This window comes from Embiotoca jacksoni, unplaced genomic scaffold (genome assembly GCF_022577435.1).
Source record: "Embiotoca jacksoni isolate LCO1_2020_lvr unplaced genomic scaffold, fEmbJac1.0.p SCAF_45, whole genome shotgun sequence".
Lineage (NCBI taxonomy): Eukaryota > Metazoa > Chordata > Actinopteri > Embiotocidae > Embiotoca > Embiotoca jacksoni.
In genome coordinates, this window is record NW_027185398.1 from 34,429 (window position 1) to 178,607 (window position 144,179).

The 144,179-nt window shown below is 41.3% G+C and overlaps 4 protein-coding genes across 14 annotated transcripts; all 4 read right to left on the minus strand.

Moving 5' to 3' along the window:
* Positions 1-4,357: 4,357 nt before the first annotated feature.
* pcgf1 (polycomb group ring finger 1) lies at positions 4,358-11,272 on the minus strand. 4 transcript variants are annotated; one of them, XM_069169472.1, is made up of 10 exons: positions 11,167-11,272; positions 9,887-9,992; positions 9,578-9,730; positions 9,358-9,429; positions 8,867-8,972; positions 8,709-8,751; positions 6,629-6,685; positions 6,261-6,347; positions 4,884-4,964; positions 4,358-4,560 (listed from the first exon to the last, which is right to left on the minus strand). In XM_069169472.1, exons 1-10 carry the CDS (start codon positions 11,251-11,253, stop codon positions 4,510-4,512), a joined length of 843 nt encoding a protein of 280 aa, XP_069025573.1. In that variant the 5' UTR covers positions 11,254-11,272; the 3' UTR covers positions 4,358-4,509. The 4 variants fall into 4 exon arrangements, 3 of the variants coding, with proteins under 3 accessions (XP_069025573.1, XP_069025574.1, XP_069025575.1); XM_069169473.1 differs by lacking the exon at positions 6,629-6,685; XR_011179253.1 differs by lacking the exon at positions 4,358-4,560 and having other exon boundaries at positions 6,629-6,675.
* Positions 11,273-56,587: 45,315 nt separating this feature from the next.
* On the minus strand, positions 56,588-67,712 carry fgf24 (fibroblast growth factor 24). The gene is made up of 5 exons (XM_069169451.1): positions 67,419-67,712; positions 67,191-67,227; positions 62,504-62,681; positions 58,939-59,045; positions 56,588-56,888 (listed from the first exon to the last, which is right to left on the minus strand). The coding sequence occupies exons 1-5, from the start codon at positions 67,448-67,450 to the stop codon at positions 56,610-56,612; spliced, it is 633 nt and encodes a 210-aa protein (XP_069025552.1). The 5' UTR covers positions 67,451-67,712; the 3' UTR covers positions 56,588-56,609.
* A 16,971-nt stretch (positions 67,713-84,683) lies between these two features.
* Positions 84,684-101,717, minus strand: npm1b (nucleophosmin 1b). 2 transcript variants are annotated; one of them, XM_069169437.1, is made up of 11 exons: positions 101,635-101,717; positions 101,254-101,336; positions 100,667-100,786; positions 100,377-100,470; positions 99,843-99,931; positions 99,443-99,516; positions 99,226-99,286; positions 94,595-94,693; positions 90,005-90,100; positions 89,804-89,878; positions 84,684-87,913 (listed from the first exon to the last, which is right to left on the minus strand). In XM_069169437.1, the coding sequence occupies exons 1-11, from the start codon at positions 101,681-101,683 to the stop codon at positions 87,860-87,862; spliced, it is 894 nt and encodes a 297-aa protein (XP_069025538.1). In that variant the 5' UTR covers positions 101,684-101,717; the 3' UTR covers positions 84,684-87,859. The 2 variants fall into 2 exon arrangements, with proteins under 2 accessions (XP_069025538.1, XP_069025539.1); XM_069169438.1 differs by having other exon boundaries at positions 101,646-101,669.
* Positions 101,718-108,883: 7,166 nt separating this feature from the next.
* On the minus strand, positions 108,884-122,044 carry tlx2 (T cell leukemia homeobox 2). Of its 7 annotated transcripts, none has more exons than XM_069169497.1 (5): positions 120,859-122,044; positions 113,719-113,923; positions 112,847-113,084; positions 109,737-109,914; positions 108,884-109,359 (listed from the first exon to the last, which is right to left on the minus strand). In XM_069169497.1, exons 1-4 carry the CDS (start codon positions 121,367-121,369, stop codon positions 109,738-109,740), a joined length of 1,131 nt encoding a protein of 376 aa, XP_069025598.1. In that variant the 5' UTR covers positions 121,370-122,044; the 3' UTR covers positions 108,884-109,359; position 109,737. The 7 variants fall into 7 exon arrangements, with proteins under 7 accessions (XP_069025598.1, XP_069025597.1, XP_069025596.1 ...); XM_069169496.1 differs by having other exon boundaries at positions 109,737-109,917; XM_069169495.1 differs by having other exon boundaries at positions 113,719-113,931.
* Between the last annotated feature and the right edge of the window lie 22,135 nt (positions 122,045-144,179).

The following is a 144,179-nucleotide window of genomic DNA, read 5'->3' on the forward strand; positions in this document are numbered from 1 at the left end:
AAAAAATACATTTTAAAACAGAATTTGAACAATTTTAAATTTTGTTTGGATCAATTCCCAAAAATACAGACTCTAACATATGAATAAACCTTAAATAATTGTTTTGTCACTTATTTTGAAGGCAGATCAACTCGGTAATTAAAAAAAAAAAAAAAAAATAGTTTTCTAATGTAACCAAATGACATCAGGACCTCTCACTGTCATCAAACTTATAATAATAATAATAATAATAATAATAATAATAATAATAAAATCAGAGAGAATATGAGACTAAGAGGAAACTAAGGGGCTTGTTAGGACCGACCGACCGACCGATCCCCCCCCACCCACCCGACCCCCTACGACCCCACTTTTTTTTCGAGTTGGGTAGAGAAACTGAGCAGGCTGGAAGATACAATAGAAGTAATCGGCTGGAATCGTGGAGGTTGAAAAGTCAAGTAGGCCTTTTATTATGGAGGCTCTCTGGACTGGCAGCAGGAACTACGTAGAGGATGGAGCTTTAAATAAAAGTCAGAGGAAAACGGGTGGAGTCCTCATAGATAAAAAAAAAAAAAAAAAGAAAAACTGATAAAGGTGTAAACATCTTATTTGTAAAGAACATCACTGCTTTGAAAGAACTGATTTAAAAAAAAAAATATGAATTGTAAATTGTATTGAGCTTAAACATCTTTGCTCCTTTATCTCAATTTTAGTTTTAAAATTCATTGGTTTTACTTTAAATTCCACAATTTTTGCTAATTTTATAAATATTTGAGTTTTATTCATCAATAACTGACTATTTTTTATTTATTTTTTAACCATTATAGCTTTATGTATGTATTGATAGTACTACTTCAAATAATAAAAGGTGAATTACACACACCAGCAGCCACTGGCCTTCCCCAAAAAACAACGACGACAAAAAAAAAAAAAATCACTGCTCTCCATTCTCGGGGCCACATTTAGATGCACTCGGGTTTTTTTTTATAAAAGAGTACAATAATGACAAAAAATAATGCCCAGAAGAGCCACGACAGAGACAAGCTGCAATCTCACTAAAGCGCTCGAAAAGAAACCTGAAAACATTTATTTTGGCCCAAAGGTCACCGCTCGAGGGGATTATCGTTTCTTCAACACGAGAGTGGCCCGAAGGGACATGCTCAGGCTCGAGAAGTGTGGCGGGGGGACACGCACACGCGTGTGTGCGCGCGTGTGCGTGTGTGTGTGTGTGTCTTTTCACTGAGATTATTCTTCACTTGGAAACGTGCCCTAATAGGAACAGCCAAAAGGTGCATATTAATGTTTAAACGTTCTAATATTAAGAGGAAACATTAGAATCCTTATTTCCAAACAAACTGGTTTTGAAAAAAAAAAAAAAAAGGAAGAAAGTTCAGCCCAAACATCCTTTTAGTTTGTAGCATCTCTCCGTCCAACATGGAGCCGCCTCGCCGCAGGTTACCGACCTCCGCGTGGAAAACTGTTCTGCCCTTGATGAAGACGAGCTCCTCTTTCACATGAAATCTAAACTCCATTTCTAACCTTTGACCTTTCAGACACGTATCAGTATTTTCCTTCGTGTAGCACCGAAATAAAACACGAGCTCGATGTCCTGTTATCCAAATGTTAAAAAGCCATTAAACACATTTACAGTATGGTTCTGTACTTAAGGTTAATGTCGCTACAAGGTATTTAAGAAAGTCTCGGTGTAACCCAGTAAAGTGCTGCTGAGACCATCTGGCCGCAGCACCGCAGTCTACTTAGAGCAGAGGCAGGAGATACAAGGCTTGTATATGTTATCTGCCCGCCTCAGGTTTAACCGAGTCTCTCCTTTCACCAGATCTCACTCTCACACACACACACACACACACACACACACACACACACACACACACACACACACACACACACAAAGCTCGGCTGAGGCCTGAAAAAGCACCAAGTGCGCCACCTGGTGCCGATCAGGGAGGAGTGGGTTTGCAAGAAGGGAGAAAGAGTCACAGAGAAAGAGAGAGGGGGGAGGGGGGGGGGGCAGTTAAACTGTAGGGATAAAAAATAAATCAATTTAAAAAAAAAAAAAAGGTCAAGTTTGTAGATGGACGGTTTTGCTTTGTATGAAAGATTAAAACGGATTTAAAAGCTCGTCAAATCTCAACAGTCAACTTTCAGCTTTTTCTGGTAGCGTCTAAAATGTGGACTAAAACATCACCACAGTTAAGTGTCTCAAGTATTTAAAATAAATAAGAAGCTGAGCTGCTTCTGTATTCTGCCATGATAAAGAGGAACTCTGCTGATTTTACACATGAAGATCAGTTGACTCGTAAAGATTATTGCAGCGGAGCTCTCGAAAGTCTAAAAACCTCCTCAGAGTGATCTTTAATCAGGCCGGAGGACCACAGATTTACAGCAGAAAGCTTCGGAGTGTGGTGTGTGATAGATTTGGACATTTATCAGATGCAGGATCTCATGAAAGATGTTACCGAGTCGCAGTAATAAAAATGGAGTTCAACTTTTGAGCTTGGCCCACACGAGGGGCTAAGATTTAGGACATCTCCGCCTCTGGAGCAGCAATAATAAAAAAAAATGCTGCGTCGTGCACACGACTCAACTTAATGGAGATTCAACAATTTGTTCTAAAAAGAAGTAGTGACTAATTTTTTTTTACCTTGGAAACCGTATTTGGCAACACAAGGTTCAAAAGGTTCAGACCAGGTGGCGTTAAACTTACACTGAATGCAAATTGTAAAAAAAAAACAACAACAACAAAAAAAAGGTATTTGGAGACTGTTGGAACAAAACAACAACAAAAAAAAAGGCCTCTTTAATTTCTAAATATGGCAAAAGATTAATTTAAAGCAGTAAAAAAAACCTCAAATAAACAATTGAATTCGTATTCTTTGGTCAAACAATGTGGTATACTACTGTATAATGCAGAAAAAAAAGCCTAGAGGTAGCAGCATCTTGACCTGGAGTTACTTCTCTGCCACAGAACCAGAGAAAAAACAGGAAATACACAGATCCAAACTAGCGCAGGCAAAAAAAAAAAAAACGCAACAGGATAAAGCTGAGGGTAGCCGACGTTAAGCCGAGGATGGACCGACGTTAAGCCGAGGATGGACCGACGTTAAGCCGAGGATGGACCGACGTTAAGCCGAGGATGGACCTACGTTAAGCCGAGGATGGACCGACGTTAAGCCGAGGATGGACCGACGTTAAGCCGAGGATGGACCGACGTTAAGCCGAGGATGGACCGACGTTAAGCCGAGGATGGACCGACGTTAAGCCGAGGATGGACCGACGTTAAGCCGAGGATGGACCGACGTTAAGCCGAGGATGGACCGACGTTAAGCCGAGGATGGACCGACGTTAAGCCGAGGATGGACCGACGTTAAGCCGAGGATGGACCAACGTTAAGCCGAGGATGGACCAACGTTAAGCCGAGGATGGACCAACGTTAAGCCGAGGATGGACCAACGTTAAGCCGAGGATGGACCAACGTTAAGCCGAGGATGGACCAACGTTAAGCCGAGGATGGACCAACGTTAAGCCGAGGATGGACCAACGCGGCCTCAAAACGACAACTAAGTCAAGAGTCCAGAATTTGTGCACTCGGTCTTCGATGCAACCCGACGGGACCCGAGCAAACAAAACAAAACAAAAGGTTTTGAAAGGAGGATTGGAGGAAATATGCAGCGTCCAGATGTGTACAGCTGACGCAGACGTGTCCAGACAAACTCGGGAGCAAGAAGCCGCTGACAGAACAGATTCTACTTCTGACTTTAAGAGATCATACTCAATCAGTGGTTCAGTGTTTTTACATCTATACTTCCCACTCGCATCAGTTGTAATCAACAGATTTATTTTTTTTTTCTTTGTTGATGGTGATTAAATGACCTAATTATTAAATTCAGCTATAGGACAATAAAACACAACTTTCTTTTTGTACGTTGTTCTAAAGAAATGCCGTAAAAAGTTCAGTCGCGTCATCTGTTGGCGAATTAAGTTACCTTGAAATAAATCAATAAATAAACGAGAAGGAGCCCGAACGCGACAGATGAGCTCATAACGACGGAGTAAAGTAAAGGTGGTGTCTACGGGTCCGCGCGCAGGACAAGTTCCTCGATAAATAATCTCTCGGTTTACATGAAAAATGTCAAAATACGTCCACAAATAACACAGAAGTGAAGGAAAACCGTAACTAAAGAGATTTTAAAAAGAAAGTTACAGTAAACTAATTCCATTCGCTCCAATATGGCGACTAAGAAGCCATCACGAGTTTGTTTTGGCGGACTTCAACCGCTCGACAAATGAACGGATTTGCTGAGGTGTGCAGATTTGAAAGTTGATGGAAGCATCCTCTCAATCACCAAAACAAAACTTTGATTTTTTTTTTTTTTTCCCTCCATTTTAAAAATTTATTTTTTTCAAAAATACAAAACAAGGAAAATAAGTATATGTACACAAACACTATTAAAATAGAATATGTATTGTACAAAATATGCACAGCTTTTGTCCCGACTGAAAAACGGAGTCCTATCTGGGCCTCTTGTCTTTGACGGTGTAGTGAAGAACTAACGGTTGGGCCTGGAGGGGAGACAAGATATGAAACATTACAAGGCGTGATGGAAATATTAATGAATAATGTGAGAGGTGTTTTGTGACTTTCATTTAAGAGCATAGATCAACAGCTATTTGGGTCTCGTGATAATACAACATTTGACTACATCTGGTCACGCAATGACTGTATTCAGCATCAGTGTTTACTTTCATCGGAAGTTCTTATACATGACAACAGAATACAATAAAACAGTGTTTATGAAAACACAAACTTGATTATCCGACTCAATTACGCCACAAACGAAATGCGTCAAGTGTTTAGGAATGTTTGACATTCGGTTTTACTGTACCTTGCCGAACCAGTGCGAGAGCCATAACCGCTTCATGGTCATGTGATCGGGCAGAGACTCGTTATTGAACAACATCTGGACCTGTAGGGAGACCACACGAACAGATGTGTGTGGGGGGGATTTAAAAAGGAGCATCTGTGGTTATTTTACAGGAGCGAAAGCCATCAGCTGCAGGTGAAACAAGGAAGCACGAGTACCTTTTTCTTTTTCCTTCACTGAAAGCGTACATGAGCAACTCGGTCTAGATGGACTAAATATATCGAATCGGGTCGCGAGCGGAAAATGAAATTCCGACCGACAAACTGAGCGAGACACGAAAACAGGAAGTCGTTTATTCCTCTTCAGAAACCGCAACAATCTGCTCAAGAATCCCCGTTTGTCATTTAGAGTTAAAAAAAAAAATAAAAAAAAATAAAAAAATGACTCGTTATCGTCATTGTTTTTGTGTAATATGAGCTATAAACGCAATAATCGTCGTTTATCTTGTCGTTGATTATCTTCCGTCATTGCAACTACGGATACTTTTGCTTATTAACTGCATTAAGAATATCAAATCCATTTTGTCGCAGCCCTGCACGACAAATAAAACCTTCTCTCGCATATAAAAGCTCATGCAGCACGCGGCAGACGTAATGTTGCAGCTCACCTGTGATTAATAAATAGAAATGGTAGACATATCACGGTAGTGATGCAACAACGCTGCGCGTGACAAATTGGCATTTTCCCACGACTCTGCGTGATTACTGCAAAATGCGTGACGTCCTTTTGAACTTGAAAACATCCAATTAATGCTTTTTATTTTTATTTTTTTTTAGAAGATATAAAAACCGGATGCCGAACGTGTTCAGCCGCCTAAAGTCATTCAGCCACGCCAAGCTGAAGGACGAAACACGATACAAGTTTATGAATATTCTCCTTCAAAACATCAATTCTCAACAAAAGGAGTCACGTTTTTCCTTTTTCTTTTTGTTTTTTAATCTCGTGTTAACAAGCGTGTCGGGTAGAAAACATCTGCGATCCAGCGGGCCTGAGGTGAGTATCAATTTAACATTTGCTCAAAGCATCTTCACATTCTTTACAGACGTAGTGTCCTAACAGATGATTTTACACGACACCCGCTAAAACTAATTATTACTTTGCGAAGCAATCGCCGTGTTGGTCTGGCGGCGTACGAACAGCAGGGGGCGCCGCAAGTGGAGCGGATCCATTCTTTCACGCGCTAATGCCGTTGCTGTAAATTGTAATTTAACACAACTTTGAAACACCGTCTTCGTCGTCATAAAAAAATTTAAAAAAAAAAATTTGCAATAAAATGTGACTTTGATGCGTCTCGGCATTCAGTCCGGCATCGTATGAAAAGAAGGATTCCTGACCGACCTGGTGTTTTTCCACGTTTAGCCGATGACAGAGGACTTTCCGTAGGTGTCTCACCTCCGCTCGGACCGAACAGCGAACAAACTTCTGCTGCAGAGAGGAAAAAAAAAGAAAAAGAAAAAAAGAAAAGAGGTCAAACGACACGCCGTAAAACTTCAGACGAGCTAATACGATCAGTCTTTCTAATAAATTACAATAAATTATGACCGGCAGCGCTTTGTGTGCTTATTGCGCCAACTCGTGTAACCACTGAGGAGCTATTCGGGGAGATTTTTTTTTTGTGTGTTTTTTTTTTGGTTCATACTGCAGCTTAAGATGTCTTACTTTCCCCTGCAGCATTTAACATGTTACTGTACCAAGGAAGCATTTACCTTTTGGACTTGTAGACTTTGAACTTGCTCTGTATTACCAGTACCATCTATGGAAGACTGATATTTAGTCAAGAAAGAGGAAAAAGTTAAAAAAAAAAAAAAAAAAAAAAAAAAAGAAATAAAAGCCAGGGTTATAAATGTCTCTTTAGTTTTTTTTTTTGCCTGTAAAAACTAGCAGTACACGATGCAGTCTCATATTTTAACATTAAAATATCTGAATGTTTATAAATGTCCATCCGGACTATACTGTAGCCCTGCAACAACAAAAACAGAAGAAACGTAAAACAAATATCAAGGTAGCAGTGAATGAACGAGGGTGTGGCACACTCCCGTTGCAATTAGATTTACAGTGAAGAGAAGAAGAAAAACAACCCACAAAGAAAACAGCTTACTGCTGGACGTTTCCTGGTCCCAGCTGACTTATTACACGCTCTGAAGCCAAAGAGCTTAAAAAACCCTCCTTTTCCCCACAAACGCACCGCAAGGCCGGAGTGCTTCTTTTCTAAAGTGCAGCCAGACGTTCCTTTTGCAGAATTCACACCTCGGTAAAAAAAAACATCCTCCGCGAGTAAGTGTTCAAAGTGACGTCACGTGATCAGCGTCGGAGTTGCTCGCGTTTTTTTTTTGTTTTTTTTTGCGGCTGCTGCCGCCGCGAGCGCATTTAGCACTTTTGACCGTGAACCTGAAGCGGAGATCGGATGTCCGCGTCCATCTGAACGGCCCCGATGTTCACACGCCGAGAGCGAACGCGTGGGGCATTTTAACTTTGAATAGTCTTCAAAGAGGACGATGCAATAACACCGTCGTGTGATTGATTGTATTCTGGTTTTGAAGACTATAAATCCAGATTAAAAAAAAAAAAAACTATTAAGGAAACAAGGCTCTGGTCGGTTTGAATATATCATGTAGACCATGTGAAATAAAAGGGTTAGGCTGCTCTGAAAAATGACTGGTGGCTCAGCAACAACAGTTAAACAGCGGTGCCCTCTGCTGGAAGAACGACATCATTGCACTTGTGGTGATGATGATGGTCGAATAATTAAGTGTGTTTTACTGGAACTGCTCCCTCTGTAATCTTTGTTTCTGTCCAATCTGAGCAGTAAGCAATTTCATTGTCCCGTGATAAATAGGCCTGTCAAAAGGGTTCGGCAAAAAAAAAAAAAAAAAAAAAAAAGGAAACCCACCTACAATTCCACCGAGTCTGCATTTTTCAGTTTTACAGAGTATGAGAATGTTTGCCGAGCATAAATTTCCACCTGCACATTTCATTTTTTTTTTTTTTTTTTTACGTTGTAAGCGCAGGCGTGAGGAACGACTGTAAGAGTGAATGTTCGGCCACAACCGTGTAAAGTCATCCATCGCCACGGGAACTACTGGCTTCACGTCGCGATTAGCGCCTCAATCTTTACTCAGATCTAATTCTGCAATATTCCTCGTAGTTTACTTTTTTTTTTTTCTTTATGTCCTAAACGTCCTTGTTTGTCACAAAGGATGGAGCTCTAAAAGTTCAGATATTGACTGCGTTCTTATTCAGAGGGTGACAACTTATCGGGCAGCACTTTACACCCCCCCCCGCCCCGCCGAGCAATTCAAAAACAAACGTTACAATACATTTGTTCACGCCGTAGACTTAACTCAGATCGTGGACATAAATTCGTTGCTGCGTGATGTTTCGGACTGACACGGCTATTTGATATTCTTCGGTCCGAAAAGCTCGCGTCAATTACTGCGGACATTAATCAAACATCTCGAGCCTCTAATTTACAGACGGAAAGTCAAAAACAACTCGCCAAGACAAAAAAAACCCCAAAAAAAAAACAAGGAAAGAGTGATTAAATGCCTCATTGTGAGTACGAGACATCAGCAGCAGCCTGACTAACCAGCTCTGACTTCTGCGGTTGTCAACGGTGACGTGTATTTGTTTAGCAGTTAAGAGCAGATCTGGCTTCACAACGCCGCCCCCTGGGGACACGTTTTTCAAAACATCAACCAGCTCCACAATTTTCACAAAGCGCACAGACTTTTACTGACATAAAATGCTCAACGCACGCGGGACGGTTGACGGGTTTAAGTGACGTACCTGAAGGGCAAGTTTCGTCTTATCTTTTCCAGCAAGAGATGAACTGCGAAGACGGACAAAAACACGCACAAATTTCACCTGCGTGCATTCATTTTAAATCAGTCTTATTTAAATGTCTTACATCCGTTACAGAGGGAAAAAAAAAAAGTTCAGCCTACCTTAGCCTTTCTAAACAGAGCGAAACCTGCTCGTCGTATCTGTAGAAGTGAGCTTTTGAGTGGTCGAAGCTGGTGTAAGGTAAACCGGTGGAATCTGGTACGCCGTCTGGAGAGAAGAGAAATAAAGTTGGTGAACATCAGAAAATAAAAAAAAAGTGCAACAAGCAGGCTTTTTATATTTTAGTTTGTCCAAATTAAATCAGACTAAATGCAAACTTTGGGGAAAACCACGAGCAGCGCTCAGGACTCGCAAGCAAACAAAAAAAAATAAATTAAAAAAATCACTGCATGATCAGACTTTAAAAAAAAAAAATGTGAGAACACATTTGCAAAATTTTAGGCTCATGCATCAACAAAGACAAAAAAAACAACATGTATATATATATATATATATATATCTGTCATTAATATGAACGACCAGCAGCTGTAACAGAAATTTTACTTCGTGACAACATTTCTTGATTTGCAAAAATGTGAAGAAGAAGACTTACCGTCTCCACCAGGTTGGATGACTCGCTCTAACCCGCGTGACTGATAAAATTCCTTTATTCTTTTGTCTTCGCCTGAGCAAAACATAAGCACACACGTTATAGGATAAATCATAGAAACTGGACAAGCGATCAGAGAATCAGTTACTAACACTGCACTTTAAAAAGGTAACAAACAACTGAGAGAGTCGTTTTTTTTTTTTAATTTTATTTTAAAACCTACTTTCTTGTAGCCCGGGCACCAGTTTGTAGACGATGTCCTGCATCACTCGGTCCAGTTTGAGGTTCAATAACGGCTGCGTTTCGTGGATTTTGATGTTGCACATCGGACAATACTTGCTCGTTTGCAAGTATTTGACAATACAGCTTTTACAGACTGTAAGACCAAATAAAAAAAATAAAAAAAAATAAATAAAAATGTTTTTAAAAAGGAGAAACATGTCCTACCGAAAAACACTTTGTGAAAATGACATCGAGACTTTGTGCAAATGAATAACATGAAGACAAACAGATCGTCTCTGTTCAAACTCACAGGTGTGCAAACACTCTGTAATCGTCGTGGCGTCGATGAAGTAGCCGGCGCAAAGGTAGCAGACGATGTGTTCGTTCAGGTCCTTGATCTTCAACTTGACCTCCTCCTTAGGGAAAGCAAACAAGACAGCTGTTTTACAAATTCTACAAGTTTACAAAGCGTCACGTAAACTTCAGAGCGTGCGTATCGTGGATTCTTTTGGCTGGTACGAACATGATTATTTCGGTCTTGTCTTGTTTAAATACATTAAATACGGGCAATGCCTCAAAATTCCTCAACACGAGCCGTATTCAGCAACCGTGCTATTTGGACTCCTACAAGTTTGTGAGGTCACAAACCTGTGCTCATATCATATGTCAACCTTTCAGCACAGCCCCGCCGTCCAATTTTTTTTTTTATTATTTTTATTTTGCAAAATAAAACTTGCACAACCGGCAAGCGACAAGACTGAAAGAACAGCTGTAGTATTAAGTATTAATTCAGGACAAGAGTCCTCCTCACCAGCTGACCCTGACCTTTGACCTTTGAGGGGGGGGGGGGGGGGGGTAGTAAACAATAAAGACGTTTTTCGGCTGATTAACTTCCCTCCATGAAGCCAAGCAAGAAGTGAACGTACGGGGGACATTTTGGACAAAAATAAATAAATAAATAATAATAAATAAAATAAATAAAAACAAGTGCGGTGAGGCTCGTCGTTTGTTGACCCACTTTCACACTCGCAACAGCAAACAAAATTATCCCACTAAAAAAAACAAAAAAAAAACTGCAGTCTGTGAAACCAAAACGAACTAAAAACTGCTGCAGCCAGAAACACGGAACCGGAACCGGCACCGAAAGAGAGAGAGAGAGAGAGAGAGACACCAACAAGTGCGCGATGCCGTCATCGATCCTCTCTCGTTCACGCGCACAACGTTGAAACTACAAATAAACTTCCAACGTTTTAAAAAAAATGGAAGAAAAACAACATGAACGTGTCTTAAAACGGACAAATTAACGGTTAACGGGAGGGAGGGGGGAGGAGGAGGGAGGAGGGGGGGGGGGAGTACGCGGCTCCGCAGAACAACACGGTCGGGCTCCCCCCCCCTCCCTCTGCGCATGCTCCGTGTCTCTCTCTCTCTCTCTCTCTCGCTCCATCAGCGGAGACGACAACGGTCTCCCGGTTAGCGCGTGCGAGGGGGAAAAAAAAAAAAACAACAACCTCGTCCCCGGTGCACACCGAGTCTCCGCGCGTCTCCCCCGTAACCCCCGTCCGGACGAGCTCCGGCAACGCGCTCACTCACCTCGTTTCTCAGCGGGTCCAGTTTGTAGACGGACTGTAGCTGATTTCGTAGCCGCATCGCTATGGCCATCGGACCTTGCTCCGCCATCTTTGGGAATTATGCTAACTTCCGGGTAAACCGGAAGTGACATTTTAATGCAACGCTGAGAGGCGCGAAGCTGCGAAATATAATCGGGGGGAGGAGGGGAGGGGGGGGGGGTGAAAAAAAATAATAGATAAGTAATATAACAAATAAAAAAGCTACCTCACCTTAACATGTGTTTTTCAGAAACATGTTGTCATGCTCACACAGGATTTTTCTATTGGATTTGTAAATAAATAAAAAAAAAAATAGATTTTATATTTACCTCTTAGTTTTGGTTTAATGTTTTTATTTATTTTTTATTTTCTCTAGTCCAACACTAATTCATCTTTCAGTCGAGGATGTGTTCATTTCTTTCAGTCAATGGTTCATCCACGTGTCAGTCTGGATTCTGGGCAATAGAGGGCACTGCAGGCACACACTTCACTTAGTTTGCAGCTTTTTGCATCTGCTAATATTCATTTAAAATCACATAAAACATTATATTTCTATTATTATTATTATTATTATTGTCTAATTCTGTTGGATTAAATATGGAAATCTTTTTACGATTAAATCATGTAGTGTAGTTGTACAGTATGTTAAAAGCCTGCTGATAAGGTGTATAAATATATTTGGGACTGGTCCAGACGGACATGGGGGGGGGGGGGGGGGGGGGGTGGTATATGCGAAAATGAGCTCCAGCAGAGAAGGTGAAATGTGGTGTAAACACCACACAATGTGTGAAACCACAATCCTCACCGACATACAGAACATGGTAGGTGTTGTAACCTGAGTCCTTTGACTACAGACATCATGGAGGGCGGGCTGACCTTCGCCTCTGCACACAATCCCATTAGGTCATGGTAAATCATGGCAGACATTTTGATGTATATGTCATTAATAATAGGCAATCAAAAAGTGAAAACAAAAAAAATATGCTGAAACAAGTAATGTTGTGTCACTTAAACAACAACAAAACTAAAAACAAAAAAAATTGACATATTGGACTTTTTAAATGCTCAAAAAAGCTTCTTTCACACAAAAGGAAAATTGTTTGGAAAACTTGAAGTAAAACAACTGCTGAACTGAGATTAATTGGCTTCACGTGTCTGATCTTTCTAGTAGTGACCCTTTCTTTTAGAGGAAAGCTTGTGACCGAAGTGTTTGAACCCACAGACTGTTTTTTTTTTTTTTTTTTTTTTGGGGGGGGGGGGGGGGGGGGGGTTGAACGAGTCCTTCTCTCCCTCTAGTCGAACAACAACCATCGAGGGTCTCTTGACAAAAGAACTGAACCATCAGCTCAGTGGCTCCCAGTGGATAACTGAGGTCGTCCTGGGCAGCACCCAGACCTATAAATATATGTTTAAATACGAGTGAATATGAATCAGGGTGTCGAAATGAAAGAGTATGTGGGCTCGGCAAACATTTCCCCAGATAATCATGAGGCTTAAATCAACAGTTTGCATTGTTTTGTGATGTATTTTTTTGGTATATAATGAGACATCTTATGCTTTTATAACTGAGGTTTGGACCCAGACGTGGGCTACAACCAGTTTATTTTTCCACAAATTACCGACTGTGATTTACTTACGAGAAGAATGAAAAGTAATAGCTTTGTGGAAAAATTAATTTTCAAATGGGGGAAAAGAAAATATATTCTCGGTTGCGGCGGCATCTGAATGAGCGTCTGCCCTGTTTGAACAGGTCGTCTTATTGGTATTACATGTGGAGGTCTCCTTGATCCCTCCCAGAGGGCTTCCAACCTGTGGACCACCCAAAAGCTGCAGCCCCAAACAAAGACTCGCCCCTCATTCATCCTTTTGTAATTTCCCAGTGTAATGGAATGACTGGCAAGTTTGTCTTATTCCTACCACCTCAGTGACTCTGCAGCAGCTGAAACGGCTACGTGCAGGCCATTTATTGAGACTGTTAAATCTAGCATGAATGCTTTGTTTAGGGGTGTTTATCAGTGATAATTAAGACTCAGAATTGATGCAGTTTTCTTTGGGGTTTTGACATATATTTTCTGAATGACTCCGAATTGGAAGTGCCCCGTAAAGTTGACTTGTAAGCACAATATAAAATCTGACAAAGCTTCAGTCATTGTTGGATTTCCATTCATCCTTTTCTGAAGGGAAAAACTTGTAAGACCTTGCACACTGGGATTTTTAATTCCTCAGATGAAAAGACAAGCGCTTGTCAGCTGGGTCCAAAATCAGACTCAAGTCAATATAAATTGGAAGATAGAAAAAGAAAAAGGCACAAGCAATATATTTTCATTCTTGGCAGCCTTTTTGAGTGTGAAGAACCGTTGTGATCAGTCTCGCTTCGCCGAGCCTTCATAGTCGGGCCTTGTGTCCCCCATGCTGTCTGCCATTTCCTCTTGCCATGTTAACGTCTTATCTGCTGGGTCTGCGAGGTCACTGCTTATCTGATTGACAGAGCTTTGACTCCACGCAATATCCAAATAACCCGAGGGGCCTGGAGGCGCAGCGGGATCACAGCGTGGCAAAAAAAAAAATCCACCGGTCGGGATAGCGAGAGTGAGCGAGTGAAGAGAGAGCCAACGTGGAGGGAGAAGATCAAGACGAGGCCTTTCATTTATGATGTCAAAAATCGTGGACAATAGATCCAGTATTTTCATGGAGTGTCTGCAAATCTGACAGATATTTCTCCAGTCCTTCACTTTATATTTTGAAATGATTAGTTTATCTGAGGGATCCAACACCTGCCAGGATCACAAAGACGGCGCTCTTGTGAAGAACTTGAGGATTATATACCATTGGATAAATGTGACAGATTTTTTTTTTCTGATGAATGGATTTGGATATGTTAACTATTACTCCACCTAATTAAATCATGCGTAAAGGAAACTCCTTTGAACCGTAGAGATCTGAATCAACTGGAAACTCACAGAGCTGATAGAGACCCCATTTACCTCTGTCCTGGACACCCTGTGCTAAAACTACCCTGCAATGGGAATCTACAGCCATGCCAAAAAGGAGGCCCCTATCCCACCCCTGCACCCACCCCCCACCCGACCTCTCTCCCTCTCTCTCCCTCTCTCAGAGCAATCAGAGCATGCAGGGGTGGACTGCAGCTTTTGTCTCCTTTGCTCCAGCAATTGGCCACCAAGTGGCAAGCTAATGACGAGAGCCCTCTTGGAACGGCTCCAGAGCAGTACAGCTTGTGCTGCTTGATGTGCGAGGGCATAATGAATGATGTAGGGCAAGCCCTTAGGCCTCCCCCCTGGCACAAAACTCTCAATATCACCATCTGAGTCACTTTTGAATACTGCAAAAAAAAAAAAAAAATACATGCACGGGAATTTTGCTTCGCTGAGAAAATGTTGCCAAGATGTGCTGACAGAGTCACAGAAGTGCACAGCATGCACTGAAATAGACTGCACTGAATAAAAAGGATCAAATAAAGTGGAAAAAAAACAACAACAACACTGCTGTGAGGCATCGAATGTGTCTGTGCATGGAGATTGTGCATTTGGTTATCAGAATAGCTGAGTAGAGAGAGCGCGACAACTTGATCCCTTTTGTTCATTTCTGTTTATTTATCCGTTTGTTTGACACAGATGAACAGTTAAACTGTAAATGCAGCTTAAAAAGCACTTTGTCATCACATAAGAAAAATCATGCAGCAACAGCAGTCTGCTGAAGTCCAAAATGAACAAGGACCACTTAGGCCCAATCCCATTTCCCATCCCATGGCCCTGTCCCTTGTTTAAAGAAGACACCTCTGCTGGGTACTGGCCTTTCAGAACGGAGCTAGAAGGTAAAGGGCTTTAAAAAAATTAAAAAAAAAAAATGGTAGACCACACGTTGCATCAACAGTATCCCAAATTCACCGAAATGATTCTATTAATAAGTTTGTAAGTGTCAGGAACTTGATTATTACATTTGTGGAAATATACAGTATGATATGTATTTCAACGCATCCACTATTAATGCTCACAAACAAGACTTCATTTTCAGTTCGTCTTTCACCCCTCCATTTTACCCCCTGCATCTTAAAACACTGCGTTTTGAGGGCCAATTGGAGGGCTAGATGACCACTACCCCTCGATACCGAAAAGACACGTACCCTGCTTGGACACGTGCAAAACGGAGGGACAGGGCCAAGCGGGGTGGATTGGGATTGGGCCTTAATAGACATGCAAAGAAATGAGCAGAGAGGATGACAAACAAAGTCATGTTTAAATGTTTGATGTGAAAAATCCAACAAGAAATGAAATGCCGCTCACGGAGAGCTGAGATTCTGGAGTGTCACATCCGTCCAGCTCCATCCTTTAGTGATACTTCTGATCATTATCATATAAATCTTCGACATCATCTGTTTGCTGCGTGCCTCTGCTACACTGGAGTAAACATACAAATGTTGAATGAATGATTGTGGCACTCACTCTGTTTTGTTTTGTTGAAATTAGAATTTCTTGCTCTGACAAACCGAATAAATACATTAATGAACAATAGAGTCTTTTCCACATTTTATTATCTGTGTCAAAGATGCTTTGAAAACTGTAGTCCACAAATAATGAATGACACGATTGAAAGATGCTGAGATAAGATTAGTTTGCCAATAAGAACGAGTTAGCCCGCAGTGTCGGAGGAAAAGAAAGCCCCGTATTAAATCTTATTAATGTGGCACAATAGAGCTCTGTCTGTCATCTATTGAATTTTCATTACTCGTGTGTGTGTGTGTGTGTGTGTGTGTGTGCAGCTTTGTGGAAAGTGTATGTGTGCGCTCAGGCCTGCGTGGTATGTCTGTGTCAAGCGCACAAACTGCAGTGAGCCGTGATAACTTTCAAGCATCACGTTGTTTCAGGATGATTAAAAGACTTTGGCTTTTTTGCTCCAAACGGGGCATAAAACAATAACGTTTAAATAGTAAACTAGTAGAAAAAGGAATTTAAAAATCATGTAAAATAATTCAAATAATATCAGACTGACTGTTGACACAAGTTGAAACCCCTTGAAACCTAAAGAATTTCACATTTTTAGAGGTAGAAATTAGCAGTTAAAAACCCGAACTGCTCTAAAATGTTTTTTTACAGCCTCCTTAAAAAAAAAGCAAAAAATGGTTTTCAATTCATTTAAATTTTCAATTCTGAGGAGCTTTAATGTCGCGAAAGTAAAAACTAAATGTTGCTAAAGTATGAAAATGCCGTCTGTCCAAATATTTGAGCAGTGCACAATAACAGAAATATGAATACTAACACACATTAAGCTTGATGTATATTCATCGTATATATATTATACAGTGTATTTCATGCATGTGTCTGTGTGTGTTAGTGAATGGGTGCATGTGCTGTGTTGATACCGTCGCTTTCTCCTTGGAATGTTTTTTTTTTTTGTCTTGTAAATTTTAAGGTTATTGAGCTCTTTAAAATCTGAAATTTAGTGCCTCTCTCATGTGCACACACACACACGCACACACACACACACACACACACACACACACACACGCACACACACACACACGCACACACAGTCATGCAAAGATGAGATGATTTGTTGCTTGTTCTCATAATCCACACTCTGATAAGCGTATCATGTTATTTATGGAGTTGCATCACTGAGAACTTCAGTAGCTTTTGTGAAGCCATAAATTTCAATCGACCGTCAGCTTCAGATTTTCACGATATTTTTCATCTCTCACGTGATGTGATGAAAACGTTGCAAAGCCTGCTGAGTTCATTCACGCCAGCTCCCCAACTCCGTCTTCCCCCAAGACGATGTCTCTTTGAAACTTCCAAGACCCACAAAGAGCCGAGACCCACTCGCTCCTTCTTGTCATCTACTGTATCTGCTCCCGAGCAGGGAGGTGCACGCTCACTTATCACGCAGCCGTCTTATCTTCATGGGCATTTAAGAGAATGAGGGCGAAGGGATAACAAACTCAGCAGAAAGGAAGCGCTGTCTAATTCCTCCAAAGAAGGGTGCAGGCTGGCCGGGTGCCGCCGTTACAAACCGTTCACAACAGGCTACATTCACAGGACTGAGATGTTGGATTTTGTCAGTATTGTATCAAATACAAACACATTTCTCACATCTTTCCTCGGCAATATGATCGAGTTTTGAATTCTTTCTTTTACAGAGTCTATCGTAATTTATAAAGTAACTTTTACATCAAAAGCACTAACGCATGCGTAAAGATGCACATGTAGACACTGGAGCACAGAGGTCATGAAACGTATTCATGCAGAAGCTTTTATTGTTGTTTATGGTACTCACGCAGCTCTCCAACGCTGTAACATTGATTCACTTAGCTGAGCTCCACCAAACCAGCTGAATAAGCTTCTTTCATGTGAACAATAACAGATTAATACACACACACACACACACACACACACGCTCAACCAGCAGCTTGCAAGCTACCTGTTAGCACTAAAGGGAGACTGCAACTTGGTAAATATGAATATGATAAACACATGTTTTGCATTCAAAAAGCCACCGTTGCAAATATTTTATGACACATTTCGGCACTAAAACACAATATTTTAGCACTAAAAACGCTAAATGTAAAACGGAGTGTTACACAAGTGAGATGGGTCACACAAACCTGAAGAACTCTACATTGGTAACACCAACAAATGTACATTTTTGCATTCAGTGGAGTTGTAGTATCCCAAAATTGAAAAAGGAACAACAGACTATAAAAGAATCTTTATTCATCGCTAGTTTGTAGTTTTCGATGTCATTAGGAGCACTTCGGTTTTACTTCTTACATCTACAAAAATATCAGTATAAGTCCTCTACGACCAACTAGACCTCAGTCTTGAAACACGGTGGATCTGTAACACCAGCTTGCAACATTCAGATAAACGCACTTCAAAGCATTACGGTGCTCCAAGATGCCTCCGACAATATGTGTGTGTGTGTGCGTGTGTATTTGTGTAAGATAATGGTGATCCTTTGATGCCCGAGAGCGATTTGGTTTGAGCTTTTTTTGCGCATTATTTCCTTTCTGGCCGCCTGTAAAGAACTTTGATGAAGGACCAAGAAGAGAAGACCCTTATTGCCTGCACTTACTGTGTCAATTGTTTTGGAGACTTCGCCCTCCTCTCATCTTCCTCTCCTCCCGTCGTACATGCAGGCAGTCTTTCATCTATCTTTGCCATCTTCTTCTGTAGCATGCGACTGCTGAGATCGCACAACCCGCCGCGCCACCACCACCACCACCGCCTTCGGGAGGAAGCAGCCTGTCTGCAAGAGCCGTCTCTATGACGATCGGCGTCCACTCTCACTAGACACACACACGGGACGAGATGATGAGTGTTGTGTTTACCGTACACATTCATAACACACGCATACGATATGATTCAAAGGTAACGACGGCAGCGACTACACATTTAGAAACATTGGACGTCTGCAAGTTAAAGATATTACCATGTATTCATCCGGTTTGCGTTCTCTCTGGAGGTGTTTGGTTACGTTTCATGTGAATTATCTACCCATGAATGTAGCTATCTTATGGGTCAATTCTGAATAATAATACTTTCGTGTGAAAAATTCTCCGAAGGGTCCCCACTCATACCAACAACCTCTAGTATCAGGGTTTTCCGTGTGGAACGATATTTCCCCGACTCTGTCTGAAGCTGCAGTTAAAAGTCTCCTAGTGTCGACTGCACTCATGGTAGCAGCTTTTACCCCAAATTTTTCCCACCTTGAAAATTTAACCTGAAGGTGGCGCTAGAGGAAAACTCAGGGGATCTCAAAAGTGATGACAATTAATCCTCTGGAGGAATATGAATGTCTGCACCACATTTGATGGTAATCTGTCAAATCTGGTCAGAAAACTGGATCGTCTTGGAAATGTCAAGAAATCACCACGTCAATATATTTTATTTTTATTTATCTTCTACGATTGTGTTTCGCTTTCTGGAAATCCATAAAAATTTGTCCAGATATTTCAGTCTGGACTGAAGCAGCGGACTAACAAGCCGCCATCGCTCGAGACGAGCTGCCAGCAGGTCTACAAATATATGATGGTCAGTGTCTACTAAAGTTTGGGAATAGTGGACATTTTTATGGTGATGTTCACAAATTTTCATACAGGTCTGCTTGTTTTGCATAGTCTGTAAACAGTACTTTGAGTTTAGATATATGCCGTAAAAACTATTTCAAAACAAAGATGCCAAATGAATTCTTACTTTCTGCCTGAAATGTCACCTTAAATTCTTGGTCACCATTATGTGCAAAAAAAAACCCCAACAGAGCCGGGACTCTAATTCCTCCCAAAATTAAGAAATTGCTGAAGGCTGTACATCATTTTTTTCAGGTCGTGCCGAAGAAAGCGGCTGCTCGGAGTAATTACAGGGAATCAAAGACTAAGTGGTGCAAGATCAAAGGAAGGCATTCTTCTGTAATCCTGGGGTGTTGCAAATCTTTTGTAATCTGGTTGCTGCGTTCCACCAGTGTTTGACATCTATTTACTGTATAAAAAAGGAACGGTGCCATCAATTACTGGCCTGCTAGTGCTATTGTTTACTTTTGCCAAGCCCTGAGTGCCGGGGCCTGCTTTGTGAAATATAGATTTCCCCTCTCCCCTGTTTACTCTCCGCAGTCAAAGGTGTGCTGTCTTGCTTGCCCTTGGCTTTGGGTTGGGGGTTGTCTGGCTGCTCCGTGGTCTGTGATGTAGGCTCAGAGATTAGCAGGGATAGAGTTTTGGCGGCTCGCGGGTTTCGCGTGTTTGTTCAGCGCTGAGATGTGGAAACTTGACATGTCCTTGTCCATCAACTGACTGCAGGTACCGCACGATCTGAGTGTAGCCAGTACTTTGAGTAAAATTGTTATTTCCGGGACAATCTGCTGAAATAGTCTCACTTATTTATGCTTTTCAAATAGTTAAATATGCAATTATTTAAACATCTTCAATGTCTCTTCAAATCCAGGAAGTGACAATGTTTTTGCTGAGTTGTTTTTTTTCTCCCTAACCCCATTCTTGTTCTTTCTCCTAACGCTTATTTACTAACCCCAACGACGTGTTTTAGCTATAAGTTTAATTTTCCTGTAAATCACATGGTTCTACACATGCAGAAGGTTTCATTTTCGTCCACTACAGGAAAGCGTGTAACTTTCACGCCTGGACAGGCCAAAGCGTGGCTATTTCACATTTTGCTGTGATACCAGATAACATAACTAGATGAATGTTTACTTCTTTCAAGAAAATTTTGAATTTTGCTTTTCCTGGCTGTAGTCAGTAAAGAGTCAACAAAAGAGTAAAAGTTACTGTAACATACAGAAAAATCAGGTAAATATTAGATGTCTGAAATTACCAATTAACTGTAGCAGAAAACTAGTTATTTCCTGATTTCTTTCTGTTCATTATCTCATGATGTTTTTGAGTTCCTTGTTGCATATCATTCCCATCTTCTGTCTATCACAGCAGACATTTTAAACGGATCTTAAGAAGAATGTATTTGGCTCTGTGGATATGCAGACATATAATCACAACATTGTGGATGTAGATCTGTCCTCTGATCCTCGTTGCATGTCATCTGTGTCTCTTTAAGTGATCAGCTGTTTCTTTTATTTGATATAGAAACTGTGGGGAGGGGGGGGGGGGGTTGCAGGAAGACTCAAAAGATCAAAGATGGCAGTCTTCTTAAACCTGGAGTCAGCCCGGGTGTACCTATTGTCTGGTCATATTCTTCTCGGTCACAGCTGGCAGACGCGGAGGTTTGGCGAGGACAACCAGTCCAGTGCACACATTTCTCCACTAATGGAGAATTTGTGAGTGAGCGACTTTAAGGTGGGTGGATCAAAGATATGATGTGATTAAAGGAGAACTAAAGAACGCTGTTCCATGTGAAAAAAGTGGACAAGGGATTCTTTCAGAGGCTTCTATTACTTGTTTTTTTTTTTTATATGGTAAGCCTCACTGAGCATTGGCTCACAGTGAAGGAAGCGACTTTATAACGAAAACGCTCCCTTATTCAATATGTCAGACAAACAAAGAAGTTGAGAATAAATGGTGTTTAGTGGGAATTATTATGTTTTTAGTTGTTGTTTTTTTTAAAAATCCTCAGCCTTAGCGCTTGCTGCTAACCAGCTACTTGAGCCATTTATAGAGACTTGTCAGTGGATTGCCAAGATCAGTCAATCAACAGGATTAATTTACTTTAATGTTATTTAATGGCAAGTTATTGCTTCCTTTCCTGCTCATAGTGTTGTATAATTATTTGCTGCAACCAAAGAAAATGAGAGAAGAGTGAAAATCTAAATAACACTTGAAAAATATCTAAGTAAGCAATTTAAGAATGCAATAAGGGTGCATTAGGAATTAGGCCAATAACTAATGCTCCCTGTTAAAGCTATCAGTTAGACCAGTCGTTCCCAGTTTGTCCTGGCATATGATCCTTAAATGAACAAACATGATTAAATATTAAACATAAGTATGACCATTCAAGTTATCTTTCTCACATCGTGTCATTTGAATATTTCATTTCTCTGAAGATGTGGAGATGTTTAATATTTCACAATTGAGAGAAAAGTCAAAAACATTTACCCTTTTATGTGAGAGAGAAACATGTTCGCCTCTTTCTTATTCTTTAAATCATCAACGCATCAATCATGTTTGCATCACCACCTGACCTATATGCTGCTATATCCTGCACACAGCGATCAGCTTATGAATGATTATGGAACGGTCCTGAAATCCCATCTGGATCTGTGAGCGGCACCTGTCACCTGTCCCACTAAATTATCCCTTAAATGTGCCTCATGAGCCTTTACTGACACCAACCAGCCACCTCTCAACCTATCAATACTGAGAGTGAGTATGTTCATTCATGAAACATGATGTCATCCGTAGCAACAAGGTCGGCCAAGCAGCTTTGTGGAAAGCTCTTCAAAGGAAACTTTTGCCATTTAGCAAGACTCTTAGTGGTAACATAAGATCCTACGTGAACGTGATCTTTACAGAAAACAAGAATTATATCTAAATGAACTCATCCTTAATCAACCGAACTTAAATCAAGCTGCATTCTTGTTTAATCAAACATCCCCAATCAGCGCGCCTCCTGTGAGAACTTCGATAAGACGGAGAAGCCACGTCCGCTGAAACTCGAGTAAATCTCCTCGACTGGGTGCCGAATCATCTGTAGGTGGTCTAATCATCTCAGGTCCCCACCAGGACTCATCCTCGCTGACTTCACTTGACTCCGACGCACACACACACACACGCACACATATGTGGTGCTGCTGACCCAAGAAGACAAATCAGAAAAGCCTCGGGGCTCGGCCTGCCCGACCAAAGGGATGAGGTCATCCGACAGAACCTAATTTTCCTTCAAATTGCACCTCTGATCAGTGCGGTGTTTCCTGCAACAATTACACTGACCCCAAGTCCTCATTAGCAAATAGTGTGGAGGAGGAGGAAGAAAAAAAAAAAAAAAAAAAAAAGGACAAAGACCACTTGGTTTGTGAAGAGCAGGATGTTTAGTCCAGAGAGAGAGAGAAGCAGCGGCTCCCTTCGTGTCTTGAGGCGTCTTCTCAACATCACCTTTTGATTAGTGATTGTTGGGTCCTGAATCATGTGCTGGAAGTCTGAAGATGAAAGTGCTTTCTTAATATGGTGGTCACGGTGCCGCGTCCCTCACAAGAAGTCCGTTTACATTTTTTTGACAAATGGAGAGACTGATTCCAACAAGAGATTCCTGCCATTTAAAAGAACACCCACAATCAGGAATCTATTTGTAGACATGAAAGCACAACTCTTTTTTTTTAAAGTAGTGTATTTAAGCTGTTTGCTATTTATGGGTCTTGTAAGTTGAATCACCTCCAGCATACCTTTTCACTGTAGTTTTTTTTCCCCTTCAATATGAGGTATTTGATGAAAACATGCTACACACGTTTTACATGAAACTACAACATGCATATTTCTCTATAAAAACAAACAAACACACACACGGGAAGCCTCTTTTTTTTTTTTTTTTTTTTTTTTAAAGAGAGTATACAGCGGGCATCTGGGAGGTCAGATGCAGGACAACTATGGTACCATGTGTTTATAATTTTGTAGCCGCAGTAGCAGCATGGCTAACTGGCAAAGTTAGTATGAAGTTTTTACATAAGATGAATAAGAAAGATCTGTAACCTTGCGTCTGTGCTATCCTCTGCATCACTTCTGCTTTCCCACGCTGTCAAATCACTCATTCATAATGTTGTTGTCACCGTATTTGCCGAATGATCTCTGTGTCGCATTTGAACCAATCAATTTCTCATCACTGTTCTTTAGAATATCATCGTAATTTTGTCATTCTGCCTCTCAGTTCTCCTGAATCGTGAACCCCTCCTCCAACACCTGATATGTCTGGTTTTCCAGGGAAAACCTTCACTGAAGTTCCCATCAGTCATCTCCGATCTCCCCTCTCCCCAACCGGTCGAGGCACCTCTGAGCCTGGTTCTGTCGGAGGTTTCTTCCTGTTCAAAGGTAGTTTTTACCGTCTTGCTGTAGGAGGTTTCTCTTCCTGTTAAAAGGAAGTTTTGGCCTATTTCCTACATCCATCTATACCAAGCGACATCTCATCATCATGACTTAAAAAATTATTTTCCACTCTTGATGTCTCCTTATTGACCTCCTTATTGACCGGGTGGTCGATCACTTTGTCCATACTGAAATAACTCAACTATTAGACTGGGTTTAAATGGGTGACATTTCCCCAGTGGATAAATCCTATTGACTTTGGTGATCCCTTGACTTTACCTCTAGCACTCTTAGCGGGTCATAATTTTCACTTATGCAGTAACATTTTCTCCACATTCAATTGACGCAAACCAAATAAACTATAACAACTTGATCCCCTGACTTTTAATCCAGCTACTTGATTGGGTTAATGTCTCAATTCATCCAAAACTTTGGTTTATGACCTGTGCAGAGATATAACTGCATGAGTTTTGGGCCGAGTACAAGGTGATCTGTTAAGATGGACAGTTTGGCAACGTAAGAGCTTGATTCATCCCCAGAACATGGGGGCCCTACAAGTGAGAGCTGGAAACTGTTGTAATTCATTCATGTTGCTCCAGGCCAAACGGCTCCCACTTGAGTCAGTATGATCTACGAGTGTCCGTGAGCCCCAGACACATGTAAATGTACACCGCACTAATTGGAGCAGCAACAGTCGGGGGGGTTTAAATCAGCGGTTATATCACCAGTTGTTCCTCAGAAGACGGGAGAAAGAAGATTCTGAGATTATATTATGGTTTGTTTCAATTTCTCCATTTCATATCTGTTTGACTTTGTGTCTTTTTTTTTTTTTAACTTTTGTCCTGTTTTATTTCTCGTGTTACATTTAAAGATGCTTAAAAAACATTTCTGTAGCAGCTGGAAGGAAAGACAATAACATTGCTTACCAGGATATTGAACTTGGCCAAAACAGACATGATGCTATTTACATGAAATTACAAAAATTATGTATTTTAACCCAAAACCTGACCTTTACCACATGGTCTTTAGAGCCTAAACCTAAGACACCTTGTTTTTTACACTGAGGCGACACAAAATATGATACTGGCACAGTATTGTCCAGTGGACTGACACACTTTGGCTTGATATTGGTTTCCTATAACAGTGAGGATGCATAAGAAAAACAACCTCTAAACAGCAACAACTCCAAACCATGCATTCATAAGAGCCGAGAAGAAGGTAGGCAACAAACTGCAAGGAAATTCAAACACTTCTTCCCAGCATAACTTGTCAGGTGACGTTTGACCATCCATGATGTCAGAGGAACTAAATTAGCTGGATGTGCCATGCAGTAAAAAAAACGCTAAAGAGCTGATCTGGCAGCCTTGTGGCAAAAACCTGGAATTACAATTTATCTGACATTCGCTTGGCAGAAAAAACTTGCAAGGCAATTTTAGTCAATGTATGCCTTTGTTAGATAGCTGCCAGAAAAGGGAACACACCCTCTAAAAAAATATTGTGTATACTGCAAATTATTCAAATTTTGTCCAATAAGATTAAAGTTTTTAAGTGCTGTATCAGGCCTTCAAACAGGGATTCAATGCTGTATCACTGTCAAAGAGCTCCTGCGTCCTTACCAGTATTTTAGACAGTTTGTTTTCTTTATGAAGAGGATTAGTGTCCCAACCTGACAACTGTCAAATTCTTCTTATCTTCTTTTTCCTGTTGTCCTCATGCTTCATTTTCTTGTTCTTCACCACAACAAACTGAGAGCACTCTCTATACTCTCTCATCTCAACTCAGGATTCAGAATCGTTCCATTACTGCAAGGCACCATCCAGAACTGGTGCAAGAATTTTGACACTCAAAATATTTTGCTGTCCTGATTACTGCCTTATTGTTCATCTCTCATAGCGTCACTGGGTCGAGACTGCTCTCTGACAGAATTCGCCCCAAAAATGTACACCACCTGTCAAACACAGCATGCTTTCATTTATCTTTACTGTGCAAACGTGAAACCATAGGATAGACTGTCATATCAAAATGGGTGGGGATAGATTAAGTATTTGACCTCTGCTAAGGAAAATATCAACATATTTCGTGCGTGATCTTGCGCTGGCTGCCACGCTCATCAATGAAAAGTAGAAACTCTCACCGTTTGTTTAGATGACGTCGAATCCGGTGTTTCTGGTTCCGTTTGATGTCCAAAGGTTGTGTTAGCTTGCAGCTAATGCAGCCCATACATGAACCATACCTCAATGACAAAACATGTTGGAGAAGTTGTCCAGACTGAAATGATCAGAAAGAACGTTATAGAAGACAGACACGGGGGTTGTCTTGGAGAGTTCGACACACCCTTTGGGTCAGCTGAGCCTTTACATCAAGCTTACGATGGGTAAATATGTAACTGGAGATAAGAGGAATGATGTAACCCTTCTCCGTATCAAATCTGCAACTGCATTTGAATTTTGTAAATATTTTCAACGCCCCGATGGAATTTTTCCAGCTGGTGTGGTGCTATGCGCATGCCATTGGAATGTTATGTAATTCTTGTGTATCTAAAGTCATACTATTTCAATAGCCGCACATTTTCAGTGAACTCCGAAGCTTACTTGTTGTGTTCAGACCGAAAGCAAAGTGAATTTTTGCCTCGTGTTACTTGCGCAAGTACCACCGCTAGAATTCGTGTCCTTTCGCGTCGGCCAGCACGAATTTGCGGACACTTGCGCCTTCTTTGCGTCGACCTTTTTACATAATTGCTCCGTGGTTATAAACATAATTTCCTCCGTGTGTTCCTGAGATATCACGTTCGTGAGAAGGGGACATTGTAAGGTCACTTTGACCTTGACCCCTGACCCTCGAAAATCAAATCTGTTCATCTTTGTGACGAGGTAAACTTTTTTTTGCCAATTTTGAAGAAATTCTATCGATGCATTCTTGACATATTGTGTCCATGAGCCTGGGACGTACGTACAGACAACTCGAAAACACAACCACTCCGGCAACGTCAGTCGCCGGCAGGGGGGCATAATTAAATTGAGAAGCATTGAAATGTAGTTTTGACAACGTTACCTTTCTGTGATAATGCAGGGCATTTTGCCATTACAACTGCAATACAGTGCCAAACTATGAGCAATGACTCATTTTGTACTCAAGCCATGTGCCAGATAAACCAAAAGCTCTGAAGAAATTCAGACACTAGGATCCCTCTTCATTTAAAACCAATGCTAAAGCCTGACTGCTAACTCGCTTAGGAGCAGCATCAGTGTGGGTCAGTTGTGTATATTTGCAAATATGTCATTTTTCTCCTCAACAAAACCTAAAGCTTTGTCGAAGCAGAAAGCGTGAAGCCTCTTATGTAAGTGAAGGTGAATCATCCTCATTGGCCGAGGTCGGGGATCCGTTTTTTTCTAGTATTAAACAGACCTTTCACACCACGTCCTTCAAAAAGTCAAGTAACTCCATTCCAATACACAGGCAGGACTTCACGCACAATAAAATCTATGACTTTAAATGATGAGCTATTACAATGGATAAAAAGTTAGACAAAGTATTTAGTAGCAGTCCCTGAACTCGTTTGTTAGCCGCTCGGTTTTTGTGGCCACTTTTCCTCTGTGAAATATACTTGGCTTACAACGATCATAAACTGGCAAATGTCTGACAACTCTTTACAAAAGTGTTGTTCCTGTATTGCTTTTCGACACTGCAAATAGTCTCTGACAAAAAAACAGTTCAAATGTCTAAATGACTTGTCATAGCTGAATGCATGTGCCATGTTTCAGTCAGTCATCTCGTCCAACACGTAAACTTAGTCCTACGTGGCAAGCCGACACCACTTTTGTGCACTTTCCAAATTGTTTTTATTCTTTTTCTGTACGACTGACACATCAGCTGGCTGGGACGCCGATCAGGTGCCTCCACACATGCTCGTGCTTGCTCCCTGACACGCGTTGAAGCCGCGCTGCCAGCAAAGACAGCGGTGCTGTCACTGCAGACACCTCAATAAAAAAAAAAAAAAAAAAAAATTTGCAAATAGTTTGCCAGCAGATATGTGATGGCTCGTTGGCGGAGTCACGGGGCTTTTGTGGTTCAACGAGAGGCGACTGAATCCAGTGAGTGTGATAGAGGAGGAGGAGGAGCAAGAGAGAATTTGCGTCCATATAAAAGTAGCACGCACAACCAAGATGGAAATGAAAATGCTTGTTTGAGACAAAGGATTTTTAACAACAGAGAAGGCAACACTTTGCAATTTTCTTCGTGTCGTTATGCAATGCTTTATGTGATTATCTCTGGAGGTTGAGGAGGTTTTTCTTGGCATTTCATGGCTTGAGTCACGCACACACGCAAAACACACAGGTTTACCACCTTTTTTTGAACTAATCGACAATGGGTTTGATGAATACAAATAAAACAACCCTTTTAATACCATTTTAAATTAAAAAAACAAAAAAACAAGTGTCTTGATATCAAACACTATAGAAAAGACAATAAAGAACTGTTTCCCAGCTCTACAGTGACTTCGACTGCCTTGTTGTTCTTCACTCTGATGGGGAAAAAAAAAAGTCTGTCTTGTGTTTTTGGAGATCACACTTCTGTAGCCCGGCAGACCCAAATGAACGGTAACGGTCTAACATCTACGTCGCCGTTCCAGATAAAAGTATTCGCAGGACACTCGGGGAGACGACATCCACTGCCACCCAAGGGCCGAAACGGATGACTCAGTATTTCTGAGCATCAAAGCCGCAGAGTGCAATGTGGCGTCTGACCTGCGAGGTCGCTGGACTCCATGACATCAGACCCAGTATCACGTCATGGTCAACCTCAGCCCCCTGAGTGCTAATTAGCACCAGACAGAGGGATTACGGACAAAGCTCAAGGCATTACCATTCATCACAGAGCAGCTTAGTTTGTTTATTTGCAGATGTAGACGAGAGAATAATAACAGATTGTGCAAATTAGCGGAAAGAAAACCCAAGGGATGTATGAATTAGCAAATAAAATGGTGGGTAAACTTAGCGTAGGAGCTTTCGCCGTCTGCTGCGCGGCCGCTGATTGCACCGCAGCGCCGGCATTCCCGTGCAGGGTCGCTCTCATGTGACCGAGCAGTTCCTTGAAGTGTCATCAACCTTTATGAGTTAGATGGGCCCCGAGCAGAGTGCTTAAAAGCTTCGACATAAAAGAGACAATGTTTGCTTTGCTGCCTTTTAAATGGACACCGCGAAAGAAAAAGAGAAATGGTGAAAAAAACAGATGCGGCTGACTCGTGGTGGATTTTTTTTTTTTTCTCCAAACAGTGAACAACAAGTCCTCCCTGTGCTTTTAAACATGAATTAATGGAGATTCCAGGCGTGTTTTGAAGTCTGCCTGCGACGCCTCGACTCACCGGTGCGGTGGAATTTCGTAGGGGTGCGAGAATCTGGTTGTAATGGGCATTCCAGCGCAGCAACATTACCACTATTTCCCAACAATCAATCATAGTCAGGGTGCTTCGGGAGGAGTGGAGTGAAAAGAGGCTGCATGAGACTGCATGTGTGGTTGCGATCCTGTCGTGTGCTTGTGAGTGTTTAAACAATAAACATCCAGGAACGTGGCGCAAATAGGTGCTAAAACAAACCTGCAATAGCATCTTGTGTCAAATAAGTTGTTAATACTTATACAATTTAATTTTTTTTTAATTGTTTTTGAATTAAAAAACATTTTTTTGTTCAAGGTCAGTTTGAGAGCCGAGGTCACGAAGGCTGAATAAATATTTTTTTTAAACACCAGATAACCAGTCAAATAGGCTGTACAGTAGATACTCATAGAAGAAGTTATCTCAAGCTGTATGTCATGTAGGACTCAATGAGGGGGAGCAACACTGCCAAGGTTACAGATTTAACTCCCTGTGGGACCACCTCTTTTAAAAAAAAAAAAAAGAAACTTATGCAGTCACTGTACTGCAGCATGTTCTGGTTTAACAGTGCTTTTTTTTTTTCTTTTTTTTTTTACATTTAAACCTCTCAGTCTCATAATGCCAGTAAAAATTCATCGGCAACTTTTCCATGTGTTGGCAAGGATAGTTGTGAAGGTTTTGGTGCTCTTTTCGAAATAAAAGGTGGTTATCATTTATATTTGCAGGAGCCTTTACTATGAAAAACTGTAACTGTGCAAGACTAGGTTAAAACCTAGCATATGGATAAAGTGTGTATGAAATTTAAGAGGGCTTTTAATTTGAAACCGATGCAGAAAGCTGCGTCCTTTTGGCCGACAATACAGTATGTGCACCTGCGAACTGTGTGGTTGACAACTTTGGTCAGCTGCACAGCAACCAGGTGACCAATGGAGTAACTTTATCCCTCAGTCACTCAGTCATTGACCGGACTGGCCCCGCTGTTTCAGTCCAGGCAAAATACTAATTATACAAATAGCTATTGTGTAATGACGATCTTCTACAATCATAACGTAATTTAAAAAGTGGGACAAGGACATCTGCCAGGTGTTTATTGGGTCAAGTAATGAATAGTAGTGACTAAATGACCATGCTCAGACATCTGGTACCTCGTGCCCTCCACCCGAAAAACAGCTTTGTTCTTCAGCCAATAAAAGGAACCACATTGTAGCTGAATCATTAATTTTGCATGATAATACATGACCTTTCTGCTCTCACTCATAAAGTGAGTCATCTGTTGTGATGTGAGTTTGACTCATGCAGAAATCATCTTAAGCTGTGAGACCTGTTGACGTACTGGATAGTAAAGATGTCTGATAAAACACAGGAATGAACAATAAAGCATTTACCATTTAAATTGCTGGTCTATGCACAGTAATACAATACGTGTTCCCCATGCTTAAAGTACACTGCATTGCAATGGTGTCATCTTGCTCTACAATATTGCTACTACGCCCAATAAATAATAGATAACATCTTTTGTTGTTGCAGTAAAATGACTTGCAAATTTGACATAGGTTATGATTTTGAGCTTTTTTTTAAGTAAAGACATGGTTCCAGTTTTATTGTCATTATGTCTTGGGTGTTGCAGTGACCTTTTATCTTTCATAACACTTCAACTCATATTACTCAAAACTACAATTTTGATGTTTGTGCAAAGTAATTTTGGTAAGTAAAACATAAATAAGGGTGCATGCATAATGATGAAGTCTTACAACATTGTTCACTGCAAGGCACTTCTGATATTTCTGCCTTTTCAGTAAGCAGGAGCTTCTGTGATCAGCAAGAAATGGTAAGGATCCCAACAAAGGAAAAACACCAAGTCAGAAGGCCTTCATTTAAGAAGTAATTCCACTTTTGTTCCTCTACAGTGAGCTTATACATTGTCTTTAGGGCCATTTTAGTCAGACTCTTCTGGGGTGATTTTATATTCTGACTCCGCATCCAACTCCCTCCTTGAACTGACATGTTCTTGCTCTTTAGTGCGAGTTCGTACGAAGCATTGAGTTGTTGGGCAGCGCCCGTCTATTTGACAGTGACATTATCCATATGAATCTTTTGACGGCCGGCACATGTGCTCCTTCCCGTCTGATCACTTTCGAGCCGAATTAAAGAGGGAGGCGGATGATGTTGTGAGTCAAAACAAGAGGGCGTTCACCACCGTGCTCCACACATTCTCAGCTAATCAGGAACTGCCCTGCTTGGAGACACAGTGTCCACTGAATAACAGCATGCAGTGATAAGGTCACCAAATTAACTAAAGCTGGAATCAAGATTCTGAAGCCTTTTCTAATCCGTGACTAACATGATTAGAGGGGTTTCCACTCAACATACAGGTCGCTGGAAGAATCATTCTGGGACCCGAACTGCAGCAGACATGAAGAGACAACCAGATTTCACCAGTTTTATTCCAAAATTGAAACCTTAGGATACGAATACAGGCCGCAATCGTAAGAATTGTGATTTGATATTCGGCTTATAGTTTTTCATAGTTTTTTTGGTACACATTGCCAACAATAAAAAAAAAAAATAATAATTTTACACTGTGAGCGTGACTGTAGGTGTTTTAATAATTAGGGCCCAAGCACTGAATGGTGCGAAGTAATTGCAAGATGAAAGTGTACATATCAGCGATCCCCCATTTTGTTTATTATTTGAAGATTACCTGTTGGATGGGTGAGTGGAGGTTTGGGTCAGGAATCGGTGACGTTCTATTTGAGCAAAAATAAGATGCGTAGTGTTCATATCCAATCCCAGTTAGGTACGGTCGCCGAACAATGACCAGCAATAAAGGAAAAAATTATTGGTGTCCTTAGTAAAAGATTGTTGAGATTATTTCAAATCACAATTTAATAAACAAAACCAAAAAAAAAAAATGTGTTTTATACTTGTGGGGAAACAAATGATGATTGGAGTTTTTATGGAAGTCTTCTTGAAATCTGAACCATTCAGCTTCCTTCACACAGCAAACCGCACAAAGAGACGGTGGAAAGTCTGTGAAGTCTGAACAATAAGCAACTCGATTGTGTCTCTTTTCCCAAAGAAAAAAGGGGAACCTCGTCTCTGAGAAAGTTCCATATGAGGTGGCGAGGAGAATGCCACACAGGCTAAAAAAAAAAGGCAAACTGGGGAGAGGAGAGAATACACTTTCTGCCTCCCTCTCCTTGCTCAGTGATGCAGCACCGCGAGCACAAAAGCTACTGTTTGCCAGTGTGTCGAGGAATCCGAGCAGTTGTCTCAATGAGAACGAACTACTGAACGAGAACAAAACAGTAGACACGTATGAAGCTGTTGACAAAATGACAACACACTCACAAATAAAAGGCCTTATATGAATCATGTTTTGATGTGCTTTATATTGTTGGTGATTTTGGAAAGTACTGATAAACAAAGCCATGAGATCTGAAAACGCTCAAATTAATTGTGTTAGAAAGGATTGACAACAGAGAGGGTCCCCCCCTCCCCCCCTCACACACACACAAATATACTGCTTCTTGAGTTTTCTGAGATGTCTGTTTATCAGCGGGATAACAGAAAAAATACTGGTCCGATTTTAATGTAAGTTGGTGGAAAGGTGTAGCATGAACCAAGGAAGGACACATTCAAATTTGGAGCTGATCCGTATCACAGGCTGAAAAAGTTGGATGACACCATTATTGAGGAATTACACCATTTTAAATTCTTTTGTAAGAAATCGCCATCATTATTTATTTTTTGTTAAACAATTTCCTTTCTCCTTTTTATCATTTAAAAAAAAACCTGTTCTTTGAGGCCAGAGTTTCACTGCAAGATGTATTCAGTCCAGCCCAGATCTCATTCCTCATGTCTGTTGAGAACCACACGCACTCCACGATAAATCCTCAATGCTTTATGCTGCTTTTAGGGGAGCATAATTCTTGCGGGCTGGTGGTTTTATCACCCAGTGTTTATCCTGAGAACACATCTTCGCCAGACAAATTTCACATGGGACTAGTGGATGACATTCATCTTCACCGGAGGGAGATCACTCGGTAGATTTGATCCTTTTAACGGTCCTTAACCGAACGTTTCAGTCTGCTGAAAAAGGAGCCCTTACAAATGAGAATCTAATTATCAGACAGTGTCGAGGTGCAAGGTGGGATTAATGGGTTCGACTCTAAGATTTGGCTTGTCATGTAACAATGCATGTATTTCAACAAGTAAGACATTAAGAGATAAGGAAGGTGGCTGATTCGCCTTGGCATTGGGAAGCTGATATCAGTGTTGAAATTATTGTAGCTGTCTTTAGGCCTCAGAACACACACTTAACACAAACATTTTGGAGATTATCAAAGATTAAATTCAGATAATGATTTTTTTTTTTTTCCTTTCCTCTGCTAAAATAGATACATGGCATTTCACAGATAGCTGCAACCGTCTCTCCTGTGTTTTATTTAGACGTACATTCCAACCTGACCATATTTTAAGAAAAGGTTTATCATACCTGTCATACTTTCAGAGCCGTTTCCCTCTCCTTATGAAGCCTAATATGCTCAGTCACATTCTCAGGGTGAGACCACACAGCTCATTATACAACAGATAGTTGCAGCCAAGCCACCTGATTGCCTCAGTGATGCGTTCCAGCCGTGCCGGTAATCCCACAATGCGCCAGCTGTAATGAAAAATGGAAATGGTTTTTGCTGCAAACTCATGATAAAAAACATGCAGCGCAAAGACAGCCTGTCTTGCTTTCTCCACTGTAGCAGTCTCATATTTTTGATTTATTCAAAGCGACTGTTTCTATAAAAAAAAAAAAAAAAGAATCCTCTCGTGGGTGTTATTGCTATAATAAAGAATGGGTGCACTGGGAGTGCCTGCAGATTTCACCACTCTACTCAAATATACTCATTCCACTGGACGAATCTGTCATAATGTACAAACCATGTCACTTTTCACTTTATTTGTCGAGAAAATTACCTAACAAACACATCTCAATTGGTTTCTCTTTTAGTCATGTAAAAACACAGATGGTGTGTGTCAGAAAAGTGACTTTTATCGAAGTCAGAATTGTTTGATCATTTGACTTCGTAAATATATTTATTTCAACAGGGTAGGGATTTATAGCCTGGCATACCCAGACTCCACGGGCGTACACAATGGGAAGTATTAACCAATCAGCATGCGTTGAACTAGCCAACCCCAGCCAAGAGTTAACACATTTTCAACTTTAGGTAAAACACTGCAGTCGTCCCTGCCACTTTTAACCTAGCTATCCAATCACAGTGAAGAAAGGGCGGCACAAACGCACTTAACCACCGACACTGGTCTCTGATTGGTCCGCCCTTCACGGTAGCCGAGCGAACGTACGAGCGGGGTATCCAGACTGTAATCAGAGTGGAAAAATGAGGCTGTGGGCGATAGTCTAACGGATTTACTCCACAAGTGTAGTTTTATCAATGACTGGCTACCGACAGCTACTTCATGAGTTTCCTTATTCTGCAATTCTTTTTCAATGTGACCATGTTTCTCCAAACATATTCCATCTTGAAGTGGCCTAAGAACGTTTCCAAGTCTTTGAAAGCTCCATCTGTTAATGCATCATATATTATTTTCCCTCTACCCAGTAATTAAGTATTAAATCCCTGATTATTAACCAGGAAAAAACACCAAACATGAAAAACAAGGCATCAGATAGTCCAGAAATCAATTGCCCACATTTCAAGCATGTTTTGGACATTAGATATAGTTATATGTCATTTTACTTGATAAGAGTTTTAAGGAAAAGAAACACCCAAGGGATCCATTGCATATCTCACGAATGTTTACACCAGTTAGTGTTGCTATAGCAACAGGTGTGGGGTGCTTTTGGCAGACAGTATTTTCAGCACTGCATGGTTAAAGTATTGACAGGTGTCCTTGTGTGCCTTGCAGACTTAGCACATGTGCAGGGGAGAAAACCTGCCATGAACCTTTAATAGTCACCATACAGTCTAAATGGACTTTAATGTAATGATTTTTTTGTTGTTGTTGTTGCATTAAACCAGGCCCATTTGAATGGCTGCTGCTAAATCATAACTTTTGCAAACCAATTCAGACAACAAAAATGTAAAGACCAGCTCAGCAAAAATACCTCTCATTCTGGATCACGGCATTCTGCTTATCAAAATATTTTTGCAACACCTTTTTGTCAAAATACCTCAGTAACCTTGGTATCCATCAAAACATCTCCGGGAGCATCAAGTTTACCTGACGGCGTCCGATTCTGTCAGAATACACGTCTGAGATATTCCAACATCCCAGATTAGTGGGCGTTTTGTTAAACAAAGGCGGGTTTGATTCTGAGCAGGACTCGGTACTCCACCTCGAAAGGCATTACATAAAGCGGTGAGTCTCGACTTGGCATGGTCCCCGCATGTAACAGCGCTCCATGAGAACATGACCGAGCAATGCTAAACCCATGACCCCGCTTACCCTTGTTACCCCCCACGTCACCCTGCCACCCCCCTCTTAACCTCTCCCTATTTTAATCTTCCTCCTCCCTTCCATCATCAGGGACGCCAGCTCAGTAAAACATCTCATTTTACTTTAGCCCTTAACTAGCTGCTCCTGAAGCTCTCTTGCAGGAGAGCCTGCACTTTGCACTACCGTGCCTTTACAATGCATATTCCCTTATTCTACATTTTTGTGTTTAAATTTGTATCTGTTCTTATGCATTTCATTGCATTTCTATATTATTAAATGTTCCTTTATTGCCGTTTTTATGTGAGACACGTCACTTTCTCACTGTAAAGCACTTTGATCTGCACTTTTTTGTATGAAAGTTGCTACACAAATAAAGTTAATTACTTCTATTATTATTATCTCTTTCTTGTTTAACAGATCATCCTGTGTTTCACGGATTTTAGATACAAAGCTGCTTATAACATTGCTGTGGAAGAAGGCGATACAAATCTTCATTACCATCGGAGGCGGTAATAGTAGTAGTAATAATATTTGCAGCACTTAAAGTTGCCGCAGTTGTACTAATATTGCCAATAACTGCAGCAATAGTAGCACTGGAATTTGTGGTCACAGTAGTCATAGCAATCCTGAAATGTGGTGGAAGTATAATTAGCTGCGTTATATGAAGCAGTAGTCAAAGGAGAAGCAGTGAAGTTGTAGCCTGATAAGTGTAGAGACATTAGTAGTGCTATAACAAAAATCCTTTTATCGTAATTGTTGTTGTTTCGGAGTCTGGCTCCCTCACTCGCTCCTACCTGCTAAGACTTGCAGTACTGCAGGTCCAGCCAGTACACTTTGTACCATAACACAATCTGTGATAGCTGTGGCTTTCAAATCTCTCTCCTATTTGTTTTGTGTCTCGCTCTCCCGCTTACATCCTCTCACGTCACTCCCGTCACTTGTTTAATCACACATCAAACGGCCGCTCTCGCTTGATCACAAAGCAAATCAAATCATATCCAAATATCATTGCTGTCACCGGTGCTGTTATTGTAGAGAGTGATGATTGGTCACGTCTGCCCTCTTTGCATATTTTCGATGGAGGATAGCCAAGTGAAACAGCTGAAGTTATATCAGTTAATTCTGCCTGCAGTCGACCAGTCACTTGAAGCTGCCACTCCGAACATTTAAATATGAAGCAAAGATGCAGTCTGAAAAGACTGAGACACAAGAAGGACGGAACAGAGGTCGGTCACTGTCAACAAACCACACACAGGAGGCCTGGATACACTTGTCTTAATGCTGGACCGTAGACTGTTTCTAAAAGTGTTCGTAGCTTCCGGGTCTGAAAAATGAGGCCAATGCGAAAGTGCCTTAAAGTTGCAATACCACCGAGTGCCACTAGAGGTTGGCTCAAAAAAGCTCCCATTCAACTAGTCTAATAAAATTCTCAGTCAATAAAATTTCCCCACGAGTTATTTATTTATTTTGGTTTTATTAGTAGGGACGAGCGAGTATCTGTATTTGTACTCGGAAGGGGGCGGGGCTTAATCCGGACGTGGCCGTGCTTGGGCCAGAAGTGGGTGGGAAGTTTAGGTCAGGTTGGGTTAAGCGGTTAACGTATCTTAGTAGTCCGACCATCAGATACCGAAGATCAGTCTCATCTAAAAATCAGTCCCTCAGCCCGATGGACCTCCCCGCCCGCCTCCTCACTCAGTGACAGACGATCATTGTCTCTCCACCTCTGCAGCAGCCGAGGATTCTTTGGGGATTGAATAAACGCAGGTGAGTTACTGCTCTGACAGGGAAGTGAAATATTCCTATATTGTAAAAACATTACATCACCCGCCCTTTAAGCTGTAACTGGCAATTGTCCACAAGTTATTAGATGGAGGAACCCAATGCTTTGTCTCTTGGGTCTACTTGCCTGGTTTCACAGCTTGATTGCAAAGGACAGACTCTGATGGACCAGATAGGTGTCTTTATGATTATGCAAAATTACAGCTTCGACCAATTTTTTTTTAAGATCATTTTCAAACGTAGGATAAGACTTTAAAGAACACAGATCAGAACACCCTGCTGTTTCCCCCCCCTGAATTTAGACTGCACGCTCGTCGGCCGACATCACACCAACCTCACTGAAGTTCTTTAAACCTCGAGAGAAGGTTTTGATGTCCTCTTTTAAAATGACTTGGTTTTAGTAACTTTAAAAATATAAACTTTTTCTCCAATGACAAAGCTTTGTGGAAAGTGGTGATTGTGAAGACCAATTCTTAAAAGTTTATTTCATTATTCTTAAAGTTTGTCTGTGAGCATTAGTTATCAAATGTGGTTCAATTTAGGGGACGAAAAAAAAAAATCACTACTTGAGGGATGAAAAACAGAGGATTTAAAAAAAAAAAAAAAAAAAAGCATGCGCTGAACATAAAGATGTTTTGTTTTGCTCAAATTGTATCCCATGACTAACCAGTGGAAGCTCACAGTTTTTGTTTCGCCTGTTACACATTATTTTGGATTCTCCGTGTAACCTTTAAGCTGCCCTCCTCTCGCAGTCAATGGATTGGCGCTTCACGGCCAATAGACACTGAGCACCACAACTCTGCTAGGCTGACGACAGACAAATAATATTATCATCAACAGAATAAGCTCTGTTTGAGGCCAAGACAATTTCTTTTACCACTTCTTGGCACTTTTAAAGCATTCCTCTTGTTTTGTCCCTCCTCCACTCATCCATAAAAATCTGATAAAATAACCAGACTTAAACAGTTTGTAAGCAAGTAGACATATTTCTTTTCTTTTTTTGTGTGTGTAAGTCACACAGCCTGTGCCCCCTTTTTTTTTTTTTTTACAGAAGGGGGTCTCTTCAGTGTAAACCAGACATTTTATTAGTTTAAGAAGATCCGTGGGAAAAGACAAGACCCAGCAGACCACGTTCAAAACAAAGAGTCACAAATCTGCGAAGGTATTTCTACAATATTTTTCCTTCCCCAGAGGAAAAGGAGTTGACACAGTCACACATCTGCAAGGCTTTTCTGACACTGTCAAGTGATACTTTTAAAGACAATGTTGTGCTTATATTTATCCCAAAAGAATTTGTGAGAACGTATTTCAACATACATTCTCACCATAGAAATCATTTTTTTTCCATCTGTACTGCCCATTTGAAGCAACCCTTAGAGGAATAGGATAGAGCAAAATGATTCCAGTCGTGATATCGAAAAATGTTGCGTCATGCTTTTAAATCTTTCTGCACTTAAAGTTGGAGTGACCTCAAATGAAGGACGCATCGTGAGCGCTGGTCGGCACTCATTTCATTCCAATCAAATCTGCTTTACTCCGTCCTGTTTTGTCGTCTTTTTGTTGTGTGGCTTGGTGCACATGTCCATTGATGTCTCTTCCTCTGGTTCATCAACCTTCAATGTCCTCAGCACAGGTCTCTAAAAATAAACCAACAGTGCAGCATCTCAACAAACCAATTTCCCATCCCTGAAAACACAAATCCTTTATCCCCAAGTAGTTTTTAATCCTCAAAGAGTCACTCGCTCTATATTATAAATGTGTTTTGTGATCAGATGAATTGACAGTGATCAACTGATTGTCATCAAAATCTAATTCAAATGTTGCCAAATATTAATGGTGGAATCAAGTATGTGACATCACATCATAAAATTTTATGTAAAGTGCATCAACATTGGAGGACACTATGCCCCGCCCACCTATTCTGTCAATCTGACTGCAACCCAGGCCTGTCAATAAAAAAAAACAAAACCCAAAGTGCCTCTTCTTGGCCTATTATCCAATTATTAATGGAACTGTTTTGACAATGACCACCACAAGAGTGATCAGAAGGAATGACACCAAAATGTACTGACTTTTGATGAGTTCATTGGATCCAAAGATGTTTTTAGAGCCAGCCCCTGGAGACCCTCAGCGGTATTACACTTTAAAGATGTATTTGTCGCCCCTTGAGCTGAATATAGAAATTTCCAACATAAACAAAAACTGTTTTAAAAACTGTCTTCATTAAGGTTTCCATTGTAAGAAAATTTGTTTTCAAGGCCTTGAAACATTTATCTGTTGCCCCCCCCCCCAAGAGGTGCGGACACTATCACTGTGGTAGATAATTCTTAGTTCCACATTGAGATGAACATATTGGTTGCACCATTTATTTATGTAATTGTATTTGTCTTATTTTTCTATAAACAACAAAGTGATTTCAATAAAACTAAATGTGGACTTGTATCTGGATCCACTGAGGAGCTGAGTCAGGTAAACGCTTTCAAAATAAAGATCTTTGTCATTGCTATCTTCTGTCTACTGCAGTCATTCCTCATTTTCCTCACAGTTTGCTCAGATCATTGTGCTCGCATGGCTCCCCGGTCGTCCATCTATAACAGCTGATAGATCAGCAGGAGCCACTGTTATCTGATCACAGATAAGCTGGGGATAATCTGTCGTATCATACATCACAACCGCATGACAACAGTTTGAACTCCTCCAAAAGCCTCGCACAGCGGTAAACTCTGCGCAAATAAAACCTCTCTGACGGGCAATCCGTCACCATCCGTTCTACCTATACATGACAAAGCAACAAATTGCCTTTGAATTGCTTGTTGCGGGTGAAATCCCAGCTTGAGTGGAGAGTTTTTTTTCTCCCACCCCCTCCTCCCATCTCCAGGCAATGAATCATAAAAATGTGACAAATATGGTTTGACATTGCTTTTTGGGGGCTGATTAATGAGTGTAGTTATAGTCACGGTGGAAAGTCCCACGCAGACAGGTTTTGAAGATTTCTGTTTAGCGCTGGAGCAGTGAAAAAAAAAGAAGAAAAAAAAAAAAATCCTCTTCATGTGTGTCCTGGCATCGAACACGGGTTGGCTGGGTGACATGCAATCAGACTGCTCCCCTTATGTGAACCTTAAAAATCACTTTAAATCTCGCTGCTGTCTTTTGGCCTGCATTAATAACACTATGCCCTATAACTCATCTATACATCGACGCTTTCAGCGGTCGTAAATTGAAATAAATTAGTCTGACTTTTATAATAGCCGTTGCGTGTTATGGTTACTACGTACTCAACACAGAAGAGGTGTGCCCGTCGTGTGTTTGATGTACTTGAGGTAATAAATATTCAGCATAGTTTTCCAAAAATAGGAACAAAGTCTAAAAGAGCAATGTGAAGTACTGACAACAAACCACCAAAAACAAAAAAAAACACTCCAATTTTTAATACAAGATGTATGAAGATAGAACTGTATCTCCAATGTGAATCTGATGAAACACGTAGTCAAAACACGTTGCGCAACACTCCTTATTTTACAACAAACACTAATAATATAATAGGATATTTGAACAAGCCTTCTAGTGTGATGATTCGCTGTTGATATTTCTGCAATGGGATTTTCCTGCTTTATTATCAGCACCCTTGAAAAATATTGCTCTCGGCCCCATTCCATTTAGATGCTCCGGTTTAAGGGCCTTCATATGACGGCTTACTTGGACAGTTAATGGAACTGAGCCGCCGTTAATAATATTAGCCGCGACCAGTGCTATGCGTCGATTGCCGCGTTCAAACGGAGCTCGTCATCTCTGTAAGTTATGGAGACAAACTCTACGTGGCTAAAATTACAATATCTAACAAAAAAATAACTTCCATGGCCACTTCTGTAAACATCACCTCGTGACTTATAGAACATTTTGAGTCCCAATATCGTGAATGCCACGAGAGGGTGTCGGCCATATGGACTCTTTTCTCGTAAACAGGAAATAAAACACCATTTAAACGCAGCGTAAAAACAGACCTGCTGACACCAAATGCTTCAAATGTCTTGTTTGACAGACACATTTCTGACAATTGTAACTGCGTTTCACAAAAAATGTCTCAGAGTTTTGCTAGTTGAACGCCTTTAAAAGTGAACCAGCAGCCGTCGGAAAAGTTCAGCGTAAATTAATTCAGCACAGAGTGAAGAAAGTGAAAAGTAAAAACTGAGTAAATAGTTTTCTGTAAATCTCTTGAGTGAAGATGAAAACAAATCAAAAGTGACAGAAGAATGTAAATTGCAAAAAAATGCAGACATAGGAATATCAAAAAAACAAGGTTGGGGTTTTTAATCATCAATCTTTTCAAATCAGTGGTTTCCAGTGGGAGCAACAGCAGTATGACAGAGATAGTGATCCTGTATTATTGGCATCACTTTCGTTGGGAGCGGCTCTACTGGAAGTTATGGCGATGAGGCCGTCTGAGAATGAGGGAACGTTGAAGGTGCCTGTGTTTTGTCACTGCATCACCACACAGAGAGACGAGTTTTTAATGCTCGCTTGAGTATTTTACAGTTGGAAGAGTTACGGCAGCTAAATATGATCTCCGGCTATAAAAAGTCGCAGGTATTTCTGGTGTCGGCGTCTGTGACAGTAACACGACTTCACGCAGAAGTCTGCTGGAGGAACGACCTCGTTTCGCCAAACTCTCACCGGTTTATTTTATTTGTCACCTCTAGCAACACGTCCGTCTGTGTTTAATTTTAGCACTGCATTCCAACAAGGACTATATTTTGAGAAAAGGTTTGTCATACCCGTCATAGTTTCAGAGTCATTTTCCTCTCTTATGAAGCCTAATATGCTCAGTCAGACCACACAGCTTTCTAAACAACATCCAACAGTGACTAGCCAATGATGTGTTCCAGACATGTTGGTAATTCTCACGATGATGGGGATAGCTATGCTTTTTTTTTTTCTGTATTTAAAAAAAAAAAAAGGTTGCTGTGGTAACTAACGGCTATCAGGTAACAATTTATTTTGCACTTTAAAAAGCAAGCAAAATTGTAGATATGATTTAAAGTCCACAAAGAGTGAGGATTTCCCATCTACAAAATTTGACCAAGAAACCTTTCTTTGCTAGAGATGTTATTTATGTGAGCCTTTAATATCCAGTGACAGCAGTTTGGGAAACTAAAATAAACGTCTCAAAACCAGGAAAACGTCACCATCAGACTGAATGTAAAAACAGTAACCACCTCTGTCACATCACCAGGAGTGGGTGACAGATAGGTGGTGAACGGGTGGAGCTGAGCGGATCCCGGTCGCTGGAACCTACAGGCAGCGTCATGGACGGGGGACTCGTAAAGCAAAAAGCAGTTTTTGTACCAGGCTGTAAACATGTTTACGTCTGCTTTTTAATACGGGGATCTGTGGGGATTGACTCTCTTTTGGAGAAGCCTCAAGTGGCCATTTTAAGAACTGCAACTTTTGGCACTTCTTGACCAAAGCTTGGTTGCCATTATGAAAACTCAAATCTTTTTCTGACAAGATCAGGTTGTGCTTAAAATTGGATTAAAAACCCAGAAAATGCCAACCGATCCACCCAGTAAAGAAAGGGTTTATTGTTATTCATGAGAATATTTTAAGACTTTTGTTTTTTGTTTAGATTTAAGAGATAAATTTAGCCACTAATCTACTTCCATCAGATAATGTGTTGTGCGTGAACTGTTGCAGCTTTGATGTGCACATGCTATCAAGGCCTCGTTAGCGAGTCACAGGTGACTGAAATTAAGATCATTAAACTGAGCCTTTCACGCCAACGTGGTCGGTTAATTTGAGATTCACACGTTTAGGGAAGTGGTTTTTTAAGGGGGATTACCTAATTCACAGTTTAGTGTGGCTTTAGGAATGCGCTTCACCGAATCAAATGCTGTCAATTAAAGCTCATTTGTTTTTGTGATTCTTTGGAGCAGGCTTAACTGGCAGGGCACCCAAGATAAAAAGAAGGATTAAAAAAAAAATAAATAAAAAAAAAAAGCAGTGGTAAAACAACCACCTCGTTACAACCCCCAAAAAAATTCTCTCTACAAAACAAAAAGGAAACAAACAGCAGGTTGATGGGCCGGCCAGAAGGAACAAAAAGAAGGGAAGCCAGTCAGACGAAACCACAATGGGCCGTCGGATCTGGTGTCTTCCCTCTTCACTAAAACCAGCATCAGATCTGAACCCTGGCAGAAATGAAACCGAGGAAACAGGACTGCCGGACCCATGAGAAAAAAAACAACTTTAAATTCTTCAGTCTTAAAGCACAAACTGCTGCTGCTGCTGCGACAGGAAGGTGGAAGAAAGCGAGTCAAGCTCCGTGCACCTCCTTTATTGGTTTCCACACAATCAGACCAAACCAGATACACCTGAGGGAAGAAGGCAGGACATCAGACTGAAATGCACTAAGCCAGGTGTTTGACAAAAAAATGCTAAAGTTCTTAAATGTCTTCTCTGCTAAAAAAAAAAAAAAAAACCTGTGTTGTGTGTGGCCTGATTTGAGGAACATTTTGCAACTCTTAACTATTACCATATTTTTTTGTGTGGTTTTTTTTTTTTTTTTTTTTTACCATGAGTGACAATTTACAAAATATTTCATGTACTGGGTGAGTTTTGTGATCCTCGGGCCCTCGAGACCTGTTAAAAATCCTGCTGTGTTTATTTCAAAACTCCTGGTTGTCAATAAGAAAATTCCTCTCATTCTTGTCTGTGTGGTTTTGTCCCACAGCTGCAAAATAGCTGTAATAACTCCTGTCCTCTTACAACAGACTGTGATTTTAGCATTGTTTGGGAATTTCCCTGAAGAAGCCTAATATTGCAGAATATTATTAAGACCGCACAGAGACTTTGGCTGCGGAATAGGTAGAGACAATTTTTCAGATGATTCAGCTGCTACAATTATAAACATTGACATTCCTGACTTTATCTCGCAATCTAGAGTTACATACGCACTGCCAAAATGAGCAAGGTGTTGTGTTTTTTTTCCTGTGTGATAAATATGATTACACACGAGAAGATTTGTTACATATCTTGTAAGGACACCATGACCTTGACCTTTGCTCTCCATATTAGCAGTTTGTATAAAGAAGTAATACTGTTAACATTTTTCTGATGTTTTAATAGGATTTTATCAGCAAAACAAATGCTTTTTTTTTTAACATATCTGCAAAACAATAATTGCTAATGGAACCTAATGCACAGGAAAAGGTTGATTGATGCAACTTAAACTATCTGCTTGATAAAGTCTGATTTATTGTTGGACTTTAGGGATCTGTTTGCTTTGATCAGCAGTTTCAGTGCACATTCGCACACTGAATTTAGCCCCAAACTGGTGATAATGGCAGATTTTGCATCCTCTCTCTCTCTCTTTATACATATATACATACATATATAAATGGACGTAGTCTGAAAAATTAAGCTAATGTAGAAGCGCTTTAAAGCGCAATACCACCGAGGGCCACCAGGGCTCCAAAAAGCCTCTGGTACACTACCATTCAAAAAGCATCAACTTCTCTCGTGAAATACAAAGTGGTGGTGTCATTTGCTAAATTCCCTCCTTCTGATCAGTGTTCTGGTGATCTATTAATTCGATAAATAATTACATATGAGGCCTCAAAGAGAGCTATGTTTGGTGGGGGTGTCCAGTTTGATTGACGTTCCCGGGGTGCAGTCAGGTTTCATTCATCATTGGGTTCTCAGTCAGATCCACCTGTTGCTCCTCCCCAGCTCATCCAAATATGATCACTTCTGTTTTCCAAGAAATAAAAAAAATAAAAAAAGACGGTGATGGCCAAATTGGCCAGGCTTGAGGCTTCAAAACGGCAGTCCACAAACCAATGGGTGACGTAACAGCGTTGTTCCTTGGTATAAACACCAAGTGTGTGGTCTTGCTTCATGTTTTTAAAATCAATATGAAAATCCTCCAGTGTAAACCCAACTCGGTCGAACACAGGTGAACTTAATGTGAACCTGATCACATTTAATTTAGCCCGGGATTCCAAGAGTTCAGATATCACAAGACCAAACTTAGCAGTCAGAAATCTAAAAAGGCCCCTTATTCACACAACTGTTTAACTTTAAGCCAACTCCAGGTTTAATTTATACCATTTTCAATAAGCTGCCCCACTGGTAAGTGTCAGTAGTTCAAAATTTTAAAACATAACTTGTTCCCCGAAATAAGATAAAGTAATATGGAAGCAAATAGCTTCAAGGATTTCTTCAAAAATGTTTTACTTTCTCACGGTATTCAGAGTGATGTGACGACGCCGGGCCTAAATTTAGAAAAAAATACGAAATCCTGAAAATGTTTTGCCACTTGGGGGCATCGCAACAAACTGTTACCACAACAGTACTTCTCGGTATTATTGGTACCAATTCAGCATAAAAATAGATCTTCTTGTGAAACGTCCCGGCACTCGGGGGACGATTATCGTAGGTGAATGCAGACTCTCTTCATACGAACCCTACCTGGAGTTCGTCCAGCCGTGGCGAAGTGCTATTGGCAGTCTGTGTTGCTGTGATTGGCGGTGTTGATACGTTTCATTAAGAGGTAACTCTAGCTGCTCATATCTCTGTTTCATCCTCACGTAGTCTCCTGAGAGTGTGCTCCAAAACAAAGGCCGGCAGGGTCCTTTGTGGGGTACACTCAGGACCGGTTCAGTTTACTGTAAACACGCTGGCAGGGGCGTCGCAGAGGTCACATATGAGTGTTTGTGTGTGGGTGTGGAGGCTTTTGTCGCAGCGCTTTCATCGAGTTAAGTTGCGGTTAGTGATGGAGAATGAAAAGAAAACTGGAGAGGAAACGGGGAAGAATTTAGATAGAGGACTGTTGTTGATGTAATGAGTTTAAATTTTCAAATTGTTTTTTACAAGAGCTAAAGAAAATTGACATTTAAAAGAAAGGTTGACTATAAGTTTATATATAAGTATAATGTATCATTTCTGAACAAGAAGACGAGTATTTCAGTTTTTTCGGTGTAGTCTCTTAAAAAATGTGTCACTTGGGAATTTTTATGAATATAGAATTTAGCAAAATGCACTATGTTGGTTATTTTCAAAATAATAAGTATAAAAATAAAATTTTAAATATATCGGATTTAAAACGCACCCACTACAAGGTGTTTATTAATGGTACAGTTAAGACACAATATACCCTTATGGCAAAGTGTGTAAAAAAAACGTGAGGCAGCTGAACCTGCCGCTGTCTCGGCGTGAGAATAACACGTATACTGTAGTTTTACTGGACAGGCGTGTCTATTACACGCTTTGTCGTGATAGCAGGTTGATTTATAACAGTGTCATATTTTGCCTCACCATGGCAAAGTAAGGTGCCAAAAACCATGAGGTTTCATTTATTTCCCTCCTTTTTTATTGTGACTTGTTGTCATGAAATAGCAGTCGTAAAACCACTTCATACAGTATGAACATTTCGGTTTGATTGCGTTGTGGTAAAAGGAAACAAACACTACTCCAACAGTGACCCGAGGCACATCCAGAGGAAGCGGGCTAATTGTTAGCTGACCAGTTAACAGGAAAAAAAAAAAAAAAAAAAATCACCTTTTGAGAAGATTTATTTGCCGTTTGTCACCTTGACCCTCAGTCGTTCTACAAATATTGATTGCGGTCTACAAGGTAAAGGCTCTAATGTGTGTACTCGTATTACTCATGTTGTGGGGACATAAATCAAGTCCCTATAATGTAAGTCTTTTAAATTTGGTTGAAGATTAGGGGAAGGTTAGGGTGTTTAGGTTAGACATGCAGTGATTGTGGTGAAGATAAGTCTCCAAGAAATGAATGTGAGTCGATGTAATGTCCTCTGAAGTGACAGAAACAAACTGTGTGTGTGTGTGTGTGTGCGCGTGTGCGTGTGCGTGCGTGTGTGTGTGTGTGTGTGTGTGTGTGTGTGTGCGTGTGCGTGCGTGCGTGTGTGTGTGTGTGTGTGCATTTGCGCTTGTACCTTCTCCGACGAAGAGGTCAACCAGTCAACTAGGTGCTGAGGGAACGATTTTTCACAGGCTTTGATTTGCCTGTGAGTAAGTTGGCAAGTATGCTTTCAAAGTCCAGTAGTCCGCGGTCCCAGCAGACCACCACAAAGGAGCTAATCCCCTCTATCACAGCCAGCGCAAACACATTAGCCACACAACATCAACACTGCACTCAAGAGCCCCATTGACAAATCCTCCTTGGTTTCTCAATGAAATTCAGTCAGGGGAGCCACGATGTTCCTTTCCCAGCAAAACAAGGAGCTCGAGTGTTGAAATTCAAGATGCCGTGAAGAATAATTAAACTGCACAGTGCAAAGTTTACATGGACTCAATAAGATGCTTGTGTCTTATCAGCCGGTGTGTTTTTGACTCATTAGTTTGCCATATTTTTGGTTAATATTAGGACACAATGATTCTGACTTTTGGACAGAAGTATAAAAGAAATTGAAGCCGCAAATCTGTCGGTTTTCATGTCGTTATATTTGGAGTCTGTCTGCTCCCTCCGCTGACCTCCGAGTGGCAGGTTGCCTCGGCCTCGGGCCGGGTTTTATTTCAAGGTAGACAGGTCATCGTGATGACTGTCGGAGCACGAACTTGACCGAGGTGAAGATAACAATCACAACTCCCTGGCTGGTGTGTTGCAGCTGTAACGGTGCTGCTTACAACTCACGATCGAAATGATGTAGAATTCAGCCATAAGAGACAAAAGGCTCCTGCGTGCCTCTTTCTACCGACCAGAGTAACCACAATTTTCTCATTGTGAAATCATGGCATTTGAAGTTTCTTTCCTGGAGTACAAGATGGATAGAAGATGCACTATAACTCCATTAAACATATCTAAAATTGTCGCACTGATCGTAATGTGGGATAACTGTAGCCGGTACGGGGATTCAACTGTGCAACTGTATTATGCAAAAAACCAAACAAACAAACAAAAAAAAAAACATATATGACAAAATATAACAATCTTTTGTTGGCCCACTCAGCAAGCTAACCATGAATTCATCAACATATTTTGAAATACTTTAAAATCCTTTGGCTATTGCAGCATTTTCAGAGAAGGATTGCGCGTCTCCATATTTGCATTTGCGGTGGCAAAGACAGAGAAATATGCGCCCTGTAATTTCATCCGCATTTCTTGACAGTACAAATTCATCCCACAGCTCGTGGCGAGTCCAAATCATCCGTCTTCCTTGTCCGACGGCAAACATTCGTCTGATCGGCCAATCGCGGCCCAGCGCCGCACGGCGTGCCCGCCCCCTCTCTCCCGGCGCCTCCGCTGGCACCACGCCTTGCAATCAGGCCACTGAAAAAGTAGAACGCCAACGTAGCCGCTAGCGGTGTGAACACAGAATTACTGTCGGGGGACGTCATCGGAGGCACAATGGCAAGCGGGCAGCGGGCCTTTGGGCCCCCGTGGTGGTGGTGGTGAGGGGGGGGGGGGGTTGCGGGGACCCCTGAGTGAGAGCCCCGTGGACTCCCAGCTGTTCTATGCAACATGCTGAACAGTAGGGGGTCGCCCTGTGTTTGTTTAAAACTAACAGGAGTCCCATTAAAGCCCTGACTCCCCTCATTTAGGACTGCCATGGGGACACAAAGGACAGCCCTGGGAAGCGGCACGTTGCAAGGGACACCAATTATCGAGGCGAGGACACAGGCCAGCTTGTTCGTGCTCAGGGACATGTCAACTCGTTGGACGACCCCCTCCGTCAAACCCATTGACCAGAGCGCACGGAGAGGCATCTTAATTGGTGTTGGGCAAACAGATTTTGTCACAAAGTTGCAAAGGAAGCTAAGTAGCTGAATGTTCACATTGTCCAACCCCTGACCTGGGCTCCAGGGGCCGCTCCGAGACATCATTATGCTCCATTACTTTGAGTAATCGTCTCAGACTCGTCCTATACCGCAGCAGGGAATCCAGGACAGCAATTAAAAGCAATATTCTGGCAATAAAGACGGCGTAAATAAAAAGTGAGCCCTTTTCTCTGTGTACACTGATATGATAGTGGCGAGGGGTAAGATTTGGCACACAAAGTCGCTGGTAGGGTCCTTCAGCTGGACCAAGTTGAGGTTTTATTTTCGACAACGGGATGGTGGGGGAGGGGGGGAGGAGGAGGAGGAGGAGGAGGAGAGGGGGGGGGCGGGGGGGCGGGAAGGGGGGGATCGTCTCAGTCTTCTTCTCTTCTCCAACCTGTTCCTCCTCTTCAACTCTATCCCCTCGCCGGACCCCCAGAGGCCCCGCACCCTCCCGCCCTCTTTCCCTCTCTGCCTCTTTCATTCTGTTTTTAAAGGGGATTTTGTTAGAGGGGAATCACTTGACATCATTAGTTTTGGAGAGCGGCCACCATGGCATGGGTTGCTTGTCTTGGCTCATGAAAACATATGTCAGATTAGCAGCAGAGGACCTGTGTTTCGACCTCAGGTGAAAGGTCTGCAGTGTTGTTGTTTTGTTTTTTGTTTTTGTTTTTTTGCTTCGGCTTTTGTTTCCTCCTGTTTCTTCGTCCCGTCTCTTAGATATCAGTCACAGATTTTTCTCGGCTATCGTTTGAACTCGGCTGCGTGTCGTCTCTCTTTTCGTCACCTTGCCGCGAGGAAAGACGACGCTCAGGGTCGACCAAACTGCGGATTCTATAAACTGAACTGTCCTGCACCAACCTTCCCGCAGTGAACATCACCAGTCAGGAACTCACTGAGGACATCATGTCAGGGACAAAAGTAAATCCACAGTGGCACCAATTTTGTTTTCTAAAAAAAAAAAAAAAAGCTTTTAAAAGAGATTAAAAAAAAAAAAAATCATGATCTGTTTGTTCCACTGTTACTTTTCAAATAGAAAACAGAAATGCTCTCTCTGTATTGTGTTCCCTAAAACTAGTTTTGGTTTGAAATAGAAAAGATAAGAGGAAACAAAAAAAGCATTTATTATTTTTACCTCAGCTTGAACGGACGGATTTCAAGCCTGTGATGTCTTGAAAGTTTAAGAAATTAGAAAAATGCCTTCGTCAAAATCGATATTCTTAAAACAAAAATACAAGTAAATGTGTTTTTAGAAACAGGAAGTACTTTGACACTAAAATGTATAAAAAAAAATTTAAAAAAGGGGACGGTAAGATCGAGTTGTCGTCAGTGATTGTGACGCCAGCAAAGGAGGAAGTCAAGTAATGTAGTTCTGGAGCAATAAAGTTCGTGCAGGGAGGTTGGGGTGGATCGATGGGTAAACAAAACATTGGACTTTAACCCCTGAAAACTTACTGAATGTGGTCCGACACTGTATTTTAAATAGTTTCAGCTTTTTCAGAATCATGTCATAGTGACATCTTTTAAAATCATAAAGCCTCATGATTCAATCGATGTTTTATACCACAGCAGCAGCAGCATGAGTTCCCGTAGTTAGTTTTTTCTATAACGTCACATGCACAGTTTGATGCAAGCTTTTTTTTCATCGTGAGACTTCAACAAAACAAAAAACAGAGGCAGGATCTTCATGGGTCAACAAGGCAAAACCACGATTATTCCTTAACTTCATAATGTTGTGCCCACAATTTCAATTCTATTAAGTCAACCGTTAATTAATTAACAACTCAAAATGAACCTAACAGAAACCAAGTCCAAACCCGGAACGGTTAATGGTTCAACGGGACACAATCAAACCAAATGACTGAAAAGGCACCGGTGGGAGACGGGAGACATCTTGGTCCCACAGGTGAAAACGATCCCACGAAACCGTGTTTTCAGACGAGAGCTCGACGACAGCTCGGTGGTTCCTGATAAATAAGTCTTGACAAATAATGCCATCAGCTCAATATCAATAAAACCGCCTTCAATTACACGATAAATCCCATCATCGCTCGACACCCCCCCCCCCCCCCCCAAAAAAAAGTGGCCTATTTATGACATTATTTTGAGATAAAACAGTGTGACGCATCTATTTATTTGTCAATCCTATGACTTCATCGTCTAAAAAAAGGCGTCACGACTTAAAAATTTGGCCTTGATAGAACCAAGCAGCCTCTCTGCCCATTGGTGGGAAAGTGCTGATTAATTGTGTCGTAGCCCTGTGAGAAAGTACGCCCAGCGCGAAGCACTAATTACGGGCCCTGCCTGGCCGAGAGAAAATGGGGCAAAACTCTCAACAAAGGCTCATCTCATATCTCAAGACAATGAGGAGCCCAAAGAATAGGAGAAAGGAGAAGTTAATGAGCTGTGTCACCTGGCATCTGTTGATGCTGGGACACAGGACTGACTGCTGTGTGTGTGTGTGTGTGTGTGTGTGTGTGTGTGTGTGTGTGTGTGTACATGTGAAAGAGAAACATTTTTTTTTGTTTTTTTTTCCATGCATGTTTACATGTGGTTTTCTGAGTTCAACTCTTTTTCAGAACCGAACCAATCAGTGTTTGGAGCCTGAACTCGAGCCACCTCGCGCATATCTTTTTTTTTTTTTTTTTTTTTTTTTTTTTTTAAGATACCGTGGGCTGTGACAGAACGTCAGTATCTGACTCCCTGGGTTGAGAACAGGTTGCAAAATACCAAGACAAGAAAAAAAAAAAAAAAAAAAAAAAGCGCTTGTAAAATGGCATTAATTGTGATGAAATGTTCACAACCAATTTCTTAAGGCGTACTCCAAAGACGAAGGCTTTCAAACTGCAGGATCAATCTAAACTTTTTTTTAAACTTTTTTTTAGCACCAATGACTTCTAAACCTCACAAGACCTGTTTGTGATGAAAAATGTAAAAAATAAAATTGTTGCGAACGTTGGTTAAAAGTTAAATCTAAAAACGCAGCGTGTCAGATCGTGAACAAAAGTCACCCGACCAATGAAGTTTGCAACACAAGATTTGACACAGTCATTGATCTCGGATTGACTGACAGGTCTTTAAATACAGGCACCAGAGTATCGATGATTTCTGACTTACTTTCCAAGGCTGCGGTTTGTTTACATCAGTTGTTGTTTTTTTTAAACACCTCTAGAAATAAAAGCCTGTTTTTATTATTTCAATTAAGAAAAACACAAAAATCCAGATTTTATCGTCTAAAACTCAAACTTTTCAATTATGAAAACAACAAACAAACAAAAGCATATTAAAATATCCTTTCATGTGAATTTGAAATAAATAAAAAAAACACAATAAAGGCTGACACAGTACATCTACGGACCTTTTTTTTTATTTATTTCGGAGCCCTTTTTCACATCACGCCGGCCGCATGTTTGTTATGACACAGAAGAGGTCTGGCTTTGCAGAAACTGTACGTACGGGAAGCACATTTGTAATCCTGTAAAAACACAACTCAGCCATGTATTCAAAAATACTTCCAGAATCCCATCGAGTGTTTACCCCTGTGGATTTCACAGTCATGAAGGGCGATCCAGTCGACTGCGGTTAGGAGACGGGCGGCGGCGGCGGCGTCGGCTGAGACGCTGTTTTGACAGTAAATGACGTGACGTGAAAACTGCGTTTAATGACACCAGGTATATTTTAGCTCCTGTTGTGTTTGGCTTTTGGACTTTTTGTTTCTCACTGACCTTCAGGGACAATTTAAGTCGTATTCAGATAGACATAAACCTGTTTTAGGTCTCAAACAGAACAAATTTCTGTTGACAGGGCTAATTGTTAAGTGTGTGGTTGCTGATATTGAGCCCAAAGAACCACTTTTGGTTGTTCCACAAAAAAAATAAAAATGGGTATAAGTTCTTCAGAACCACAAACGTTTTTCTCTGCATTGACTGCTGCTCGCCAGTCATACTGTACCCATTGTGCAGAGGTTCAGTGTGCCGAGATTTTTCTAATAATAGAATATAAACTACTTGGCAAGCAGGACTGCATTTAAAGATTCCACCTCCTTTGGAAGAAAAAAAAAAAAAAAAAAAAAGGGGGCTGGCTTTTGCAAAAAGGGACTTCTATGTTTCATTTTGAAGTTATTGGTCCAGTTCCAAGACCATCTAGCCTCCAATGATCAAAGGTTGAGTCAGAGAAAAGCCTGGCGGGAGGCTTATGCAAAAATGTCGTCCCCTTATTGCGAATCGGCCGACATGTTGGAAACCATCGGCGCTCGTTTAAATGTCAATATACCCCGATGCAGTTCGGCTGTGCTTGGTCAAGTTTGAAGTATGTGGATGGAAAAAAAAAAAGAAAAAGAAAGAGAAGCTTTTTGCTCGCATAAATCGAACTTTGGAGGGTGTCGAAAGTTGCATTGATTAAATTCCTCAAGCATGTACGCGGTTGATTTGAACTTTTTACAGATAAAACTTTGGCACTAGATGTTTTTATTTATAGTGAATTCAAATTTCTTAAAGCATCAATTTGTCGCCTGGGAAACATTTCATATATTTTCTTGCTGCATTTTTTTTTTATTTTTTTTTTATTTTTCATCCTACAAAAGGGAGATAATACGCAGTTAAAGGAGATGAAGGTACGTAAAACATTCCTTAAAAATCATTCAGTTATTCTCACAGCCCCCTCCCCAAGACAAGCTTCTTCACCGCTGATCCATTATGTTAATGGAGAATCAACCGGGTCAACACATCAGGCACTTACGTTTCCACCTTTTAAAAGCAGGCCAGACGCTCAAAATCCCGATGACGGAAAGGTTGAAAACTTCTGGATCTGAAGCCGACCAGCAGAGTGGAGAGGGGGAGGGGGGGAAGGGGAGGGGTGGTGGGCTGATAGCATCGCAAGGAATTTAAACAAAAGTATTATTTTTTTTTTTTTTCCTTAAAGCCGCCATCTTTCAGCCTGACGGTTACTGTAAACATCATTCCTGAGCTGCAGCATTATAAAGACGTGCTACTCCGCATTCCTGTAGCACTTTTAAAAGACTAAGAAAGAAAAAAAAAAAAAAAAAAGTCTAAAATATTGTGTGTTTACCAGTTTTTGGAGGACGAAGCATTTACATCAAAGTAAGTTGCGTTTTTAAGTGCTCGAGGGTCAACCGGGGTCTCGGCTTGTTCTTCACTCTTGGCAAAAAAATGCGAGTTTTTTTTTGTTGTTTTTTTTGTCTTGTCCCTTTTATTGCTGCAGACGTGATACAACAATGAATCCAATTTCATATATTTTAGTTCATGACAAAAAAAAAACAAAGATACATTTTACTTCCTCTGCCAAAAATATATATATATATATATATTTTGTATAAGTGCGTGAACGCTCACTGCCCTTCGCAGTGGTATAAAAAGCCTACAGAGATGTTGCAATAGGCCTTTCTCAAACCGCTGGCCTTTAAAAGCAGTCCTCACGCTTTGGATTTGTATATAAAAATGCATACCTTGGCAGTATGCGGAGAAGAGAATGTACTCTATGTCCGACCAGTCGCTACCTGCAGCATCTCTCTTTCAGACAGTGTGATATTCAGCGTGCACATTGTCAAATTCAAGCCAAAATTGGGACATAAAGGAGATTTCTTTTTTTACCTTTTATCCACAATGCAATGAAGACATAGAATGAGTTTTTAAAATATAGTCCTCATTTTATTAACAGAGGCCAAATAAAACTCATCACATTTTATTTACAAAGGGAGGCAATAAATATCTTAATAATAGTCATAAAATTATTTTTTTGCTTACATTTGTTTAAAAAAAAAAAAAAAAAAAAAAAAAAAATCATAAATGTGTCATGTTAGTAGCAACTCATACAAAAAAAAAAAAAAAAAAAAAACCTGCCAGCAGACAGGTGAATACATACTACTGGTGATAAAGAGGCTGGAGTTTGTTGTCAGCGAGAGACGTAGTGAGAGAAGCGCAGACTTTTTCTCCCCCCTTTCAGGATTCAGATACAAACTCGACCACGTCGCTGGAAAAAAAAAAAAAAAAACGCTCCCCCTCGGCAAAGCTGGTCATCCGGGGCTTTTTGAGCAGAAAGCTTTAAAATCGTCAAATGCGGGTTTGTGAATCGGTGGTGGTGGGGACGGGACGGCGGGGGGGGGCGAGGGGGAAGGGTGAAAGTCGTGCGGTATTCCTGTCCGTGGATGACCGAGCTGGCCAACAAGCGCGGGGCTTCCCCAAAAGCGTCTCTGAGACTGTCTTCCAGCGAGAGACGGAAAAGAGGATGAGCTCACGGTCAAAAGATGACTTTGGAAGAAAAGAAGAAGAAAAAAAAAAAGGGCCGAAAGGTCCTCGAGGTTAACTTGAACGCAGACAGTCCGAGTAAGGTGGAGATAAACAAAAGAACAAGGAGGTAGAGGAAGTCATCAGCAGACCCCCCCAAAAAAGACTAGCTAGAATCAAGGCATCCTTTTTCTTGAACAACTTCAAAATGCTGACAAAAAAAAACAAAAAAACAAAAACAGGGAGGACGAACGGGGTTAACATCCTTTTTCCCCTCCAAACGTGATGAAGTTGGAAGACAGTGTTATATTTTTGTTTGCATTATTTTTCTTCTTTTTTGTATTTTTTTTTTTTTAGTCTTTTTAATCTTTTTTTTGTTTGTTTTTTTTTTTAGTTTTTTTTAAACGAAGGCTAAAAGCCATGGCGGGTGCCCGACTAGTCAAAGCATGTTGTGTGTTTTAGCTGAATCACAGGCTGCATGGAAATGTCAAGGAAATCACACACAGCACTCAGAAGAGGGTTCAGCGCATTCCAGGAGCCACGAGTGAAGCTGAGGTTGAGAGACGTATGGAAAAAAAAAAAAAAAAAAAAACAAGAAGAAGAAGAGGAAAGGAAAAAAAAATAAAAAAGCGAGAGAGAGACCTGTAAAATATTGCACTCGAAGCTACACAGTTATCCCCGGCAGCACAGTGTCACCTGCGACCGCCACCTCGCTCGCTCTCTCTCTTTCTCCGTTTTCATCTCCATGGTGTCTAATTCCAGTGGAAAGTATGGGATCCGCGTTGTCAGGGGCAACACAAACAAAAACCGACAGGTATTCCAATAAATCTCTAGTTGGCTGATTTTTATAACATTGCGTCAGCTCGCCGCTTCGGCTGCCCATTGTCAAAAAGCAGAAAAGTATGCCTTCAGCTCGCAGCTCACAAAAAAAAAAAAAACAAAAAAAAAACGTAGCTGAGAACGACGGCGACAGGGAATTCTCTCAGAGGTCCTTTAGTTTATCCAGTATAAATAACACGACAGACACGTTAGCACGATGACATCAACCGAGAGGAATCCAAGAGTTAGGAAATATTCAGTCGTCCTGAAATACAAAAATAAAACATCTTTGCCTTTTTTTTTTTTTTTTTTTTTTGTGTGTGTTCTTTTTAGTCTGTCGTTCTTAAAGAGAAGTGAAGTCTTTAAGGTGATTCTTTTAAGAAGCTTGAGAATATTTTTTTTTCAGGTACAGTACCCCCCCCCCCCCTCCCTCCCACCACCTTCTCCCCCCCCCCCTCCCCCCCAATGAGGAACTCTAGTGCTGTCCCGTTGGTCCTATCAGTTCCTCTTGGGGTTGGGTTTTAATCGCCGAGCCCTTCGTGTCCGCTTAGTTACTGTGGTGAACCGAAACTCCTCCAGTGGATCCACCCTGCCCTTCGGCTGGCGCTTCATGAAGTGGACTTCCTGTTGCCTCTGCGTGGTCCGCGAGCCTTTCTTGGGCCGCCCCTTCCGGTTGAAGCCGAGGTACCATCCTTTGTACTTGGCCGACACGAGAGCCGTGTAGTTGTTCTCCAGGAATTCCTCGACAAAGACGCACTCCTGCTTCCTTCCATCGGGCTGAGAAGAAGAAGACAGAGAAAGGACACGACGTTAATTATTAACATGACAGCATGAGATATTTTTGAGCTAACACCCAGGCTTATTTCCATTGCATCAGTGTTTTTCTACCTCTGACTGGCTTGTATTTCCCAGTTTGGATTCAAATGAGGATTAAGTTGAAAATGAGATTTACGTTTCGAGAACATGAATTCCCCTTCACTGTGATTATGAGCCAAAATCTCATTAGCTAACAGGCACAAATAGGCAACTAACACTTCACTGACAGATGGCATGATGTTTGAATCATGACCGAAAACAAAAAACATGGCTTAAATCAAATCAAAAATGGATGGAGTCTTAATGTGCAATACCACCGAGGGCCACTAGGGGCTGGCACAAAACCCTCCGGCTCCAGTAGACGTCTATTTCAAAAAGTGTCCGTTTCTCTCATTAAATGCAAGGTCAATACATTTTTTTTCCACAAATCATTACGCTGTCATGAGCTAAATTCACTTCTTCCGATCAGTTTTCTGGTGGTCCATCTGAAAATAATCCCTTAATCAATTAGATATTAGGCCTAAAAGAAAGTTGTGTTTTTGCTGGTCCAGCGCATTTCGTGGACCCGAAACAGCGAGCGCCCTCCTTTCAAAGACCAGGCGAGTGGTACAAGAATGAAATGTACACTGTCGAACTAAAACAGCCCCAATACGAGGTGGGAACCGTGTTAACGCTCCAATGAGAAGCATGCAATTCTCAGCGGGCAGGCAGAACTGCCGGAGAGCTTCTCGTCCAGGATCAGAGACTCTGCTAGCTGCCTGGCACGACAACAGGAAGTCAGGAAGAACTTCTTCCTTTGCAGCTTACTCATGCCAGCTGTTTCCCACTGCTTCCAGTCTTTATGCTAAGCTAAACTACCCATCTCCCCCGGTTCTATAGCTTGTAATATTTGGCAAAATATGAAAAAGTTCAATAGTAATCCAAAAAACTTTTTTTTACTTATACTATTCTAACAGTATAATTGAAAATCTTCGATGTCGTGAAATTCTACCGCAATCTAAAAAGATGGTTCTTTATGAAGATTACAACTTAATAAGAACCACTTTTGTGAAAAAGTTTACTTAGGAATAGAGATTCACAATAAAGTCTGCTGTTTCTAGAAAGAAAAAAAAAGCATTTGATTGTTTAAAAAAATTGGGATGTCAGCAGAAATCTCTGGGACAGATCAGAAGCTGGGAACATGAAAACAAAACCATCTGTATGTCGACACTGCGTTTATGTTTTCCTGACATTTGGGTGAAAAACCTGCATCGGGAGTTTGAACTATTCTGTCAGTTCTTGTGACTTACAGGAGAACATCTTTTCTATCATTAATAAAAACTTAATTGTAATTTTATTGGATTTTTTTTAATTTTAATAATCCTACAGCGGTTTAAAGAAAGGCGTCGATTACATTTTTATTAACAAATGAGGCCGCCGTAACTGTAAAAAAAAACAAAAAAAAAACGTATCTAAAACAGATGACAACAACGGGAGAGAAAAACGTTGTGTGAATCACTGCAGCTCCACCGATGTCGACAGCATGAGCTATTAATGCAAAAAAAAAACAACAACACACGCGTGTGCTTCTCCAGACCGCTTTCAGACGTTTTCAAGCATTAACTTCTTTTCCACGTCGAAGCGGCCGTCCGCGGAGTCACACGCAGTCGTCCCGCGCTCGCGGCCACCTGGTGTGACTAAGTGATATAATTGCAACGGCATTCCTCCTAAGTGACCATTAGTCTCTCAATGCATTGTGGTGATTGCAGTCCGTAATTGACTGATCGAGTGTCAAAGGAGTAGGCCGATTACGTAATGGAAGAATGGCTGTGAGTTATCAAAGGGGTTTTGTTGGGGTGTACAAAAACAGCAGGAGAAAAGCCGAGGCTGCGTTCAATTCAGCCCGGATTAAGATCTCCAATTGAAATATTCATTTTGATATCGGCGAGCGGGCAATCTTTGATGGTCCTTTTTTTTTTGTTGTTGTTGTTGTTGTTGTACTTTACCAAAATAAAACCCGTAACGTACTCACCCTTCCAACTATTTTGCCCTTCTCGTTCATGCAAATGTAATGTTCGCTCTCTTTTCCCTTTATTCGAATGTGGCTCCCGAAGGTTTCCGTCTCGACGACAAGGAGAGCTGGAAAAGGAAACGAAAAAGTAGAATCAATTACGGTCATCTGTATGTCTTGTAGTACACATGAACATGTGGCACAAAGTTTCCCACACATTTAAACACATCTGGCGTGCTTGTTCCTGCAACATTTTCAGGGCTCCTGTACTTTTTTTTTTTTTTTTTTTTTGTCAAGCACGGAGCCTCACATCGAAAATTCATGAATAAAATAAGTTTATTTAAAGAGTTAATTCGTTGTGTTCTTTGTGGGTACGTTGTCATTTTTTAATCATACGTATAACAACAAAGCAGTCAACCACCACTATTAGTTACACCAGTGATTTAACTCACTTTAACTCACTTCATTCATGTCAAAGATTACAGGACATATTGACCTCTGATTATGTTTTTCACCTGTTATTTACTATAAAATGAAAAACGGGTCACCAGGCCAAATAGTTCCAGTCTTTTAAAGGTGCACGAGGTGTAAAACGTCCTTTACGCGATAGCATAGGTGCATCAAAACAACCACGTCCGTGTCTCTTCGACCTGACGCAGCAGTAATCCACTCTAAAGACGCATCCCGGCGGCTCTTTTATCCCCCCCCCCCCCATCCCCACCCCTCTGCTCCCATCCCTAACGTTAACCCCTCCGCGAGGTCACCTTTGTCTGCGCTCGCCTCCTTTTCCGACCAAGCAAAGAGATCTGCCAAACATTTGTGAAGCGGTTATGTTGCCCCCCTCAGGATTAGGTTTCAAGTTCCCCCTTTAGTCTGTGCTCACTCAATCAAAAAGTTAAGATGATCCATTTGTTTAACACACAGGGCTTATTCAGTGGCACTCAAGGGAGCAGAGGAAGAATAGTCTGAGGGGACGGGATGGGCTCGGGGGTAGAAGAACCCCCCCTCCCTCCCTCCCTCCCTCCCTCCCACACACACCCTAAAATCCAACCTTGAGAGAAAAAGATGGGTCGTAGGTGACCTGTTGGAAAGGTGAAGAAGGAAGGGAAAAGTTACTCCCTCTCGGTTTCTACATCTCATTTAAGGGTCTAAAGAGCAGCAGTTCTTTTGGGTTTTATCATTGGATAGATTCGTCGGGACCTTTTAAGGAGTCCCGGAGGAAGAACGAATCCAACCAGACTGGTTTACACGTGAAGTAAATGATGTCTTTAAGATATATTTCTACTCTAAAAGTCAAGTTTCTGACTCATTTGAAACACTTTGGCTTTCTCGCTGTGAACTGGACCCAAAAATCCAACCTCAGGTATGAAGCCTCGACCCAGACCATCAGATAAAACAATATTTCCCCTCCTGACTGTGAGTTGTCCTTTGTCCGTGACCCCATTCCAAACATTATCTCCAGTCTCTCCGAGTAACCCACCAATGATTTGATCTTTAAAAAAAAAAAAAAAGAATCTGGCAGCGGAAGGCATCTGCAAACTTAATTAGATACTGGAGTCATAGTTCCAGGCGGAATCTCGCTGTCATCAATACCGCCAAACAAGTGGCGGTCAGTCGACAAAGGAGGGAATGTGGTACTTTCATTTACAGTGTAAGCACTTCGAAACCAAAATCCACATAATCCACAACCTTAAAAATCGACAAATGTATGAACAGGGAACTTCGATAATCTATCTGCAGTCTTCTTAGTGCAGGAGTTGACAATGCTCCTTAACGCAAACGATTAGGGTCTTAAACATGAAATGGTGTTTTCATTTGATCAGATTCAAAAGTTAATATATTGAGGTCTGTGAGCCCCTGTTGCAATATTCTGTGTATAATTTGGGGTGTTTTATTAAACCGGCCACAGGGTTTACCAATGGCGGCCCACAAATGGTCAAAAATGGAAAGTCCGAGTGAAATCTTGACTATCGGATCGATATCTCTTTCTAACAGACTTGCAAAGCTCAACTGTGAACCTCGACCGCCTTCATTTACGCTCGCGCTGCGCTGCTTTCCTCATTGTGCACCGGCGCGATATGGATAATGTGGCCCACGGACATTTATTGACCTCAGCGAGAGGCCACCTGTCAAAAAAAAAAAAAAAAAAAAAAAAAAGCAGGAAACTCCAGCTTTAAGTCCAGATTGCAGCTTTTATCAGTTTAAAAGCCTTCGCGGTGACCCACCATCTGCTCTCGGTGGACAACAGGCATCAGTTACGATGGACGGTTCTGGAAAAGGATTGTTCTAGTCTCCTAAAAATAATGAATATGCTGCACTAATACCTAAGAATAATTCCCCCCCCCACCCCACTTTAGCTGTACAAATATGGACCTTGGGGTCGTAAAGCTCTGCGGTGAAGCAACATATTTCTTCCGCGGCGGTTTGTGGCCCTTTTTTTTTTTTTTTTTTTTTTTGCCGCGAAAAAAGCTGCAGCGACTGAGAGTGAATTAAGAGTGTCTTTGCTCTGTGAGTGCAAAGGAGTTCACAGGTGCCAGGTACTGCAGCTGGATGGGGAGGAGGAGAGGGAGGGGGAGTGGGGGAAGGGAGGAGGGGGAGGAGGGTAGAATTGGCAAAGCCTCATGGGAAAAATTGGATCTGCTTCCACTCAAGCTCTAACAAGCAGTGAGGAAACTTCGCCTCGGCGCATCTGCGACTGAACACAACTCACTCAGAGGCATTCAAAGAACCAGCAATTTCAGAGCCGTGAGTCAGCTGTTATGAGCAAAACTATCTGCAGGGAGGCACAACACGCGTCCCATTGCTTTTTGTGTTTGCGCCGCTACATCAAAAGAGGGCTTCACTGGCCATCAATTTACACGTTTACCGCATTTGTTTTGATCTAAAAAGGTAAAAAGAAAAAAAAAGAAAAAGGTCCCTACGGAAAGCAGAGGATATATTCAAGGTTTATAATGTATCTAAAAAGTTGATTTAGGAACCAAATCTGCCAAATACTTTTTGACATCTTTAAGGTTAATGTTTTTTAACATTTTTTTGCATGAAGTACTTTTAATCTGGGTCAACCAAACTACCCCAAATTTAGTTTCCTGAAAGGGGACAATACAATTATCAGGTTTCACCGATTTGCAATCACAGTGACACCATTTTTTTTTTTTTTTTCAACCATAAGAGACACATTTGAGGAAGGTCGAGGACTGGTTTTGCTGAGCGGCAAACATAAAAACGGCAGTTTTTTTTTTTGGCCCACATTAGAAAGAAATTCCCAGCGATGACCTATATCTGACTCCATCAGGATAAAATTAGACTTGCTCTTAATACCAAAACGTCACCGTAAACATCCACTGCAAGGTTGGCAGTTTCCACGTTTTCATCCACCCCAACCGGTAGTTGGTGGCTTCCAAAAAAAGTCAGCAATCCAACTTTTGTGGCAGCAAAACACAAAACAGGAAAAAAACAACAACAACAACAACAAAAAAAAACACCTCGAAACAACGGGGTAGTAAACAGCCAGACCGGTCGGTGGGGCGAGAAAACGTGGCTGATCTAGCTAAAGTGTCGGGTGAGATGCACAGGAGTTCTCCCATACCATACTTGCCCCCATCATCTCCGTTGGCGTTGACTTTCTTCCCCAGGATCTGGACGTGCTTGCCCGTGGTCCTGCTGTAGAGCTGATAGATCCGGACCTGCTTGCGGCTCAGGTCGTCCGGGTTCCTCGTGTGGTTCTCGATGTAAAACCTAAAATCCGCAGAGCTCTGCTGGGATTCCTGCGCGGAGCCGCGAGACAGGAGGAAGCGGAGAGAGACAGAAGATGAAGAAACGCAGAAGGAGAAGAGAGACACACGGTGAGAGATTGTCGGAGAACGGCGCAGGTGTTGATAGTAATGTGTGCTGTTGGTTTTTTTTTTTATGGGCCCAGTGTGAAAAAAAAAAAAAAAAAATAAAAAAAAAATTTGTGCTTCGGGGTCTAAAAGAAAAAACTGAAATAACAACCTGGAAATTGCGGCTGTGGCATTTTAGTGTTCCTCCCTTTGCTTTCAACTGACACATTTTTATATGCAATGCATTTACAAGCTGCTAACTATTATACAAGACACGTTAATGAAGTCACCGTTTTGAGTAAAAAAAAAAAAATTTTAAGAAAAAAAATCCCACGGAGCAAGTGCAAAGCCTTGTGTTGGGTTTGTATTGAGACGCAGTACTGTATATCGTTGTCCCCCCCCACTCCCCCCCTCCACCTGCCCTCCTCCCCCCCGGAGGCAACATTGAGAAACCTGTAACTCCATTTCCACAAGCAAGCCAGCCACTAGCAATTATACACCTGAAGCATCCAGACCTGTTGCACTATCATCAAACAAATATCTGCCTGCAGGCCAAGTAGGGTCCATAAATTAGGGAAAAGGCAGCAGGCAGAGGAGAAGACTTAAAGCCACAAAAATTCCCTTGAAGGCGGTAAATTTCTGATCGACTTGCACAAATCTGCCTCAGAACTCGCCAGCCTGCCTGTTCGCGGGTCAAATTAGTCAAGACGTTAAAGAAAAAAAAAAATACGACAGGAAATGGGCACAATCCGCCGGCATCTCGCAAACTGTGACACCAAACATGTGGAGGAACGTATACTTTCAGAAGCCCTGGAATCTCAACTTCACGCCAGGATCTCCGTTTCCCCAGCTGTACGGTGTGGTAATTGCACAGTAATGGCTTTTTATGTGGCTGTTCTCAGGTGGCTAATTATATACACATTACATACTCCGAGTCCTTGTTATTCCAGCTTCAGCAAATTAATGACATGTAGCGAACACGACGGGAAATCGCGGCACTCGGAAGAACAAAATCCTTAAAAGTCAGAGAGGGAAAGATAAACACGCTTCTGCAAATCCTGATCCTGTCGAGGCTTCGAACTTCTTACTGGAACCAGGTGTCTGTACGAGCTGTGCCCCCGAGGACGAGGTCTTCACAAGAACTTAAGGCGATCTTGGACCTTCGTCTTCCACACCCGAACGAGACCGTTCCACCTCATAGAAAAGCTAAACTTGTCAATTGGAAGGAGTTTGCCCTCCGGTGCCCAACAGGTTGAGGAACAAACCAACAGGCTTCGTTTCGTGGTCACATTCAGAAGAGCGTTCGAAAGAGGAAGGACTTGCCGGCGAGTTACGGGATATTCGGTCTAAGAAATTTGGATAGCGGAGAATCTGGACCCTGAACTGGGACGCAGCTTCTGTGCTTGTTGACATTTTGGAAACACGTCCACGATATCACTTTTCGGGATTAAATATAATCAAATAAAAATGTCAAGTGACCTTATTGATATTTGTGAAGTAGATATTGATTTCAAGGCGTCACAACCTGTTGAGAATTTAATTGGGGTGATGGCTCTTCTACCCGCCTGATGGGACTTTTATTTTTTACAGATAGCATCCTGGGGATTTTTTTTGGCTCTGTTTTTTTTCTCCATACTGGAGCCTGGTCACTTTCTTTCCTCAAGAAATGCCTTGTTTACTCCAAGTAGGAACACATCTTCCATGAGACAACCCTGTTTCACGCTTCCCACCAATAACTATATATACTTTTACAGTCAACACAACATGGCAACAAAACTAATCAAGGCCCGACCTCCCTGGGGCCCTAAAAAGTTCACTCTAACCTCCCGAAGCGTCCTGAAGTCAACCTGGACCGGGATTCAACCAAGAGACAACAGCTTTACTGTATAACAACATCAGGAAGGACAAAATCAATGCAAATAAGTGAATTCTGGACAAGGATTGGTCATTTTCTACAAACATTTTGGCACAAATCATCATCAACAATCACGACGGCGACTCTTCTACTTTTGCTCCCAACAGAGAGCACCACTCATGAAACTTTTCCCGTCTGCTGTTCTACACAGTCAATATACCCGAGAAGAAAACACAATATTCTCAGTTTTAGAGAGTTAAGCCTCTAAAATGACCCACAGCGGCTGCACAAATGAGCGAAAAGGTGTCACCAGAGCAGGAACCGCGAGGTGATACTGAAAACAGAACAAAGCTGGATTCACCGCCAAACACACGGCAATTTCAATTTCAACAACTGTCTTACAAACGTGTTCAAAACGCCAACATCAGCGTCATCCGTTGTTAGCCCTCGCTCTCTCTCGAAATGAACCTCAAAGCTGACGATCAAGAAAAGAAAGAAGAAAAAAAAACCAAAAACTAACACACAACAAAACACAGCCTAACTGGGCTGCTGAGGGATTTATCCCCAAATCTCCCCATCTCTAAACAAACATAAAGGTGTGTTTGGTAGACAGTTGCATTTCATGTCGAGGGGGGAAAGGCAAGCCTAAGCACATGGCTGAGGTGAACGCTAGCGACAACAGCTTTTTTCTTCTTCTTCTTTTTTTTTTTTTTTTATCACGCCGTCTCCTCTCTTCAAAGACACAGCACGAAAACGGATATGGTTGAAACTTCAAAAAGTCTGGCGCTCGTCTTTGCCGAGGAAGCTTAGTTGTCGCATCCATCTAAGAGATACACCTTGCAAGACCGGGGTCTCACACACAGACACAGACACACACACACACACACACACACACACACACACACAGACACACACACACACACACGTAGGAATACAGAAACACTCTCACATGTTGGCAGTGCATTCTAAGTCAACTTCCTCCTGTGGTTGCTCCTCTTGTGTTTTTCCCTCATAAAATCACAACCACAGCGGAACATCTAAGAGTTATTAAGCAACACCAGGAGGCAGAATGGGCCAACATCGCCAGGCAATATGTCGGGGATGATAAAGGGCTACTTCCCGCATTTTTTATTTTTTATTAATTAGATGATGAGGCTGTAACCACTTTATTAAAGAGCCACATTTCAAGTGCCTTTACCTAAGATCGGGTGGTCTCTAAACCGCAGTCGACACGCAAAGTCACGCGTCACATTGGCGTCCGTTGGGTCACGAACAACATGCGATGAGTGGTCAGTCGCTCTGTGGCTTTGTTTGTGCCAGTTCTAATGGAATAATCACAGCATAGACCGACCTGCATAAGATTGCAGGTTTTTATAGCTTTAAAGGGGGTTGCGGTTTACATTTTCTGGTTTCTGGGAAAATTTTATTCTAAAAAAGTACAAGGCTGAATCCTCTAAGAGGTAGACCTGTTATTTTGTTCTTGAAAGCTAATAGTTTCCTGACTGGGACAAGGTAAAAAAAACAACAAAAAAAAACTTGGTAGCAGAACTGTGCAACCAATAAAATGTACCGTTTATTGTTTTCAAACAAATATTTCTTCCTTAAAGTTGTATTTAGGTCAATCTCAGTGTGAGGAAAGATGCCTCGTGTTGGTATGATGATTTATAATATACAAATATATGCCAGTGTATTTTTCTGATTTAATAATAAAAAAAATAATAACATGAACTCTAAAACGCTGCCAAACATGAAAGAAAATGGATGAGACGATGGAACTCAACCTGAACCTTCTTGGCAGTTTACCCGGTTTTAAATATCTCAGATCATAACAAGACCGAGGAAATTAATTTAAAACAACAGTACGTGGAATATTACGATCCAACACGTCATGCCCATAAACTGATCAGATAGCTCTTTACGAGGGAAGGAGCGTGTTGTCCGCATCGTGTCGGAATCACAGCGCGCAGTCAATTAGCTGAGTGGATGCCTGCAAATCATTACTGTTCAAAGTGAGACGCAACTAATAAAAAAAAAAAAGAAGAAAAAAAAAAAAAAAAAGCTGAGGCAACAAGCGCCAAACGAGCCATCTGTTCAAAGAAACAACTTTTAACCCCAGGGATCAAAATATTTATTGCACAATTCTGTTGTAAAACACTGAAAACTGCTACTTGAAATCCAAATTAAAAACAACAGGTTTTAATTTACATTTAGTCAGACGTATGGTACTGATTGGAATTATGAGTAGATATCTTTTGTTGTTTGATATCACTGTAATATTCATATAATCATGCTTTTGTTTTGTTTTTTAAATCCTAAACTGAATGTATGTTTGCGAGTTTTTTATGATCTAAAAAAAATCTTGTTATTATTGTTGTGGCACACGGTATCCATCTACAATTATTGGCTATTTTTTTTTTTTTTTGCTTTTAACATACCAATCAATTCTAATTTACGAGATTATCATCAGTTCGGTCTCTAATATTGTCGCGATCGCCCTAAAAGTAACATATACCCATCATACCATCATTAAAAAGCCGGACATGGACATGCAAACGCAGCACACACACACACAAAGTCGTTGAACTTGGGTGTAAACATACCTGTAGCTGGAAATAGAGTACCAGAAAATGTAAACACCTAAAGTGGAGAAGAGGGAGAGAGAGAAAGGAGGAGGGGAGTGAATCACAGGCAATTACATGAAAAATAAACGCAGCCTACCTGGATGACAGCAATGCACAAATATGACGCTTTTGGCGACTTCTATTGGTAAGAATGCATTAGTTTTTGTGTGCAAAAAAAAAAGACAAGCGGAGATGTGGAACACTTACAGGTATATGAACCTCGAAGGCAGCAGAGACATCTTGGCTTGCAGAAATACAGCTGAAATACACCTGCTTCCACAGATTTTTCAGAGCCCCGGGAAAGGTTGGCGAAATCGCCCCCCTCTCTCTCGCTCGCTTTCGCTCTCCTTTGCGCGTGTTTTACGCACACAACTCCGGGGGTAAGCAGGAGATTGAATCCCAGTGTAAGGATAGATGACGGGAGGGCAGCAGCAGAGTTACGGAGTGCAACATTGGGTGCTTCCTTGTTGGGGGGAAAATTATCCAGCGGATTCTTTTTTTTTTTTTCTCAGCTCAGTCTCCCCCCCACCCCCCCACCCCCCGATCTCCCCCGAAATAACGCAACGTCTCCGTAAACCGGTGCCAGGCGTGTGTCCCTTCAAAAACAACAACAACAAAAAATCCCCACCATAAAAAAAATATCCTTTGAGTTTTGCGCACTTATACCTAAAGTTACCCCCACAAATACAATCCTGCTCCTCCAGAGATCACAGGCTCCTCCACTCCGTCCGTACCTGTGCGGGATTTCTACACCTTGCACGGGTCATTTTAATTCTACCAAGTGGGAAAAAGAGAGGAGAAAAAAAAAAAAAAGAAGCAGTGAATAAGAAAAAAACAAAAACGTCCGTCCGCCAAAAAAAACCAAGTCGCTAAACAAACTTATCCAAGCTTAAGTTCTGCTTTTCAAAAAACGTGGTGTGGAAATCGCAGCGGTAGCAGCAGCAGCAGCAGCAGCAGCAGCAGCGGATCCCTGGAGACGTTCGGAGGCTGATGATGGCGCAGCAGTGCCTGTCAGTGGTGTTTGTGCGTCTGCGGCTCGAGATTTGGGCACAGAGAGGCTTTTTTGTTGTTGGTGGGTGGAAACATGTCAGCGGTTTGCACCTGATAGGGTAATCTTGGAGAGACCATCAGCTTGGAGAGGTTTTTTTTTTTTTTTTTTTTTTTTTTTTTCCTTTCTCTCTTTCGGTGGGTGAAGCGCTGCGTAAAGAATTGAACAAGGAGATGGAATACTTTTTGATCTGGTTTGATTTTTTTTTTTTTTTTTATTATCATTTTTTTCCCCTCAACTAAGTTTGGGAAAGGAATTGAGTGGCATTCAAAGACAAACATAATCTGACAACCTCATTTCAAAGATCTGCGTCTATGTTTGCTTATTGATTTCCAGCTCCCAAAAAAAAAAAAAAAAAAAAAATCTGTGTACATCCAACGACCTCTATATTTTTTTTTTCTTCATCACTTTTAATCACCATATTGTTGTTAGGTTGTTACAGTCAGTGAAAAACAGGTTTGCTGCAGTCATAACGGCTGCAGAAACTGCCCCCCCTCTGCGTGTTACTGGTGCGTTTTTAACTGCTGCTGGTTTGGGGATTGGCACTGGCTGCCCCAGACCGCATTCAAATACACGTTGTTGTCCTCGAATTTTTTCAATAATGTGCTATAACTTATCCGCATTTAAATGAAAGAGAGGTGTGAATGTGTTTACGAGTACTTCGGAGCTGGCAGCAGTAAAGTGAGCCCACATCCCTGCTGCCATTAAAAAAACAAAAAAACCTTTGTGGTTCCTTTATTGTCCCATTAAAACTGGATCCTCGGGATTCCTGCGCCATTGATATTCAAAATGATTCTAAATGATTACATACATAACTTCTCATGCTGGGGGAGTTTAAAGGACCTCCTGCTGATAGTTTAGAGGGGAAAGAAAAAGAGTGTTTGACCAAGAGCCACCAGCTGCTGATCACAGCACAAAATAAAAAAAATAAAAAAATCCGGATGGTATCAGGAAAATATTATCATTTCCTGTGCTTATGAGTTATGACAAGTTAAATCACAAAGCGTGTTCTGCAAAGTATATGTGGATAATGTGGGTTGATGTGGGTTTTACCCAGTGATTCATGGCTTTGTGCCTAACAAGAACCCTTGATCCTGCCAACCACAGGGCACTGTAATAATCCCTGTAGCACAACTGATGTATAATGTCACTTAAAGCATGACTAATTTGGCCTTGTCTGCCTTAGGGAGGGAAAATCACAGCAAAATGGAGCAAACAGCAATTAACCAGACAGATCATTTGATGATTTCTTTACACACACAAGGCTTTGGGATTGTTTGATCAAATAAAGGCGAACATTAGCTGCTGCTCACCATTGATTTCCCTGAAAGTTAAGAAATAAAAGGCACCTGACAACTGATTTAAAGGCAGGATGATAAACAGCAATTACCACACTGACTGTGATAGAGCCGGCATTGTGGAGTCACTCATCGCCTCTTAAAGCGCATGTTTGTGACAAACTTCTCGGCGCATGACTATAAATCCTGAACGGAGGGGGAAAAAAACAGAGCGAGAACAGCGGCAAGGCTTGGATGTGGCCACCTGTGAGTCACAAGGAGGAGGAAACGTATCTCTGCCCGTGGCAAAAGGGGAGGCCCCCGTTTATTAGGGGACTTTTCTTATTTTTATCGATGTGTATGAGCATAAGCAATAGCCACGAGCCAATTTTTTTGGGATGGTTCTTCCGTGCACTCACTTTGGCAGCTGACCAATCAGGAGTCAGAGCGACAGATTTATTCAAGAGATGAAAACTAAGAAAAAGTACAAAAGAAAGTCGGTGTAGACACGTAATCTGAAAAACAACAAAGGATTTAAACTGATCTAAAGTTTGGTGATCAAATCTGAACTTTTTGGTTTCGCAAAACTGTCCCTTTTTAAGACTGACAAAACAATCCATGCAACTGTTGCATTAGAAGACGATATATCAATATGCAATATCCAAGTTGACAGGCACAAAATTGAAGCCCATCATCTGCAGCACTTGAAAGGCGGGTCCACGCAAATTATTTCACAAAACTGTTTCCTATCGAATCTAACCTTCTAAAAAAGTTATATTTTCTTTCTGAGATTTGTTCCGATGAAACTTGTTGACAGCGTTGGATTGGATTTTTCCAGAGTAAACCGTAAATTCCATCAGCTGTTGAACTTTTGAAATGTAATTTTTCAATGCTTTGAGCATCACAAAGGAAATCCCATCAACATCTACTGAAACGATAGCGAAGCAAAAAACTCAAAACCCCGCGCAACTAAAATTGAAGCGACCTGCATGGAAAGATGCGGCTAGAATTAAGCGGGAAAACAATACCGGATGTTTTCGGCTTTTTGGGGTGAATTGACCCTTTAAAATGAAGGGCTAGCAGAATGCATTTCCACTGTCAGTCAGAAGAGTTGGCGCGCCTACAAACGGCCTCCTGACACTATTTGAAAAATTGCTTTAAAAGACAAAAAAAAAAAGAAAAGAAAGCCTGATAAAACAGTGAGAATCAATCAATGCATGTTGCCGCTGGTTGAGCGTAACAAGAGTGAGCTTTGTGAATGGGGAGAGCTGTTTAAGTCCAGTTTGTGAGGCTTGGAGAGGGAGGAGGGGGGTGGGGGGGGGGGGGCAGCCACTCATAGGTTGGGGTAAGGTTACCCACACAGATTAGCTGACAAGAGTGAAGGAGTGAGAAAAACAAGCAAGCAAGTTAAAGGTCTTAGTTTACCTGGCTTGCTGTGCTTGGCAGCCAATGAAAGTTGCTTTGAAACCACAAAATCAAGCGGTAGCCCTGAAATGATCCTCCTGCAGCCACATTGGCCTGATTCTATTTAAAAAGAATGTACCCCCCCCCCCCTCAAAAAATTACTTTTTTTTAAAAATCGGGAGCTGCAAAGTGGCGAATGATACTTAGACGACTCCCGGAGTCCTTTCAAGCCTTTGAATTTGAACCTCGCCGCTTCCGTGCAGTTATGCGTGTCAGTCTTGCCGGCGACGGGACTGTGGGAACGTCACCGAAGGATATCTCATTGAAGCTAAAGGAGGAGGCATCCGAGGGCGGGCGAGCAGCTCGGCAGTTCAAAGGACCCTAGCAGGCATTTAAAGGCTCGACAAAAGAACTTGGCAGATCAGTAAGTGAAGCCCAATGTACTACATTAGTGTCAGGACCCCCTCCGCGTCCCTCCCACTTTGCACTTTCATCTCTGACACGGACATATTGACTTAAAGGAAAGGAGGGGTGCCAGAGCGGCGAAAGGAGGGGGGTCGGTAGCTGCGGTGCGTGTTGAAGGGTGTGTAGGGGGGGGCGGGGGGGGGGGGGGTGTTGCATGTGTCCCATTCAATACCCAAGGTGAAGCGATTGATGCCGAGGGGTGACCACTGACTCATATAAGCCACCCAGAAGCCTTTTTTTTTTTTTTTTTTTTGTAAACTAGAAGTCACAGACCGACAAGCACGTGAGACCTTAAATGGGACGGCCCTCTTCCTCTCATCTCCCTAAAAAAGTCAGCCTCACCCCATTAGTATACGCTGACCCTAACCCCCGCCTCTCCAAACACACACACACATTTTCACACTGCTGACCATGCCCTTCTGCGGGCTGCACCCGAAAGTCCGACGGCCCGACGCGGGCGCAGGTCATAACGGGGTCGCGACACCTTGACATTGCGAAGGGGGTGACGGAGAAAGGAGCCAGAGGGAGGGTTGGGGCGCGTTGAGCCGGCTACCTCGGAAACCTTTCAAGTATCACCTGAAGAAGAAGGAGGGGGGGAAAAAGAAAGAAAAAAAAACAAAAACAGCAGGAAGCGTTTCGGTAATTTGTCATATTTGTAATTTGTCCCCGTTATTTGCACGGAGTCATTAAGGACCATTCAGGGGTTGTTGTTTTTTTTTTTGCCTTGAAGAGAGGAGAAGAAGCCGAGAGAATTTGGATACAGGCGCTCGCGGGAGTTGAAGGGTGAAAATTAGAGCGTCGCTCTTCGACAAATCATCTCCGAGAAGCGGAGTTCACGTCGAACATGTTGGTGTTTCCACTCGTCGCCTGTTTGACATTAATGATGATTTGCTCCGTCTAAGTCCAGCAGGGGAGTCCAAAAGTTGTCCAAAAACATAAACATAAAAAGTTTGGGGCTCTCTTGTTGCTAGTTTGCGAACATACGCAATAACTTTTTAAGTGACTACATGCATTTTTTTTGAAGGCCTCACTAAAACTATCCATGCTCGGATGAATTCTTTGGCCATTGCTTAAGTGCAGAGAAAAAGTGCCAAAATGTGTCACGGTGCTACGGCTGAATAATAATCAGCCCGATGGACCTCATGTGTTCGAAGCTTTTGGCCTGTGTCTGACAGATAAATGTCAACTCCCTTGGACGAGCAGAGGTAATCAGAAAGTCTTGTTTTCTGTTCGCAGAGGGTTTTTTTTTTTTTGCTGAACAATATGAGTGTTTTAATGACATAATGAGCCTCTCAGAGCTGGGAGGACTAGTGGTGAAAGTTTGGGAAGTAAAATGATGTAAGTGTTTTTTTGTCAGCTCTTTAATTTTTATTTTTTTTGTGAACGACGCCGTAAGTGTTTTCTTGGATGGCCACGATTACCAAATTAAGGAGCTGGTTGTTTTTGTAATGCGCCATGAAATTGCTTTGAGACTCACAAAACTGGCCAGAAGGTTTGACTCATTCACAACAAAATGCGTGATTATTTGAGTTATTAAAAAAAACCAAAAAAAAAACCACTTAGCTGCCCCTGCTGTGTTTAAACGAATCCCGAGTTTCCCTTTGACGGATGGCAGTTTATATACGCGTCATTAATGAGCCGAAGGCCCGAAGTAAATTACAAATTTAGCTCGAAAACAGCTTTGGAAAGGTGACGTTTTAGAATCAAAAGGATGTCGAAGCCCACCAAGAGCGTGACCCGAACTCACCCACATAACTTGATGAGGACTTGGATTTTTAGGTCATTACCTTTATGTTTGAGGTGAGAAGTACTAAGTGAGTGTTCAAAGCCCAAAGCTGTCAGGGTAACGTTTATCTGATTAGTGCGCTGTCTGAAAAGCACTTCCTCAGGTGCCACTGGTCCGCGCTGCCCTCGATGTGTCGGCCCGTGGTCTCGTCTCGTGTAGTTATATCAGATTTGGGTCATTTTAAGTGACGACATCTCTTTTGAAATGTTTGTTAAAAATGCACCTTCATGATAATTACGGTTCGATTATTCTCATTTTTGTTCAATGGAAATTTGAAAAAGAAGCCGATATTCAAGTTGAAAACACAGTTTGGTGGGGTTTTTTTTAAAAGCTTGACTCCATCGGGGAAAAAAAAAACAGGATCGTATGGTAATTTTCTAACAAATGACAAAAGATTTCAAAGTTCATGACTCTTTAATGGCCCCGGGGGGGAGGGAGGCGGGGAGGGAGGTGCTGGTTGTTTACAGCTTGGTGAGTTTCGGCGCACAACATCCGTCAGGCAACCCGGTATCACGGCAAAGTGTGAAACTGACACCCCTGATCCAATAGAGCAAAAACGTGAGATACCTACGTTTGGCGATGACCAGACGTGAGAGTTTACACCTTTTTTTTTTGTCTCGAGTGGAAGTGCGTGTCGATTACACGCTTTGGGCCTGCGGCGATTTATAGGAAAACTGCGTTGGTTTGAACCATGTGATTTACAGGAAAACAAAGCTATTTAGCAAAAACACACGGTTGGGGGCTAGGACATAACCACGGGAGGCGTTTTCGGACCGCAGAAACTATTTCACATTTCGAAGAACAGTGGGAGGGACAGCTTTTGGTCACATGATCCTTTAGGTTACATTGTGCGACTTTGTGGAACTGTCACGCTCAGACAGCCCTAAGAGTGGCAATCTGACGTTTTTGCTGTAGTCCCCGGGCGTGTCCATTTCACGCATTGTCATGCGTCACTTGGCTTGCTTCATATGGAGATCATTGCTGATTGGTTAAAGGGCTGCTCCGATAGTTCCAAAATGAATTGAAACGACACATCCCTTCTTAAATTGAAAGCTTACTTAAAGCGTGCAGCAGTTAACTGAGGTTCAAGTCCATATTTACTTTTTTTTTTTTTTTTTGGGGGGGGGGGGGGGGGGGGGGGAATCAGGCCCTTAACGTGAACCCGAAAGTTTCAGCTTTGGGGGCAGAATCACGACAAGAACATTATTCGTGGTAAGTCAACTTTAAAACTCTGTGCCCATCTCTGTTATAATTGGAGCTTTACAATGTGTTGCACTGAAGTGCAGCTGCTGCCTACAAGTACTCCATTCCCAGTCACGAAAGAAACCCTCAGCCGTTGGAGTGGGGTCTCTCCTTGAGCTGTCTCTGCTCCGGTAAGCTAGCCTGAACCTGCAGTTCCAGTCATCCTAATCGCTGAGCCCAATCCATTCCCCTGTCTAGCACCTCTTCAGAGGCCCGCTCGCCCCCTTTGTTCTGACAATACACAAACGACCATTCAAATGGAGGGACTCTGTAATCAGTGAAATACTAGCCTCTGGGCTTTGTAGAATAGAAAAAAAAAAAAAAAAAAAAAAAGGGAGGGAGAGTGAGAGCAACATAGAAAGAGAGGAGAGGGAGAAAATCCATCCATGACCAATCAACTCTAACTACCTGTCTGGCTTTTTAGCTGCAGATGTTATTCGCAAAAGAGGGGGGAAAAAAATGTGCCCGTTCCAGATGTAAGATGTACAAAGGGAAGGCAGGCTGGTACCTCCACCCACAGAGAAAAAGGCTGGCCTCGTCCACACCCATTCATCTTTGATATGGCTGATGTTGTTTTTTTGCTCTTGCCCCCGCCATTTCCTTCAAACAAATATGTGATGCATTGCATCACCTCACACGAAAATGAAAGATCAAATTAAATATGATTAACGCGAGTCCTACTGTCAAAGTATGCCGAGACCGTACTGAAATCATTCGGTGCAGAACTTGTTTCTGGATCATTTATGCAGATAAAAAGTGCATAAATAACCATACGGGTTTTAGAGAGTAGAATCTGTCTCCGGAAAATACAAGAAAGCGATGTGTATTTATTCATAAACCCTTAACTATTACTTCCTATCCGGTCCGGAGGTCATGAGACAAGTTTGCCGGTCTCTCTTAGTCAAAAGGTACCGCATGAAAATGTTCTAGTGCAACAACAGCACGCGTTTCAAGTCATTCATAATTCAGAAATAGCTAGAAAAAGAAATAAGACGATCTTATTTGACATAATATGATTAACTTGCAGCATTTTGAGTTGATGCTGGAATCATTATTAACAAAATCAGTGTTTCATATCTTAATATCACTGTGGTCATTTTCCTTAAAAAAAAACAAAAAAAACAGACCATGCTTGATTGTGAATCAGGTCCTCAGTCCTTTGCTGTGTGGATGAACTGAGAGAAAGCAAATGTTGCAAAATAAACAGGAACCTGCAGCTAATTCTTTAATGAGTAATTGGATTTTGTGTTATTAAAAAGGTGGATTCAAAGTATCTGACAATAAACTAAATGGACTCTCTTGACAGCCTGTTTGGGTTCAATACAGGTAGATTGTGTTCGCAAATTTGTGTCTCTGTGTTATCATCGGGAAGATGAATAAATACAGGGAGAGAAAAAAAGAAAAAGCCGAGCTGAAATAAAAATTGCTGTTGGTACAAAGTGTGCTGTAGGCCAAGAAATCCATTAGCTCAGCCCAAATAAAGAATAAGGGGGATTTAGCATGTTCAGTTATAAGCCATCCCTCTTCTGTACTTGAAAACTATTTTTAATTTGGGTATTAAAATTGCCTATAGCTCTGTAGCTTCTGCAGAGAATAACACGCGTATTTGTATTAGTTTGTTTTAGGCTCAAGAGCCTTTTTCTAACTTTTAGTTTGGTATTTTCCTCCCCCCTACCTATATATTGTTTAATGTTTAGTAGATGTCCCTTTAAATCATCTTTCATCTGCTGTCTCCTTTTGTCATTTTTACCATCACGCCTCTTATAAAGCAACTGCAATAAAAGTAATTTATTCTTATTTTGGATTTAACTGTGGCTGTTCGTCGTGGTGAGTTTGTATGTCATAAAGACATTTCAGTTGGTTTGTATACAACCAGAGTGTGAAAACAGCAAGTGAACTTGCAAAAGAGAGAGAAGGGGGGAGGGAAGCTGGGAGAAAATGTCAGGTGAGACAATATGCAAGGTGCGTAGCGGCCTCGCGGAGCTTGGGGGGCTAAAGTCATTAACAGATATCAGCTTTTTGAAGTTTGGGAACGGACAAATTACCTTGTTGAACCACACGATTGTGAGCGAGGCATGTCTGTCAAACATCTGATAAAAGTGCCGCCTGAGGCTGCTGTTGGACCGATCTCGGACAGATACGAGTGTGATAAAGAGTAAAGTAAATCTGTGATGTGATTAATGTTACTAGAAGTTCTATTGCTCCAAAAAAAAAACACAAGAGTAAGAAAAATCCGAAATCTCAATGATAAAGTTTGTCTCGGAGCATATTCGTTATTTATGGCTTTGGGCAATGTTCATATCACCTAAAATAACATGTTACTTACCGCTTAATTGCTGGCGTTTATGGATGCGATGACATCGTTTTTAAGTGCTTCGTGGCAACAACGGGAGGGGTCGACGATCAGTGCTCCCCCCGCCGCTTAAATCAGTTATTGTCGATTCATTTCAAATATCGCTCAACCGTGTCTTGAATAGAGAATTTTGCTCACCTGAATAAAAAGGAAACATGATAAACAACGTCGAAGAGGTGTGTTGCAAAAAGGAATTCTCTCCCGGGATGAATACAAAAAACTAATTATGGTGTCCTGTGTGTGGAAGGGAGGGAGGGAGGGGGGAGGAGGGTCTGTTTAAATAAACTGTAAACTCACCAAGTCAAAAGGATGCTTGTTAATTCCTTGGAAGAAAAAGACAAGTCAGGGCATCCAGCGTACGTGAGATAGTGAGTCAACACTGTATGATAGATGATAAATCAGATGACTGGGCGGCTTCCATACAAATGAATTAGTGCATCGCTAAATAATGACTTTTGTAGTATAAGACAATGCAATTAAAAGATATTTCTAGCTCACCGGTGCACTTTGTGTTCGCTCATTGTGACCTTGCTACACCTCAACACGGTGATGTTATTAAGCTAGCTTGGCAAACTACACATGCATTCATGAAAGTTAGTAAGCAAGCTAAAACTGAAGCAAAACATGCAGGATGTGTTTTCACTGTAACCTTATTGGCATCGCGGTTTACAGCAGCCTTTACCTGTAGCTGCTTTGAGCCAAGGCGTCACAGTTTGTTTTGTTTTTTTGAGCGAGACTTAATAATGGCTTTCTCAAAACAGGTGGGCGACATAACCAGTAATGTTGGGACTGTTAATAATTAAAAGGAAGCTGGGGGCAAACATTTTGTACGACTTCCTGGAGAAATTAAGAGGAAACACAATCTGAGCGACTGAAAGAAGGTTTTACAGATCACCACCCAGAGTGACATCAAGCTCAAGATTCAAAGGTGTCATAAAAGAATTGATTATCAGTATTTTGACCTAGAAAATGTCAAAAACTGCCCAGATTTTTTAAAACTGGGCAGTTTCAAGGCTACATTGATTTACAAGGTAGCCTCGGCGTTCATTTTCAATAATTCAGATTGACATCAGAGGGTCTTTATTTCTTTATTAAACACGAGTGCAAGTTTTTCAGAGATCATGATACTGAAGCAGGGCTGAGATGTCACCACAGACTGGATATAAAAATGGACGTAGCTTTAGGGTCCGCAACGAGAAGCCAATTCGGAAGAGCAGTACCAATGACGGCAACCGGGGGTCGACTCCAAAAAAAAAACAAAAAAAAAGCCTCTGGCTCCGTAGACTGTCATTCAACTTCTCGTGAAATACAGAGTCGATTTATCTTTTCAAACACGTCATAATGGTGTCGTTAGCTAAATTCACTCTGATCAGCTCCTTTGGAAAAACAAATCCATCATTTATTAGATATGAGGCCTCAAAGAAGTATGTTTGGGGGGGAGGGGGGGCGTGTCTGGCTTGACTGACATGCCTGGGTAGCAGTCAACGTTTGTCTATAGGTAGGCAGTCATAGTGTCCTTGGGTTCTCGGTCAGATCGAATCAGGTCCATCACTCCCTTTACCCCAGCTCATCCAAATACCAAATATGGGGTTCACTTCTGGCTCCCAAAAAAAAAAACCAAGATGGCGACAGATGAAATGCCCAACTCAAGGCTTCAAAACATCCAAAGTGTGACATCACGGTAGGTTGCTGCTCAGATGTTACACAAGTAAACAAATGGTAACGTCGACATGTGATATCCTGTAGTGGACTGACGGGAGTATTGCACGCTGTGGATGCCGGATTCTACACCGATACGTGTTGGCAGGATTTTAGAAATGCATCCGAATGCTTAGGCTGGGACGTCTCTCGACTCTTTCCAATCTAACCTGAACTTGAATTCAGCTGTGCTCACACATCAGCGGTAAAAAACACCTTGTATGTGGATCTATTAAGCTGCGCTCAATGGGGAGATATGTCCAGACTTTTCTAAAGCAAACATAACGTTGAGTCATAGCGAATTTGGCAAACGACTGGAACCTTTGGCTGAAGCCAGATCATCCTCTGAAAAAAAAACACCTCCCCCGCATAAAGCCACGATTACTTTTATATTCTATGACGGCATTTCCAAAGTAAGTTAAAAACAATTTTAAAAAAAAATATAATTAAATACCAAATAAATACCAGATAAACAATTTTCTGAAATCATCATACCAGTGAAATTTGAGGAGAAATGGAAACGTGTGATATAATAGCACGGAGCCGAGTCTCGGTGGCTTCCCTTTCACAATGCCTAAGCACTCAAAAAAATTCCTCCAGATCTGAGCTGAGTAACTCTCAGAAGCCTCTCCGCTGCATGAGGAGGAAAGAAGAAGAAGGGAAAAAAAAAAAAAAAAAAAAGCTCAGTTTGTGGGCAGAGGAATGCGGCTCACATCTTTGCCATAGCAGCCGTAGAGGTAATGCGCTCGCGTGTTGGCGCTTGTCGAGGTGAGCACGCCTCCCTCTTCTGTATTAATAACCGCATGTCCTATTGCTGGATCAACTGGGCTGTGTTTTACTGGGGGCCTGCGTTTGCTTACGGGAAAGACAAGATGATGAACTCCCTCCACCTTCTTCCTCTAATTTACACAATTACCCCCCCCCCCTCCCCCCTCCCCACCCACCACATACACAATGTCTGTTTCGCGCTGAATTATTCCCAATTCCTGATTGAACAAACAACCCACCCTGTCACCCCCCCCCCACACACACACACACACGTCAACAATGCCAAGAGCACAAAAAAATAATGTCGAATATGGCATCAAGAAAATGAGCTGAAGAAGTGCATTTACGCCCGAGAACACGGACGTTTTTCAGCACAACAGAAAGAGTTAAAAATAGCTCTGTTTTGGTTTTTCAGAGTATTCAATGAGAACGCCAAAGAGTTCACAAATTCTGACAGGAAAAGAGCTGACTGCTTTTTTTTTTTTCTTTTTTTTTTCTTGCTGGATGAAATGTTTATATAAGCGCATCATCCTTGACAATTGACTTATACATAGAAGGAATTGTTATTAAGATACAGTCAACTGTCAAAATCGTGCTGTGAAAGAGAAAATCGCTGGTGATGACAATGATGGCTTCCTTTCTGTCTAATATAAACATACCAGCATGATCACTTTTTTCCCCCCGGGGCAAAGTCATTGTTCCATTTTGAAAGCTCTCTGAATGCTTGAAATGTTCCCCTTGATATTTTTTCCCTCCGCTGGTTTATTTGCTTGTATCCAGGTGATGTGCCAACCTGTCACATCAAGCAACAGACGGCCTTATTTCCTCAGAGCAAAGGTCATAACAATTGTCACGGGAGGGATGGGTGTGTGCGTTTTGTTGGGGAGGAGAGGGGTGGGGGGGGATTGATGGACCTCACTCGGTAGTTTTTAGTTTGATGTGTGAAGAAGAAACTAACTGGCAGATAAACATTTGTTCAGGATACAATTGCTAAAACATGTCTGTGACTGAGATTTTTTTTGATCTCTCGGCAGGAATATTCAAACAGATCCATGATTTTTTGCATGAAAGTGCATCAATTTTATCTCGTCTAAATAAAAAAAATAAATGAAAAAAAACGGCATTCTTTGAACCGAGGCTGTGTTTGTGCCACATTTTGTGCATTAAATGAAATTCAGCTGTTTTTTCTGTGGACACAATGAAGATAATCACAGACTACAAGGGGGAAAAAAAAAACAGACTTTTTCCAGCTGTTCAAATCATATTACATCATATTACAAGGCTAATAAAAGGAGAGTCCAAAAAATAAAAAATAAAAAAAAAGAATCCAGAAATCAAAGTTATATTTCCCTGCCACTTGGGGCCGCCAAAGTGCTCGCCTCATAGTGCAAAAAAAAAAAAAACCTTCTTTTACAACACATCTGCATGTCCCACTTTTTGAAGGCCAAACACAGAGTTGCTCTCCAATCCCAGCTAAAAAACAACACTTAGCTCCAGCAACAATACTGACCACATGTCTCTGCAACAGAATTATTATATAGTATTAGAACATGTTAACAACACCTGTTGTTGTGGAGTGAGTTTTTGTTTTTTTCTTTTAAAAATCGCACATCCCTTTTGGGTCGTGAGAAAAAAGAGGGCGGAAATGTACATGCCTGCAGAGACATGAGCTTACATTTCTTTCCACCAGAGTGTAGAGAATGAAAATGCTGTCTTCATACTTGAATGTCCTACAGGTAAACCCCTCCAAAGACAAACTGATCTGATAAACACCTGATTTCACCGTTTTTGCAAAACTTCTTACAACAACGCATATTTAAATGTTGACGGTCGCTCACAAAAGGTGACATTATTACCACCACCACCACCTCTCCCCCCCCCCCCCCCCCCTCCACCTTCCCCCACCACCTCCTCTCCACTAATTATAGCAGTTGCACTTGCCACCTCTGCTTTTTAGCTATCAAAACTGGGAAAGAGCGGGCTTGGCCGTCGTGAGGAGAGTGATACAGTCGGGGTCTGACAGTAGTGCTGGTGTTCCCCGAAGGCAGTTTGAAGAACAGTGCAGGATGAGGTTGCATAATCCTGTGCCTCGGATTCACGGAAAAGAAAAAAAAAAAAGGCCTGGTTCTTTTAGAGAAAGATATACTGACACTTCCAGATGTCTGTAGAGGAGCATGTGGAGTAACACTCTTGGCAGCCACACAGGTGATTGTATCAAATGGAAATTTGTAGCTTAATTGATACTAGTTGCTACAAGCCATACCAACAGAGAAAGTGATGAGGTGGTGACAGGACACGTAGGGAATTCTTTAGAAATTTGATCAGAGAGTTTGTATTTTTATGTGTTTAAACTGATTTTATTTAATTTTTTGTTACTGTAACAACAGTGGGCTACTTAGTTTTTGTCTTCTTGCAGAGGTACAGAGCGACGTTTGTAGGCACGGATGTGAATTTTATGAGCGTTGTTGCATAACTTTTGTACAACAGTCGATGGATACCAACACGCCAAGAAATGCATCAATGCGCCAGTAAAGGCCGTGTAAAAGGGACAGAAAAAACCCCAACAAATAACACAATTAAAATGGAAAAAGCAGCTTTGCAAATGGTTCCTATTGGAAGCGCATTTAACATGTTTGCACCTTCAAACTCAGAGAATACCATCGTATGGGTGCTCAAACAGAAAGGGTTAAAACCTGAGCAAGGATCCCATAGCATCATATAAGACAAAACAGCATTTGCATATTTTCACGATTCAGTGTTTCTCAAAGAATTGGCTCACGGCTCGGTGACCAGGTTAATCCAGGTGAACGCTGTAATCGGATCCGCCACATAAGAAAACTAAGAGCTGGGAGTTCTGTTAAAACAGGGTGCTAATGTAGTTAGTAAACTGTAATTGGCAAGAAGGAAGGGGATAAAAACAAGTCTTAGTTTTGAGATGAAGAGGGAAAGATGTGTGTATAAAAGAAATAAAAGAAACGTATTCTTGAATTTGTAGTATCGCAAAAAAGGACATTCTATTATGTTTTGCATTTTAGGGTTGTAGTTGTATGTTTTTAAGGTTAAACTCTATTATTAGTGACTTGTATAACAAGTATTTAATTCCATTAAAAGGTGCTAGAAATATTTTTAAACAACTAAAAAAAAAGGTTGTTTGGTGATTTATTTTTTTGTGTGTGCTTTTCCAACAGATTGTTTGTATGCACAAGAACAACCTGAGCCTATTAGATGTTATCTGCTCTTCCTCGTGAAAACAGTTTACCGTTCATGTGTACAATAATGTCTGCTTAGCAGTTTTGTTTGTGTCTTTAAAGTTGCATTAAACATGTTTTCATATTTTATTTGAAATTCTGCTCCAAAATGTTTAGTTTGAGCTAAAATCCCCCCTGAACAGTACAAATGATTCACTGAGGATGACACACACAAGCACACAAGCACACACACGACGCAGTCCTGCTCTCAGACAGGAGGCCTCTATAACCGAGACCAGATTTGTCATGACCATCCTGCCCCGCATCGCGTGACACCTGGAACAAAGAAAAGGGCAACATTTCCCTAATGGCCTGATGTGGCTTTTAGCCGGCACATGTTGGGCACCGACACACTCTCGCATGAACAGCACCTGTGTTTGAACTCTGACAGTTAGAAACTGACACTCACAGAAAGCAAAAAAAAAATAAATAAAAAGGTCATTTCACCCCAATTGGAAGAGAAAAACACATTTTTACTTCTTTCTAGAGCTGCCGGGCCATTCGGACGCTTGTATTTGTAAAGAGTTCGATATGTCATTCGCTTATTTTAAGCCTCCGTTCTGAAACAATGATAGTCTATAAATATTCTCCGTATTCTAACAAAAACAAATAGTCCCGATGACGGGCAATGAGGATTTAAGAGAAGGTGAGGTTGGAACAATCTCCACTGTACAACGGAGGCGAGATACTGTGAGAATTAGGGGACGTTATTTCGTGCGATTTGAATGAACAAACCTTTAAACAGTTTGGTGCGATGCAAAGATACAATATAAGCAAATTTAAAGGTCAAAGCCAGTCTAAACTCGACCTTTATTGCATTTTTGTGTGCATATTATTCCAAAAGGATTTTTTTTGCTTTTACAGTGTTTTCTAGACCTCCCCCCGCCCTCCCGTCTATAGTTTTCTCTCTCCAAGTACCTGACTGATGCTTACTTCGGACGGAATTAAACCCTGCAGGTGTCAATACTTCCATTTTCTCGACACCGATTTACTCCACCGATGGTCCCACCATTCATTACATATATGCGAGTGTGCTCTGGGATTTAGGTGTGTGTGTGTGTGTGTGTGCGTGTGTGTCAATACCTTCGGGCTGGTTCAGTCAAACCCTGGACTGGAATTCGAGTCGACCACAATGGGGGGATTTCCACGTGCCTCTCAGCCGTCTTATTTGGAACATAAAATCGTGCGTCATCCCGTGGCTGCATCCGCCTCACTTCCTCGTGGCTACGGGGCAAAAACCGTTCAGCTGGCAGTGAAGTAATGCTTGACTCACACTTCAGGTAAAGGCTTAATCAATTTATATCATTACGGAATCGAGCTTTTGAAGTTTTAACGCCTGGACTTCAGTGCCATCCAGTGGTAATAACAAAAGATGAATGATGACTACAATTAAGTGGAAAAGTACTACGGCAGGGAAAAGACCAAGCCCCCTGGTCTTTTAGGATTTTTAATAACCAGATAATAAAATATGTGGAAGAACATCCAAATCTTAAAATCTCTCCCTGCAAAGTCATTGACAATAGAAACTCTACTGTGAACTGATTGTCCAAATGTGAAATGCCACCAAATCAGAGAGTTTTCATTTGTCTTTTGACGGCAAAAGGGGCAACTTTTGGGAATATTTGACAATAATATGTGCTCAAAATGCTTTGTAATTGTTTCTTTATGCTGAATTCACACATTTCTGATCAACTTGTAAACCTGGAAAACATCCAGTACAGAACACAACATGTCGTTTTACAATACAGCTGAATGGCAAAAAAAAAAAAAACGAAGTACAAAACTTTACAGTCTGTGGAGTGATGGACAACCTTACCAGCACCGGAGTTTATGCTTGGCTTCTGGTACTTGCTGGTTTTTTTTCATCAACCTAATTCATGTGACATTAAAGATGCAAATCGTATCATTTTTCAGCTTTACAAGTTAATAAGTCCAAAGTTAATGCTGCATTTTTTTTTTTTAACATGAATAAATGTCTCAGTTACACATTGCAATCATGATACTCACTAAACAGGGTCACATTTGTGGGAGAAAAAAAATGTAAGAAAACAAACAATAAAATCACAAATTTACAGTTCAGTGCAACATGCTTGGCGACCCGCCAATATGCAAATCATTTGATGTAGAGGATGCATTTTTTTTGTCCTAGTCTACAGTAAAGAGTCCACATTTATGACTCAAAACCAACTCAAATTATTTTTATTCAGGCAAATGTTACAGATCGGTAAAAAATAAAAAAAGATGGGATATGTTCATCTTCAACAAACCATGAATGAATAAACAGCAGTCATGGATGAGCTAATGGATAAAGTTGGACGGATCTGGCCGTGATCTACTCCGTTACCAACGCAGACTTGACTACAGTACACAGAGGATTACAATTTCATGTAGCCTGAAGACGCCTACTGATTGACAGGTGAAAGACAGAAGGGAATATTATGGACAGGGGAAATACACGGGTAAACATTAGGTAGATAAATCTCTGAACTACAGTAGTTTGGTACAATGGCTGGTTAACACTAAATCCAGAAAATATAAGGACAATGTAATGTTTTAAAATCTATGAATAGATCTAAAATAAGAAAAAAAAGAATGACCTGTTTAGCGTGAGCCAAAGTCTATTATCCAAAGGCAAAACATTTGACCAACTTTTTGTTATCAATGAAATGAATAAAGATAATGAGCCTTAATCATGCGTCACCTATCAACGAGGAACAATTTCTTTCCTTCTTGGACATATTTACTCAGAATAGAATCAAAGGATGACAAACAAACAAACAGCAGTGCTACAACGAAAGATTAACACAAAGTAAATCAGTATTTCAAACATTTTAAAAAGGGGTTATCTAATCAAAACACTTTTTATACCAAACTACAACGCAACATTTCCAAATAGAGACTATGACAACAGATCGAAGCTGCAAAACCAGCTATTAGAAAGGGCAGAATAAGCATAAATTCAAAACTTAACTGTTCAGCTGCCCGACGTGTAAATAAGAGCAAAATAATTATTTACAGGAAAAAACAAAAACAATCATTGAGTCTAAACTCTAAGACAGATCCGCTGAAAGTACGAAAGAAAAAAAAAAAAAATCATTGATAAAAGCACTCTGCAATGAACTCGTGCAAAGCAAAAAAACAATACAACAAAACATATTTAAGGGTTCGCAACCTGCTGCTACTGAAACCTCACTTTAAAGAGGACATTACCAACATTTAATATTTAGATTTAGGCAAATTATCAGGGCTAGTTTAATGACCTAAATTAGCTGAAGCAGTAAAGTTTACAACGCAGGAATTTCAAACACCTTTTGTAGTCGGCGCCAATGTGGAACGGAGCGATTCGATTGGCTGAGGATGGTATACAACTGCCAACATTTGGCTCTTAAAACACGTTATACGGGACCATAAACACATTATAAGCACCGAGGGAGCGCGCGCTGATGACAATCGCCGATACACATGAGTGCGAACGATTAACGGCGTCGAGTTCTCCATGCGGTGATGTCACGTCGCTCGTTGTGTAAATTTTCCCAGACATCTACGCTCATGTTTATGTCGTGTTCAATAAGATAAGCCGCGTTTCAAATCATACGCTTGTCATCTGCTTTGGAGTAAAATGCGCAGAAAACAGTTTTGGTGCCAAGTCGTAAATAAACTCCCGGAGCTAATCTACTCACCTGTGAATGTAAAGCACTTTAAAGAAAGTTTTTTTGGGTGTTTTTTTTTTTTTTGTCGGGGCATCTGCGTTGGTTTTATGGAGCTCATAATTCTCGAGATAATGTTTTTTTTGTTTGTTTTTTTCCTTCAGATGATTTTTGGCTGTAATTACTTTAATGAATACTCTGTCACGTAATGACAGGTGTTAATAGTCTTTATGTGAACTCATGATGTGGACCATTTTTGCAAGCTGCAGATTAAGATGATACTAATGTAGACGTAGCTACATGCGTACAGACCGTATCTAAAAAAAAAAAAAAATCCCCAAAACATTATGATTGAGGCTGCCCCTTATCGAAGAATGCCAAGTGTTCCTGATAAAAAACACGGGACGAAACGTTGTCGGATATGTAACGGTAGCACGGTTGAGTGAATATGAATTTTACTGATTGCATTCACGGTCGTTTCATTTGATCTGAATTGCTTTATCGCCGCTGGAAACGAAGAAGTTAATTTTGGTGTCGCTGACCAAACTGTTAAAACAAAAATATACAATCGCTGCACGTTTGAGCTGCAGGAATGAACTCGAGTGACACAAATGAAAAAAAATACTCAAATTGTGTTACATACATTTCTGTATGAATGAAGCAATTACAATATGCCAAACAAATTCCATGTACTATCTGTGGGCATGCTTGTGAGATAAAATGCTTTGTAAATCCAGACGAGAGGAAAAATAACAGAGCAAAACCTGTCAATGCTGATGATGGGAAATTGTCCAACTATCAAACCTTTATATGACCTTTCTTGAGCGTCCTCCTTTATTCCGCTCAAATTCACACAAATCGGGACTCGGATGTATCTCAGTTTACAGTAGAGATATTTAAAGGCACATTCTGCAATATCTCCTATTGCATTGTTGACTTAACAAAGACACACAGTGTCACGGATGCAAAGCACCTGAAACCTCACCTCACACGATATCACTACACGAGAGAGCTGCAGAACCAGAAGGTTTAAAAACCAGTGGGGCGACCTCCACCAGAACTAGAACCAGAACCAGAGCCAGAACCAGAGCCAGAGCCAGAGGAAGGTGTTGATATGCCGATCTCATACACGCGAGGAAACTGATAGCTTCTGTAATCTGACAATTAGACCACGTGTGAGTGTTACAACTGCATTTTTGTATCTTTGGTAGACCCACTGGTGATATGAAAATAAAATGTTGCTGAGATGGCGTAAGAACTAGTGATGGCTAACCTAATTGGGTTTTTAATTTAGGGTGTGATTAAGATTTAGTTTGAGCTAATAATTTACACAATCAATTATTTATTGCAACTAAAACTAAAATAAATCGGCAGGTGTGACATTTACTGCCTGCAGGTGGCGCAAATCTTAGGAACTTCCTGACTTTAACTGGTAGTGCTATTAGTTTTCTTCCTATAGGTGGTGCAGACTGGCACCACCCTTGTGGTTTAAATCTACAGTGACCCAGATCCAAGAGGTGCTTTGCATCTTAAAAACAAACAATGACACCTGAGTGCATTAATGGCTTTACCATGTTCGAACTCTCAGTCCTTCCGATCCTCGCCCTCAGCAGTGCTGACGGGAAGAGGCTGAGTAGGAAATCTCGCCGACTGTGCCTTTAAACGTCTTGCAGGACGCAAAACCCACAAGTGCTTCAGCGTACATGCGCGTTTTACTTCTTTTCCGTCTTCAGCGTTTGCATAAAACTCCACAGATCCTTGACCACCTGAGGAAGGCGTGGGGAGAGAAAGGGCAACACCACAACGGGAAAGAAAAGACAAGAAAGAAAGAAAGAAAGAGAGAGAGAGAGGAATAAATTATAAAACAAAAACAACATCCAAATGAAGTGCGATACAGCATGAGAACACGACTCACTTTTCTTTTCTTTTTTTTTTTCTTCTTCTTTTTTTTACTACAACATGCTTTTGTGCGTCTCGCCTGTGGGAATGCTGAGATTAGACGGGCCGGTCGGGGGAACGACGAGGGGTTGGGTGGGGGCAGCAGTACATACCAGAGTATATGACTAGGTGCTCCAAGTCTGACAGATCTCAGCCTTGGCTGATGAAACCAAAGCACTTCCACAGATGTTTCTACACACACTGGGATCGACAAGCCCTCTCGCCGACCCAATTCTCCATTCACCCCCCCTCCCCCCTCCGATCTTTCCCTTGTCCACCCAGCCTAAAAAGAGCTTTCACCTGCTCTCATGGCTGTACAGTTAACATTTGAACAGTGCAAAGCAGACTGTTCTAAATAGCCCGTTTCGAGCTTTCCTATCCATCTACATTTCCCTGAATCACTTAAGTCTGCAGCGGTCATCCGAGACTCCCGGCTGATTCATTCGCGCTTCGCGAAAAACAACATACAGGGGATGTTGTTTTTCTTCCGCAATGACAAGCAGCATTAGAAAAGATTTAAAGTCCTACATTCGGTCAAAGGCCTTGAATGTGAAAACGACTGGTACCATCCACATACCACCAGTCCCTTCATTAAGGCTACAAAAGACACACTCCCGTAAATCAACCGAGAAAGAGTTTGCTTTGGCAGGTGTACTCCCATTCCATCTCACAAGAGCCCGCCGACACAAAATGAATATATTTCAAAAGCAGAACACGCTGTGCTGCGGAGACATTTGACCAGACAGCGCGAGGTATGAGGACGAGAGCGAGGGAACAATAACGCATTCCTGGGTATCTGTTGTGGCAAAGATGCTCTTAAAGCCGAGATGAGGTTTGGTGTTAAATGTGCCCGCGGCTACGAGCGCTCAGCAACTGGGAGAATATTTCTAGAAACCTGGCCGTAAACAACTTAGCTGAGCGTTCATTGGAGCAAGAGAGCAGAAAAACTGATGTGAACTGCACGTGGTTTAAAAGATAAAAATAAAAAATAAAAACATAACATTTAACCCACTTCAAGTCAAATGTCAAATTCCCTGACTTTCCAGTGTTTCCCCAACCGAATGTCTTTGGAGGACGGGCTGCCCTGCCAACGTTTTGTACTGTTTTCGGTACAAAACTTTTCACTGTTTAAACCTTCTGCCGAATTATGATCTCACACAACTGGGCCTGCCTCATAAACACACTGCAAAAAAAAAAAAAATGCTGTCAAATTTCAACAGTAACAAGCTACCATGCTTCCTACTGTTGCCGTGGCTACAAAGAGCCATCTTCCATATTTGATAGATCTATCGTAGAACTTTACATTTATCTTCTCCGCTGCCTATTTTTAATCACCCAGTTTTAGAACTCTTCATTCTGTCGGCAAATTTCTTGAAATTGACATTTTCCTGGCATGTTTTCCCTTCTCAGCAGGTTCAAGAAAAGGCATCTCTTTACTGAAGTGCTTGCCACTTGTTGATGAACTGAGAAATAATGTGATAAAAAAAAAATAAAGACTACATGTAAAAGTCTTTTTATATATATATATATAAATGGCAGCTAAAATTTAAACATGCAAACAAAATTGCCTGAAATTTCAGGATTTGGCCCGAAATCTGATTTTCCCTGTCTGGAAAGGAGCTTTGAAAATTCCCTGATATTCTCTGAAATTCCCTGACCTGTGGGAACCCTGACATGAAGTAGGGAAAGACTAATCTCAGGGTTTGATAATTACTTACTTTTTTGTCTGAGACTTTAAAAGAACTCTTCACGAAATTCTCAAACTTCTGCTCCGTCTTCGGTAGTGATTTCCCCTGAAGTAAGGAAAAAAAAAGAAAAGAAAAGGAAAAAAAGACCATTAAATCACCATCTTAACAGTCAGACATCCAATTATGGGGGATAATTTGCAATAAAGAAAAAAAAGAGGACGACAGCTTTACCTCCTTGACTGCCGTTGACAACTTGCTCTTAATCTCAGGGAGAGACGGAGATTTAGACGGGCCGGCCTGGGGTTTGTCTTTTCCCGGGGAAGGTGTCTGGAAGAACATATCAGTTAGATAAGAAACACCGGTTGATACGTCAAATAAGGAGAGATTTATGGAGTTTTAGATAAATTATTCCACGATATCTCCTCTTTAACTCTGGTTCAGCTCTCAGCATTAATTCTATTTTTCTGTGTTCCCATTTGAAGTCAACACGAAGCTGCTCATCCCAACATGTTGACGATGAGGTCATTTGCTGACCAACGGGCCAGTCGGGGCTGCAGACCGATCATGACCCATTTAATCTGGGTCTATGTTTACAGGCTTGGCGTGGGCAACCAGCTGGAAGAAGATAAAAGCATTAGAAAGGACAACAAATTCTAGACTAATTACACCATTATTATTTTTTTTTTACAAATACATCAGGTGCAAATTATGTTTTTTATTGTTTGCAAGCAGGAGAGGGCAAGCCCTGACTCTCCATTGAGCAACGCAGATGGTTTTTCAAATGTGTTTTTCCATTCATGGAAAATTCTAATGACTGAATTAAAGGGGAAAAAGGGTCCAGGTCCAAGCTTTTCTGCTTGTTTTTCAATGAATTATGCTGACATCAAATGAACGATTTCAACAAGTAAAATAACATGTTTTCTGTTCAGCATGTACGAATGGTCAAAACTTTAAAAAAAAAAAAAAAAAAAAAAAAAAAAGAAAGAAAGAAAGAAAACTGACACAAAAAGCTTTTTTTTTTTTTTTTTTTTATGGGGGTTTTTTGTGTAACATTTTTGGTGCAAATTCAAAGCCTGAAGACTCCCATGGGTTTGTAAAGATGACAGCAGCCCACAGGTGTGTCCAGACCTGGCCAGCCAAGGGCCCCAGAGATCCTCAATTAGGAAGTGTCTGAATGTGACACAACAAAAACAACAACAACACACACACAGACACACACACACACACACACACACACACACACACACACACACACACAGACACACACTGTGACTGCATGTTACACAAGTCGCGGTGCTTGTCCCTACACGCAAAAGCCAGTGTGGAATCCGGTGAAATTGCAGGGTTTCATTGATAGCCAGAGACGCATATGAAAGACGACAGAGGACGTGTGTAGAGAAAGGTTTTTTTCAACCAGCAAGTCGGGGGGAAAAAAAAAAGAAAAAAAAAATCATGAGCAAATACCCTGTTGTCCACTTATTTGTACATCTGTTTGGTTGCTGATGTTCCTGCTTCAAAACACTCTATTCGTTTCCACTGTGATTGAACAGCTTGCTGAGTGGCGAATGGCTCAGACACATTCAGGGTCTGGAAACAGCATGTACGTACTGCATGTTGGTCTCAGCTATTTAGATTCGGATGTTTGCTTATCCGCAATCGTTTTTATCTGCTGGCGCCAACTGCCTCAATATTGTTTGAATAAGACACCAAACCAAAATATGCTGGTGGCAAAAGCCAATGGGGACTGAAGTCTGAAAAATTAGGCCGATGCAGAAGTGCCTTAAACTGCAATACCACCGGGTGCCACTAGAGGTTGGCTCCATAGACTCCCATTCAACTCGTGTCATAAAATTCTAATTCAATAAAATTTCTCCACGAGTTACCTTGGTCTTGCTAGCTGAAGTCGCTTCTTATTCGTTTTCTAGCCTTCCATCTGTAAATAATCCCATCGTTATTTAGAAAATAAAATGCATAAAGCCATAGTTGGGGGGGGGGGGGGTCTGTTTGATTGACAGGCCTCTGGTGCAGTCAGGTTATGGCTATCGGTGGGCGGGACTAAGTATTGCCGGGTTTTTGTGAGAGGAAACCGGAGTACCCGGAGAAAACCCAACAAGGCAAACTCCATAACATAAGATATTAAACAGAAAAATAATGAAAAACATATGGGCTACATCTCACCGGGCATAACAAATCTTGAAGAGGTATTTAACACTTGGTAGACACAAAATGTGACGATTACCTAGGAAGCATGTGTAGCCAATAAAAATAGGTCAATTTTAGGAGTGAACAAGTACAAGACAAAAAAGCTTGTCTCTTGTTTTATGTTCAGAACTGATTCAATATCAGACCTTGTTCTCTAAACTCGACCCTCAGTACCGCAGCTCTTTTGATAGAAGCAATGAAAAAACACATGCCATGTGTCACAACCTGATTCCTCAAAAATTCCTTAATCAAGCTGTAAAAAGAAAGATGAAACTGTTAAAAACAGGTGGAATCATCTTTGGAAAAAAAAAATTAGAAATAAACATAATGATCTGTCCCTGTCCCCGAGAGAACCGCATTTTATAGCAGAGATCAAAAGGCATAAAACGAACACAACCTTGACGCAAACATACCACACTTAAAAAATAAAAAAACAAAAAAAACATATGCTGCTGGCTCCCGGCCAGAACAAAAACACTACGTATTTATTATTTACGGGCAGCTCTCTCTACTTCCAAAGGACAGCTGCGGACATGAAACAGCTGATAAACACTCACAAGCTTTTTCATCTGGGCCGGACGCTGATTACAGATGCCACGAGTCATGGAACTTAATCACAAGCACGCTATCATTTGATGCAATCGCTCGTCCTCGATCCGGCTCAAACACATGCTTGTGACACCTTTGCTCATCAAGTCCGTCCGGGGATAGCAATTGTCATTATGTTGGAATGAGGAGTTCAGAGGCCCACATCTAGAGGGGGTGTGGGGTTGGGTTGGGTGTGTGGGGGGGGGGGAGACCACTGGGAACTGTGACTCTTATGAATCCTGTTTATGTTCATACACGAGTCGGTCCGTTGGGACGTTTCTCAGGGCCAAAAGTCGTAAGAAGCAAACATCCTCACACTCGCAGGAGAAATAAATAAGCACTAACAAGACAGGCACCTGCTGCAACACGTGTCAATCAGCCACTAAAAAACAATGACTCACCCCCCCCCCTCTTTTGGGATAAGGCTGAGTGAAGTGGTTAACAACTTTTACGACTGTGACGTGCGCTCGAAGGCATCGACTCCTCCGAAGCCATCAATCAAAAGACACCAGCTGCGAGATAAAGTGACTTCAGATCGGCGCAGCTCGAGTTAGCCGGCTCTCGCGTCGAGCCCGTTGCACATTGGAAGGAAGGTGCCGCTGCACGCTGCGCCGCGAGAGGTGAGAACCGCGGCAAACTGGCAGCAGATCTGACGAGCCAATCTTAATGACCAGTCACATCGCATTTAAGGGAAAGGAAAAAAAAAAAGAAAGAAAAAGAAATCCGAAAAAAACAAAACAGACATCCACGCCCCGCTTCCTCGCTCCTCAGGGGCATCTGGAAGCGCAAGCTGCACCAGACATCAAACGCCGGTAATGAGAGCAATTGGGAGAGGGTGTGTCCAGGAAGTGAGGGGTGTGAAGAGCTTGTGGAGAGGGAACAGTTGTGTAGAAGAAGAAGAAGAAGAAGACAAAGAAGAAGAAGAAGACGACGAAGACGAAGAAGAGGAGAGAGGATCGGGGGAGCAGGCAAAAGCACCAGAAAGTTAAATCTGGCGGGATGAGTTTCAGGAGTTCGGTCGCCCGTTGGCTAATCACTGCGAGCCACTGTGCTGTGGCTGGACACCAACGAGCTGCCCTTTTTTTTTGGGGGGGGGGGATTATTCTTTACCCTCGGGGGTTTAGCAATCCTGCGGCTTAGTGTTAAACATGACAAAACTCACAAAGCCTGCTGTCAAGACGTCAGTCAAGAAATTACTATTTTCTCAAGTACCCCCCCCCCCCCGCACGCAAAAGTGAGCGTAAGATGTTGTGCTTTGCAGCGTAAGACGCCTTTAATCATACAAGCGTTTCCATTCTCGTGTTTTCACGTTATATTTTCAGAAGTAACATGCTTTGTGAAAGGTGTAAACAAAAATAAATAAATAAAAAACACAGAGAAGCTTGTCAACACGTCCGTCCGTCCCCCCCACCTCCCTTCTCCCCCCATTCGGATGTGTCTGTGAGCTACGGAGCGGGTGAGGGGGGGGGGGCATCAAAAGGCGGGCTGCAACTCAAGACGGCCGGGTCAAGCCGAGGGGTCGCGGGTTTAAACCTTGCCCCAGGAAAACCCATTTTAGAGGTCAGGTGTGTTTGCTTAAAGGCAGGCAGAGTTCAAGCTTTTGGGTTGGTTCTTTTTGGAGAGGCGGCCTGAACAAGACATTCCATCCAAGAAATTAACTATCAGGTTGGAGCTAATTGCAACGTGCAATTCCTTGGCTTTGGAAAAGGTAAGCCCTCTCCAGGTTTCTTTTTGCATTTTCTTTTATTGTGAAGGACAATAAATGCAAACAATTATCTTGGTTCAAAGAAAACTTCTGTCGTTTCAGGCTCAGGCTCGAGTTTTTTTTATTTTATTTTAAGTGCCATACATTGCATAATAAATTCTACTTGCAGGCTTCATCAGGTTTTCACTTCAAAAACCTACTTAAAGTAGTGAGTGATCAATTTCTTTGGGCTTTAAAACGTGTCGCTCTCCTCCGATTCATTCTGCGCGATGCTCCGACAGAATACATCGACCACCAGTAAACAAACATGAGCCGCCTTTCTGTACCTTAAACTGTGGTTTGACCGCTGGTCCCGAGGGTTTCCCTGCAGGCCCATTCTGTTTCACTGGCGTCTTGTTGGGCTTCTTAACCGATGACTCTGGGCCCTGAGGAAACAAACAAACAAACATCCTGAGTAAGACATCCCTGAAAGATGTGCTTTGACCTGCTCAATTTAGCAGTCTGCTTAAAACGAGCAGGAAACTGTCTTTGTATCAGAAAATGTACAAAGATAGTTAATCACACCAGACGAACCCAAAGTTAATTGTAATTGTCTGACACTTCAATTCAAAATTATATAACGCCGATGCACAACACAGGTTATTTCATGGCACTTAACGCAGTAAAAGTCCTCACAACAGAACTTCAGAGGAACACAGCAATTCAACAATTCCCACGTAAGCTGGGAGGAGAAAAAAAAAACTCCCCTTTAAAAGGGAGAAAAACCTCCAACAGAAGGAAGGAAAACCTCCCTTTGACCAGTATTTATCCTTCCATGTACTGTATATATTTATTTCACCCCTTTTTGTCAATTCGTGACTTTCAAACTCTTTCTCTCATGTCGGATATCAAAACAACCACCTCTTCGGTGTTCTGGTAGTTATGTCAAGTTGTTTTGACAAGTCCCACATCAAAGCGCTAATTGCCGAGCCTTTTTATAGCTGACAAATTATAACGCGCAAGGTAACATAATCTGAAGCACATTTGAAGTGTTTGCAGTTGTGGTTAATTCCCTTCAGAGTTTTGAGCCATGAGGTCTTCACATTATTTTCTCCCACCCCAGTTAAGACCATAATAACAGCAATGCTGCACATGTAGACGAGTTTTCGAAGGCCGAAAACATGCAAGTTTACATTCTTACAACAAAGGCAAAACAAAAAAGGTAAGAGCATAAGGTTATTCTATACGATAAAAGATAATTGGCAGCTTTAATAGTTCATCCTGATCCAACATCTCAGGAACGAAGCCTGTACTTAAAAACAAGCATCTAAAGCTACAGAGGAAACACGAGACACACTCGGTAATTTCTCACTGATCAGGTACTTAGTACCCAAATAACCCGTCATTGTTCCCCACACTGGAAGGCCTTCCCGCCAGGTTTCCACTGCTCCCACTCACCTGTGTAATTACCTCGTAATAGCCGAGGCAAGTACCTGCATTTCCTGAGCGCATACCCCTTTTCCTTGCAATCATTGGTGTTCACCTTGGAATGGACTAGAAGTGTAATTGCCTGTGTTGACACGACCGCTACAAGGCAATTACACATGCGATTCCCTAAAGCGACGCCAGTAATGCAAGATGCTGGAAGTTACGGTGAGATTTACAAGTTGTTTGTGAGTGACAGATTAACTCACGACGGACGAAACTCGAGCGAGAAATTCATCGTCTTCATCGATACATCTGAGATTACAGAATGTAATCTGGATATTCAACCCCCCCCCCCCCACACACACACACACAAAAAGTCAGATTTTTAAATGAGATATTAAAAGTGATTTGTTTGCTTCCCTTTTCTGTGCAACCATCAGAATCACCTTGCTTCTACCACAACACAAAGAACAAGCCTGAAATCCTACATCCACATCGTGGCACAAGACGCAAGTGCTGTCACTGTCTTGGATTTGAATGTACTTCTACGAGATGTCACGTCACATCCAAGTTCCTGGGTCATCCTGAAAAAAACAAAAAACGACCCCCGGGAGCAAAAACTTTCTGGAAGCAAGAACGGATTTCCTGATTGCCTGGAAAAAGCTCACGTGTTGTCAGTGCACGCTCACTATGCTTGTTTTGCCGAACAAAGGACTTACATAAAGTACAACTTCGCTTAACAGTTTCCTTTTTAAAAATTGTTATTTTACATTGGTGCGTTTTGTTCTCAGTGCCAACACGGGCAAAGCCACACTGCACCGCTGCCAAATTTACAATACCCATCTCCAGTGATGATGTAAGAGTTATTTGTCATGGCAACGCTGACTAATTGTAAGGCAAACATGAAAAAAAACACAGGTCACAGCGGGGTCATGTGAAGGCCAGGATCTAAATTTGAATATCCAGTCTAGTTTAACAATCAAGATTAACTCCACAGATGTGTTAGTTATTCACACTGAGCAGAAAATGACAAAAAAAAAAAGAACACAGGCACACTTTCAGCTCAATACACTAAAAATCTTGACGATCTATTGCCGTGTTTCAAATGGCGTACTCACGTAATAACACTCGCTATTTTGTGTGCATAACTGCGTATACAAGGTCGAGTACAGAAACATGCAGTGCAATACAAGTACCCGGATGATGCACTCAAAACGGTACAAAAAAACCCAGAAGAAGCGTGAACCGCTGGAACGCTTTTTAGCCCAAACGGTTGGAAGGGGGCGGGGCCTCGGACGTAAAGGATTTTTGAATTAAGGCGTCTGAGGAAGCTGCAGCTGTTCCTGAACACAACCACACAAACGTGTTTCTTTTTCCACCGCTGCTGCTGGACAGAAGCCATCAGCGTGTTTATTGAATTCGTTAACAAAAGAAAAAAAAAGAGGAGCACAAGAACACGTTGCTTTCTGGGTAAAATGATTAAAAGCTGCAGATATTTTTGGCGGGGGATGTGGTCACATGCTGCGGTCAAAATTCAAGTGCTTCACAAGTAAGCGTCCTGACACGTAAGAGAGCTATTTGTCAGTGTACTAAGGGGAAGCATACCGTTCGGTACGCGGCACGTGTGTCCAGATTTCCTGTTCGTCAAAAATATCTGACCATAGAACAATTGAACTGGATTCATCTGAGCAGGGATTTGATGCCACTTCTGACACTCGGTGCTTTTGAAAACACATTTTGGTTTCTTCCTCAGTACAGCCCCTGAGGTTTGACAACAAAAGGAAAAACATCCTGAAACACTCCGAGAAACAACACTCCCTGAAAGCTAAAGAGGAAGAAGGGTGAGGAAAAGGATTAAGGTCATTGAGGGGAAACATGGAGGGGCGGGGGGGGGGGGGGGAGGGAGGGAGGGGGTCTGCAGGAGGAATTGAAAAAAAAAAAGAAAAAAAAAAAAAAAAGAGAAGAAGACAACAGAATAAATCAACAGGTGACAGAACTGCTCAGCTGTCATCTGACCCTCAGGGAAGGATCGGCGTTCACGTCGCAGGTATGCGCATCTGCCCCGCTTTGATCTTTTTTGGCCTGGCACAGTTTGCACTTGGATTGCGTGCTTTCACACAAAAAAAAAAAAAAAAAAAAAAAAAACACAAAAAAAAAAAAATAGAAGAGAGAAGAGAGAAAGAAATCACAAACAGACACCGACGTTAAAAAAAAAAAAAAAAAAAAAAAAAAAAAACAAAGGAGGCAGATACACACATGTACCCACACCCACACACACACACACACACTTGCGAACGATTGTGGTAACACGTAAAAAAAAAAAAAAAAAAAAAAAAAAAACAAGTGTTCAAAGGCAAAAGCCAGGTGCAAAGCTGAAATGGCATGAGAAACGATAAAAAGGAGCAATCATATTAACAGTGGGATGACAGAGGGACAAAGATATGCAGCGTTTCAGAAAAATGGTTGAAGATGTTTCCCATAACTGAAGCGTGTATGTGTGTGTATGTGTGTGTGCGCGTGTGCGCGCGTGCGTGTGTGCGTACGTGCGCTTGTGCGTTACAGCATAACACGGTGCGGTCTTGTTGGTGTGACGGTGAGAATTCAAGCAGATTACAGAGGAGAAATCCGATCATTACACCACGCAGACCCTGTGTTTTACTCTCGGAAAACAGGTGGGTACATGAGTGAACAGGATGGAAAAAAAAAAAAAAAAAAAAGTTCTGATGTTTTGTATCGTACAAAGAGGTGGACGGTCAGCGAGTGCAGGAATGGGTAGGGCCCGCCGAAATGAAAATGCTTCTGCGGCCCGTTGGAGTGCGTGGAAGTTTTAAATGAAGTGGTAGAAAAGACTGAAGAATTCCTTCTACACCAAGATAATGACTCTAACGGAGGGAAGTCAGTGACTGCGCTGCCACCTGGTGGACAAATGAGGATTGGAAACACTCCAAACAAATACTGCTCTACAAACTAATGTGTACTGAACTACAAGGATATTTAGTTTGTTCTGATGGAACATAAAAATTAAAATGAATTAAAAAAAATTAAACAAAAAAATGTCATTTATACTACTCAAAGTTAAAAATGATATAACCTGCAGATATATGAAAACAAAAATATAGAAGAAAACTCATCTCTTTGAATTGTAGTTTATCTAATACTGATGTTATGTATTTGGGAAATTTTAACACAATCTAAAAATTGTTAATGTTCTTTAAATTCCTTGGTCAACTAGGACATTGGTTCAGACTCATTATGTGTCTATCGATTATCAAAAATAACCCCTCTGTATTTAACGTTAGGTTTACCATGAGCCTGTTGTTGTTTTTTGCATATATCCTGTTTTTTTCTCCTGTTGTTTATTTCTGCAATTATTTGTCAAATGAATTAGAAAATTTTTCAAAAACTTGCATCACGACTTTTGACCGAGAGACTAGATCACTGTAGCCATTGGCAATATTATTGAGATTCACCACCGTCATCAATGACGTTATTAATATTATCTATAAAAAGGAACAAAAGAAGAAGAAAAAAAAAAAGAGACCGGGCTTACTTTTTTGAAGACTTTCCCAAGAATCTTCTGAGGCTTCACGTCGTCCTCGCTGTCATCGTCACTACAGAAAAAGCAGGAAGAGAATTCAGTTAATCTGAAAATGTATTGAGGTAAATAACAATGTGACAGCAAAAAACAACAATAATACTTTTCTATTTTAGGCAGACGAATGTGTTTAGGCAACAACAATGAAAATGCAGCTTTTAGAAAATCCTACTCATCATCATCCTCGTCGCTGTCTTCTTCGTCATCGTCATCATCATCATCATCGGAATCCATCTTCAGTTTTTTCTGCAAGAAATATGAACGAGGGGCAAATTTTGGATTCTGGATAATGGCATATATTCCTAATTTTAATTAATTAACGTGATCACAGTGTGGATTTGTGTAGTCTGGATGCAGCAATTAAATAACCACCGCAGCCGCAGAACGCTTTGTACAATCGATATTTAGTTTTTCTATCAACTGAGCTTCAAATAAAAACAAATCATTAAAACTTTAAATGTCAATTTTTTTTTTTTTTTACTTTCACGCTGCAGCTTTCTTTCGTTCAGATAACTTTCATGGAGGTTTTTAAAAGCAGCTCCGGAGCCAAAGAACAAACTTGAGATAACTACCAGCTGAGGCTTCTTCCCCGACAGCAGGCTCGCAGGCCGCTTCACCGGTGACGAGTTGTTCTCCTCTTCATCCTCTGAATCCTTCACACCTACGAGGAAAACCGCCGGTTAGCGGCACTCCGAAGGGATGGGTTGTGTTTGATGCAGATTCACCTGCACAGCCCTGATTGTTGAGTGATTTTTTTTTTTTTATATCTATGAATTTGTGAAATTTTAAGCTTTCTGAGGTCAAAAGAGTGGCACTTTATTTCCAATTTTGAAGTCTTGCTTTTCTGTTATTCATTTGTCACTTCCCACTAAAACGGTCTTGAAAAGGACAAACTCACTCCGACTTGAAAGTGTGAAGAAATATGAGCAGATTTTTTTATTTTTTTATTTTATGCTGCTTAAAAAAAAAAAAAAAAAAATCAGGCCCAACTGTGAAGGGACCTCCTTCGTTCAACTTTTCACAACCACGCTTTTTTCCAGTAGGTACATATTTAATTTGAATGATGTGGTAAACTGTTGTCTTGAGTTTGAGCTGTTAATACTCACTGACAAAATGCTGCCCGCTGATGTGAACCGGTCCGGAGCCGGACTGGAGCCGGAAGGTAACCGGAGGAGTGATCTCAAACCCCCCTAAACTCATCTGGGCGACAAAAGAGCAGAAACAATAACGGCAAATCTGACTATCGTCCTTATTATGAATGCGCTGTTAACGATTATTTATACAGTGTGGTATTTGCATTTATGTTCTGAATAAATGCTTTCTCTCCTTTTGAGTTTTTTTTTTTTTTCTCTCTCTCTCGAGCAGAATCCGAAAACGTTGTAATTTGTTGACTCACAGAAGGCAGGACGGAAGGTTTCAGGGCGACTAGCGGCACTTTGGTCGTCTTCCCATCGTAAGTGAGGCCTTCGATTTCCACCATGTGAAACTTATCCTCGGCATCAGCTCCCAGACACACCTGGAAACAAGCAACACGGCCGACTCATGCGTCAACTAAACCTCACTTCATCCTGGCGTCGTCAGGCTCGCCATGCTCCCGATCGGGTTTCAGATAATCAACCTCACAGTCTTCTCATTTAGTAGTAAAGCTTTAAGTCCTGTTCGGGGTTAAATGTCTGAAATACCTGATCACGTCAATTCAACATCACAATCACAGTTTAATCAGACAGTAAATGATCAGCTGTTTCAGTCTGGGTTTTTCTTTTTTTCCAACCAAGATATCAAGAATTTTCAAGTTACAGTTAATTATGGGAATAATAAAAAAAAATTATCTGCTTCACATTTAAAAAAAAAAAATTAATAAATAAATAAATTTTATTTTTATTTACAAAGACAAACAAGTGAATTTAAAACATGAGATATATACTGTTATTTCCAGAATAACCGTAATCTATGTGCGTTATTAAAATAAATGAAAGGCCTTACTGCTTTGAGTGACAGCTGTTGCTCCGTATCATCGTCGTCTACATCAACTTTGAATTCCCGTTTGTCCGATTTCAAGGTGCAACCTGGTGGGGAGGAGGGGAGGGGTAATACATGGAGCGTGTCAACAAACAAACAAACAAACAACACATGCATAAAAAGCGTTTGAGATACGAGGCTGCGTCTTTTTTCTCTGCTAACAAAAGAGCTGAATTGGCGCCGAGTAGGAGGCAAAAGCAGGCTAACCAGCTGTTTACGCTAACTCCCGTGTTCAATGGCTGTTTGTAACGCGACAACGTGGAAGCTAAAAAAAAAACAACAACAACAAAAAACTGATTGTGCGACGCGAGCAGTTTCAGGTTTTGTCAGAATAAGAGAGCTCACCAAACAAGTACATTTGTGGTCTGCTCAAATCTGAGATATCGTCCTCCATCTTTGTAGTGGGTGGTTACGCTTCCGTAAACTGGTGTGACGGAGAGATCGACGAGCCAATGAGGAGGCAAGGACGTCACGCGTGTTTAAAACCACTTTGAGCCAATAGCGTTGGAGACCAAGGCGGGACAAAGTGAAGCTGAGTGTTCCGCAGGATGAACGCTAGATGAAGCTGTTGTAATATAAACTGGGGGGGAACCTTTAACTTTACAGAGATATGAAAGAACAAAAACCACAATAAAGATGACAATTTAAACAAAGTTTTAGGTTATGCATCATCTAGATGGATGGATGGATGGATGGATGGATGGATGGATGGATGGATGGATGGATGGATGGATGGATGGATGGATGGATGGATGGATAGATAGATAGATAGATAGATAGATAGATAGATAGATAGATAGATAGATAGATAGATAGATAGATAGATAGATAGATAGATAGATAGATAGATAGATAGATAGATAGATAGATAGATAGATAGATAGATAGATAGATAGATACGGAAAATAAAAAGCGAGTTATTGGATTACTTTGGGAGACCAAAAACAAGCGGTTCAGGATGAAGAGCTGACGGAAAGCATCTGCATGATGGTGGACGATTACTTCGGAGATGCTGACAAGGTAAGGTTCATAAAAGCACCTGCAATTCACAAGACGTAAAAAGACACGTAAAGTGAGGATACGTAGAGAAGTAGAGGCCTCTACAGGTACCGACTGATATTCAGGTTGCCATTAAAGGCATACAAATACAACAAATAAAAGGAAAGTAAAATATTATTTATTTGTACAGCACATTTCAACAATAAGGCAATTCAAAGTGCTTCACGTAAAACCATTGAAAGCATCAAAACATAAGGCAAAAGAAAAAGGATATTTAAAAACAGGTTGAAAGCAGTGATGCCCTTATCATCAAGATATTGTGTAACTCTGGCTTTCAAAACAGCCAAGTGCATACCTGCTGCTGTATTGTGTTTCTGCATACTTAGTTTATGTTTACTATCAGATCACCATCCGCTTTGCTGGTAAATAACAATGGCGGTTGCTGCTGATTTATCAGACTTCATTGTGTAGATCTGGCTTTTCCTTATGGGTCACTTGTATGTGTAGCCTATAATTTACTTTCATGATTAGTAGTAATAATGATAATAAACTTTATTTGTATGGCACCATTCATACAAGAAATGCAGCTCAAAGTGCTTTACAGCAAATTTAATTTTCTTAGAAAAGAAATGAGATGCGTAAGAACAGATAAAATGCATTAAATTAAACTCAGATAGAGTTTAAATATAAAATAAATAATCAGCAGCAACCGCCATTGTTATTTACCAGCAAAGCAGATGGTGATCTGATAGTAAACATAAACTAAGTATGCAGAAACACAATACAACAGCAGGTATGCACTTGGCTGTTTTGATATATATATATATATATATATATATATATATATATATACACATATATATAAATACATTATTTAGAATCGGATGTGATTATTTTTATTATTATTAAAAAATTTCCCCTCGGGGATTAATAAAGTAAATACCTACCTACCTACCTATTTCCATTCTCTGCTGCCATCTTGTCTGTCTTTTACTGTTTCTATTAGAGTTTTTCTTTTTGAGTATTGTAGCTATGCATCTCTCTTTCTATGTAGTCGTGGGTACATATTTCAACTAGGGGGTGCTGTGGGGATGATATTTATATATATATATATATATATATATATATATATATAAGTACATAAAGGTGTTAATTGGAAGACCACACATTTTCTGAAAATCTGCTGGGGTTATTATTAAATCCTCCTCCAGGTTTTTATATTTAGATTGGGATCTTCTCCCTTATGTCCGTTGCCTGATGTGCTGTTTGGACTAAATAAAAGAGGCCTCTGGCCAGTGATATTAAAAGTCCAGCCCTTTGGGGCAGTTGCAGTCATGAAGAGTCTTTCTGTGGTTGTTAAAAAATATTGATAATAAAACGGAGAATTATTGGGGCCTCACGCATAACAGGAGAAATGAACCGACGGTGAATCACTCCAAACTGCACTGAATAATTTGATCATAGAAGTGTTGACAGATACATTTTAAGTGTCTATGATTCGTCTTTTTGTTTTGGTGGTTTAGTTTATGACCATATATTCTCATTTAAGTTAAAAGCAGAATGCGCAGTAATATATATCACATGATTAATTATGCATGTGATTCAAAGACCAATGATGTTATAACCACTTCTTTGCCATACCTTTTAATATAAGTACTGTATTTTTTTTTTGACAGAGCTAGCAGCAGGTGAGGGGGGGATGGAGGGGGGTGGGGTCATTGTTTTTGCTCAAAGGCACTGCAGTAAGGCAGTTTCTTTAGGCTTGAATCGGACTCTTTACCTTTCATGTTAAACCTTCGTACTCAACCCCAGCTTTATTTATGTTGAAAGGGGGGGGGGGGTCATCTCCAGGGTGCACACAAGCATTTTTTTTTTTTTTAACAAAATGTCTGATGTATTTAAACAACAGCTGAGTTGAGCCTAACTGTCTCATAACGTGCCGGTCGGTATCGCCGGCCAGGCATTGAGCAACTGAGCCACAGCGCCGGTACTGTACTGCTAAAACAGAACGAGTGTTTCCTTCATGCGTGCCTGGAAGCTTGAGAAAGCTGTCATGCACCAGGCTGCCAGGACACGTCTGCAGGTCCGTTCTCACGACTGATATGATGTTGGACGCGCGTGAACACATTTGCTTCGCATTTTTGGGAACAGATTTGTTAAAGGTGTACACTGTGCCAGCGACTGAGAATGGTCTGAATGTACCCATATGATAAACAGCAGTTCTGTTATAGGGGAGCAAATTGCTCTGGCTTGTTTGTATTTGTTTCAACCAATCACAGTGATCTTAGGCAACACGAAGCTCCCCCACCCCAACTCCTCCCGTTGTGGCAATGGTGCCCTTGCAAATAGTATTATTATTATTTTTTTTTTTTTTGTGGAGCATATGTTTGTGGGGATGATAATGGATAACTTCCTGCAAAATGACTAAAAAGAAAGAAGCGGGCATGACCCCAAATCTTTGGCATTTCCAGCGTGTAGGTTTGTTGCTTGGAAGTTGTTGTTGTTTCGGGATGATGTGGATTTTTTTTAAAAAAACGGGAACAGGAAAAACGAGGGGTTGGCAGGTTTATACCAACATTTGCACCTTCTGTGAGTCAGACTAGAAAAGGGTGTATTTACTGTATATAAAACATTTGTATTTGTATTGAAGTATTTGTTTCAGTTTCCAATTATACTACAATTGTTTTACCACACTCGCTTAAATTAGGGATACAAATAATTCCCTCCTTCTACTGTTATGGAGTTTCCCTAAAGTATAAATAACTTATTTGTTTTCTGCTTGCGTGTAATGTTTATGGGAAGCTGTTCATATTTGCATGCTTTATTTTTGCCCCTGCGTGCACTCGTATGCAAACATGCCCGAGTGTAACCGTTTTTATGCACATGTTGAGTATGTGCGTGTCAGCAGGTTGAGTTTAGTCAATGAATTTTTTTGTCATGCTGTCAGATTGCAAAAAAAAAAAAAAGAGCTCTTCATTCTTCACTCAGCTGGAAGTGACTCCATACTGCTGGATTTTCCTGCAAGAGCAGCCAACATGTCTTTAATCCTCGTTTTATCAAACCATTTATCTAATACACGATCACCGTCATACAGAATCCAAACGTATGTCTTATGCATGCATGTTTGAAGATATTTGCTAAAGACCAGACTTTGTTTTTCCAGTTTAATTTAATCTTACGGCATTACGAAATAAACGTTTGTGTACAGGCAGTGTTCGGGCCGAATCCAGTGCATCCAGATATTTATCAAAACACAAAAAAAAAAGGGAGTCCGTCTTGTCAAACCTTATTCAGGACGTTTAACCCATTTGAATTGAAAGTGACAGCCGCGCGTCAGGAGAAGCAGGTTTTTGTCTTGAACCATAAAACAAACAAACAAAACAAAACAAAAAAAGTAGCGTGGGACCGAGAGCACCGTTCGTGCTGAATCACTGCTGATGCTGGTGATCAGTGAAGAAGTTCACAAAAAAATACTCGACTGGGAAAATCAGTTGTTTTACACTTCAAACTCTCCATCCGAGTTGAATTCCTAGATTCATTTTAAATTATGGGGTTTAATCTAGTGGATTAGCTGTGTGGAGTTTTCATTTTCTGCCCACTTAAACTCTAGTTTCAACAACGCGTGATAACCTTGAAATGAGTGAGTATTGCGATAATCCTTCATATTTGACCAAACATTGGAGGGAAACTGTACGAGATTATTTTTTTTTTAAATCTATGGATTAAGTGCTGTAACTGCTAAGTATTGTTAGCCTCCGGTAGAGCTCCTCTTTCAATAGTGACTCAAGCCAACAGACCGTAGCGGCATATAAAGTCAAGAGAGGCCTCACCTGTCAACACATTAGCAGCGACTTCAGAGATTTTGTCAGTGTCAGGTAGTGTTTGCTTTCCTCTGAAATCCAGCAGCTGTCATAGCCTGAATGTGACTGTTAGTGCTGCAGACGGATGTTATTACATCTGGCAGTGACATTTAAAAAAAAATAATAATAAAATAAAATACAGGATTGGATATTACATCTGGGTTTGTGTTGGTGTACATTTTATACTGTTCATTTTAATAATTAAACAACACTGAAAAGAAGCACGCTTTTTTGGACGCTCAGCTTTGTAGTAATCATGTTCATCAATGATTGTTCGTATAGACGAGCCGATTAACTATATTTCAACGTGAAGAGTCACCATTTGTAACCTGAATATTTAGGAATACGTCCAAGAGGAAACGGTTTATGATTAATGGCAAGGGCTGACGCACATTGGCTTTGTATAGCATGAGCCCGAGTCCAACAATGGCAAAGTTCAACGAATGTTTGGTAGGGACTCAACAATTTGGAAACTATAAAGACGGCAGTTGTTGTTACCCAATAGAGAGGCGTATTAGTACCAAAATAAATCACCCGCAACTGTCTTCGTGGGAATTCAAACTTCCACCACTTTCAATGCAAAACGCACTGACGCGTCGACAGCTGCCCGACAAGTACTTTTAAATGTTTGCTGCGTTTCTCAAGAAAAGTAAACAAGCGATGACCGAGTGTGACGCGGAGAACAACACGTCGTGTGTGCTGAGAAGTTCTTTTTCTTTTTTTTTTTGGTGTCCCTGTTCAAAACACGGCGCTTGATAGGAAGTCTGATATAACCTGAGCCGCTTCCGCTTGTTCATCTTGTGTGGTGACATTTTATTGGATAAAGATTCTTTGGCGGTGACAGAAAGCGGTGTGTGTGTGTGTGTGTGTGTGTGTGTGTGTGGGGGGGGGGGGGGGGGGGGGCAAGAAAAAATAAACAACCACACAGCCATGACAAGAGAGGAGAAAAAAAAAATAATCTTTAAGCACCTGTAGTAAAACACAATGCACAGTTTTGAAAACAGTGAAAGAAGGAATTTTTTTCCAAAAATGGGCCAAGTCACGTCTTCGAGGCACTCGAGACGGAGGGGATGAAAGCAGCAGGGAGTGGAGGAAGTGTGTGGGGGGGGGTTTGAGGAGGCGTCAACTGGAGAGCTGCCTGTTATTGACAGGATCCCAACCAGGCAAGACGCCCTAGAAAAAAACCCCAACAACAACTGACTAAACGTTGGCACTACGTCTCGGGGCGGCTGCAGTTGCAGACAGCTGTTTCGAACCAGATCATCAAACTCTTCTGTGCGGATGACAGAGATATCCAAACAAAACGCGACGAGATGTTGGCCAAACAAGAAGTCTGAGGATCGGTATTTGTCAGAAGCAGGTACGGCCAAGATTAACAAGAGGCCAACGTTGTGCTTCCAGTCCGGTGGAGTGGAGCGATTCCCTGTCAACGCAGCCAGGCCCGCTTCCTGTGACGTTTCACCGCGTCGAAGGCTCATTTACCAGCAAGGAACCTGAATGGTGTGTTTACTGTACTCGGAGGTTTTTATTTTTTATTTTTTATTTTTTTTTGTTATGACTCGAGTGATAAGCACTTGGATGATAGGCAGGATGTGGCGATAACGAAATATTTACCGCTTGTCTGGTGTCTACGTGTCCGTGATTCACTAAGACAACAATGACAAGTCAACACGGAAAAATGCGTTGCGGTAGCTTGACATCGAGAATTTCCTTCTTAAAACTCGGTTAACCGAGTTCAAAAGAATCTCCTGCTCAAAGTTTATCAGACGAATGGAATTCGAGAGATTATTTGAGGCTGTGGATTTCCATTCCTCCTGCAGGTGTCAGCCGGATGACGGGAAGCAGAGCGTAACGCGTTGTAATGCAGGACAGATATTATACATAAAAAGAAAAAGCATGGCAACTTTTGACCAAATCCGACTACAGGTTCTTGTTTATTATGACTGATCTTCTCAACGAGGAAAGTTGCACAAATGTAGAGCAAGTGAAGGGGCGTATTTTAAACAATAAATTCAGCGCTTGATAGTTTGATCCCGGTGGTAACTGTGTGCAAACTCCCAACAACAGGAACAACAGAAGAGGTGTGAGGGAATGCTTTTGATGAGCGCCACAAACTAAAAACAACAAAATAAAGAGAAATTCTTTCGTTAAGTGGTTCCTCTAAAAAAAAAATATATATATATATATATATATATATATATATATAATAAAGCACTGGAAATGAAACCAAAACAAACAAATCCAGACTGCCGCAATTCAAACGTTCACTCGGCAGTTGTACCACTCGTACTTTCTCATTTATTCTCATTCTAATTTGAGCTGGCGTCGCTTTCCAAACCTTTTATTTATCCAGGGAGGGTTTTGCTGAGCATGCGTTGTGTGTTTTTTTTTGTTTGTTTGTTTGTTTTTGTTTTTTTTGGGCAATGCCCTCCATCCCCATTCACACACACGGGAGCTGTAGTCATCAGTTTTTATGGATAGAAAAAAGGGTATTGCGTTGTTCTTCTCACACGATCCGACGGTATCTTACCTTTGGGTGGTTTGAAACCTTAATGTGTTATCATCGCTAAATCCCACGAGGCTAACTACCGCCCAAACAAAATCATAAAGTATTATTGCGCGATCTTCATGATGGTGACAAACAACGACAACAAGCAGGCGAGCGAGCGAAGGGAACCCGACAAATACAAACGAGAGGCAAGAAAAAAAACAAAAAAAAAACAGAGAGGTGTGTCATCGTTTCAAAAATGTCACAATATCATTTAATATAAAACACCTTTCAATTCAACATAATGAGGAATCCGTGATCAGGACTTTTTCGCCAATCAGCTACCGCTTTGAACGCTCCGCGGCCAGGAGGAGGGCGGGGGGCGGCTGGGGGTGAGGGAGGAGATCCGCCTGGACAGCAGCGGACTTCAGCGGTACTTCCGAGTGCACACAGAAAAAGGGGGTTGAAACATGCATTTACTACATTGTACAAAGTGAAAAGCGAGAAAAAAAAAAGAAAAAGAGGAGGTCTTTTTAATCTGGAGAGAGTCTCTGCCACCTTGAGAGGGATCCAGAGGCAAAAGAGAGGGGGTGTGGGGTGTGGGGTGTGTGTGTGGGGGGGGGGGGGGCAGTCTTGATAGTTGGGCATGTACAGAGGTGTCCCGTTTGTTTCCCTGGCACTCTTTAGGGATAAAGTGCCCCTCTTCTCTTTTTAGACCGACAGCTGAAGGGGAAAGCGGAAACTTGGTGTGAGGCAGGAAATGACTCAACATACTTCACATGTTTTTAAGACAAACAGTTGTAGACTTGTTTCATTTAAACGTAAGTGCGGCTCCTGTGCTGCGAAAGTCCGCGCACAGCGTTTTGTAGGTCTTGCAGGCAGATAGCTGTCTCTTGTCTCTCTACACCCGCTCCCCCCTTTAGTTTTTTATTCCAAAGAAAGCTTCGATCTGTATCTTAAGAAAAAAAAAAAAATCCCCAAATGGTTCTGTCCTCCAGACACACTCATATAAATATATATATATATCTATATATAGATATATATAGATATATATACACACACGCTCACACTACAGATGCCACGGAGGTGACGGAGGTCACCTTATTTTCGTCTGCCCAGGGCTGCAGGTTCTGCAGGGCGTAGAGGGAGGAGTTGTGCAGGCAGAGCGGGTCCGGCTGCAGCGGCTGGCTCAACGTCTTCTGAAAGGCTTCCTGCTGAAGCTGCAGCATCAGCCGGTTGGCCTGCTGCCTCTCGGCCTCTCTCTCCTCTGCAGTCTGTCTCCTGGGTGGAAGGAGGACGCAGAAGGGAGAGTAGATGGGGGGAGGGGGGAATTTAAGACCAATATAATGTTTAGTTTGAAGGGCGTTATGCACAACGTCGACTCGAGCAAGAGACAGATAGTTGACTTGTGGTCGATGTGCGTGCAGAGACTCGTGGATTTAGGCGGAGGAGAGTGTAACCGGGGGTTATTTTCTGGAGCTGCAATTTACACATGTCCCCTAAAATGCCTCGTGTGCAGGATAGACGCCTCCTCTTCGCCGCACCGGGTTAATGCAGCGCACAAAACTCGACGGTGGGCACAAAATAGGTGCTCTAACGTAAGATTTATCCCCCCCCCCCCCACACACACACACACACACAGGACACACAGGACTATAGGTCAATATCTAGCTGGACTGCGTATGAAACACAAGAGGTTTTTTAAAAAATTTGAAATAGATACAGGAAGTCACAGCGTTCAGAGGACCGTGGGGGTAAGTTGAAAAAAGGTATAGCTGCGACACATGTGTACGTAACTATGCCAGTGATGTTTTCTTTTCTTATTTTGGGTAAAAAAAAAAAGGCTAAAACGAAACCTGTAAAAACGTATGTAACGGGCGACGGGGAGTCCCAAAGACGCATGCTTCATTTTAATAAGTCCCAACTAAAGACAGCTGCGAATCACTGCAACAGACTCGGCTAACATCAGTTTTGAAAAATACACGACTGCCTGCAGCTGCGACATGTTTTAAAATTAAAATCAAACAACAACTGAAGAGGACACCAGCCGGGAACTGCCGTTGTTCAGGGATGTTCGAGGGCGTGATCTTAATCTCGGGAGCCGCCGAGCGAGGGAGTCGCAGCGATTTAAGAAATCGTGGAAATAAAAGCAAGAAGAGCAGTTCGACGCGTCTCTGAAAAATCTGCGAAGAAAACCTGTTCGTTTGCGAATCGGCTGCCGTTCCCCGCATGTTCATTCAACACCTGCGCCGGTTACTTGGGCTTCGGGCTAGACGACAGCTGATCGAGATGAGTGACAGGTGCTGGCGAGGGAAACGTGACTTGTGGGGTGGGATGAGGGGGAGTGGGGGGGTGGGGGGGGTGATACAGTACACTTCCCACCTCAAGGTGAAAAGTTACATCTGTTTATTTCTCTCGTCTCTGAAACATACAGCAACACGCATCCCGGATTCAGCGTCGGTGGCTGCGAAACATTTCACAAACAAATCGTTGTTTTAATGGAAGAGTTGCGACATTTATGGTTGAAAGGTGGGTTTTTAGGTTTTTTTTTTAGTGGTCATCGTACGTAGGAGCTGCACGATTATACGTAGAATATATTTTTCCTCTAACCAAACTCCCACATCGTGCTTCCATTTGGACTAAAATGCCCTTTTTCTTTTATTTAGCGTTCGTTTTTCCACCCAGTTAAAGTTACTTCAACATCTCCATTTATTTCACAATTAAAACACTGTCATCTCCGCACGTGCTCGTTTTTAGCCGAGAAACGTCGCCAACATCCCTCGTCGCTGCTGTTAAAGGTGAACACGGCGCGAACCATTGTTTTTTTTTTATATATATATCCAATAATTGATATCGCATTACTCGTAAAACAACACATAATAAAATAGCTAATCTTTCTTAAAATCCTCGGCGAAAACTCAAAATGGCAGGTCGGGATCGCAAAGCAGAAACACGCCTCTAAAACGCTCTTTCATGCACACCAACCTCCATCCATTAGCCACACATTATTGTTAACAGCATTATGATAATCTGATTCCCCAGCTGTTGATTCGATCATGCTCTTGTTACTAGCGTAGTCGTCACGCAAAGACATCCCTCACGCTCGTCCTATCGGGTGCACACTACAGGGAAATGGCATAAATCTCGGCAAAAGTAGGAAATCAGAAAAGCGAGTTAAGCCAATTCCCCTGTTACTCGTGACACGCCGTTCAGTCTTGGATACGGTTTGTGTTTATTTTAAGCAAATTTCTTTTTTCCTTTATTTTGTCACGCCGGGACTTTTTTTTTCACTGCTACAGAATATGAGTGGCGGGGTTTTCAAAACAAATGCAAGTTCTTTTTGTACTTTTTTTTTTTTTTTAAATGGATCATTAAAATATAATTGTTCTACTATTATTATTATTATTATTATTATTATTATTAAAGACACAAAAAAGCCAGTAAACATACTGAAAAATGTTACAAACAAACACGTTTTTAACTGTTTTCGAGGCGTTCGTAAAAACAAAACTCATTCGAAAAAAGCTTAAGGCAGTAAAACAGTAAAACCTTTAAAGTAATGACTTAAGGGGATTTTAGCTGTTTGTAATATGCTTTTGAAAAATGTGTTCTGCTCCTTTAACTAAGGGCAGGGCATCATAATTTGATTTTCTACTCATTTACTGCCAAATGGCTATAAACAACAGTTAGAATGAAGTGAAAGAGTGTGTGTGTGTGTGTGTGTGTGTGTGTGTGTGTGCGTGTGTGTGTGTGTGTGTGTGTTTTCTAAGTCTATGGACCTGGCAGCCACTTCTTCCTGTGAGTGTTTCAGTATTGCTTTGGACAGCAGGTTTCTAAAAGGCCTTTCAGGAGGCTCAGGAGTAATTGTGCTTGGTCAAGTGAACTGGCCTCGACCGGCAGCCACGCTAAGCAAAAATAGGTGTTTGTATTATACAACTCCTTGAATGCTTCAGCTGTGGGGCCTTTTTTTTTAATTTATTTTTTTCTTGCGTTTAAAGGAAGACACGAGTAAGCATTCTTTTCTTTTCTTTTTTTTTTGATGCGAGTGTAAAAACGGAGACGCGTTTGTCAGTTTATAGCGCATCGAAAAAATTGTAAGGGGTGCAAATCCTGCCCCAATAAAAAAATTCCCCAAAATCCACCAAAAAACTTTTTTTTTTCTAACGTGGGAGAACTCCCAAGCGAATAAACACCTTTTCTGTAATCTTACCGCCATTTTGTCCGTCTGTTCTGAAACCAGGTCTTGACTTGTGCGTCCGTCATCTTCAGGGCCTTGGCCAGGGTGGCGCGCTCGGCCGACGCCAGGTACTTCTGCCGGTGGAAGCGTTTCTCCAGCTCGCAGATCTGCACCCGGCTGAAGGAGGTACGAGGCTTTTTCCTCTTGGGGGGCGTCCGGTTCTGGTACGGGTGGCCGATGCGCCGGGTCACGGAGAAGGGCGAGAGGGCGGCTGAAATGAGGGCAAAGAGAAAAAGAGGATTTGTTTGACTTTTTTTTTTAATTTTTAAAGTGAAACATCTTTGTGCTTATTTCCACTTGTAAAATGGATCTATGTTTCTGAGGTATAAACTTTTGTTTGTATACACTCGGAATACAAAACACAATTTTTTTGCTTTCCAGTCCTTGTTCAGATAACAGGATTGTCCATTTAGTCTGGAAGAAGCCAGTGTGTTTGGGGAGTCTGAGAAAAGGCCCAGAAGCTGCCAATTGAAGCAGATAAATGTAATTAACTACACTTCCCCTGCCAGGCTTTGAATTTCTAAACAGCACGCTGGTTTGTACAATGGAGAGTCCAAGAAAAAAAAAAGTAAGTTAAGGACAAATAGAGAGTTGGTATATGCTGTATCATTATCATTGGCCTTCATAAATTCAAATATATCAGAGAGATTGGTACAGTTTAAAATTGAGAGTTTGGCTTTATCAACAGTTTTTTTTTTTTTTTTGCATTTATTACAAACAACGACAAAAATCTTTCAATATTGAAGTTGAACACAAGAGGGATGCTGCTACAAATCAACTGAGAAATCTGAGAGGTGCTTGTTAGGGGAAGGGGGGGGGATGGGGGAGGGGGGGGGGTGACTCACCTGGACAAGCCCCCTTGGGAAAAGGATAGTCTGCTAGAAGGCCACCGCCGTCTCGCAGGTGAGCGAGCTCGGGGTAATAACATTTGGCTAATGTTTCCACAGTGCTCCAGACGGGGACCCTGCCGATGTCTCCCTTGGGGAGAGGACAGAGGGGCCCGGCGGCCCCCGGGCCCCCCGTGGCCTCTCCTGCACGGCTCTCCTCTGCCTGCTCCCCTAAAGGAAAGGGAGACATAGTGAGGTCCCACATCTGGAGCAGCAGCGGCTGCTGCTTGCTTGCTCGCCGCCGCCGCCGGGCGGGCACCGACGCATAGCAACTAATCACATGAGGGAGGGCTAAATGATGAACAGAGTCAGCTTTAATGACATTTACCGCTCGTCCTAGAAGTTAACATTCGGAGACGTTTCGCTACAAAATGAGATATCTGCCGTTCAGAAAAAAAACCATAAGTGACAGCGAGCAGGGTTACATCGATGAATCAAGCACACCGTTCGGTCGGCCAATCAGAAAACAGACAATCGGGGTCATCCACTTGACAATGTGATGAAGCTCTCCATGTACCATTCACAGACAAACATAATACAATTGCAAGCAAACAAAACAAGATTTGGAGAGTTTAGATGAGTTTGTACTTTTTGTGTTTTGCTGTTTTTCTTTTTTTGGGGGTGGGTGGGGGGGTGGGGAGGGTGCATTTTGCCATCAACGTAATCAAATATAGACATATTTCAATATTTGCACAAAACATCTTCCATACAAACATGAAGCGTTAAAGCCATTTAAAAGTAACTGTATTGCAAAAAATTTCACAACTTTAGGCATTTAGGTGTCTTTTTTTTTTTTTTTGCCGAACATTAGCATCGTTTGTAGGAATACCACAATCAGGACATTTTTGTTGATGAATAATTGTGATTTAATTCTTTTTCTGTTGATTTGACTTTGAACACCACGTGTTTTTGTTTTTTTTACGCAGCTTCAACAAACCGCCTCCTCCAAGTTATCGGGGCTTTTAATGGAGCTTAAAACCCAAAATATTTCCACAGCAGTGTTGGAAGTGTTTGTCTCGTTGCGACTAAATCGTTGAATGTGACGCCCATCGAAATGCAATGCAAGAGGTTTAACGCTTAACACTTGGTGGCGCTGATCTCCTCTCGCCTGTCATTAAGCCACAGCAGAAGAGGGAGGGGGATGACCTCATCTCAACGGTGCCATTCATACCTCAAATAGTGGAAAATGACATTTCTGTGAGTTTCATCCAGCTGTTCTTATACAGATTGTTTTAGACAATTCTAACAATTATGCGAAATGATTGCGATCAGCTTAAAAAATATCTTCCCATTGTTTTTGGTGTAAATCTATATCGTCTTTATAGTGACTTATATATACTGTAGATGTATTGCTGGACTCCTTTTTGTCCTTTTAGTTGCTTTGTCATTGCAGCCTTTTCAAAAAACTATAAATTGCACTCTGTCCCTGTGCAAAGTGTACATTCAGGTTTTTTTTTCCTTCCATCCGTGCCTCAGTTGCCTGCTGGTTCACTTTCACATGCGGGGTATTAATAACAACTTATCTTCTGCATCATAAAATATCTATGAATCCTGTCTATTTTGTCAGCCATGGGTAAACAGAAGATCGATAAATGTAACGAGATCGTTGGCCATAGATCCACTCCCCAGCCACATTCTCATTTTGAAGCTGAATGGAAATCAACAGCAGCAGCAGCAGCAGCAAAAAAACAAAATCAGTTTCTGTCTCCCTCTCGCTCTTTGTGTCATTCCTCTCCAGCATGCTGTTTATCCCGCTGTCTTACAGGGTGTTTATTTGTTTTCGGTTTGTCAGAGAAAGCTCACCAGGAGCCAAAATGAATATGAAAACATCTGCATAGGTGTCCCCTCGGGGTTACGTGCCGCCGCCGCCGCCGCCGCCGCTGCTCTCGTGAGTTTCAGCAACCTGAAAATTCATTTGCTCTACAGACGATGACAATTTGGATGGAAAATGGAACATGAAGCTATTATGCGGCTTGGCAGTCATTTCCAGGGAGCTGTCGACGTCCCCTGATGGTGCTGAACAAGAGTGGCAAATTGAGGCGTACACGAACAAACGACTCGTGAAGTAGAGATTGAACGGCTACGTCGCGCCGGGTTGCAGTAGGTCACATAGAGTTAACCGCCTCAGTGTAAATTAGCTGGGCAGATTTACAGTCTGATATGAAAAACATGCTACTTTTTATTGGCTTTAGGATTTATAGTGACCTCTCTCTCTCTCTCTCTCTTTTTTTTTTACAGCTCGTTATTATTTTTAATCTTCTGTGGTAATATTCTTATAACATTATTATCAGGTTTCACATTATGTGTTGCGCCGATGCTCAATAATAATAAAAACGGTAATTGTACCCCTCTTAATATTCCTTTCGGGATGTCGACAGGCATCTGTGGTATTTAATCATGAGTTTATAATGACAAAATCCCCATGATGTTTCCATAATAATCCTATAGGCGCTCACAGTGGACTGTAGCACCTCTGTGGCCCTTATTACTGACTCAAAGTGACCTTATTGCACTTCATGGAATGTTTCCAAATCTCCAGTGACGCAGTGACTTTTTCTATGATGCCTCCATACACTTTTAAACACGCAGGAGAGCTATTTTTTGTTTTTTTGGTGGTGGTGGTGGTGGTGGTGGTGGTGGTGGTGGGGGGGGGGGGGGGGGGGGTTTGCATCTTCCCAATTCTACGTGGAGCCTTAGAAAGAGCGAGCAGGCCTGTTGTTGCTCCCAGCGGCTGGTCTGGCTAAATCACCCCGTATTAGATGGCTATTTTCAGGCCATCTGTGGGCTAACTAATGGGCCAGGCACATACAAGCACGTTCAAAGGCAACCCAACATGCAGCCAGGACCCCTTTTGGACCCGCCAACTGCAGCGAGGCGTTTCCTTACACTGTGCAAAATGTTGATATTTCTGTGATACAGCAATGCAATAGACATGAATCATGTTTTAACTGAAGGTGTGAGACTCAGATGCCTTTAGATTGATCCATTACTGGAATTATTGAGACTGTAAACTCCTGTGTAGAGAACCAAACTGAGGCTTGTTGGAGAAAATAAAAAGATAAAATCAGACAGATATTTAACAAACCAAAATCAAAAGTGTCACTACTCAACTGGATCAGCCCCAATCAAATCAAATGAATTACAATAACCCTATTTGTGTGAAGTAGTCGTAATATTCTTGTAATCTTGTGTCAAATGTAGTCATTGTGTCCTTTTATATAATCTTGATGTTTTGTTGATGTTGGTACATTTGGTGACCTTTTACTATAAAATTGCTGGGCACTATTGGATTATTAAATCAAATTTTATATATATATAATAGGACCCTGAATTAGGGGCCATATTAAAAAAAATCAAGAAAAAAAGCTCTGAATTCTTGAAATTTGTCTGAATTGCACATTAAAAGTTCACAGAAATATTTAGAACAAAGGAAAAAATTTTTAAAAAAAGGGGTCCTTCATTAGTCTAAACAAAAACTTCCTGTAGCTTCTAGTCAAATATTAAATATTATTCTAACTATTTTTCCTAATGGTTTTCCATGGCAGCATGTAAAACATGTAAACTGTCGACAAAGAACTTGTGTTGAAGCTGTGAATAAACTTAATGCAGGAGGAGCTCAGGTTCTTCACAACTGATCATAAAAACAAAATCTTGTTTCCACAAATAAAAGAAGAAAAAAAAAGGTAAAAAAACAAATACTACAAAATAATCAGACTTTTCTTTTTCTACTGTGTGTGTGAATACTAAATCTGCTGCCTGGGTAACACAATTTAGCATAAGCATATCAAAAAATAAAATGCCGCCGTGGAGAATATGTTTCCCATAATAAAACCACTTATACTTAATAACACTTCTCGGTGACAGCGCCTCCCTTCCCCACTGCGGATATTACCTTTGTAGCAATCTAATAAATATATATCCGTGAAGGATTCTGAAGGGGATATTGAAATATAACATGAACATATATTGCTATTTATTACACTATACGGGACAAAAGGCAGGGACACTGTCTTCTGTCACAGCGAGAATCAGGGCAGCATGGAAACACACACGAGAGCAAGGGACTTCAGCACTGAAATATAATGTTTCTGCCTTTCTGTCATTAACACACAGACAGAGATTTATACTGGAGAGCAAAACAAAAAGCTTTAATTATGTTTTTTAATTGGTGCTCAGTGCTGCTATAGAGCTGCACATAGCTGCATTATGGCTCTGTTTATTGTCAAAATGCCCAAATGATCAACAATATCTTATGTTATATTTTATTAGTAGTTGTGGTACTTGTAGGTGTTGTTATAACGGTGGTAGCTTGGAAAACATTTAACTTTATATTTCTTCTTTTCTTTTCTTTTTTTTTTAATATGTGTATCCATTACAGTAATTATATAATTAATGTAAACTAGTCTGTATTTTTTTTTCCACAGCTTGTATTGACAGTTTTGTTTGTTTTGGGGATTTATTTTTTTTTTTTTAAATTTTAAGTCATCAAAATCTTTCCCAAGCTTTGACCAATGTTTTCTTTTTATAAAAATCGGCCTAAATAAAAAATAAATCTGAAAGTATCATTAAAACTAGCCACAGTTTTTGAGCAGGACGCACGGAGACGTGTCTGAATAGAACTGCACTACTACTGCTCCTACTACTACTACTACTACTACTATTACTATTACTACTACTATTACTAATCTAATAATAATACCGTGGAAATGGTGCTGAAATTTAGGATAGAATAACGTTATAAATTACATGAATAACTCGACGGCCCTATAAGCCCTGAGTAAAACACAGAGAGGAGCTGGTGGTCGCCATGAATCTACCAGTGTATAAACGAGTCTTATTGGTGCGGATGGATGGATAAAATGACGCCCTTTAACACTTTAAAGTCTTAATCTTTTGCGTCCAGTCTGATCAGCTCGAGAGGATTTATAACGTGAATTGTCGCCATAGACGCATCAGCAGCGTGGAAAAACGAGAGTATATTGTGCAATTAACAGGTTTCGTTTACATCCCGCCTTGCAAAACAGAAAAAGAAAAAAAGAAAGAAACCTCCCATGACTGCCAGGCAGAGCTGGAAGCCTTTTATTTGTTTTTTTTGCCAAACATTTAGCTGTTTTAAAGCTGCACGGGGCCCGTATTTTTCTTTTTTTTTTTTTTTTTTCTTTTTCTCCTCCGGTTTCAACTTGGAAGGCGAAGAGAAAACCCAAGAAACGGGGAGAAACATTTCAAATGCTGCTCTGCCCATCAGGACAGATGATATAGTCCGTTTGATTTACGGCCTTTTATAGGAAACCGAGCAGGCTGGCGCGCGCGCATATCTGTGTGTGTGTGTGTGTGTGTGTGTGTGTGTGTGTGTGTGTGGTAGTAGTGCTGCTGTAGCTGCTGCTGTTGATCTTTGGCTGATCAATACCGAGGAAAGATATAAGCTGCGAAATAATTACAGGGACACAGAGCTGCAGAGAAATTAAACGAGAGGCCCTCGGTGACTATGAGTAAAATTGATAAGCCTATTTACACTGTATCTTTTTGCAGATGACATATCGTCCCCCAGTATTTAATAATTAATCAGGTAGAAAAGAAAGTGAACGGTGAATATTTAATGCGTGGAGAGGAGGGGGAGGAGGAGGAGGAGGGGGTCGAGCGAGCGAGCGTGCGTGCGTGAGCGAGCGCGCGTAAATCCATGATGTTCTTCATTTTCATCTTTTATAACAGTGAGGTCATGAGGAAAATACCAGCGGAAACACTCCTCCAAAACAGGAAACATGTATACACCACGTTTCATCCAGGTAATACGTTTTACTATGTCACAGAATAATAATCATTTAAAAGTGTTATTTTAGCTTCCTGTTTAATTTGTTTTAAGTCTGTGTCATTTAGTTTTCAATTTATGTACATTTACTTCAAAATATAAGTGGAAAACCTATGGCAAATGTCTCATTTTTGGATTGGAAAGAAACGATTATAATTGTGTCACAGCTTAAAAGGCGTCTGAGGGTGTGTTTGCTTTTTAGTAAAATGATTCACAGAGTGTGTGAACCAAAACAATTAATTAGAATTATGTAACTCAGATCGTGGCTATTATAACCAACAAAAAATGGCACAAAAATCGGTGTAGTGAATTTTTGTTTTGAAAAGAAAAGATGGTCACAATTTACTTTAATTTTCAACGGCGAAAAAAAACTGAGTTAAAAATAAACTCCAAAGTGGAGAGTGTACACAGTTATAGCTTATTGACGACATTTAAACCTGCTTGCCTCGTAGTAGCAGGACAGGAAAAAAAACACTACTATGACTTGTTTTTTGTATCAAAAAAAATGAACAAACTACACAAAAGAAACAGAAATTTTTCATTTCTAGTGATTAATCTGCATTTACGATACCTCAGTTAGTCTATATTAACTGACCCGAAAGTGTGTGAGGTCTTTAAATGTTACGCAGAATAATTGCCTCCATTAAATATAAAATGTAGGACTATATAATAATAATAATGATAATAATACCCTTTTATTATCCGGTGTTGAATAGAATTTAATCTGTCATATGTTATTAGTACTATGACTCATCTTCCTGCTTTCTCAATTGGCTTGCAGAAGAGAGGAGAAAAAAAAAAAATCATTCATCCTCATGAAAAAAAAGAGGAACGTCGTTATCCGTCATCCGCTGTAAATGGAGAGTGATGGTCCAATACTGATTCATCAGCATGTCCGTGTCAATTTCTCCACTCGTTTATCAGGCTGCCCCCTTCCAGCATAATAAAACCGATTCTGTGCGCGCATATATATGCGATTCGTTATAGATTACAACCTAAAGATGAAATCATCAGCTCCACTTTGTCGAGCTATTTAGGCCCCCGCTCAGCCCGCACACTTCATCGTGCGGAGCCCCGTTTTAAGCACAAAAGGTGAGGAACAATTCATAATTTACGAATGGTTATGAGGAAAAACATCCAATGAGCTTGATCCTAATGTCACTGCTTGTGAAATGAAAGTATTTCTATGGCTTCTCTATAATTCTGTGGCCTGTATTAGTTTTTAATGGAATGCATTAAAACAGGTGTTGAGGGAACACAACGAGATTTTTGTTGTTGTTGTTGTTGTTTACCTGTTAATCTGTCCTTGGCAAACCTCCTACTGCTCTCCATCCACGGAAAGGTGAAGTTTGCCGCATTCCCCATCCCCATCCCGGGCACCGAGGGGATGCCGGGTCCGATGCCCGGCGGATGCGCCGAAGGGGGCGGATGAGGCGCGGCGGCGTGCGGCGGCGGTGGAGGCGGCATGGGTCTGTGCGCGGGCACCCGGATCACGCCACCCGCGCCCCCGGAGTTCACGTTAACGTTCATGTTCATGCTGACGTTCATGTTCATGTTGACGTTGTAGGAGCCGGCCAGACCCGCCGCCGCCGCCGCCATGGAGCAGGCCGGGTTGTAGACGCTGTTGTACCCGTTGCTGTAGACGTTGGAGGCCAGCGCGTAATCCGGGTCGCCTGTCCGGTTGGGCAGCATGCAGCCGCTGGACTGGTCCGAGCTGTTGAGGATCTGGTCGATCCCGAAGCTGATGGGTTCATGCTGCTGCTGGTGCGTCTGGTTCACCTCCTCGATCCCAGTATGCTCCATAGTTTTTTCTTGTCAGTGATGTGCTTGTCAGTATATTTGATCAGTGCACGGAAGTATCTTTGACATACAGTAACACACGCCTTGGGAAATGAAATGTTTGTTTGTACGCTGCAGTGCTGGGCTGTTTTTTTTTTTGTTGTTGTTGCTTTCAAGCATCGACACGGGCCTGCTCTACTCCCAGGAAACCAATAACGTGTCCAGCGCTATCCAAAACCTTGCCATTATTTTTGTCCAACAGCGGGATCAGACGTTCCCCCTAAATGAAATGGCTATCCGTCGGGCTAAGAAAAAGCGTATCCATCTTTAACAGCTCGTTCTTTCCAAGTGAATGAGACACGAAGCAGCCTAACAACAAGAAAAACAAAGCGACGGTGCCCAACGGTTATCCTGAGTAGGGGCGATACTTACAGACACAAATCCGTGATTTTTTTGGCGAGGTGAAGGCAGCAGCCCTCTGGAGAGACTTGATGCGCTTTTGTTCGCCTACTGTGGCAGAGACGATCCATACGCGGGGGGCATGGTATGATAACCAAGCATCGATACGAAGCGGCAGGCAAAAAAAAAAAAAAAAAAAACCCCAAAACAAACCCGGAGACGAGGAGACGAAGCGCTGACCTCGCAGGCGCGGATATTAATTGGACGTGAGAGCGAAAGATGGCTCTGTTGTGCTGAATGGTGAAGTGCGTTTCAGCAGGTGAGACAACCCTCTGCGTAAAAGCTGCCATTCGGTCCTCCAGCGAACCCTCCCTCCCCTCCCCTTCACTCTCTCTCTCTCACTCTCTCTCCCTCTCTCTCTCTCTCTCTCTGTCTCCCTCCCTCCTCCACGGTAGGACAGTTGTTTTGCTCGGATGTCTTAAAGAAGCCGCGTCTTTCTGTGTTTTTCCTGCAGCTTTCCTAGTGGTAAACTGGAGGTTTTGCGCCTTTTAACGGCGCTGTGACCCGCGGGTCAAGTGGTGTCCGGCAACTTTCACGCGAATACTTCGTCTGCACAGGCTATTTGAGATTGGAGAAATGAAGTCAAGTCTTAAAGTGTGTCTGATTATTTTTCAGTTGTGCATGTTATAGTTAAAAAAAAAAAAAAAAAAAGCAGGTCTTAATTATCCAAACTAGTTCCTTAAATGTCCGTAAAGCAGGCTATAATTGAATTGAACGTAAATTCAAATCAAAGAAAAAAAATATTAAATCAATTTAGAGGATAGTCTTTTATGAGTTTATTATTGTAGAGATTAATCTTTATATTTTTGTGTAATAGGCCATGCCGCCATGTTAAGACTCCTTCCGTTTGGGGGTGGAGGGGGGTGGGGAGGGGGGTGGACTATGTGGCACCGGAGATCCCACCAGACAAAATTTTGTACAGAACTTGACAGCAGGTGAGCAAAGTCCCTGTATACGTTTTTCTCCCTGCCTTTGCAATTAAACAGTAGACCGCACACCCACGGACCCCTCAGGACTCCTCCGAGTACCTCCACAGTTTCCCATTGCCACATTTTTTTTTTTTTTTTACCCAAATAATCACCAATAAGGCCTACTGGAATAAATAAAAACTGAGAGGAGAATGAGCCCGCGGGGTGACGGCCCCCCCCCCTCAATGTCGACAAGGCAGGTTACATCAAAACAGTGTGTTCCTTACAGGATCCAAACAAATAGTGAGCCAGATTTATGTGTTTGAATCGAAGCCGGGCTGTAATAGCAATAATCTGTTGCGCTCAATGAAGCCATAAATCCGCTGATAGTGACGGGAAGTGTGCAGAGTGTGCAGGCCCGAGCTGAGGGCACTGATAGGCCCACCGTCCATTATCACAGAGTAATGAAACGTAAACAGTAAGTGATGTTTAGTCTGAATGGAAAACGATAGATAGATAGATAGATAGATAGATAGATAGATAGATAGATAGATAGATAGATAGATAGATAGATAGATAGATAGATAGATAGATAGATAGATAATTAAACAGATAAATAGCAGCTGGAGCCATGGATATCATGAAGCCCAATGTGAAAGGCAAGCCTTTGCTGATTTGCACAAATTATTTAACCTTTTTGCGCCCGAAGCGACGACGTGGATCGCTGGGGTCTCAATTCAATAAAGATGAAAAATGGCTCATAATAAAAGCGCGACACGGGGAAAAACGGATTTAATATATCACCGTTTTATTACGCACTTATTTCACTTTCCGTGCGAATAAAGATATCTCTCAACTGCACAAGGTGGCTAGAGGGAAGCATAAAAATCAATTGTGTGAATTCGAGGCCATATCAATAACGGCGCGGGGACGAGAGCGAGCGCGAGCGGTGGCTGCTATTAGGCTTGTTTATATTTGCGCGTTACAATAAAATGAATTGGGACGAGAGGATGCGCGGAGCCTCAGATCAGCTTACTGACAAGGTAATTGGCCGTTTATGCAAAACCGGGAAGATGTATGAGGGACAGGAAGGGCGGAAAGTAATATTTGAAAGCCTCTATTGAGGAGCACTGACTCACCCTGTCGGTGATGTCAGCAGCGGGGATGTGACGGCTTTGCGTCACCCGGAGCGTCAAACTAACCAAATTGTGGAAAACACAGCACGCACAGGGCTTCCAACACCTTATACAATGTCAGGGATCCATTTACAGTGCATAGGTTAAAACAACAACAACAACAACAACAACAACTAAAAAATGTTGTACAGAACTGTCAAAACTGATCAGAACTGACAGTTTTCTTCTTACTGCGCCAAAATCTATGGCAGAGGTTTTTTTTTCGACTAATTAAGTGGTGATCAATGTGTAGGTGATATTTTAAGTGTTAAGTTATAAACTTAAATCAGGGGATATACAAACCTTTTCCATGTAAAAAAAAACAAAAAAAAGCAACAGTGCTGAGGCCACAAAGTCATCAATTTACCAGTTTTAGTTTGGATTTTATTATTTGTATACAAGTGGAAGCAGTCTGACCTCTTATTCTGATTTATTATTATCATTATTATGACAATGCAAAATACGAACATTTCCGGATTCATACTAATTATTGGACATCTGATTTTTCTTTAAGGAAACGTATTGATATTTTGCATGGAAATCAAAAATAACCCTTAAAATGTGCATATCATGAAACAGGACATTTCCTGTGGCTAAAACCTTTCTGAATGAGTCTCTTGGCCAACATCTTGAACACAACACAGTTAAAACTGCAAACCTCTAATCATCATCAGCAGCAGCAATATCAGAGATGTCTTTATTGAGCCTGACAGCCTGAGCTCACTCAACAAGACACCAAGTGTCTAGTTTCATTATTCTCAACAATTTAAGCTGCTCACTGCGATGAGCTGCTCTTATAATGAAGCACCAGGATATTAAATAGCACTTTTTTTTTTTTTTAAGTAATCTGATTTCTAATGGACAGTTTGGGGCCCTGTAGATGGATTGCGCAACTTCTTGCAATAGTTAGTATTTTTACACACATAAAATTAACTTTTGACATTTTCCTTCTATTTTCTGAGAAAAAAAAAAACCATCTTTTAAAAACAATTTTCAATTTTTTTTTTAATCATAGTGAATTTATGTATTTAAACACCTTTCAGATCACATTGTCCACATTTTTTATCTAACATGCACATGTGTGTCTGACACTGAAAGGGGGAAGTTATAATGAGACTATTGTGTGTGAATATTCTATCTTTTGCTGCAGTGGCCCAGTTTTCCCAAACGGATGATTACAAGTTGATCTAATAAGCGATAAAACACAAGGGCTTTTAAATTACTGTAATTTTTTTTTTTTTTTTGGTTAAATAAAGATCCCTCTTTTATTATTATGAATTCCCATTTTAAAGCTAGTCATTAAATAGGAGGTCCACCTATAGGTTTTAAATGCAAACGTAACGTGATGCTGTGCTGGATTGTAATCAGCAAATTTACTAATGCAATAAAAAAAAAAACATAGCCAATTAAGGTATACCCCCCTCACACACACACACACACACACTCCCTCCCTCTCTCTCTCTCTCTCTCTCTCTCTCTCTCTCTCTCTCTCTCTCAAAATGAAAGCCCCTCGCTGACTTTGCCCAAAGGCGTTGTCTATGGTTGCCGGCTGTGCGTGATGAATCGTTATCTCCAGGCCATGCTGCTCGTCTGGGTAATAAAGTACCAGCAAAGCGGAGACAAAAGGAATTTGTCACAGTTGCCTCCCCGATATATTAGTGACCTACCGGCCGATTTGGCTTTCATTTTGGGAAGTGGTGGGAGGAGGGGTCCCGGTGGGGGCTGCACACCGAATTAAAAATGAACAGAAAACCCAAAGAAGCAAAGAGGGCAAAGTTACGCATGTGAAGGAAAGCAAGGAACCAATAGAAGCTCGGAGAGGTTCTCCATTTTTTTTTTTTCCCTTATAAACAATACATGTCTATCATAACCTCCTCCTGGGCCTAAAAGCATACAATACTACAACTGTTACTGGCAGCATTATTCATTTCCTGGCGACCATGATGCTCTCTATTTAATAAGGAGGCATAGAATCCGCTTTTACGCGGACTCGTAGTTGCGCAACGCTTTCAACGCATCTCAGCCAATCAGAACTCAGGATTATGATTGGTTTTAAAGCATTAACGTTTGAGAATGCATTATCAATGACGACTGTATAGGCGTATGTGGCTATCATGTCACTCTTAAAGGTGTTTTATTGATATAAATAAATTATTACAAACAAATTAGACAAAATGTCAAAGCCAGGTATCCATAGCAGATAGCCCAAGATAACCACTCAAGATTATATGACGGGGGAAAAAAAACAGTACTAATGTAAAAAAAAATAAAATAATCGCAAATAGTCTTGTTCAATAGTTTAAATAAAGTGTAATAAAAAGTCTATTTTCCTCTGAAAAGTTGTGGAGAAGAAACATAAATAATCAATTAAACTAGTATTTGTTCAAATTTGTATATTCCACCACCACTGCTTTACATTACAGAGTCATTATGAGGACGATTAGGCTTGTTAATGTTGTTGCTGATGCTGTTAATGTTGTTAGCTTCTGTTTCGTATCATTAGTTTGTGTTAAGCCTGTTTCTTAAAGGGTCTTTGGGTTTATTTTTTCCGCAATTCATCACGGAAAACACTTTCCCTCCCTCACTTGGCGCTCACTCATTTTTTTTTTTTTTTTTTCCTTCCCTTTAAAGAAACGATAATGTGAGGAGAAAACGTTGATCGAAACAACGTGTCTGTTTCTTAATTGTGTAACCTCAGTGCTGGGGTGTGAAGATGTGGTGACGCCAGGCCTTGACGTACGACCCATGAATGAGAATGAATTTTATAGGATTTCTCACGAGGTTGAACTATTTTTTTTTTTTTTTTTTTTTTTTTTAATGAGTCGCTCGTCGATAGCAGAGGAAACGCACGACAGGACTTGCGTGTCCAAACAGGCCGCACTAGTTTTCTTTTACTCTCGTCAGCTGCGAGGAGTCCCAACGATTTCCTGCATTTCATGAAAAACTGGCAAAAGGCTCACCAGACGGCAGAGGGGCGTCCGATAATGGATGTCTGCCCGCTAAGTTGTCCGATAACGGACACATTTAAATTGACAGCTAAAATGATCACAGACCTGAGGAAGAGGAGGAGGGGAGGGAAACAACAACAACTGCCTCTGCAATCAAGGATGTCAGAGTTTAGTGTGACAAAGGCTGTCATCCTCCTCTCTCCCCGGCCCTGTTTGGCTCTCTGCTGCCATTAGCTTGAATTTCAGATGCAGACACACCCAGAAACAAACATGGTCCAATGGTTGAGGAATGAGGGGCTCCTTCCAGTCAATGAAACCCTTTTTGTAACAAAGAATTCCAAGAAAAACCAAAAGAAAATAGTAATTTAGCTCTTTGTTATTAATTTATTTGGTCTTTTAGACATACCGGGAATCCACCTTGCTCGCTCACACCTCTAAATGGGATACCAAGTTTGATTTTTCACTTTATTTTATTCATTAACTGTTCAGTTAAGAGTTCAATTATATTTTCTATCAAATTTATTGCAGACCAACGTGAAAGTCTGTAATGGATGACAGAAAATGTTTTATTATACATTTTTTGGACCTAAAACTGGAATATTGGGTCTAAACGCATAAAACAATTCCACTTTTAAAGACCACCATGCATTAGTTTTGTATGCGTGTAGAATGTGACCATGTGAGACCGATGAAAATGCCAATTATTTGAAGAAAATTATGAAATATTTCAATAATAAACCGTCTGTTGTTTTAACAGGTTCCACAGTTACATGGTACAAGTGTAAGAAAAGTTCTGATTCTGTGAAGGGGTTTAGAAAAAAAAAAATAGCACGGTGTGAGTTTTATTTATTCCTATTACCCATATACTTATTCCTAAATACCTTTAGAAACCCTCATGGGGGCAGAGTAGCACAAATATTTGAGAAAAATAGTTAAGAGGTTTGTGTATTTGTTTAGAGTTGATCACCTCCTCGGTCTGCACTTGCAGAATTGAACATTTCATAAATGAAGATAGACAGAATTCACGTTCAAATTCTTATTACTTGTAGCAAAAAAAAAAAAACTATTAACATGTGGTTTTTTTTTTTTTAAATGTATAAATGTATAATTTCATATGGCTTTCTGAGCCTTAACAAAAACAATTCAACCTTATACCTCAGAGCACAAACGGTCGACGTGTGTTCACATTTTATTCAACGTAGAACTGACCAAATGAAAGAGAAATTCCATATTTACAACCATTAATTTCATTATTTACCAAAATAAAATCCAAAAATTAATGACTAAAATTCAATAATTACACTATTAGTTATACTGTCTGTTTCCTCCTGGTTTAACCTTGACCTGTTTAACTTGTGAAGTCCAGTCACTTTAATTTTCGCTTCCAAAAAGGCTTCTTTTTTTTAGTTAATATTGTATTGTCAGCGTTTATTTACAGCCTTGATGATCCTGCAGGCTTTTATCACTTGTCCTGATTGACTTTGATGTCACCATATTCCCAATTTTCAATAATGAAGTGGTTGAAAATGTAATTTTAAAACTGTAAAAGAAATAAAAAATAAAAATAAAAAAATGACTAAAGAAATGAGGCTTGTCTGCCATAAGAACATTGTATTATAATCCCCACGAGCTTCTGCACATTTCCAGCCTGAGAACCATCATTCATGGCGGTTGCATCCTGTGTTGGAGCCTCTTTTGTTGAGAGTGTACACCAAAACAAGAGTTCATTGATTCGAGAAGCATCGCCGAGTGTGGAGCCATCGTTGTTCTGCTGCAAGTGATTAAAAAAACCCTGCGAAGAACCATCGTGTACCCGAGGAACCCTTTTTATTCAGAGTGTGGAATTACATTATTCTGCATTTGGAGGGTTCAGTCCTTGACTCTTCGCCTCCCTCAGGGGAAAACCTGGCGCCTCCTGCCTGTATCAGACGACTCGCAACTGGACGGAGGGGAGAGGAGGAGGGGGGAGGGGAAGGAGGGGAATAGGAGGAGGAGGGGGGAGTAAAAACAGTGGAAAAAAGAGAGGAGAAACCGCTGAAATGCATGCTTGGGACTGTGAGGATGCACGGATGTCATGTTGCTGCACTGAGCATCACAAGGCTTCAACCAAGGGACAGGTAATGATCTTATTATTATTGTTATCATTGTCATTATTGTTTATTGGTGTCGTAATCTATATTAGTTTTAGAAAGCCTGGCGTGTTTCAGCTCTTAACTTCTTCCCGTGAGTTCGGTCTGTTAGGGCAAAAAAAAATCGACACTGAAAGGTAAAAGCAGGGCCTGTCATTTCATTACTCCACGTCAGATTCCTCGATTTCATCTTTTCCTCCTTTCCTTTTAAATGCAAACCGATTCATTTTGCTTCTTCTCAGCTGTTTGCCTCAGATAAACCTATCGATTAGACATCAGTTAGATTCCTAGCCGGGGCTTTATTGAGTAAGTTGGTGAACCTTAAAGTGAATTACAGGAACTGCTCTGCCCCTCCGGTGAACTATTTAGGTGAATCTAATTTACTTTGATAAAGACCATCTATTTTATCTACTCTGATCGCCATTTTCATCGCAGCTTTATTGTGGGACTGTGAGGACAGAGTTTGGGGAGGATTTTTTGGGGGGTGGAGGAGAGAACATTGGGATTCATGGATTCAGCTTTTTTTTTTGTAGATTTGAACTGAGAAACATCAATAAGAGCAAGTTTTGTAAAGAAAATGCTATTTTATTATTATTATTATTATTATTATTATAATGCCTGAAATCATCTATTCCTCATGTTATTATAATTTTGCTAAGATGCTAAGTCAATTATGTCTGCAATAAAGCCATTTATGTTTCTCAACCGACACTCTTTAACCAATCAGTAAAATTGACAACTTATAGCCATTATAGACTATTAATATGCATTTCTTTTTTTTTTTGTCTACAGGAGTCACAAAAAGAATCTACAATGTCTTCCAGAGCTGCACAACATGCTGCAAGATGCACCACTACACAGGAAATGTTCAATTTACACCAGACTACTTCCTGCTTTGGTAGTGAATGTAAATACACTATAGTTTCTGTATTTAGTCTTTTTTTTTTTTTTTTTTTTTCTCAATAATCTGAATTAATAGCCTATTTAAGGATATAATTCCTATTTTAACATTTGACGAGCATTTTAAAACTAATATATCCTCAATCTTCATTAAAAAGCATCTTATTTGATCTGAAATTGTATTTTTGTAAATTGCTGGGAAAAAAAATACATTCTAATAATTGGATGTTTGGGCTTCAAACTGTGACAAAATCTCCACAAGGTAAGGTTAAAAGTGCCTCTCCAGTTTGTTAATCCTCCCCTCCATGCCTGATCCTTCAGTCTAAAACCGGACTGCTCTGAGAGCCTGTTGTACACATGCGTCGTATTTAAGTGTAATTGGCCGTATCATTGGCTTTTGTCTTGTTTACAAAGCGGGCAACAGGAGCAGTAATTTAATTTCCTCCGCCGCATTGAAGAGCCACCAGCCGCCTGTCAGGCCCGAGCTCAGTCTCCCCAACCCCGGGCAGCGGGCAGGAGAGTGGCCCGGGGGCGATTCTGGAGGGGGAGGGGGGGGGGAGGGGTTGACATCTGCCTCCAAATAAAAGTCAATATGAATGATATGAATGCCATGGAGGATAGACCCACCCCCGTCATTATGGCTTCAAAAATCATTTTTAAAATATTTATCAAGTTAGGCTACTAAACTGAGGAAAATATGGTCATTTCAGTCTAGTCTGAATTTGAATAATGATCATTTTGTTTCTTTTCCTTTATCAGCATCATATAATATAGCTCCAAATTAATTATTTCAAATTGCATGTATAATATTTGTTCATTTTTGTTGCTTTTAATGTGAATAACTTCCCTCCGAATGTTTACTTTCCATTTCTTTCCAGGAGTACAATTTAGTTATTTAATTTGAGATAAATAGTAAAACAAAAAAAATGTAGGCTAACTTGTATTTTCTTTCCCCGTCCGGTTTACTAGTGGTACCAACTTTCATATTTTACCTTTAAAAGGAAAAACTAAAGCAATTATTTTCAAAGAAGTGAATTTTTGTTATCATATATACCTGATATTATATCTTATTGTTTTTTTAACTGCTAAAGTATGACTTATGAGCCTAAATACATTGTACCATTAAGGTATTTTAATAAGCATGAAATAGTCAGGAGAGTAATTTAAAAACAGGAAGAGAAAAAAAGCAGAAATGGGTCATTTTTCAAAATATGCTTTCATCTCCCTTAATGTTAACACCACAGATAATCTTCTCTAAAAAAAATAATAATAATTATATTTATTACACAGAACACAAAAATGTGTTGTCAAATCTAACAATCTATAAGAAGATGACTGAAAAATAAAAAGCAACCATGTCAGGTTGAAGCCCGCAAAAAAGAGAAGGCACCGTTAACAGCATGTTAGTATTTAACCTTTACTCTCAATAAAAAACAGCATATGGAAATGTGTGTGTGACATTTGAGACATTTGGTTGTGTTTTCAGCATTAGGTTAGGATTCAGGATTATTTTAGGTTATAGCTCTGAATATCTAAAAAAAAAAAAAAATCTATTTTCTTTATAAAGAAAAAGCCTTTACTCAACTTAAAAAATTCCCCACGGCAAAAAAAAAAAAAAGAAGAAAAAAAAAAGAAATACTGCTGCTGCTCTTATGTGTTGTTTAATTCTTCAGTTGAAAAATTAAAAAAAAAAAAAACCTTTCATACAGTCAGCCATGGTTTATCTTCCAGAAAATCAAATAATGAGTTTTAAAAGGATATATTTATTTGCAACATGAAGGGGAAAAAAACAGGCTTTTATAAATTAACTTTTCATTGACATTAAACTGGTTTAAAGAAGAATGAACCGTGTACAGTGTTGTATGTGTGCGTGTTTGTTTACTCGACCAGCGCCGAGAGAGAGCAAGAAAAAGAAAGAAAGAAAGATGGCACATTAGGCCTGAGGGCGCATCATTATTGGAGAGCCTGGCTTCCCTCTCTCTCTCTCTCTCTCTCTCTCTCTCTCCCCCTTTCCCTCTCCCCCGCTCTCTCTCTCTCTCTCTCTCTCTCTCTCTACCAGACCCACTACATCCAATCACAAGAGGTGGTCGAAGGACAAACGGGGCCCGGCCCTCGCGCAGCCGCTTTTTGTTCGGTTGCGCGCCGGCAACGCGGCTCCTCGCTCTCTAATTACGCCGTGATACAATGCAATAATCCTCTGCAAATATTCCCACATAAATTCATTTCGCAACCCATTAAAAATGCAGCGGGTGAGATCATTTACATCCCGGTCGTCCCAGCATAGCTACAATACAGCGTGATACCGGCTTTTCGCAAACGCCGGCCGGATGTGCCAAGTCCCCCCGGTTGAACGGCAACCCTGGTAGGCATTAACTCGACGTAATGTTTCACAAATTAAAGTATTGCTGTGGCTACCACCACGGCGTCAGATAAATGTGCTCTATTAGGAGGCCCCAAGCTGTGCGCAAAACAATTGATTGCTTGTTTGTGTTTTCATACGGCATCCGCGAACACGCAGAGTGATGGATGAGAGGCCGCCATCTCAAGTTGCTGTTAGTCGATTGCCGACCCCCCCCCCCTCCCCCTTTCCTCTAATAGGAGAGTTGGACGGTTCACACACACGTGCACCTTCTATTTTCTTTATTGGAGCTGTAGGAAGGCTGAGTGGTGGTGGTGGTGGTGGGGGGGGGGTTGGCTGATGGGAGTTGAACCCGGGCCCAATAAGGGCAAATGTAATTGCAGAGCCGGCAAGGTGCGAACTGCAGTAAATGTTCACACCGCAGGACTTCTTAAGTTTGTAATTGCTGCCCGTGTCAGATTTTTATTTTTATTGTGTCGCTTGTCGACAGTTCGCGTTTATTTTTGGACGCAGTCGGGATATTGTTTCAAGTGTCCGATGACAAGGACGTCAAAAAGACCAGCGCTTCGTATTCGCCTCTGCAGCCGACACTATCGCCTGCACTCACGGTACGAGCCAGTGTAAAATACCAGATAAAGATGCTAACGCTGACTCGGCAAAACGTTCAGACTCAATAACAAACGTCTCATTTGACAAAACAGATTCAATATAAATATGACCATATTTCGGGGTCTGAAAAATTAGGCCAATGCGGAAGTGCAATACCACCGAGTGCCACTAGAGTTTGACTCCAAAGAGGCTCTGGCTTAATAGACTCCAATTCAACTTCTCCCATGAAATACAAAGTCAATACAATTTTTTTTACGCAAGACCTAATGGTGGTATTCACTAATGTCACTCCTTTTCTTAGTTTTCTGGCAGTCCATCTGAAAATAATCTTATCATTAATTCGATATTTAGCCTCGAAAAGCAGTGTTTTTGGGGGCGTGTCTTTATGATTGACAGGCCTGTGATGCAATCAGGTTTCCGCTACGGGCGAGCGGGGCGTAGTGTCGTCAGTTTCCAATCAGATTGGGTCAGATCAACCGCTCGATCCTCCCCCAGCTCGTCCAAATATGGTCGCTTCCTGCTCCAAACATGTCCGAACTAACAAAATGGCGACGGCCAATATCGAAACTGAAAGGCTTGATGACGGCCGCTCACAAACCAACGTATGACGCCACCGTCAGTTGCCGCTTGGGTTAAACTCGTGGACTGAATATAGAAATGAATGTAGTCTCCAGCACTAGGGGCTGGTTAAAAAAAAAAAAAGCCTCAACTTCTCACGAAAACACTAAGTGAATATTTTTTTGGTGGCCGGTGACATCTGGTTTCCAATCAGATCGACATCAAGACGGTTGACGTCCGAAAAGTCCAACTCGAGGCAGTTTCACAGACCAATAGGTGACCTTTCCACTCGCAAACATGCCACACCAGCATATTCTGGACCGGTCTATGTCTTCGGATATACAACTCTCCAGGTGAGACGAGTTTGGTTCCTGAGATTCCTGTGGTGCCGAGCGCAGGCGTTGCTTCGTGATCTTTACTCCCATTAAAAGCCAACTTTTCTCATAAATCAGCAGCTTTGCAGTTGTTACTACCACTTAGAAGGAAAACCAGAAAAGAATTGATTTCATGCAGCAGATTCACGGCAGCCTGAAATTACGAATCAATCCAATGCTGACGAGGATGGATGTTGGGGAAATCGAGCAACATATTTAGCAAGAGGGTAGATGCTGATGCATAAGTGGCTGCAGCTTTTTTTCATGCAGCACGGTCTCCTGCTGTAAACTGGGCGGTTTATCTCGAGAAAAGCGAGCAGCCAAGAGGAGGCCTCGCTGCAGCGCCGGGCCAAGGCAGCTAATTGCATTTTCCATCTCGACAAGAATGGAGGATACCTTCCTATGTTATTAATCATAATGAGGGGAATATAATAAGCTGCCATACATCATGCCGTTGACAGTCGTAGTTTGCCATTTGCGAGGCCAAGCATTCTTCTTCTTTTAATGGCCGTAAACTGAATTAATGTGCACCGAGTTCGATGCCCGCAATCAATTGAGGAGGAGATTTAAGGCCTTTTAGCCTCACCCTCCCGACATTTGATTGGACATCAAGAACTATACTTGCCAGGAAATCACAACGGGCGTTTGCATGTATGTTAACCCGTTTTTCGCACAGTGTGTTCGCAAACTAATATTTTACAAGAAGCTGAACATATTTTGGAAAAAAAAAAGACGTTTAAGTCGGTGAGTATTTTAAAGGTAAAACCTTATTAATTGACTTTGTGAACCATCACAACTCCACAGAGCATCTGTTAGCCTCTTTTAGCCTCTTTTAGCTCGTGTTTGTTGTTTTACGGCACGTCGACTGTATGGTTGAGTCTCCGGGCTCTCATTAACCCAGGTTAAAGTAGCAGCAGCAGGTAGAAAAAAAACAAACATGGCATGTGACCCAATGGTGAACATTTAGTAAACATTTTCAAACAATGAAAATACGGTTATTGTCAAGTATTGATACGACGCATGTCTGGACATAAACATGCAGCTGGAGCTGGCAGCTGGTTAGCTTATTGTAGCTCATCTTATTTTAGCGTAGCGTGAAGACTGGAAATAATGAGAAATATCTGCTAACTTACAGCAAGACAGCAAAGTAGAATATTTAACACAAGTCAAAAAACTCATCCAATATTCATTGTTGCTGATACATGTGTATAGATTCTCAGGGTTTTATGACAAAGTATGTTCACTCACTCACAGTCATGGTTTCATGTGGAAAAAGTTCAGCTGCACTTTTTCCCCATGAAGTGTTTTGGTTCCTTCCTGCAGAGACTCTAAAAGTTGCCACTTACTTTAAATCAGTATTACAAATTAGTTTTCATATGAGCTTAATTAGTAAGACACAGTGTTTCTGGGCCTGTGATGGTGTTCACCTGTAGGTCAGGGCTTTTTTCTTTTTTTTTGCCGCTGTAAAGTGCAAACAGCAAACCACATTTTCTTCTTCTGTTGTCGACCCCGGCATTTCTGAATCAACCGGGAGAAGCCGATTCTATCACTATGTTTAATAACGGCACGAAAAATGAAAAGCTCCTGAAGGTAGCTATACCTCCTGAACGGCTATCTGGAGAGAGAAACAGCACTGCAATGCAATTTATCGTGACTGAGCTCACAGCCCTGCAGGCTTCTCCTTCGAAAAGAAAAAAAAAAAAAACATCTAGGAAACTAACAAATTGGAAATAAAGGCATTTCTCCTCTTAATCCTCCTCACCTCAAGGGTGAAAGACGTAGGTTAAGGACTTCACAGCCCCTATACAAGTGAGATAAGGTCAAAGTCAGTCTGGTCAGTGTTTCAATAACGTCATCAATCCCGGAAAATGCAATCAGATATAGTCCAACTCTAAGCTGCTGTTGCCCTTTGGGAGACTCGGGGAGACATTCATTTTGGTGAGGAGGGCACACGATCTCCCTTTTGTAATTAAGAGTACCCAAATAAACTGTGTGCGCTACCCCCGAAGTGGAACCGCAAGAAACAAATAAAAGGCTAATGAAGAAATGATTGCTCTTCCACAGGAAGAGGGAAGAGAGGAACTCTTAAGGCAGGGAGCTGATTGTATGCAGCAGTCCAAACTAGCTCCGCTCGTAGAGTGGAAATCCGTTAAAAACAAATGAGGGATGGCTGTGGTATGCACGTATGAGGCGTGGTTTGACATCCTTAAAGTTAGTGTCAGTTTAAAGGTGGCCTCCACAGATTTAAGTTCTTCTTAACCTGTAAAAGATGTTGTGGAGGAGCTTTTTTTTTGTGTCAGATATATGGGAATTTACTAGGTAGACATTATCTGATGAAAGATGTTCTCAGTTGCACTATGGGAGCATAAAATCCAGTATTTTTTTTAACTTTTGAACCGAGTGGCCACCATGACGTCACCCATTCAACTGCCACCTTGAAGTCTCGAGTTTGGCAATTTGGTCCGTCGCCATGTTGTTGTTTTTTTGGTGCCACAAGTGACCATATTTGGACGAGCTGGAGGGAGGAGCTATGGAATGACAGTAATTATGACCTGCGGGGTTAGGGGGGGGGGGGTGTATTGACTATTGACGCTTTTTGATCTGGCCCTGAGTGGTATTGGCTTCATTTTTAAATATATGTCATTGACTTTAACCAACAATGATAATATCAAAAGACACAATATCATGGACCTCTTTCTAAATTGATTATAACCAATTCTCTGCCCTCCAATTTCCCCAACTTTCACTGAACCAGGGCTACTTGGCAAAAAGTTTGCGAAAGATGATCTTCGGGGTAAAAAGAACAATTACAACAACACTGATTAGTGGAAGTGGAAAGGAAACTTCCATAACTGATATCCAACCTGAGATTATAGTTGGGCTTTGTAGGCCTCCATGTTTGGAGGTTTTGTCATTTAACCTGTGCATTTGTTAGGTTATTGTGTATTTTGCTGAAATATCCAACAACAACAAAAAAGCTATAGATTATTTAGCAACACGTACTTCTGCTACAGGTCATGAATAACCTGACAAGCTTAAACTTAAGCAGCTTTGAAAATGTAAACCTATGATAGTGCTGTTCTGGTAAGGATGGTCTAAATAGTAATGAATCAATCAGTACATATATCTGATAACAGCAGATACTTGTTCCTTTGCAGATTGTGATTTTACACTGAAAAGACCAAAACTGTCTTTTAAAATATGATGCATTGTTATGGATTAAACTATCTAGCAGTTTATACCATAGTTAAATTAGCTCCAAGTCGACCTGCTGCAGCAGTCAAATTCTGTTTATATTAGTAATCCAGACTCTGAATGGTGCCGACCAAATTTAATAGTGTTACCATCAACTTTCCGTGGATATGATTGTATCAAATTATCAATTATGTAGTCCAGTTTAATGACTTAGTATATTATGTCATTTAAAAATCCACAAAGTTAGTTTTCAAAGTTTTGTCTGATAACAGTAGTACATCTCTCCATGGAGTGAACGTGAGATTTTAATTTTATGTGAAAACAAATATAGGAATTGAAACCATGCAGCTTAGCTCTTACGTTCCTATAATTTCACTTTTGCTATTTCCAAACATTTTGACTATTAAACACTGCTCTCCTTAAAACTTAAAGTATAACTGGGAATGCAGAGCTCTGAATTTAAGACCTTTTAATTTGTGGTGGCACTTCTCGCTTCCTTTTTTTTTCTTTCTCGCAAGCTGTGAATCATTTAAACACGTTAAAGCGTCTCGAGAGCTGCCAGTAATTAAGATGTTTTTCAGACTCTCTGTTACTCTATATTTCTTTAAGTGTGGGACCTTTTTGTCTCCTGTTTACTTTTTACTGGCAGATAACTGACGGCAGATCAAGACGCCGAGTCACTTGCGATGAAAGGTTTTGACTGCGGAGATGAAAGTTTTTCGAATTCCAAAGTACAACTCCGTCTCCGGTTACAAAGCAAGGTCAATCCACTTGCCAGTGACTCGATTTTAGTGGTCAGGGGGCGCCATAGGTGGATGAAAACAGCGGCAGCAGACGCGTCGGCTATTTTTAAGATTTCAGCTGTCTCGTTCTGCCTCGTTCAAAGATATAACCCTTTGAGAGAAGGCCCCCTGAAAAGAAGATGACATTTTTGTTTAACGCGTCGTCAAAAACTCGATCGACTGTGGCGCATACCTCTGCGCCGAGCCGCTGCAGAGGCTTGTCGGGGGGGGTGCCACTGAGTGTATCAGCGCTTCAGCTGAAACACGATCTTTTACCACATCTGCGTCTTTTCCACCGCGGCCACATTCCTGGCTACTGTAACTAAGGGGATTGTTTTTGTTCCACAGCAGCGCAAACTTCTTTACTCTCCTTTGACTGTCCACCCATAAAAGTGTCAAGATTGAAATATCTGGATTAAAGAAACGAGTGAGGCGGCTGCCATTTTCAACAGCTTTTGTTTTGTGTGAGAGACGTCTCTGTCATCGGGCCTTTTTCTCCAGCAGGAGGAAAAGGCATTAAGTCCTGACGGATCGTTGGTCCTTTCGGAAACCAGATCTGCTGCTTTTATTAAGAAGGACACAAGTTAATTTATGTCACAGCTTAAAAATGAGCCTGTTGCTGCTTCTTATGTTAATGATGAAGCAGGTGTCGTGGTGGGTTTTTCTTGAGTTTTTTTTTTTTAACCTTTTGGGGAAAACAACAACTGGCTCATGTCTCCAAACTAAATGTTTTTTGTTTTTTTTCATTTCCAGAGATTATTATTAGCTGATAATATCAGTCAGAAATGATGATGTTTTATTGGAACGAACCCTCAAGGAGCTGTAGAAAAAACAAATACAGGGACATGCACACACAAGTTGTTTTTTTTTTGTTTTTTTTTTGCTGCTTGCAAGAAGTTACTGAAGAGGTCGAATCACGTACGCGAGCGTTTTACGCGGCAGCCGAGTCGGAGAAGGAGCCGTGACACCGTTGAACTTTGCGCGGCGTGTCCGAGCACGTGCGAAAAAAGGCCCCCGGGCTAATATCGAGGCAAGTCTGCCATTGTTTTGCAAAAAGCAGATGGTGATCGACACGCTGACTCATGGAACGAACACGTCAAAGCGAGGCAGGAAAAGTAGGCGTCTGGATAGCGTCTCTTTTTGCCCGGGATCCTCTGAACCTATAAGAGCCTCTTGAAACGTTTCGTCGCCGCGCTGTCCGGGTCCGAGCCCTTTTCATTCCAGCGCTTGCCCGCTCGGCTCTTCCACCTGTCATCTGCACACTCGGCGCTCCCCGCGGCCGACCCGCTGACAGCTCCCGAACACACAGCAGCAGCAGGCGGGGGTGGGAAGGCCTGGGGGAGAGAGGGCGGGGCGGGGGGGAGTAAGTGTAATGATATAGCTATAGATATATACTGTATTTAACTCTCACTGGAGCACTCCTTATTGTTAAAACAAACCTTTTGTCGGAACCATCAGAAACATTTTTTTTTTATCGCGCAAATGATTCAAATCTGCAAATTTATACCAGATCAGATCTGACAGATTCAGATCTCTGAACTTCCAACTCTTTCTGTTCATTTTCTTTCCGTTGATCTCTCTTCATCCGTAAAGTACAGAGACATAAAGATCTCAACACGCCAGTCGTCGTCATGCCAAACCAAGCCGCTAACATGCTAAGCTAAACGTTTGCAGATGTTCGCGAATTGCTTTTGCAAGGTGAAGATTTCTTCCCGTTACGGAGCGATTGCAGCATTGTTATGTATATTTTAACAAGGAAAACGCTCGTCTTAATTGTTCCTTTTCAGACAAACATAGTACGTACGGGTGTATTTACAAAGCGTGTTCATACTATTATGTTATACAATTATTAATTCAACATAATTCCGTTATTGATAACGATTTCACAATATGTCCATCGAGTCTCAAAACTTCCAGAGACCCGTTCAGCCTCGTCTCGCCGTTGTTTCATCCGTACCCGTTTGTTTTTTTTTGTTTTGTTTTTTTCAGGTCTTGCGGGCATCGTGAGCATTTACTCACTGCTGGAGACAGTTTGTATTCCACTCTTAAATTTCAATTTGTTTCTTGCTGTTTCCTCTAGTGCCCATCCTTGATGCTATAATTACATTTGGGCAATAGGGTCTACGGTATTTCAATTAAAGTAGAACGGGGCACATTCCCTCCGTTTGTAGCCCCACTTTGAGATCCAGGCTGACTCGAACACAGCGGCCGTCATGTGATCAGATGATATAAGGCCCGACCGAGCAGGACACCCAGCTGGGTGTAATTTTACGGCAAAAAAATATTGCCTTGTTAAAGTACTGCAGCAGCGGAAAAATTTACCTTGGTGCAAAACTTTAGTAATGAAGAAACTGCATTACATGGCAGGGTTATTACAAATGTTCCATGCAGGAGTAATTAGAAATAGAATAAGCAAAAAGTTAATGTCTGTCTCTCTGCAGGTGACAGTAAATTGTCTTTGCCATGGTTCCTCAGTGAAAACACAACGTTATAAAAGAAAGAACAATTAGTCACAAAACAACTACATAAAACATCTGTTTAAGCTCTCGCTTAGATCATCACACAGCATGGAAACCTGCAGGGGTCAAACATAAATCCGAGAATCTCATAAGATCACATTCGACACATCATCCGTGAGCGGGACAGGATTCGCAATCATTAACGTTCGCTTTCGATCAACAGGGAAATAAGTTTTGACCCGTTGCAGTTTTGTTACTTTTTTTTATTATTTTGTTTTATTTTTTTTTATTAAGCGCTCGATACAGATCTGCTCACAGGATGTCTCCTTCACAGCGTGTGAGAACGCCCTCAGCCACCATCACCCAACAGGTGATATATGAGGCTCAAACCATTGATGCCAGCCCCATAATAATCCCGGGACAAAAAGCTGAGAGGGTTGGCGCGAGTACAAAAAAAACACCACCACCATGGCTTTATTTTCAATACAGCCGGGGCCCCTGATTCATTCATTCATCAGCCTATCTCTTGAATCTGCTGCTTTAAGCTGCGTTACCCTCACCTCGAAACAGATACTGAGGAGAGATCCGTTTAATGGCCATTAAGAGGGGAGATGGTAATACTGATACAGCCTTTGATATTTTCTGATAAGGCAGAGGTTTTTTTTTTTATTGTTTTTTTTCTGTCATTGACAGTGTAACAGCTGCGTTTGAATAATGAAAGAAAGTCAAATTTTCTGGTTTTTCGTGGGGTTCACCAAATTGTGAATGATCACAAGACAACAGCGGTGAAATGTGTTTATGGCGTCTTCACCAGGTTGAAAGATAAGTTACTGGTTTTAAAATGAAAAAAAACAACAAAAAAACAACCCCCAGTACCGTGGAAGTCAGTTTGACTGTTATCAGACTAAACCGTAATCATCAGACATCTTTCCCAAAATAAATGGCCGAGTAGGAACCTACTCGTTAGGCGTCCAAATGTCAGTTCATGAACCCGTGGGTGGGTATGCCGTCTGGGCTCAGAACCTTCTCCGGATGTGGTCGGAGCTCCGTGCGTCCTCTTGGGTCCGTTCCCACCTGGACTTGGAGCTGTTGCACTTGTGAACAGAACTTTCAGCTCTGAAAACCTGCCAGTTTCATAGTCTGTATGTAGAAGTGAACGTAGCTTTACAGGTCTGAAAAAATGATTTTGAAAAGTATTTTTGCTGGAGTAATTTCATTTTCTACCTAAGAAACACAAAATGCTCACAATGTGCAACAGGGACAGAATTTCAGTGTTTTGAACACCACAATTAAAATCGTCCTCATTGATTTGGGATATTTATGTACTTGTTATGCGGATCTGGTATGGGCCCATAGGTTGTATATAAACGTGGACGTAGCTTTCAAGGCCGATGCGGAAGAGCCTTAAACTGCGATACCTTCGAGTGCCACTAGAGGTCGGCTCCAAAAAGCCTCCGGCTCCATAGACTCCCATTCAACTTCTCTCATGAAATACAAAGAAAATAAAGGTTTTCCATGAGTTGTCTCGGTGTAGTTCGCTAAAGTCGCTCCTTCTTATTAGTTTTCTGCCGGTCCATCTGAAAATAGTCCCGTTACTAAATAGAGAATAAGCCTCAAAAAGCCATTATTTTGGGGGCGTGTCTGTTTGATTGACATGTGGTGGGTGGGACGTAGTATCGGCGGGTTTTCAATCAGATCAGTCAGATCCACCGCTGGCTCCCCCCCGGCTCCGCCCCCGGCTCATCCAAATATGGTCACTTCTGGCTCCGAACTACAAGATGGCGACGGCCAATATCCGAACTCAAGGCTTCGCAACGGCCGTTCACGAACCAACGGGTGACGTCACCGTTTTTTGCCGCTTGGTCAGTTTACACCAAACGACCAGACGAGACGGTGTAACATCTCCATAGCGACGACTCTCTGTACTTCCATCTTATCGCAATTCTTGAAGTCTGAACTGGGCTTTAAAACAAATTTCTGACACCCCAGCTGGAACATTTTTATTTCAAGTTTAATGTCGTTGACAAAATAACAATCCCATTAACTACATACGTTTATTAACTTTTATTTATCTGTAGTTGGGCAGTTAAGCCTTACGTAGTGGACTGCATGCTGACGTAGTCCAGCATCCATCTAACTTCGTAAGGTGGAGGTGGCTTTTTAAATTAAGGATATTTGTTCAAGTTTAAATTATTGTTTTGAGGAGTGTATTTCCATCAGTCAGTTTTACTGTGCTGTGTTTTGTCCAACCCGACACCCCTTCTTAACGCTTGTTTGCCTAATCTGGAGAATCTAGATGACGGGGGAGGGGAAGCGAATACTTAAGGAGGAAGTTACCCGTATGTGACAATTCACATATCCAACCTGAGGATAGGGGCACGGGGAGCGTCGCGCATTTGACTTATGACTCGCCGTTGATCGTGCAACCTGATGCGTGAGCGATGGGGGTTAATGGGGCGCAGACGGTAGTTTTTTTTCACTAAGTGCCATCATTCATACGTTTCAAGCCTCGTCGGTTGTTTCGGCCTCAACTGTCAGAAATGAAATGCATAATTGAGAAAACGCTGCGCAGTCTGGGAGCAACACGAGGACGGACGATGGTGCGCAGGGTGGGGTTTTGAATTTTTCTAGAAGGTTGCCGGTGGGGTTTAAAAAGGAAAGTTTCCGACAGGAAAGGTTGCTGGTGTGAATCCCTGCAGATCACAGTTTATTCTACAATTTCCAGTTTGCTTCGAGTCTCTCGGTTTATAAAGCCTTGACTTTAAAAAAAAAAAGAAAGAAGACTGTGAATCGTGTGTTTGCTAAATGTAAAGAATTGCATTGTCAGCAAAACCATCCCCCGAATATATGAAAGCTAAACATAAGAAAGCCAATAATATTTTGTTCATCCGTATTCTTCAAATTGCATTTTCCGTATCTTAGCTGTCGCTGTAAAAAGAAAAACACGTAGCTTCAATTTACAGAGTTTGTCGTTCACGCTTTAGTTGAATGAACGAGTTAACTTTTGTCACTCCTCAGCACAAAAGGGTGACAAACAACAACAACTTAATATTTAAAGCGCCACAGAAGACCTTCGCTTTCACATTCATCTGGAAGGGAAAGTGCTGAGAGACAAATCAAAGAAGTTGGTGCAACACAAATTATGTTGAATTATTTTTTTGAGAAATAAAGAAATCAATAGTCCCGGCTGGGTTTTACTTTCACCTCAAAGTTTTAGTAGCTGCTCTGTTACAATAAATAAAATGGTTGTACATTGAAGTTGTAATATCTAGGATTTCAGTCCGATTCACTTGATATGATGACATCCTTGGTTGCCGATGGTAACTGCAAATATAGTTTATTATTACAGCGAGCCCTCGTTGAACTTGCCGCTCTTTCAAATACACGGAAGAAAAAGCCAAAAGGCATCAACTTCAATCATGAAATTTGAAAGTCAATACGTGTTTTGAACAAGTCGTGATGAGGTTGTTAGTTAAATGTAATCCTTTCTGATCAGTTCCTTCTGAAAATAATTCCAGAATTAATTAGATTTTTTTTAGCCGTCAGAGAGAAGTATTTTTTATTTGATGTTTGACTGACACAATCAAACATCAAATCAAAAATACTTCCAGGTGCAGACGGGTTTCCCCGTTTAGATGGGCAGGGCTTAGTATCATGAGGTTTCTCACCCCTCGTTCCTCCCCCAACTCGTCCAAATATGGTCACTTCCTGCTCCAACGTTATACAAGTACACACGGAAAAAAGAAAATGTACAACTCCTGTCCTCGATGCTTGAAATACGGAGAAAAAAAACCCACCTCAAAAGATAATGCAGCCTGTTATGAAAATAAATTGTTGATTAGTTTGCATGATCGTCACTGGGAAAATAACAATTCATTTGACTTCACTGTAAAACACAAGATTATTGTGGATACCCCAAAAATTCTCATAACGAGATGATTAAAAGCAGCCGACTCCTCCCTCAGTTGCCTCCGTGCTC

Bases quoted from the DNA above. Each gene is read 5' to 3' on its own strand.
- pcgf1 (XM_069169472.1), bottom strand. From the start codon at position 11,253: ATGGCGGAGCAAGGTCCGATGGCCATAGCGATGCGGCTACGAAATCAG. The intron at 9,430-9,577 runs GTAGGTTTTAAA...TGTTTTGCTCAG, and splicing joins GGTGCCCGGGCTACAAGAAA to GCGAAGACAAAAGAATAAAG. The intron at 6,686-8,708 runs GTACGTCACTTA...ACTAAATATCAG, and splicing joins AGACGAAACTTGCCCTTCAG to TCTTCCATAGATGGTACTGG.
- fgf24 (XM_069169451.1), bottom strand. From the start codon at position 67,450: ATGTCTCTGCTGCCTTCGAGGTTCATATACCT. The intron at 62,682-67,190 runs GTATGTTTACAC...GGCTCCGCGCAG, and splicing joins TACTCTATTTCCAGCTACAG to GAATCCCAGCAGAGCTCTGC. The intron at 59,046-62,503 runs GTATGGGAGAAC...TTCCTTTTCCAG, and splicing joins AGATGATGGGGGCAAGTATG to CTCTCCTTGTCGTCGAGACG.
- npm1b (XM_069169437.1), bottom strand. From the start codon at position 101,683: ATGGAGGACGATATCTCAGATTTGAGCAGACCACAAATGTACTTGTTT. The intron at 101,337-101,634 runs GTGAGCTCTCTT...CCTCCCCACCAG, and splicing joins ACCACAAATGTACTTGTTTG to GTTGCACCTTGAAATCGGAC. The intron at 87,914-89,803 runs GTAAGTAATTAT...CGCCTTCCTCAG, and splicing joins TTAAAGTCTCAGACAAAAAA to GTGGTCAAGGATCTGTGGAG.
- tlx2 (XM_069169492.1), bottom strand. From the start codon at position 121,369: ATGGAGCATACTGGGATCGAGGAGGTGAACCAGACGCACCAGCAGCAG. The intron at 113,924-120,858 runs GTAAACAACAAC...TTAGGGGAGCAG, and splicing joins TGCCAAGGACAGATTAACAG to GCAGAGGAGAGCCGTGCAGG. The intron at 113,085-113,718 runs GTGAGTCACCCC...CCCTCATTTCAG, and splicing joins TCCCAAGGGGGCTTGTCCAG to CCGCCCTCTCGCCCTTCTCC.